The sequence below is a fragment of the Sciurus carolinensis genome, chromosome 3, assembly GCF_902686445.1.
Source record: "Sciurus carolinensis chromosome 3, mSciCar1.2, whole genome shotgun sequence".
Lineage (NCBI taxonomy): Eukaryota > Metazoa > Chordata > Mammalia > Rodentia > Sciuridae > Sciurus > Sciurus carolinensis.
In genome coordinates, this window is record NC_062215.1 from 119,429,186 (window position 1) to 119,533,681 (window position 104,496).

Consider the following 104,496-nt stretch of genomic DNA (forward strand, 5'->3'; position numbering starts at 1 on the left):
TTTTTATTTTTTATTTTGAGGTGGGGTCTTGCTAAGTTGTTGAGGCTGGCATCAAACTTATGATCCTCCTACCTCAGACTCTCAAGTCACTGGTATTTCAGGTATGTGCTACAGCAAGTTTTTAATTTTAATGAAGTCTAACTTGTCAACTTTTCTTTCACAAATTGTACTTTTGGCATTGTACATAAAAACTCATCACCATCTATTGATCCACTGATATTGTTCTCTGATATAATCCTACTGTATCAGAGAAATAATTCTGTGATATCATTTATCTCCATTTTTTAGATGAAGAAACCAAGACTCAAAGATTAATTTGACTAAGCTCAGACAGTCAGCAAGTACTGGGATGGACTGGGGGCTGATTTATATTCCACTGCTCTTTTCACCTTATATAATGTATCAGTGTACCTAATTCTATTCATCTTGCTTTTATTTTCTTTGCCTTTTTTTCTTTTGTCTTCCAAAGTCATTATTTTAATCTAGGGTGAACATGGTTTTCCAGAAGAAATGGCAACTTCTAGAGAAAAAAAGATTACTGGAGCTAACCCAGAGTCTAACCTTACGACACAGTTAGATACATGCTCTGAGATAGTAATGTTGAGTTTGTAAGTCTCAGAACCCCTGGGAGCATGTTAAAAAAAGCAAGAGCTCATTTCCTTAAACATAATACTTACAACATTTTTCATATGAATTTAGGGGCTTCAGATGCTATAGCCTCTGATCATATGGTGAAAATATAAAATATGAGAAAAAATCTTTGAAAGTATCAGCATAGTTCCTACACAATAGCAGACACTTAACAAATTTTCTTAATTTAATTTGAAGTCTGATTAATGTAATTTTTACTCTAAGTAGGGAATCCACACTCACTCTGCTTGATAGCTTCCATTCTATGAACTGGCCACAGGATGTCACTGTTGTTCTAGGGAAAACTTTGAACAGCCCTCTCCCACCCCACCCACATCTCCCCAATTTATAATAAGTCCTTTTAAAGGACTAAGTAATGTCCATGTGGTGAGGAAAGGTGTGGGATGGGGCATTATTTCTTTATGTTTTTTAAATAAATGTAATATAAACATAATTAGGCGCAGTGCCCATGCCTGTAGTCCAGCTACTCAGGTGACTGAGGCAGGAGGATTGCTGGACCGTAGGAGTTTGGGGCCAGCCTGGACAACACTGCAAGACCCCACCTCAAAAAATAAACAAGCAAACAAAACCATCATAATGAATGATCTATGAAAAATATTTCGTCAACATATTTCAGAGTTGCTCATGGTATTAAAAAAAACTAAACTAAAAATCATTCTTTAGTTTCAGAGACAAATTCCAACCCAGAAGATCTAGAGGCCTCTTGATCATTCATTTACTCTTGTCAACATCTGCTCTGTAATACACACTGTGCAAATCACAGTGTGCCAAGAGATTTGAGCATATCTGCTCACTCTTAAAATAGCTCTAGATAATCAGGGCACAGCTTAAGGTAGCAATAAAATAGAGGTTTGTTTTAAGAACCCTCTAGAGAACTTGTTCAACCCAAACAGCCTTTTGTAGTTACTCAATGTGAAAATGTCATAATAATTCTATGTCCTACAGGGTAGCCCGGGGCAATATTATCCATCCCTGCCAAAAGAATACCAAACAGTCATCTGTTAAATGTCCACCTGACTCATGGATTCCTCCTTCTGGAAACCACGAAGTCACAAGAAAAATATCTACAACATTTATAGGTTGTTGTATTGTTTTGTTTTTTTTTAATAACAGTGTTTTTGAAATAATATTCACATACCATAAAATTTACCCCTTTAAAGTGTACAAGTAAGTGTATTTTAGCATATTCAAAGAGAACACCAACATGTAACTTCAGAACAATTTCAGTACCCCAAAAAGAAATCCCATTCCCACTAGAAGTCCCCCCTTAATCCTGCCTTTCCTTAGCTTCCGGTAAACACCAATCTCTTCTTTATTTCTGCAATTTGCTTAGTTGAAACTCATATAAATGGAATCATAACTACATAAATTGTTTTTAAATGGCAAAGGAAGCCATACAAAATGGCACATACCTGTAATCCCAACTACTCCCAAGACTGAGGCAGGAGGATTACAGGTTCCAGACCAGCTTGAGCAATTTAGAAAGATCTTGTGTCAAAATAAAAAGGGGAGGGGATGTAACTCAGTCATAAAGTGCCACTGGCTTCAATCCCTGGTACCACAAAAATTAATTAAATAAATAGCAAAGGAAATAATTCCGTCATCTCTATTCCAACTACCATGGCTTGATTAGGTGGGTTTCTGTTTCCAGGAAAATGCTTCCACAGTACTGTCTAACATGTAAATTCCTAAAATATACATTAGGAACTGCTTTGGGGAAATTTTTCAACTTGGCTAAACAAGACAGCTAAATTAAAGGGAAGTAATTAGTTTTAAGACAAAAGTGGCTAAAATTAATCATCTTCTGAAATCATTACTTTTCGAGTATGTTCTGCAAGATTGTGGATTCTATTTGGATATGTTCGTTATCTGTTATAATTTGAAATGGGAGACAAGAAAAATGAACTACAGCCCTCTGCTAGTCTATCTTAATTAATCATTAAATAAACACACAAGTCCTCCACCCAAGTCCACAGGACAGAGTGGCCTATTACCAACCTTGTGGAGGAAAATAACATTCACAGGGAGAAACCATGCCAGCCATTGGACTAACCATTTGCCTCCTACCAATCCTACTAGATAAGTACTATTAAAATGAGAAAATGAGACTCAGTGGAAAATAATTCAACCAAGAAAGGTTGCATCCCTTGTATGAGGAAGTGTTAAATAAGGATTAAAAGCCTAGAAGCAGAAGCCAAGCTTTCTGGATTAAAATCTTGAATTCTATAGCATACTACCTGTGTGATCTTGGACAAGTTCCTTAGCCTCTCTGTGCTTAAGACTAGCTCTGTAAGGAAGGGATGGTAATGATACCTACCTCATATAGTGGTTGTAAGTTTGAAATAAATTAGTACCTAAAGTACTTAGAACAGTGCTCACTATTATTAAAATTCGAATTTGCCTGAATTTAAAGTCCTTGACCTTGATGAAAGTCATGTCTATACACGGTTACCCTATATTCTCGCAGGTTAAAAATAGTGGTTGGGGAGGGTCATGGCCTGAGCTGTACGGGCAATGTTGGGAAATGAGGTTTCTCAGTCAGGGTACAAGCCAGGTGCAGAGAGGACTCCAGAGTGTCCACTACACCTCATTTCCTCCAGCCACACACGGATCCTACAGCTCTGATCTGCGTTACAATGTGCATTATGAGGATGCAGACAAGTTGGAAGAGCCGCTGGCCACTACAACAGCTCTGTTACATCACTGGAGAGACAGACTGATGAGCTTCTCTGCCATTTCCCAAACAAGGGAAGTGAAACCGGGCCAATGAAGTGATAACAAGAACTAATGACCAGGAAGACATTTTCCTGCCACATCTAGAAGCTATAGGGACAATTAAGCTGATTTATGGCAACAGTGGTAATGATGCTGTTCTTGCCTCTACTGGCTTAGTCAGCAATGTCTTTATTGTTAGAGGGCCAGGTCCTTCAGATCCTTTAGGTTCTACAAGTCCACCCAGATTTCTGAGAGAAAGAAATGAGGATGGAGGTGGAAAAAAGTCATTCCCAATAAATAAAGAAGGCAAATTTAACTTTTAAATTTTTCTTAGAAAAATAGATTATCTTCACATTTGTAAAACTGCCTGCTTATCTCCCTGGAATTGTTTTGGAGAAGAATTAACAATCAGTAAATAAACAAATCCCTGCTGTGTGTGACTTTGGAGCTGCTGTCCAGGGTTGATTACATAAGCAGAAGCTCATTACAACCCAGTACCTACAATTTGGAACAACTGCCACTGTGTGTATGTAAATCAGTTTTTTCTCTCTAAATACCTAGAGCATATTTTTCCTAATTGCAGAAATTTCCATGAAAATCACATAGGGAGATTTAAAAACCATGTTCCCAGGCTGTGTCCCCAGAGTCTGGTGCCATTGGTCTAGGATGCAGCTTGAGCATCAGTAATTGCAAAGACTCCTAAGTTTTAGCCAATCAAATTTGTGAGCTGGTGCTTAGCTGGTGGTTACATGATCTCTACTCCTGCTGCAGTTTCAGCTGTTCTGGAGGATGACTGCTTATATTTTGAGGTCTTCCCTGCAGACCCTCCACTACCATGTAAATTTAAATTTTTTGTATGACCCATGATCCATTTATTGTATCAGACCATCCCAACCTGAATCTTCAGGGCAGGCCTTCTAAATGAGCATGAATTAGTGAGAATTATCTTTCTCACAACCTCAACTGAAATGAACCCTGATAGATAGCCAATGATCTAGTCAGTCAGTTAGTACTACAATAAATTACCATGGACTGGATGTCTTGAGCAAAAAAGATTTACTTCTCACAATTCTGGAGGCTGGAAGTCCAAGATCAAGGTTTGGGTAAATCTTGTGTCTAGTGAGGACCCCACTTTCTAATACCATCACACTGGAAGTTAGGATGTCAACATATGACTTTGGGTGAGTGGGTAAGTGGGGGTGGTGGACACACAAACATTCTATCTATAGCATCAAGTAACAAATTAGCTGAAAGAAGATTTCTAATAAAAACTTAGAAAAGAAACAGGGGAGGCTGAGGCAGGAAGAGTACAAGCTGAGGTCAGCTTGGGCAACTTAGCAAGACCCTGTTTCAAAATAAAAATAAAAAGGGCTAGAGGGCTGGGGAGATAGCTCAGTCCGTAGAGTGCTTGCCTTGCAAGCACAAGGCCCTGGGTTTGATCCCCAGCACTGCAAAACAAACAATCAAACAAACAAACAAAAAAGGGCTAGAGATGTAGCTCAGTGGTAGAGTCCCACCCTGACTTCCACCCCAAGTTCAATTCCCAATATTGGGGGTGGGGATGTGGGGGGAAAAAGAAAAAGGAAAATTCTTATCATAAGTATGGATTATTTTAAATTATATTAAATTCTGGTCAATTCTATTGCTTGTTTTCTTTGTAAAATAAGCTAGGAACATGTAATGTGATTAAAATTTGTAATCTAACTGTAAAGCAGTGTATATCATAGGAAGATGATGATCAAATGGGAACTACCAACCAAGCAAAGAACATCTCATAAGTGAGCCAAATCTCAGGTCAGGGATTTTCCTTCCAAATGACCTTCTCTTTGCCAGAGAAAAGGAAACCATGCTAGAGGGAACTCTGATTTTTCAGTTCCTTATCACAATAATGCTGTCACCCCTTGGAAACTATTTCCTTTGAAAATTATAACAATTAATTTTTAGAGATTCACTTTGTTTTGTTTAATTTATAAGATGTCTGCTAATTTAATTTTTAGCTTTAATACTGGCATTCTTCATGGTTAGACATGGAATAACTGTAACAGTCACCATATCTCAGGCTCCTGATAAGGAACTTAGTAGTCATCTGTGATGGGTGACTCCATGTGGATTCAGTTACAAATATGGTTTTTAAGTGCAATGAAAAGCATACCTTGAGGAAACTGAGATATTCAGCCATAAAGAGAAATGAAGTTATGGCATTTTCTGGTAAATAGATGGAACTGGAGACTATTATGCTAAGTGAAATAAGCCAATCCCAAAAAATCAAAGGTCAAATGTTCTCTCTAATATATGGATGCTAACTCACAATAAGGAGAGATGGGGGTAGGGAAGAATAGAATTACTTTGGATTAGACAAGGGGAAATAAAGGGAAGGGAGGGGAAATGGGAATAGGAAAGATTGTGGAATGAATCTGACAACTTTCCTATGTTCATATCTGAATACAGAACCAATGTAATTCCACATCATGTATAACCAGAAGAATAGGGAATCGTACTCCATGTATGTACAATATGTCAAAATATATTCAACATTATATTATATTTATTTATATTATATTATATTTATTTATATTATATCAACTGTGATATATAACTAAAAGAACAAATTTAAAAAAAGAAAAGGAAAAAACAAATACTAAGAAAGCTTTTCTTACCTCTCTAAACTTACACATTTGTACTTCAGAATAAACATAATCATTTGGCCATCTAAAATTTAAACATGGCCTGAAGTATCAAATAATAATTTTTTAAAAATGTGATTTCAAAATAGAAATTATAATTAGTATAACTAAAGAAACATGATTTTTTAAATAAAACTTGTAGTTTTTTTTCAGTTGACATTTTTCACTTTTGTCCACACCAATAAATACAAGCAGTTTATTGGTTGAGTCTAGTCTTTGAAAGAGGAAATTTTTATAAAGTAGTCCCATTTTATTCTGTAACCTGATTATTTCTGGGACTTCTGACTATGAATAGACAACGTTGAAGGGACAAAGTTACCCATCTCGTTAACAACTGTGTTTACCATGGGATGCTGAGGAGTGCATGGAGATCCAACCAGTTACCCCAGACCAGCCCCTCTGAGATTAGATTTGTAGTCTCACATATGATTCATTGCCTACCTGACTCTCATAGCATCAGAAGGCAGAAGTTAAACCAAGGACTCAGAAACTGAAAACATAAATAGAATCCTATTATACCTCTTCTCTTTCACATATGCCTCGGGTAAGTGAGTGCAAAGTGAAAACACTTTTGAATTTAAGCAACTAAATAAATAATCTGATGATAACCTGAAGAATACAATAAATATATGCAGGTTCATACCTGACATAAGTAAATGATTGAGTGAATAAGTAAGTGGAAGAAAAGGAAAAATATTTCTTACAGAATTCTAAATAATATATGTAGGTATTTCTCCTTCCATGATACAGAACTTCATTTTCCTTTCCTTAAATGTGGATTGGATTCAGTGACTGGTTCCAACAACAGAGCATCAAAAGAAAAAAGTAGTAACCTTCCTGTGGAGGAATTTGAGGCAGACTCCACCTTAAGCAAGTGATCCAGGTTGATACCATCAGTAGGAAATAATGTTATTATTATCATGTGCCCCTAATTTGATTCCTGCATTGCAGAACAACATATACAGCACATTCCCATTAGCTTCTTTATGTTCTTGTCTCTGTTTGGGGATGTGCAAGTGTATGAGTATATTCAGAATATATCAAAGAGGTCTGTAAGGAAATAGATCAGTGATTACTTTCTGGGAGAAAAAGAAAGCAAGCTTTTTCTGCTCCTATTTATTTTGTTGAAGGAAAGGTAGCAGATTAAGGGTGCTTTTTGTTCTTTTTTTCTACATATTTCTATATCACTTTAAGTTTCATCCAGAAATCACTTTTATAATCTATGTTAATTAAAAAAAAGGAAACTAAATAAAGAGAAAAAACTGTGGAGGAATTTGAAATGTTGTCTCACACCAACATAATTTAATGCTAGTCTTATATTTTGAGTTCAAATTTCTCAACTCTGAACTGAAGCATATTTTCCAGTGGGAATGTTAGGTGGTGAGTGCCTATACATCTCCCAACTATTCCAAAAGCCTTTCTTTGCAAATTCAAAATGAAACATTGATACATATCAGATGTCAGAGTGTCTACGACCTAAATGATCCAATGAAAGAAAAGTGAAATATAACTGAAACATTTGTATATGTCATTATATAACACCAAATTCTATTAGCAAGTAGGTAGTTAACAGCACATTTACATTTTTCTCTGATGTTATATAGATGGGCATCTTTGACTGCCTTTCCTCAGAAAGCTGAATAAATATTAACTGATTAACTGAAGAACACCAGTGAGCATAAGATTCAATGTTATATAGAATATGAAACTGCAAAAGGAAAGAGTAGTTCTTGGGACTCTAGTGAGAGGTCCAAGTCCTAGGCCTTGCCCACCCCAACTGATGCAAGCAGTATGGTATGAATAAGAGAAAACAAGTCTTATAAACTAAAGAATCACTGGAGTTAGATTATGCCGCCTATGAGGATGAATATAACAAGTGGAATGAATATGCTACATCACCATTGAATCTCTAAAATGTCAGTATTTTCTTTCTTTTCCTTGCTGCATCCCTAGTCCTTGGGGTTGAACCCAGGGTTACTTTACCACATCCCAAACCCTTTCTGTTTTTTATTTTTTGAGACAGGGTCTTACCAATTTGCCCAGGGTGGTATCAAATTTACAGTCCTTCTCCTTAGCCTCCTAAGTAGCTAGGATTACAGGCATCATTATTTTCATATTAAAATAAGAATTAGTTTCCATAAACTGACTTGTCAGCATTATCACCTTGTTTCTAATAATGAGACAAGATTGGCCAGAGAGGTGGGACTGTAGCTCAGGGATAGAGCACTTACCTAGGACATGTGAGGCGCTGGGTTCAATCCTTAGCACCACATAAAAATAAATAAATAAAATAAAGGCATGCTGTCCATCTACAACTATAAATTTTTTTTAATTAATTGATTGATTGATTGATTTTTAAAAGAAAAGATTGGTTAGAACATCCACTCCATATTCAGTGTAAAATTTAACAGTGTTCCCAAGAGGTCTGTTATTTCCCAATTATCTTTTTTTTTTTTTTTTTTTTTTTTTTTTTTCTCCCGACTAGCTTTTTATAGTTGCCTATGGCTTCAGGCTTGGATTTCTTTGGAATCAGTTCAGAATTCCCTTCATGGATCCCGTCCCTCTTCTGAGCCACGAAATTTAAGCTCCTCTTTCTGATTTCTATAGGGATAGAAACATTCACACAAAGCTTTTGTATTGATAGCAGAATTTACTTGAAAATTTTGTGAGGTGAATGGGGTAAGCCAACAGATGACTTAAAATTGAAAGTTAGATGTCTGTGACATTCAAATGACCCTCTTATGTTTGGGGCTTTTTGTTTGTTTTAGTTTTGGTGGGGTTTTGTTTGTTTACTTGCTGGTTTTGGTTTCTCTCTCTCTCTCTCTCTTTCTCTCTCTCTCTCTCTCTCTCTCTCTCTCTCTCTCTCTCTCTCTCTCTTTTTCCAGTACAAGGGATAGAACCTAGGGGCACTCTACCACTGAGCTACATCCCCAGCCCTTTTATTTTTTTATTTTGACACAGTGTCTTGCTTAGTTGCAGAGACTGTCCTTGAACTGGTGATCCTCCTGCCTCAGCCTCTAGAAGTAGCTGAGATAACAGGCACGCACCAACGTGCCAAGCTCTGCCATGCTTTGAAATTGCAGCTTCTACTTCACCCTCCCTCAAGGTCACAAAGTTTTTCTTTTCTTTTCTTTTCTTTTTTTCTTTTCTTTTCTTTTCCTCCTCTCACAATATGAATATCCTAAAGCTATCAGCCTTCTGCAAGCATTTTTCATCCTGTTCACCTTTTTATTAGTACAAATAATATTATAACTTGCAAAAGGGATTTTATAAACTTTACCAGTTATGTTATAATCAGCAGATACCAGAAAATCCAATAAAAAGACAACTTTGTTCTTATTTCTATAGACTCTCCCATCTTTAAAATTTAACCTAATGATTAATGTACTGTAAATAGTTCCAACATCATCATATTGTTTGTGTTTTGGGTTTGCATGAAAGAATAATAATGATCAAACTCATTCTATCCATAATGTTTATCTTTAATGCTGTGAGAAATTGCACTTTTATCAGCCCATTGAGCATTAAAGCTCAAATTGAGTATACAAATCATATTGCAAGACAAAATAATAACCTTTGTTACTGGGCACAACTTAAGTACAGACCGATCACCACTGAGAAGTCCAAATTTGAGAGTCTTTATTAAGCTGGCCGGCTGACTGTCTCACACAATGCCCCAAAAAAATGGCTATTGAGAGAACAGCCCTGACCACAGGGTAGTAGGGGTTCTTATACCAAAAATTACATTAATTATAAGTGTCTGTTGCTATGATTTGAAATTACAAACTAATATCATGAGATCATCAACAGAAGGGGAAGTGGGTCACCTAGGTACAAACTAAAGAATGGTTACTAATATCCACACAATCACCGTTTACATGGTACATTGGTTAGGAGCAATAGGGATCAAAAGAGAGCAATTTTTCATTACGTAAGAATTGTCATTTTGCATTGCTAAACATGTCATGGTAAGTAACTGATGATGGGGACAGAGGAGGGGTGTTCCCATGGGAGAAGCTAAGCAATTGTTGATGGGTACAGAGGTGCGGTGGTCCCATGGGAGAAGCTTATTTTCCTACATAACATGGAGTTCAGAGCAAAATGAAATCTGTCTGGCCTATAACATTCTCATGGAGCTGTCAGCCCATCACACTTCCTACATGTGTTGCTATCTGCTATTAATGGCATGCTATTATAGTAACTGGGAGCCAGGCACTAAGGCTTGCACCAATAGCTCAAGGTATTCATGAAGCTGAGGCAGGATGATCACTAGGACCCAGGGTTCAATGTCAGTCTGGGCACCATAGCAACACCCTGTCTCAAACAAAAATTTTAAAATGAGCACTGAAATAATCTACTCTCAAGAGAAAAGTTGAAAATATTTATAAAATGTTTTATAAAATGACTAATCATGAAATATAAATAACTATAGATATTTTCCTTGTTTGTTTTATCCAGAAGATACACAAGGAATGCACATAATACAATACAATGGTCCTATCATGTGGATATAATTGACTGTAATTAGTTTTGGTATACTGGTTGCCACAGAAATGCTTGTCACATTGCCAGTGAACGTCAACATAGGATGACCTGCCCATTTTCTAAAAGGAGGTCGGGGTAATATTATAAATATGAATTTAGGAATGTAACCTGACTTTCCAATGGTTTAGACAGGGCAGGAAGATGTATCAGGGAGAGAACAGCATAAAGAACAGCAAAAGGCATGTACCATGAGTCAGGGTTCAGTAGTTCAGGATACTGAGCCATAGGTAGATAAGGAGATGCAAGGTTATAAATCTGGGGTAACTTGACCTGATAAGGATAATTGTAAAGAGAATTCAGTCTTTTAAAGGTTATGGAAGAGATATTGAAGTACGGTGAATGGAACTGAGGTGATTCACTTGGAAGTCAGTGGTTTGTTTCCAATTTGACCAGATTGGAAGTCAATGGGTCTGTTAAATTGGGAAGAACAGAGGTCTGGTTCCTTTCATCAGTAGTCACATCAAAACAGGGACTACAGCTACTATAAGAATTAGGTGGGGTTGGGGTTGTGACTCAGTGGTAGAGCGCTTGCTTGGCACCTGTGAGGTACTGGGTTCCATCCTTAGCACCACATAGAAATAAATAGATAAAATAAAAGTGTTGGGTTCATCTACAACTAAAAAGTATTTTTTAAAAAATTAGGTATCTTGTGGCCAACTTATATTGTTATATTGTGTGCATGTACAGATATGTAACAACAAACCTTGCCATTATGTACAAATAAAAATGTGTTAAAAAAAGAATTAGGTGTCTTGGTAGGAGGAAATAAGGTGATGAGTACCTAGCCTTCCTCTCTTCCATACCCTGCCCCTCACTGTCCCCAAAAACCTGGAATTCACATCTACATAATCACTGCTAACTAAAAAGTCACACTACCTATCAACTCAGTCTCCCTGAGCAAGAACACATCTACAGTGGATATAGTACATTGAGAAAAAGAACTTATTCTTACAGCAAGGCACACTGTTCTTAACAGTGTATATTAATTGCTGATGAGCCTAGTCACAAATTAAGAATGTTTGTGCTGATGAGCCTAGTCACAAATTAAGAATGTTTGTGCTTTATTCAACAGTAGATTTTTTTTTTTTTCCTTTTTGGTGGTGCCGGGGATTGAACCCAGGGCCTCAAGCTTGCTAGGCAAGCACTCTACCAACTGAGCTATCTCCCCAGCCCAAATAGTAGATTCTTTTTTCAGTGAAATAAGAAATCATCATTCTTTAAAGCTCTGTACAATATCTAAGAACACATCCCATAGAACACTTAGATATAAGTCATAATGCTTTGTTTTATTTTTCATAGGCCTAAAGCGTTTAGATGAATTTTACAACATTTTCACCCTATAAGACTGGGGTTCAAACCGGGAGTCTACACATGCTGGGAAGACACTACCACTGAGCTACACCTCCAGCCCTCTTTTCACATCTTAAAAGTTTGCAATAAGCACTACTCAGGAACTTGTGACATGTGATTATTGGTTGTTTTCACATAGAGTTAAGGTACAGATCAAACAATTGGAATAGTTCAAATATAATTACTTCACCCCTTAAAGACATTTTGCTTAATATCAATTTGCTAGTAATTGAACTGGGAAAATTATTTCTTTTTTTAAAAATATTTTCTTAGTTGTAGATGGATACAATATCTTTATTTATTTATATGCCATGCTGAGGATCAGACCCAGTGCCTCACACATATGAGGCAAAAACCTCTTTTCAATCAAAATGTTATGTTACATTATATAATGTCCCTTATGTTCCATAGAGTAACAGTTACAGATATTCCAATTCAAAAAGAGAACAAATAAAAAATTAATTTTAAAAAAAGGGATTGGAAGAAAAAATGAGTCACCAAACTGGGTATGGTGGCCACACCTATAGTCCTAACTAGTTGGGAGGCCGAAGCAGGAGGATCACTAAGACTTGGAGAAGTTTTAAACTTGGAATGGAACCACGATTTGACCCAGCTATCCCCCTCCTTGGTCTATACCTAAAAGACTTAATATCTACATACTACTTTGATGCAGCCACATTAATGTTTATAGTAGCTCAACTCACAATAACTGAACTATGGAACCAACCTAGATGCACTTCAATAGATGAATGGAAGAAAAGGTGGCATATATACACAATGGATTATTACTCAGCCTTAAAGGAGAATAAAATTATGGCATTTGCAGGTAAATGGATGGAGTTGGAGAATATCATGCTAAGTGAAATAAGCCAATCCCAAAAAAATAAAGGCCAAATATTTTCTCTGATATATGGAGCATATATCCATATATGCTCTGATATATGGATATATGCCATTATATATATATATATATATAATGGGGGGGCAGTGAATGGAGCAACCTTGGTTTCAGCAGAGAGGAATGAAGGTAGGGAAGGGTGCAGGGAGTGGGAAAGATGGTGGAATGAGATTGACATCATTAACCTAGGTACTTGTATGATCATACAAACGGTATGGACTCTACATCATGTACAACCAGAGAAATGAATAGTTGGGCTCCAGTCATGAATAATGAATTGAAATGCATTCTGCTGTTGTGTATAACTAATTAGAACAAATAAAATTAAAATTAAGAAAAAAAGATTAGGAGTTCAAGGCCAGCCTGGTCAACATGGCTCAAAACAAATAACTAAAACAAAAACAAAACAAACAAACAAACAAAAACTCTAAGCCATCAGTATATAACGATTTTGACACCAGTTTGGGCAAATGTTAGAATTTTTTTTTAAGTTTTAAACTCTGGGAATAATCTTTGGCATTCAGTCTGGCCTTTGGGTTCTTGGTTCTATCCTCTGATGACTTCTCACTCTTTAATGAAAAGTAGCACATGTTTACAGATGAAATACTTGTCAGCCTACTTCCTGTTGGTAGAATTTTGTAGGATCTGAAGCCTCGGCTCGATGCCCAGTTCCAAAATCAATCCCACATTTGTATTAGTTTTCTATTACTGCATGACAAATTTAGCAATTTAAAATAAGACATTATCTTACATACCAGTAGGTCAGAAGTTCAGGCGCCACTTACCTGGGCCAGTTCAGGTTTCACCAGGCTGCAAACCAGCAATTTTCTGGGACTGTGGCTTCATCAGAAGCTCAACTGGGAAAAGATCTGCTTTCAAGATTATTCACATAGTTGGCAGATGTCACTTCCTCGGACCTGCAGGACTAAGACTTCTGGTACTACAGTCCATATCGTGGCATCTGACTTCTTCAAGTCAAGCAAAGGAGTTAGGCTCCCTCTAGCCTGCTGAGGACCAAGTTTTATAACAAACATGACATAGTCTTGGGAATGAATTCCCATCATCTGAGCTATAGTCTATTGTCTAGAAGCAAGTTACCGAGTTTTACCTTAAAACAAGGAGAGGTATTATACAAGGGCATGTCATTGGGGACCGCTTTAGTATGTACCCATTACATGTTCCTTTGTCTCCATTACACTCTTCACTCTAACAAAAACTCCTCATGGTCTTTCATATTAGTATCCTTAGTACTTGTCATAGTCTGTCATGGAGACCTAGATAATAATTTAAAACTGCAGTTTTCCAACTTTTGTTCTCAGGACCTCATTACACTCTTTTTTAAAAAATATTTTTTAAATATATCTTTTAGTTGTTGATGGACCTTTATTTTATTCATTTATTTATATGTGGTGCTGAGAGCCAAACCCAGTGCCTCACACATGCTAGGCAAATGCTCTACCACTGAGCCACAACCCCAGCCAGGGACCTCATTACACTCCTAAAAACATTATCCAGGGCTGGGGAGATAGCTCAGTTGGTAGAGTGCTTGCCTTTCAGCATAAGGCCCTGGGTTCAATCCCCAGCACCAACAAAATAAAAATAAAAAAACATTATCCAGCTTTTGTTTATATGGGTGTTCAGTGCCAGGACTGTAAACAGCCCAGCATACAGTTCACTGATCCCAAAGAAAGAATTTGGAAGACTCAGTGGAGAGGTTTTGAACATTTTATTACTCACACACTCCTCAGCAGTGGCAGGAGGAGATACAATGAAGGGCTGCCCACAGCCCTACAAGCAGAAGGAATAAATATAAGTTGCATGCCTACTGTGTGGGTGGATTTCTTCAGATTTTTTTTTTTTTTTTTTTTTTTTTGGTGGTACTGGGTATTGAACCCAGGATTGTGTACATGCAAGGCAAGCATTCTACCAACTGAGCTATTTCCTGAACCCCTCTTCAGATATTTTATAAGTACATTCTTTTATTTTACAACCAAGGTCACTGCTTTGATTCTCACCTTAAGATTGTAGTCAAGGGAAAGTAGCCAGCTTCCTCTCTTATTTCCTTCTTTAGAGTTCTTATCTTATTGCAACATTTCCTAGACACTGACTAGTGTTTAACCCCCAAATGGGTTGGTTATACCTGTTCATATTGACTTTTTTAGTAATTCATTTAAAAATAATTACAGGGCAGTGGATGTACCTCAGTGGTAGAGCAATTGCCTAGCATGCATGAAACCCTGGGTTCAATAGTCCCAGCACAAGAAAGAAAAAAGAAAGGAAGGACAGGTAACAAAAACTTATTACCTATTAACATATATAATTTTTTTAATAGTTATGTTTCTCCAAAAAAATTGTAAGATTACATTTTTGCAAAATTTGTTAAACGTCTGGCTTATTGAAAGGCAACTGGATTCTTTTATCCGCTTTCACATTCAGTTACAAATCATGCAGCCTCTGGAAAACTCCACTGTACATTCACAACTGAATGAGAGTTTAAAAGGCAAAAGTCGTCTTCTCCTTATCATCATGCATATAGTGTGGCCTTGAGGGGCCCTTGAAAGGATGGTGGGGGCGCCCACGCGACTCGGGTAGCCTGAAGAAATCGGAGAGGTGGGCAGGGCGAGATGGAAGGGACCCAGGTAAGAAATTTGGAGTTTTAAGTAAATTTATTAAATGTGTAGGGAAATAGCTGGAGAAGTGGAATGGCGAAAGGATGTCTGTTTGGAGGCGAAGAAGGTCGTCCAGAAGTCAAGCACCCTCCCCGCCTGCCCACCTTAAATCGGCTTAACCACGTCAAAGCGCGCGCGCTATCTGGAGGAAGCTTGGGTCTTGGCGCCCGCCGTAGACGTCGTGACAGACGCGGCCTGTTGCCTTGGAGCCGGCGAGACGCGGCTGGGCCTCCACCACTGTGGAGGTGGCCGGAGGCCTCGGTCATGTCTGTGTTGGACGTGCTTTGGGAAGACCGAGACGTTCGTTTCGACGTGTCCTCGCAGTGAGTCTCTGAGACATCCCAGGAACGCGCTGCCAATAGAGGGCGCCGCGGCGCGAAGTCGGGACTCGCGAGCGGGACCTGCTCCTCTGCAGCTATCCGCGCGGGGCGAGGGTAGGGGGTTTGCGCCTGCTGTGCGCGCTTCAGGAGACCCTCTGGTTACTGCGGCTCTCCTGAGGCCGGCTCTGCAGTAGGGAGGCGGCCAGATTACACAGTTTCGGTCCCGCGCGATATGCGGTCGTCCTGGCCTCGAGACCTATCAGGAATGTGAACCCCACCGGGCAGGGACCACCCAGGCATTTCAGCTCCGTGTGGTGGAAAGAACATAGGACAGGGATTCAGGAAATCAGGCTCTAAAACTAGGTGTGTAATAATGACACACACTGTGGGCCTTTGGACAAACGACCTCAGCATTCTAACCTCAGATCTATAAGATGAGGGAGGCGGGAGTGAGCATTCTTCAAAGTTCCTAACTACATAAACTTCATGTATGTACTAGCTACATAAGCTTCATCTGATTATTAATCTAAATCACCCACCGGAAGAAGTAACCCTCTTTTGGAATCTCACAAACAGAAGCCCTGTTTTGGGAAAATATCATGCTTTAAAGAGACGATGGTTCGAAATCACCTTTCCAAGAGTCCCGGGAAGAAAATTCCCATTGGGATATTTAGCATTGGAAAATATTAAAGCTAAGGTTCCTGGATGAATGGCAAGGAGCTTCTAGCCACTCCTTACGGTTCCTTATCATGAACAGTATCTCCTTAGATGGGAAAATGAAATATTTATATATTTCTCAGACTTTGTTGTGGCTGAATACAAAAAACTAACATGCTATTAGATCCTTTACGATGTTGGGAGGAAAAGGAATTTGTAAAATTACAAACCATAGTTACATATTACACACCTTCTATGATTTTTTCTGTTATTCTTGGAGGGCTCTTAATCCAAACAAGTCCATTTCATGAACATTTCAGTTTATTAATTATTTACCAAATGCTTACTATATGCTGGTTACTATGCTGTTAGCTAGAAATACAATATATTTTTCTCCTTAGAAATACAATATAATAGGAAATAATACTCGTGCATTTAGTGCAGAAAATAACACAGAGACAACTGTAATACATGTGATAAGTACCATTCTGAGAAAAAAAAAATGAACAAAAGGCTGGGGTCCATAGAAACAAAAGAGAACAGAAACAGAGCAGATCATTATTCCTAGGGAAGACCTCAAAAAAGAAATAATTTGAGTTGGACCTTTAGCGGTAGCTAGGACCTTTTCAGTGTAGACAGAGAGAATTATAGAAAAAATGTGGAGGGAGGGGATTAGAAGCAGAGTGTTGGAGGTATAAACCTATTTGGCTAGAAGGAATGTAGGTTAGCTTCAGCTGAGGATTTTGGACTTAAGCATCTGAGCAGTTGGATGACAGGAAGACTTTTAAGTAGAAAGTTTTGGCATCTTCAATTGAATCTAAACAATCAATATCAGTATTCTGAATAACTAATTGAGTTAATCTCTATGGAAAATTTATTAGAAGGTTGTATCAGGTCTGGTAGTCTGTTAGTTCTTTGGGGGTTTGTTTGCTTGTTGACAATCTGGAATTCCATCAGTCAATAAACTATTCTTCATTCTGTTTCCTTTTTCTCATGTATCTAATTGTTTATCAAGTACTGACGATGTTTTGCATACAGTTCTTCAAACATTCCTTCTAAATTGCCTTGTCCTTTCCTCTACTTAGAAACATCTAGGGGTTCTCCACTGGCCACAGAACAAGCACCAAACCTATCAGACTGACATTCAAGGTCTTCATTATCTAGTTTCTCCTGAGTGATCCAACTGTATTTCTCTCACTACTTCTCAATACCTCTTCCTCCCCAGACAGGCCTGTCCTCTCATATGCCCTAATCTTTCTTGTTCCTGATCTTTAATTATGGACTATCCTCTTTCCTTTTTTAGTTCTCCAAATCTTACCCCCTTCCTTCTAGTTCTAGCTGACTCTTAAGTGGCCTTGATCACTCCAGGCACCACTGATCTCTAGATTCTTGAAGACCTTATTTTCAAATGCATGAGCACTTGGTACAATATCATCTATACTGTCAGCTGTTTGACATACATAGGTCTCTTTTCCCCCTAAATGTATTTTAAGCATATATAGTTGTAGTTATAACACTAAAACGTTTATATTTATTTTAGGCAAATGAAAACCAGACCTGGAGAAGTCCTTATTGATTGTTTAGATTCAATTGAAGATACCAAGGGAAATAATGGAGATAGAGGTGAGTGTATTTTCTAATGTATTTTATATTTCTGGTTTAATTTACATATGTTGATTCATATTAGTGGGAGAATCTATGAAAGAGCATCATATGTAAATGTAATTGTGACAATGGAAGAGTTAAGTGCACAGGATTTTTTTTCAGACTTAAATTGAAGAAAGGGTAGGTATTAGGGGCTGGGGATATAGCTCAGTTGGTAAAGTGCCTGCCTCGCATGCACAAGGCCTTGGGCACAAGGCCCAGCACCACAAAAAAAAAAAAAAAAAAAAAAAAAAAAAAAGGTAGGTATTAAACCTGTAGCCAAGGGACACAGGTTTCCCTCAACTTCAGTCTATCAGTAAGTTCTGGTTCTGACATCAGATTTCATCCAGTGTAAACTGTTAAAATCTAGGAACCCTGTTTGTAAAAGTAATGGCCATGGAATAGTTCTGACCCTTGGGACTGCCCTTGGGGTAATGAATGTAAGTACATCATAGCTGTGATACCTGGAGTCGTGTTTCTTTTTAAGAAATCCAGTAGTAATGCACAGTGCTTTAAATTGGCACCTGGAGCTGGACACGTGGAGAGAGTTGTTTGCAATATGAGTTCAAGTACTAGGAAATCTGTGACTTATCTTTCAATGAAGAACAGCCATGTCTGGACTCTAGAGTGGTCTCAAACCAAATTTTCTCAAGATTAGGACTCAAAGTCCAGGCTGCATACAGCAACTGTCCATGGAACCAGTAACCAGTGATCAAAGAGTCCTGAAAGCATCACAAGTGTTTTTCAATGAAAGAAGCAGAAAGGGGGGAGGGGGAGAAGGAGAAAAAAAGAAGAAAGAGGAAGAGGAGGAGGAGAAATGTCAGCTTACTGTATCTTAAAAGCTTGGGGGGAAAGAATAGGAGGGAGGAAAACAAACCACTTACTAGAAAGAAGAGAAATGGGAAGAGGAAAATACCTTATTGAGATAACAGGATCATTATGTCCGGGAGAAAAAATAATAACCCTTGTGGCAGAGCACACTAACAGTTTTTTGGGTGGCCACTTCCTCTCTGAACTTTTCTTTCTTTTGATTGTCTTTCTTTCTTTCTTTGGTGGGCTGGGGGTGGTATTGGGGGTTGAACCCAGCGGTGCTCTACCACTCAGCTACATCCCCATCTCATTTTATTTTTTACTTAGACAGGGTCTTGCTAAATAGCACCCAGCTCTCTGAGACTTTCTTTTGGTCTGCTGTGGAGTAGTATGTGAACAGCAAGTCTTGCTAAGCCCTTCTCTGTTAGGAACCTATCATCACCACCTGCTACTGGCAGAGCCCATGGTGTCTAGGGCCCATCTTTAAAGGAATGCTTAGAACATTTCTGAAATATGTCCTTGTACAGTCAGACCTGGGTGAGGATGAAGTATAAAGATTTAGTCACAAGAAAAACTCTTGGCTTGTACCTTTGAAAGTAGAGTAATAATTCCATTATGATGACTGTCACTTGATGAAAACTGAATTAACTTAGCAATCCAAGAGAAGTTTGGTCATTCTTGTACAGATTGACAAGAACTCTTACTTGACAGCCCATCCTTCAATACAAAGACTATTGGTAATAGAACTTTTTTTTTTCATTTATTAAGTACTCATTGAGTGCATAATCCCATATTAGTATTTTGAAGGAGGATGGGCAGAAAGCCTCCCTAGTTGAAAATCTCTATCACAGTGCCTGAAATCATACTTTTAGTAAAAATAAATCTGTGTGTTTGCACAGATTTCAAAAAACTTTGTTTAAATAAAAGTTGACTAGAGTATGTAGAGCTTCTGGTTGATAAGGAGGTAGAAAAGTAAAGGAAAATCCTGCCATCCAACTTCTACCTTCCCTTTTTTCACAGTTTAAAAATGACCAAATTAAGGCATTGTCAAGTTCAGGAGCCCCTTTTTAAAAGTACCCCAGAAGATTAGCACATTTAATCCATTTTCAACTCTAAATACCCTGCCATGAAATTATCAGATTAACTTTGTGCTCTAAAACTGTGTGAGAATGAAATGGGCAGGTCCTCACTGTTTGTTCTAGACTATGTTAACTGTTCCTTCCTCTTGTCCTTCTGGGTCTGACTGGGAGCAGGTCTGCTGGCTCACCCATGATTCTTAATATCTCACCCATACTTTTGTGTTCAGTCCTTTTGCAAATAAATTTTTGTTATCCTAAATAGAGGGTACCCTCTGTTTTCTACTTAAACCCTAACCAATAGATGCAGTACCTCATCATCTTTGATCTTGTGTGATCCTTACACTCAATCCCTGCTGGCTTATGTTATTTGTACATAGTTTTCTTATCATCCAAATACTAACCAGGCCTAACCCTTCTTAGCTTCCAAGATCAGATGAGATTGGGCACGTTCAGGGTGGTATGGTCATAGACTTATTTGTCAAACATAGTCCATAATTTTCCACAATGTCCCATGAGGAATGCCTTCCTTTTTAGATTTTTAGAACCTCCTTTTCAAACTGGGGGTGTACTTCAGTGGTAGAACACTTGTCTAGAGTGTGCAAGGCCCTGGGTTCAATCCCCAATACTGCCAAATTTTTAAAAAAATTTTTCATAGAACTTCTTTTTCTATCCCATCTTACTCAAGTATTCATGCAGGTCTAGTTTTTCTGATTTTACCCATACTAGGAGTTTTCAGGGAGGAAAGAGTATGATATGGCTATATATTACTCATCAAAAGAATTCTGTGGGCTGGGGTTGTGGCTCAATGGTAGAGAGCACTTGCTAGCATGTGTGAGGCACTGGATTTGATCCCCAGCACCACATTAAAAATAAATAAAGTAAAGTTATTAAAAATTTTTTAAAAGAATTCTATAGCTATAATTTCATGGAGAAATGGTATATTTAACAAAGTTAAATGAATTTTATTATTTCAGGATATCTCAAAGCTATCCTAATGTGCTAATTACATTATAAATTTCTGACATACGGTTTACTGTGCTCAGGTTTATTTGACTTTTTCCCCTTGGGGCATCTGGGAATTACTATTCTACAGGACCTACTTTGAGAAATTAAGTATATCTAACTTTGTATTTCAGTATAAGAACATCAGGCTGATATTCAGAATTCAGCCTATTTAGCTCACATACAAAAAATTGGGTGTATAAGTATATGGCTCATTAAAATGAGAACTAAGAACACTCAGTTGACAGAGAATAGTGTGTATGTGAGAGTTCACTGAAAAGCATTTTGTTTTGTTTTGTTTTGTTTTGGTACCAGGTATTGAACCCAGGGATATTTAATGACTAAGACACATCCCCAGCCCTTTTTAAAATTTTTTTGTTTGAGACAGGGTCTCACTAAACTGCTTAGGGCCTCGCTAAGTTGCTGAGGCTGGTCTTTAACTTGGGATCCTCCTGCCTCAGCCTCCCAAGACCCTGAGATTAGAGGTGTGTGCCACCAAGCCCAGCTGAAAAGTGTTACTTCAGTAAAGAGTTTTGTAATTATACTGTACCATAACCATTCTCAGTTGTACACACATGACCTGCTGAGACTCCAGAATACCTTCTAACAAAACAAAACAAGTACACAATTCTCTTCTCAGTTTGAATTAAACTAACCTATTAACAGTGAATACCTGTGTCCCTTCTACAACTCTCAGATTTTGTTTCTCTGAAATTCTGAATCATACATTGCATACCTTACATAGGATAGATATGTGCGAAAAACATACACAGGTGTTGCTGCTGATACCTCATTCTATACTGCAAAATGGGTCCTTACTTAAACTAATTAATTTTTGTTTGCTCATTTGTTTCCTTTTAGGTAGACTCTTAGTAACAAATTTAAGAATTATCTGGCACTCTTTGGCACTTCCCAGAGTCAATCTTTGTAAGTATCCTTCGAAGATAAAACTCTAAGGGAAAAAAATCCCTATTCATGGAACTTGAATGGTAGCTTTTGATTCTAAAAAAAAAAAAACTTTGCCATGAATTATGTGGAAATCTGGAATTGCTAAAAATTAAGAAGTCCTAGATTAACCACAGATTACATCATAATGCAAAAGAAATGATCCATTTTTAATTTTTAGTGTGTCTGCTTTGTGTCAGATGTGTGAGATTAGGGCTTTTACACTGATTATTTTTTGTCTTCCATTTTTGCCTTTGACAACTTGGAATATAATCTGTTTCAAGAAATCCCAAAGAAGGGAGATGTAAACTCTTAATAAAAGTAGAGTCTTTCATTGTGTTAAATTTGTTTCATTTATTTTTAAAAACTATTTTAAATAATTCAGTTAGTCTTTTTCTTTTGGTGTAGTAATGCTAATATTTTCAGTGAATAATGGTGTATAGGTTTTATAAAAGCAAATTTCCTTTTTTGCATATTTTTGTTTATTCAGAGAGGCAGACCTCTCTCTCTCTGGTTCTTTTAATTTACTCAAATTTGTAATTATTTCATAAAAATTTTTAAAAATTTTATTTCTATTTATTTTTAAAACTGTTTAATGTTTTATATATATATATATGTATACATATGATTTTTTTAAAAAGTTTTTTCTCAGTTTTCTGTATTATACTCCTTAAATTCTTTGGTTTTAAATTTTAGCTATCGGTTACAACTGCATATTGAATATTACAACAAGGACTGCTAACTCTGTAAGTCTGAAAAATCATATTGAAATATATGTATAGTGAAGAAACATTAGATATATGAATTTAATGTTTGCTTTCACTTTAAATGAGAAATTGCTTTTCAAATACAAACTTTTAAATAAATTTGTCTTTACAGAAATTACGAGGTCAAACTGAAGCTCTTTTTATACTAACAAAATGTAACAGCACTCGCTTTGAATTTATATTTACAAATTTGGTTCCTGGAAGTCCTAGACTTTTTACTTCTGTGATTGCAGTACACAGGTATAGTAATTATTTAGGGATTATTGGGTATTTTAAGGTAATTTTATGACATAAATGTTTAGGGGATAAAGTTTAGAAGTATGACACTCTCTTCCTCCAAACTTTATTGCAAATATCCTGCAGATACTTAGAAGAACACATCCTATTATAACTTAATAAGCACTTTGAAGGAATTTATAAAACTTGTAAGGACTACTGAAGACTCATAAAAATTTGTACTGAAGGGGCCTGGGGATATAGCTCAGTTGGTAGAGTGCTTGCCTCCCAGGCACAAGGCCCTGGGTTCAATCCCCAACACTGCAAAAAAAAAAAAAAAAAAAAAAAAAGAAAAGAAAATGTATACTGAAGATTCTATTAAATTAGCTACCAAGTATAAAGTGAAACAGAGATTTCATTAAATGTCAATAAGTTGGATAAAGAATTAAAAGACCATTTATAATACAGAAATACACATACTTGGATGTTGTTCCTAAAGAGTGTTTTGACTTTTTTTAAAAAATATTTTTAGACACAATACCTTTATTTGGTTTTTTTAGTTTTATGTGGTGCTGGGGAACAAACCCAGTGTCCCACTCATGCTAGGCAAACTCTCCACCACTGAGCCACAACCCTAGCCCCTGTTTTGACTTTTTTTAAACCAGCTCTGTACACCATAATTTTTTTGGAAAAGTTTGACTAAGATAACAGAATAAAAAATTGTTTAATTTGTATTTCTTTTATTATTACCGATGCTGAAATTTTTCATCTATTTCATATATTTTTGGCTATTTGTAGTTTTCTATTATAAATTTCTTATTTATACCATTATCTGTTATATATTTCTTAGTTTCCTTTCCCTCTTCATCCCCCTTCTTCTCTCCCCCCTCCTAGAATCCTCTTTGGAATTTGTATAGATTCATTCAGTTTTCTGTACAGAAGTAGATGCAAACATAATGTTTTCAGGTCACAGTAAGAAAAGTTAATTGGACTTCAGTTTATATTAAAAGAATGATGATACCTTTGACTAAAATAGAGAAATGAAGAAAGGAATAGGTTAGTGAAATAAAATGTATAAATACTATATTAAAATGACAAAGTCTTCAAAAAACTATATTTACCAAACCTATTGAAAAGAAAAATATTTAATTTACCATAATAATTATTTGAGTAATGTACATAAGTACTAACAATTATACATTTTAGTATAATTTTAGTAGATATGTAAACATAATCTAAGAAAAACACATTTTCATTTTGGATTGGCCTTTCGTTTATTCTTCTTTTTTATAGAGCATATGAAACTTCTAAAATGTATCGTGATTTTAAATTGAGAAGTGCACTGATTCAAAACAAACAACTAAGATTATTACCACAAGAACATGTATATGACAAAATCAATGGAGTATGGAACTTATCCAGTGATCAGGTATTGTACAAAAAACTAATGAACCTTTTGAGACTGTGTTTTGTAATCTTTTCTGATTCATCATTGGGTTTGTATATTTATTCAACTCTAATTATTAAAATTAGCATTATTGCTCTTGACAAATTAGTGTCATGGCTTTTGATATGAAATAACATTCTGATTTTTATATTTTTCTGGATTTGTGCTCTTTTCATCAACTTTTGTTCTATGTAGAGTTGAGAGCTTTCTCGGACCTTTGAGATCATGTAATATTGTCTCTCTTCACTCAGATAATAAACTCAGGCCCTAAGTACCCTTGCAGGTGTAGTTCATCAAGAGCCATTACTTTTCCCCCTATTCTATGCTACCCTCTACATTTTAATAACTTAGGCTGGTGGAGGAGAACGTGGTGTGAACAGTTACAGAAGCCTTTTAACCTGGTCCTTAGGGAACTAAGCATATAACTCATTTGGTGAACTCTTTAATTCATTATTGTAACTTTTTATTTGCTCTTAAAATTATGACCAGTTAGAACATGTAAGCAATTAATAGTTGGAATAAGTTACACATCAATTTAGGGCGAAAATTTTATCTCAGTATAGTTTTCAAACTTGATGTATGTTACCACCTTAGATTAGACTGATAACCATTGTGTTAAAGCTCTAACATCTGAATGAAAAGTTTCTTGCTAAAAATTAAATCAAATACAAATTGTAGATTTACTTTGCTCGAACTATGATAAAAGTTCTCTAGAGTATAGACAGGTTCCTATCTGAAAACTCCTTATCTTTCAGATAATGGGTAAGCATACTTCTTCTATAAAGTGTCAGATAATATATATTTTTAAGGGATTAAGTGTTTGGCTCAGTGGTAGAGTGCTCTTCTAGCATGCATAAGGCCCAGAGTTCAATCCTCAGCACCACAAACAGGAAAGTACATACTGATATTTTATGCTTCTCAGGCCATACAGCGTTTGTTGCAATTGGATCAGTTTTGCCATTGTAATGTAAAACCAGCCATAGACAATATATACAGAACACATGGCTGTGTTTTAATGAGGGAAACAAATTTAAATTTTGTATAATATTCATGTACCATGAAATATGTTTCTCTTGAAATTTTCCACCCATTTACAAATGTTAAAATCACTCTTAGCTTGTGGGCCATATGAAAAGAGGTAGCAGGCCAGATTTGACTCCCAGGCCATAGTTTACCAACCTCTGCTTAATTTATAACTTAGATATCACTTTCTGAAATCTTCTTTTGTGTGTTCCTTATGCAAGTCTGTACTTAATTACATTCCAAAATTGTTACTATTCTAAATTACATAACTTGTCTATATCTACCCCCCACAAGTAGATTGAGGACTTTATAAGGGTAGTGGTGGGGTTATTCTGTTCACAGTATTACCACCTAGCATTGCACCTGGCATTTTGGATTAATTAAAGAGATGGTCTGGGATTATGAAATATATCATTTTATTGAAAATAAGGCAATTATTTGGGACACTGAGGCAAGAGGATCAAAAATTCAAGGCCAACCTTGGCAATTTAGTGAGATCCTGTGTCAAAATAAAATTTAAAAAAGGGTTGGGGATGTTGCTCAGTGGTTAGGTGCCCCTGGATCTAATCTCTGGGTAAGAAAGAAAGAGAGAGAAAGAGGGACAGAAGGGGAGAGAGGGAGAGACAAAGAAAGAAAGAAAGAAATGCTTATTTTGTACCAGGCACTATGCTAATGGCATTATTTACATGGATTAGGTAATCAAATCCTCTTTTACTATTTGACAAAATGCACCAAGAAGAAATTTGCCCCTCGTCAGACAACTGCGATGATTTAATGATTAATGATTCCAGAGTCCAGGCTATCAGTCATATAATTATATTGCCATCTAGTAAATGATGGAGTCATTAATATCCATAATAATTCTAGTATTAATCTGCTGCTGTGATAATAAGAATTATTTTGGTGTTTAGGAAATTGAAAATAGGTATTCAAACAAATTATCATTGGTTTACTAATTACTGTCTTTTACAGGGAAATTTAGGAACCTTTTTTATTACCAATGTGAGAATCGTGTGGCATGCAAATATGAATGATAGTTTTAATGTCAGTATACCATATCTGCAAATTGTAAGTACATGCATTTAGTGACCTTATTCAAGTGTGGAATAAATAATTTCCGTTCAACAGTTAATAGTGCCATTGGGATTCTCTCTCTCTCCCTTCTTACGTGGCAGCAGTTATTAACTAAGAGCATACTTTTAAAATTGCTGATTATTTGCTATTTCAACATAGAAAAGACTCAGTTGTACTAAAATTCAAAGAAAATAGCATCATTATCAGCCATCAAGGAGCTTTCAATCTGGTAGAGGAAAGTAAAACATTAAACAGAAAATCATAACATTTGATGAGAAGAAAATGATTTCTGGCCCTTTAAAGAAATATGACAATTTGTAATCGGGCCGGAAGATATAACAGAGTTTACATAGAGATTTGATAAGCCAGTGTTTTGTACTGTTCATTGCTGTTTTATATTGCATTTATATGTTCTATAGCTTGCCTAACCTAGCCTCTGTTATGCTGAATAATTACTGAGTAGTAAACAACCTCATGCATTCTGTTCTTCAAATAGATATTTTTTTTTTGTTTTTAAGAATAGAGTTGCCAAATACAGCCTCTGGAATGAATTCAGCCTGGCCCAAACAACTTGCAATATGATATCATCACAGTTTGTCACTGCAGCAGTCATATTCTAACTTCAGCTCTTTATATATAAACTTCTTGCCACTTCTGTCAACCAGTGTCACCTAGATTATAGCCAGGGTGCCAGTGTCCTGTGGTTCTGAACTAGGACCATGTAATGGTGAGATATAAAGTAGTTGGATGAAAAGACAGGTTTTCATAAGAATTTACCATTAAGTTGAGTCTTTCTCTCAACTTAAATGTCCATCTGTCTGGAAGTGTGATATGCCATTACCTGTCACAGATGACTCATCAGGGATCTTTGAGTTGTCATAATATTAGGTTCTCCATGGTTCTCCCTTTCTCCATCAGCAAGTACGCTTTGTGTTTCTTTCTGTAGGCCCTATCATTATGCTTTTATCCCTCCTCCTTCCTCTCAGATTACTATCTTCCAGCTGATCAGTCTTTTTTATTATTATTATTTGTTCTATTTAGTTATACATGACAGCAGAATGTACTTCGACTTATTGTACACAAATGGAGCACAACTTTTCATTTCTCTGCTTCATGCAATCATACATGTACATAGGGTAATAATGTCCATCTCATTCCACGTTTTTCCCATCCTCATACTGCCTCTCTTCCCCTCACTCCCCTCTGCCCAATTCAAAGTTCCTCCATTCTTCCCTTGCCCCCCACCCCAATTATGGATCAGCATCTACTTATCAGAGAAAACATTTGGCCTTTGGTTTTTTGGGGATTGGCTTATTTCACTTAGAATGATATTCTCCAGCTCCATCCATTTCCCTACAAATGCCATAATTTCATTCTTCATTAAGGCTGAGTAATATTCCATTGTGTATATATGCCACATTTTCTTTATCTATTCATCTGTTGAAGGGCATCTAGATTGTTTCCACAGTTTAGCTATTGTGAATTGAGCTCCTATAAACATTGATGTGGCTGCACCACTATAGTATGCTGATTTTAAGTTCTTTTGGTATAGATCCAGGAGTGGAGTAACTGGATCAAATGGTAGTTCCATTCCAAGTTTTCTGAGGAATCACCATATTGCTTTCCACAGTGGTTGCACCAATTTGCAGTTCCACCAGCAGTGTATGAATGTACCTTTTCCCCACATGCTAGCCAACACTTATTGTTGCTTGTATTCTTAATAATTGCCATTCTGACTGGAGTGAGATGAAATCTTAGAGTAGTTTTGATTTGGATTTCTCTAATTGCTAGAGATGTTGAACATATTTTCATATATTTGTTGATTGATTGTAGATCTTCTGTGAAGTGTCTGTTCAGTTTCTTAGCCCATGTATTGACTGGGTTATTTGTTTTTTTTGGTGTTAAGTTTTTTGAATTCTATATAGATCCTGGAGATTAGTGCTGTATCTGATTGCATGTGGTAAAGATTTTCTCCCATTCTGTAGGCTCTCTCATCATGTTATTGATTGTTTCTTTTGCTGGGAAGAAGCTTTTTAGTTTGAATCCATACCATTTATTGATTCTTGATTTTACTTCTTGTGCTTTAGGAGTCTTGTTAAAGAAGTCAGGTCCTAAGCCAACATGATGGCTAGGCCAACATTTGGGCCTACTTTTTCTTTTGTTAAGTACAGGGTCTCTGGTATAATTCCTAGGTCCTTGATACACTATGAATTAAGTTTTGTGTAGGGTGAGAAATATGAATTTAGTTTCATTTTGCTGCATATGGATTTCCAATTTTCCCAGCACCATTTTTTGAAGAAACTATCTTTTCTCCATATATATTTTTGGCACCTTTGTGTAGTATAAGATAACTGTATTTATGGGTCTGTGTCTTCTATTCTGTATCATTGGTCTACATGTCTATTTTGGTGCCAATAACCTGCTGTTTTTGTTACTATAGCTCTGTAATATAGTTTAAAGTCTGCTATTGTGATGCCTCCTGCTTTACTCTTTTTGCTAAGAACTGCTTTGGCTCATCTGGATCTCTTATTTTTCCAAATGATTTCATGTTTGCCTTTTCTATTTCTGTGAGGAATGTCATTGGGATTTTAATTGGAATTGCATTAAATCTGTATAGCACTTGTGGTAGTATGACCATTTTGACAATATTAATTCTGCCCATCCAGGGGAGAGCTTTCCATTTTGTAAGGTCATCTTTAATTTCTTTCTTTAGTGTTCTGTAGTTTTCATTATAGAGGTCTTTCACCTCTTTTGTTAGATTGATTCCCAAGTATTTTCTTTCTGTTTTTTTTGAGGCTATTGTGAATGGGGTAGTTTTCCTAATTTCTCTTTCAGAGGATTCATTACTGATGTATAGACATGCATTAGATTTATGGGTGTTGATTTTATAGCCTGTAACTTTACTGAATTCATTTATGAGTTCTAGACGTTTTCTGGTGGAGGTTTTGGGATCCTCTAAATTTAGAATCATGTCATCAGCAAATAATGATAGATTGCGTTCTTTTCCTATTCCTATCCTTTTAATTTCTTTCATCTGGCTAGATGTTGAATAGAAGAGGCGAAAGAGGGCATCCCTGTCTTGTTCCAGTTTTCAGAGGGAATACTTTCAATTTTTCTCTATTTAGAATGATGTTGGCCTGCAACTTAGCGTAGATAGCCTTTACAATGTTGAGGTATGTTCCTACTATCCTTAGTTTTTCTAGCATTTTGAACATGAAGAGGTGCTATATTTTTTCAAATGCTTTTTCTGTGTCTATTGAGATAATCATATGATTTTATCTTTAAGTCTATTGATGTGATGAATAACATTTATTGATTTCCATATGTTGAACCAACCTTGTATCCCTGAGATGAACTCCACTTGATCATGGTGCACTATCTTTTAAATATGTTTTTATATGTGATTTGCCAGAATTTTATTGAGAATTTTTGCATCTATGTTCATCAGGGATATTGGTCTGAAGTTTTCTTTCTTTGATGTTTCTTTGTCTGATTTTGGTATCAGGGTGAAACTAGCCTCATAGAATGATATTGGAAGGGTTCCCTCCTTTTCTGTTTCATGGAATAATTTGAGGAATATTGATATTAGTTCTTTGAAGGTCTTGTAGTACTTGGCTGAGAATCTGTCTGGGCTTTTCTTTGTTGGTAGGCTTTTGATGGCATCTTCTATGTCATTGCTTGAAATCGATCTGTTTAAATTGTATATGTCCTCCTGAGTCAGTTTGGGTAGATCATATGTCTCTAGAAATTTGTCAGTGTCTTCAAGATTTTCTATTTTATTGGAGTATAAATTTTCAAAATAGATTCTAATTATCTTCTGTATTTCAGTAGTGTCTGTTGATATTTCCTTTTTTTAAGTTTTTTTTTTAGTTGTTGATGGTCCTTTATTTATTTATATGTGATCCTGAGAATTGAACCCAATGCTTCATACATGCCAGGCAAGCGCTCTACCACTGAGCTACAACTCTAGCCAACATTTCCTTTTTCATCACGAAAAATTTTAGTAATTTGAGTTTTCTTTCTCCTTCTGCTCATTAGCATGTCTAAGGGTTTATCAATTTTATTTATTTTTCAAAGAACCAACTTTTCGTTTGGTCAAGTTTTTGAATTGTTTCTTTTTTTTTTTTTCAATTTCATTGATTTCAGCTCTGATTTTAATTATTTCCTGTCTTCTTTTGGTGTTGATTTGTTCTTTTTCTAGGGCTTTGAGATGTAATGTTAGGTCATTTATTTGTTGAATTTTTATTCTTTTAATGGATGAACTCTTAGCACTCTGTCTTCATAGTGTCCCAGAGATTGTGATATGTTGTATCAATGTTCTCATTTATCTCTAAGAATTTTTTTAATCTCCTCCCTGATGTCTTCTGCTATCCATTTGTCATTCAGTAGCGTATCATTTAGCTTCCAGGTGTTGGAGTAGTTTCTATTTTTTATTTTGTCATTGATTTCTAATTTTATTTTATTGTGATCTGATAGAATGCAGGGTAGTATCTCCATTTTTTTTTTTGTTTTGTATTTGCTAAGAGTTGCTTTGTGGCATAACATGGTCTGTTTTAGAGAAGGATCCATGTGATGCTAAGAAGAAAGTGTATTCACTTGTTGATGGATGAAATATTCTATATATGTCTTTTAAACTAAGTTACTGATTATATTATTGAGTTCTATAATTTCTTTGTTTAGTTTTTGTTTGGAAAATCTATCCAGTGGTGACAGAGGTGTGTTAAAGTTACCCAGTATTATTGTGTTATGGTCAATTTGATTCTTGAAATCGAGAAGGGTTTGTTTGATGTAGATGCTCCATTGTTTGGGTCATAAACTGCTGATCAATCTTAATCCTCTTGTCACATGTATCAGCTAATGTCCATTTTACTTTATCTGTCCCAGGCTTTCTTGATGCCCAGTGATGAATGCCCATAAAATTTTTTTTAAATTAATGGATATGAACATTTTTAGAATTTAGCCACCAGGAACATGAGAACAGTAGGCACATATGACTTTTAAACTAATCAACCTTAGGAACCACAAAAGACACTGGCTTACCATAACTGAAAGATTGTGGGACTTTTATGTAAAATATTGAGAAAAGTTGCTGACTCCCTGGAAGTGAAGGATATTTGAGTCAGATAATTGGGTACACATTTCAGAGATATCTTCTTTGTATTTTCTTACAAGTTTGCCACCTTATATATGAGTCTTGGTTCATTTATGATCTCTCTGGGGATTTCATAAAGGAAGGTGGGGAATTCTGTTCTTTAGATTATGAAAGTCATTCCTGTGTAGAAGTTTAAAAACTTGTATTAAAGAGTCACTATATCAGATAATAAAGACATGCATTTTTTCTTTTTCATTTTATATCCAGCGTTCCATAAAGATTAGAGATTCAAAATTTGGTTTAGCTCTTGTCATAGAAAGCTCCCAACAGGTAAGATGTTTTACATTTTTATTAATCTTTGGTAGATTTTTTAAACTATGTGATGCTCTGTTTTTAGTTTTATGTATATAGTAAGCAGTTTACATCCAAGAAAAATATTACCTATAATAAGAAGGTACATCAAGTATTTGAAGTGTTACAGTAATTGTCTCCATAGAAGAATCCTATGTTTTTTAATTGGACAGATGATCATTATTGTTAGGATCATCACTTTTATTTTTTATTTGTTTGTAGTACTGGGGATTGAACCCAGGGCCTTACACACCCTAGGCAAACACTCCACCACTGAGCTACATCCCCACCCCTTTTTATTTGATTTTGAAACAGAGTCTCACACATTTGCCAAGACTAGCCTGTAACTTCCGATCCTCCCAAATAGCTGGTATCTCAGGCCTGTGCCACCACACCCCACTGACTTTTATTATTAATGATAGATAATCAAGTCTCTGTGCTAAATGCTTTTCATACATTCACTTGATCTAATAACTCTATGATACAGTTACTATTTTTCACCACTTGACAGTGAAGGAAACAGGCCTGGAGAAGCTAAGAACCTTGCCCGTGATCTCAGGTCTGATTCACAACAAAACTTTCTTTAAGAAACAGATTTGTACAGAAACATACACATCCATTCTGTTTGAGAACTTATATTCTCACATATATCATATTTTTGTAGGAATTTCTTTTTCTTTCTTTCTTTTTTTTCTTTTTTCTTTTGTTTTTTTTTTGGGGGGGGTATTTGGAATGGAACCCAGGTGCACTATGCCACTGAGCTCCACCCCTAACCATTTTTATTTTTTATTCAGAGACAGGTTATTGCTAACACTTGCAGTTCTCCTGCCTCAGCCTTCCACACTGCTGGGATGATAAGCATGTACCACCATGCCCAGCTGCAGAAATACATTTAAATAAAACACTTAAAACATATTTTTTTAAAAAGTGAAGCGAGAGATAAAGGCTGAGTTTATAGCTCAGTGGTAGAGCACTTACCTAGCATGCACAAGGCCCTGGGTTTAATCCCCAATTCTGGAAAAATAAAAAACTGAGTTATAAAACTACTTCTAATTTAATACATCAATGTCTGCTCACTCCTTTACCATGACCTATAGCTGCTGTTTATTGAGTGCTTACTGTGTCCCAGGAATTGTATCAAGTGTCATATATATCTTATTTAAATAAAACAAGTTGATACAGCTTATAAATTATGGAATCAGAATTTGACACTAAAAAGCATGTGCTCTCAACCCAAAGCGAATGATCTTACCAGTTATAGTATGCTACTTTCTAACATTTCTCTCTAACAACTTATCCTAGTCAAATTTCTTTCCTAATTTTTAAGGAGATAGCCTAAGGCTACTTCTTTTCTTCTTTTAATGTATATTCCTTTTCAAGGCCTAGCTCTAGAAAAACTTAGTTTCCTTGGCCTTCACAATCTTCAGTGTTTTTTAAAGTAATGAAAGATCAGCTTATATTTACAAATGAAATCATGGACATACTCTGGACATGCTTCAGAGTAATCCTGAGTGATTGGGTGGGTGGGAGTTAAGATGAGGGAGAAGTTAAAAAGTGAGCCATGTGTTGCTATAGCTTGAAGCTCCATGATGACTATAAGGAGGCTCATTATACTCACCTATTTTTATTTATACCTGAAATATGTCATAGTAAGGAGTTTAATTTTTAGAAATCAAATTTATTGCTGTGCGTGATGACACATGCCGATAATCCCAGCAACCTGGGAAGTTGAGGCAGAAGGATCACAAGTTTGAAGCCAGTCTCAGCTACTTAGTGAGGCCCTAAGCAACTTAGTGAGACCCGTCTCAAAAAATAAAAAGGGTTGGAAATATGATTCAGTAGTAAAGGGGTTCAATTCCCCAGTACCAAAAAAAAAAAAAAAAAAAAATCAAATTTACATGTTTTGCTCTACAACATGTAGATGATAAAAGCTAAAGTTTTATCATATATTACAAATATAATTTCTCAGGCTTGTTTTCTTGTTGTTTTTCATTTTCTTATAGAGTGGAGGTTATGTTCTTGGCTTTAAAATAGATCCTGTGGAAAAACTACAGGAATCAGTTAAGGAAATCAATTCACTTCACAAAGTCTATTCTGCCAGTCCTATATTTGGAGTGGATTATGAAATGGAAGAAAAGGTAATTTGTTCAATTATGTAAAACAGAGTTTGCTGAATTGCTTTCACAGTACCTATAAAATTCAGATATAAAAACATTGTACAATTTAGCTTTAAACTGTGTTTAAAAATTATGAATATACAGACTCTGCTCAAGTAACAATGGCCCATGGACCATCTGTAATTGGTGACCATTACCTGTCTTCTAGCAGGCTGCTTCCTCATCATTCTTCTATACCTGCCTTTTAGGTGATCAGCCTATCCAGAAAAATCTCTCTGTGCAAGCTACATTAATGTGGACAGACTTGAGTCTCACACTCTTGTCAGCTTTATTTTCATTCGACAGCAGCCCCCCATTAGCATGGGCAAACCTTACATGCTTCATAGGTACCATTATATTCTAACTTGCCCTACAGCCACAGCACCTCCAGGAGTCTGCTTTATTAATATGACCAGTGTTCATCCCTATTAATCAGAGCTTCTGCCCCACTAGTTTCAGTTTCAGGGGTTTCGTCATTGTTGTTGTTATTGTTTTTGAGATGGTTTTGCCCAGCTGGTCATGAATTCCTGGGCCTGAGCAATCCACTGCCTCAGCTTCCCAAATAACTAGGTCTATAAGCCTGTGCCACCATGTCCAGCTAGTTTTGAAATATTTTGAATATCCTACCTACACATCAGCTCTTTTCCTTTCTCATGATTTCTGATTGCTATACCACTTCCTGCATTCCAAGTACTTCAACTCTCTTTTAGCATGACTTTCCTCTTCAGCTGGGATCGTGGTCATCCAGTCTATCACTGGGGTCCTCACTGTATACTCTCACTGATACCAGAGGCTCTGTCTCTGATGCCCTTACTGTCTGCTGCACCACTGCCCATTCCATCAGAGGTGCCCTCACAATCTGCTCTATTATCATTGCCCTTTCTGTCTTCCCTATCATGATCCAATCACTGGCCACTCTATCACAGGTTCTCTTGCTCTCTGTTCCTTTGCTGGGGCCTTTGCTGTACACCAAGTAAGATATACTAGACCTAGAATGAGCATCTCAAACTGGACATGCCTAAAAGTGTCCTCATCATTTTTTCCCAGAAAGCAACATCCTGCTGATTTATCTATTTATTATTTGTTTCTAGCATTGTCAAAGTCAGCTGTGCTCAAAACAGAATTTTCCTTCATTTTTCCCATTATCTTATTTCATACATTCAGTCAGTTATACTAGTCTCTTCCCTGTTCCTATCTCTTTCTTTTCATTCAAACTACAGTTACCACTCTTAATTATTTTGCCTGGGAAATACTTTTACAGAAAAAGGATGATCCTTGGAAAACAGTTTTAATCCCAGTTTCACCAGTTATTTGTAATCCTAGCAGTTTGAGCTTCAAATGTAAGAGCAGGTATACCTTTGGTAATTCTAGCCTAGTACTTAATATGATAAAGATACTAAAATATTTGAAAAATAAACAAATTAGTAAACATCAGCCCCATATTTTATTCTGCTTTACCTTTAGAATATTCCATACAAATTTTACTTCTTTTACTTTTCACAAATTCTATTTTATTACCATTTTGAGGAAAATTGAAAACTTACTCTTATACAAAAGTCAGTGTTTGGGACTGGGTTTGTGGCTCAGTGGTAGAGCGCTCGCCTAGCATGCTTGGGGCCCTGGGTTGGATCCTCAGTACCACATAAAAATAAAATAAAAGTATTGTGTCCACCTACAACTAAAACAAAATATTTTTTTTTAAAGTTAGTGTTTTATGTGAAAGAAAAAAAGTGAGCCAGGCACAGTGGTACATGCCTATAAGCCTAGTAACTGGGGAGGCTGAGGCAGGACCATCACAAGTTCAAGGCTAGCCTTGGAAATGTAGTGAGACCCTCAGCAACTAAGTGAGACCTTGTCTCAAAATAAATAATAAAAAAAGGCTGGGGGTGGGGGGTGAGGGAGAAAGGAAAAAGATCTAGGAATGTAGCTTGATGTAAAGCGCTCCTGGATTCAATCCTGGGTTCCAAAAAAAAAAAAAACAAAAAGAAGAAAGAAAAGAGTGAGAGTTGTTTTGATTTTTCTATTTTTCAATTCCTTCTTTCTTTTCTTCTGCCCCCCCTTCCCACTTCCACCTCCTCCACTCTCCACTGCCCATCCCGTTATTGGTGATTGAACACAGGGCTTTGTGCATTGCTAGGCAAGCACTTCACTGAGCTATGTCCCTGGACCTGAGAGTTTTTCCTTTAAGAATCCCCCATAAGCATACAAATTTGTGTAAATTTCCCACTTTAACTTTTTTCATGATGTTGACTTCAGATTTAAAAGTTTAGGTTTAACTGGCTAATTTTAATACTTAAGTTAGTGTTAACAGAAGAATGTAAGACTCAAATGGTTATAATTGTTTTATCTTTTTATAAGCATTTATAGCTCTCACAGTACATTTTTCTAAAATGATTTAATTAGTATTATTTCTGATGCATTTTGACATTTCTTGATTTTTTTTTTTTTTTTTTTAGCCACAGCCCCTTGAAGCTCTGACAGTTGAACAGATTCAAGATGATGTAGAAATAGATGCTGATGATCACACGGATGCTTTTGTGGTGAGCGTCAGAAAGGAGAACTATTAAATTTCTTATGATTTGTATCTGAGTCATGTTTAATTAAGTTATGTGTGTAAAACACTGTAGAACTCAAGCCTTTTGACATGAGTTTGAGGATAACTTCTTTTAGGTGAAGGAATTTCTTTTTGTGACAGTACTTTTAAATTACCAAACTAGGAAATAGTTTGAGAACAATTATTCAGAGGATTTTAGACATATGAAAAGCTTTTTCATGCTTTAGTATAAAAGAATGTTAAATATTATAATTAATTTAAAATCTGTGCTCTTCATAGTTAATTTTTATGAGATAACTTCCTTTAATTTATATTAATTTTAGAAGGATATGTATTTGAAGAATAAACTTTCCTATTTCTGAATTGGTATTATTTAATTAATAGCCAATGTAATAATAATGCTTTCTCCATTCTGTGGTCTATGAATCTGACCAGCATACCTCTCTGGTAACAAATATTTCCAAAGTTGAGAAATTCATATAGAATATATATTATAAACTACTATTTCCAACTATATGCATTTGCTGACACATTGAAGTACTGATTGCTTTGTTTCATTTTTGTTTTGCCAGCATCTTCTTCTAAACAAAAAGTAGAGAAGAAATGTAGTTTCTGTGTCATTCTTTTTATCTTCCTTTGACAATGCTAATTATACATTAATTACAAAGCACATTTGTTTATAGAACTTAAAGCATAACTCTTGTAGACTGACAGGAGAAACAAATTTTGATACCAGCATTATAGAGATGAGAAAACCATTAAACACAAAATAATAATGTATGTAATATATGTAGTTACAAAATCATTCTGCAAACTAATTGTCTATTCCTTAGTTCACTGATCTATTTTATGTCATATATGTGAAATAGTTTTCTTTGTCTTATAGGCTTATTTTGCTGATGGCAATAAGGTAAGCAAATTTTGCTTATATTATATTTTTTGAAGTTTCTATATTCCAACATGTAGCATTCACAAACTTATGTGAAACCTATTTTTTGTTTTTTTTTCCTCCTCCTTGCCCACCTTCTCTATTCCCCATCTCATCCTCTTACCTCCCAAAAAGCAACAGGATCGTGAACCTGTATTTTCAGAAGAACTGGGGCTTGCAATAGAGAAATTGAAGGATGGATTCACACTACAGGGACTTTGGGAAGTAATGAGTTGATCTTGAGTTGAGCTGGATTTCTATTTAAAGATATCTCAAGATTAAAGACACTAGTCGCCTACTATAAGGCATGAATAGTTTTTATTTTTACAGCTTTTATATTTAAAGCTTTTAAGAGAGAATTTTTAATGATTAAGGGAAAATATTTTTAGAAAACTGCCAGTTTTCTAAAAATTATATCTAAAATTGTAATTGAAATGTATCTGGTTTGTAAAATGTTTATTTTGTACCCAATACTTGTATAAGTTTTCAGATATTGAATGACTGTATCATGTTGGGCTTAATAAAGAATTTATGCAGCACCATTTAATGTTTTGAAAGTATTATTTAAAAGAATAAGTATTCTTATGAAATAACCAAAACATTCCTTCTAATTTTAAAATCTGGTTTAAATGTATTATCACATAGCTCCAAATGTAAGCCAACTCTAATACAAATTATAGACCTTAAACATGTCATTTTTAGGGAATCATTTTTGTAAAAACTAAAAAAGTTATAACTGTGGTGTATATCAACCTCTCTGTAAATGTTTTAGATGCTAGTTTATAAATAATTTCAATATAGAATACATTTTTTTTTTGGTAAGAAAACAGTTTTGTCCACTTCTGGACTTTTTCCTTGTTTTGATTATTGAAATTTTTTTGATTTTAAAAAATAATCTGATTTCTTGGTTAGGTATAATTTGGTGATCTCTCTGGCATCATTTAGTGGTTTGGGCTATTGTTTCAGTTTATAAAACATTGTACAGAACCTTTGTCAAATAATTGAAATTAGCCAAAGAAGCCCTCTTTCCCTAGTGGGGAAATATAAAAAATATTTAAAATAAGATGCAACTATGTGTCCAAATATAGACAGACACAGGACAACCTAGTGCTAACCTGAGTTTATTAAAAAAAATCATTGAACAAAAGCTATAAATGGAAAAGGATTTCCACATTTTTAAGTGATAGTTATAATAACATATTAGGAAGTCACAAATAAAATACTGTCATAAATATTGTTTAAATATTACTTTCCAAGCAAAAGAGACTTCATAAAATTGCCAGCTAGTAAGAAATAATCTCAAATGTCATATCATGGAGTTTGTATTTGACTCACTAATCTTTTCAAATGTTAGGTGTTACGTGTAGAGAGAAATAAATGAGTCATTTATTGTTTAAACAAGGGAGCAGCTGTTGGTTTTTTTCTAGTGTGTTAAAACCTTTAGTACATCTATAAATGGAAAAAGAATCAATGAGCTCTTCTTTCAGCTGTTGTTTTAGCAGCTGACAGTACCATTGACTTCACTGTGATGTAAAATAAAAGAAAAAAAGCCTTTCCTCATGGATAGAGACCTTGAAATTTAAAAATACATAATTCCCTGATCTGGGGGCAAACATTCATTCAGCAAATATTTATGGAGTACCCACAAGGCCTCGAGACTATAGCACTGAACAGCACAGAATGACCAAATCTGTCGTCATGGAGCTTCTGTTCTTTTAGGCACATTCGAGAATACCAACCTTTGACACTATAGTATTTTTAAAATTCTACTGAGTTCAGATTATGATTATGTAATAAAGTGTTTTGTGAAGAAATACATACCATCTACATATGAGCAAAGGTTCAATTATTGTAAATCATGATTCCTGCATCCCATAATACAATGTTCCCTTATAATCAATACCTATATGTATATATGTATATATAATAAAATACATATTTTTTACTTTATATAAAATTAAAATTATATATGTATATACACATATATATATTAAATAAGATCTGTTTTCTAAACTGACTGATGTAGCGCTTCATCCTGATTTTGCTGGGTTCCATTGATGACATTGTTTTCATGGGGTTACATCTGTTTCTAACTTTTAACTTTTCACAATGAAAGATAATTTTCAACACTTAAAATTACAAAATGTCTGTAGTGATCACATTTATGTGTGTGGGTCTTTCCCTAGTGTTGATGTTTGACTTTTTCTCCAGTCTTAATGATTTAATCTTTTGCCTTTATTTTACTTAGTATTATTTGCCATATCAAATCCTTTGTACAGCAAGGCAGGGTGTGAATAAGTTAATTTTATAATTTAATTCAGTACTCATTTTACTTTTCTCACTAATAAACAGTTTTGTCTGCTTATTTATATATTTAAGACATTATTTACAATGTCTTAAAAATTAGCAGTTTCTCTGCACTATTATTTCAGTTTTGATGAAGATATCATTTCAAGATTTATAAAACTATAATTATAGTACATAAGTAAACACCTTTAAGTGTCCTACTTAGAAAGATCTATACCCCACCGTTTTGAGTAAAAGATAAAAATTTGTGTGTAACAGTTATTGGAAAGGGAATCTTATGAGAAGTCAAATGAACTCACTTCAGATTCTTGACCTTTGCATCATTAATTCATAGAGCCAAGTAGCTTGCTACTAGACCATTTTTAGAGGAGTGACTCATTTTTATGATTCATTTTTCTGTTAGTTCGATAAACATTTTCTTGTGGTAGCCTTTATTAGCATATCTTCTAATGCTTTATGTATTTTAAAGCTTTCCACTTAAATATCTTGTTTCTTAGCTGTTTCCTTAGTGATTAAAAGTTCCAGTTGTTACTATCAATCTATAACAGCTGCAAGAACAACTCTGCTTTCCAAACTAGCTCTCCTAAATTCCCGTTGTTAGAGTTGGTATCTATATTTAGCTGGTGGGATTAAATTGCAAAGGCTTCAAGCTGGGCAAAGCACACTGATCTGCCTTTTTACAGCTAGACCTGTGTGCTGCAAGGAGCTAAGGCCTTCAGTGTCCCCTTCCTTATCCAGGTTACTCACAAAATGGATTCCCAGCGGGAACTCGCAGAGGAACTGCGGCTTTACCAATCCACCCTTCTTCAGGATGGTCTAAAAGATCTCCTGGATGAGAAAAAATTCATCGATTGCACCCTTAAAGCAGGTGACAAAAGTCTTCCTTGCCACAGATTGATTTTGTCAGCTTGTAGTCCTTACTTCCGTGAGTATTTTTTATCTGAAATTGATGAAGAGAAAAAAAAGGAGGTTGTACTAGATAATGTAGATCCTGCTGTGCTTGATTTGATAATCAAATACCTGTACTCTGCCAGTATTGATCTCAATGATGGAAATGTGCAAGATATTTTTGCATTGGCCAGCCGCTTTCAGATCCCCTCAGTGTTCACTGTCTGCGTTTCTTATCTTCAGAAGAGACTTGCTCCTGGTAACTGTCTAGCCATCCTAAGATTAGGACTTCTTCTTGATTGCCCGAGACTCGCCATTTCTGCCCGTGAATTTGTGTCTGATCGCTTTGTACAGATTTGTAAGGAAGAAGACTTTATGCAACTGTCTCCACAGGAGCTGATCTCAGTCATTTCAAATGACAGCCTAAATGTAGAAAAGGAAGAAGCAGTATTTGAGGCAGTAATGAAATGGGTGCGAACAGACAAAGAAAACAGGGTGAAAAATCTTAGCGAAGTGTTTGATTGTATTCGTTTTCGCCTAATGACAGAAAAATATTTTAAAGATCATGTTGAGAAAGACGATATCATCAAAAGCAATCCAGAACTCCAGAAAAAAATCAAAGTTCTAAAAGATGCTTTTGCAGGCAAACTCCCAGAACCTAGCAAAAATGCAGAGAAGACTGGGGAGGGTGAGGTGAACGGTGATGTTGGTGATGAAGATTTGCTTCCTGGTTACCTGAACGACATTCCCAGGCATGGAATGTTTGTCAAAGACCTCATTCTATTGGTTAATGACACAGCCGCAGTGGCTTATGATCCCACAGAAAATGAATGCTACCTTACTGCACTGGCTGAGCAGATCCCTAGAAATCATTCCAGCATTGTTACCCAACAAAATCAGATATATGTGGTAGGAGGACTATATGTGGATGAAGAAAATAAGGATCAACCTCTACAGTCATACTTTTTCCAGGTAAGAAAGATGATTTTTATTTAAGTAGAGCTATTAAAGTAAGGCTGTTTTTCACCATCCGATTAGCCAGTTTATGAATTATCCAGGCTGTTTGCATCATATTCTAATTGATACCCTATTGTAGTCCCTTGTACTTGTACTACTTAGAACACTGATAAAAGTATTCTACTGCTTGTTAATATTTAATAAAGGTTTGGTGAAGAATGAGGTTCCAATTAATGTGTACTTCATGACTTAAGATTTGCTTTACACTCTTTTAACCAAAATATGTTTATAGTTGATGGTTATTATAATTCTTCAAAGTCAAGTCTTTCAGTAAAAACTAACTTTGTATACTCTTACCTGAAAAACAGATTAATATCTTTTCCTAAATCATATTCTTTCCCTAGATCAAAGTACTTCACACATTGTAAAGTGATACTTGGCCAAATTTTCTTTTTCTCCCAGTTTCCTTTTTTCCCTTAATTTGAAGTTCTTGGAGATTGCATTTCTTCTCTTATTCGTGGTCACTGCCTAAAAGATAGTTTTGTTCAAGATGAAAAGAACTTACATACATATTCTGTACACTTTGGATTACCTAATAGAAAAACTGCACAAGTGTCACTGATTTGAGTTAGTTATATTTAGAAGTTTTTATGTTATCACATTTATTTGGATCAGTTATAATTAGACATTATTACGACTTAATGATCTATTATTAAAAAAAAAAGAGGAGGGCTAGGTTGCAGCTCAGTGGTAGAGCACTTGCATAGCACACGTGAAGCACTAGGTTCCATCCTCAGCACCACATAAAAATAAATAAAGGTACATCTACAACTAAAAAGAAAAATGTTTTTTAAAAAGAGAAAAAACAATCATTTGTGTAACCACAGAGATTTATAGGAAAACAAGTCCTCCTAAACTAATAAACTCTCTATATGTGTTTAAAGGGAGATTGATTCATATTATCAATACATTATAGTTTATCAGTTTGAGAAGGAAACAGTGGCTTAACCTTTATCTTAAATAATGCTATGTAGCTTACTACTATCTCAAAAGAGTTTGTTTAGATCATAGCTAATCATGGCTTGGGGCTTATGGCACTTGGGTTGGAAAGGCCAAAGATAAGCAAGTGTAGAATGTCATACCACAGTCACAATATGCTCTCAAAGTGTATGACATATGCATTCACCAAATACTACCTTTAATTTTTCTGATCTTAAAAAATAGTCATAATAATACATATTTAATCATGTTTCTTAATTGTCAAAGTTCCAGTAAAAAATATCATAAACATTTGAATATGGATCAACAAACTTCCCAAGCCCTAATTTTAAATTCAGACAAGCTTCAAAAAGAGCAAATTCAATGAAAAAGACTGTAAATACATACAGGAGGAAAAAAAAAAAAAACATTGACAACAAAGATAGAAAGACAGAAAGAAACAAGGGAAACAGGGAAATCATAGATTCAAGGAATAGTTACAGTCATAGAATAATACCCCAAATCCCTTGAGGTTTTGTTTTATTCTATTTCACATTTAATCTATGAAATACATCACAACCCAGCCCCTTTATTTCAAGTATCAGTTTAATCTTAATCTTTATTTTCTTCCATCCTATTACTACTCTTAATATTACTGGTACAGCTTCTGTAATTTCTGACTCAAGAACCTGCTTAATGTTCTTTAAAGCTACTAAAGCAGTTGTACAAAGTTAGAAGGTCGACTTCCTGTCATTAGCCATGTCTTGTCATTTTTAAAAGGCACAAATGGTAGAACAAGATGCCAGGATTAAAAACACCTAACTAGGGCTGGGGAGATAGCTCAGTTGGTAGAGTGCTTGCCTAGCAAGCACAAGGCCCTGGGTTCAATCCCCAGCACTGCAAAAAAAGAAAAAAAAAAATACCTGACTATAAAAGAGGGTTATAACACACAAGAAAGTATTTGTATGAGAATTTCAGAGATTATATTTTCCTGCTTGGTCACATATGTTTAAAGTGTACAAATTTAGTAATAATTTGACCTTTGAATGCTTAGAAAGATTACGAGAACTTCTTGCTTAGTAAAAGAGTTTGTCCCCACCCTCACCCCTGCTACAAAGAATTAATAGATTCATCATTTTAACAGCACCAGATTTTAAAGTAATCTAGGTCCAAGCCCTAATTGTAACAATGAGAAAAGTGGAACCGAGAGAGTTTAAATAGCTTGACAGCTCATCCATAAAGAGGCTGGCAGGCAGACTGCTGTTCCATCTGCTATAGAACGTACCCCATGAAGAGCAATATGGGAAGGGAGACAGTACAGAGCAAAGTGGGAACAGAGCCCTCAGCTTAGTAGTGTGCTGGCCGTGGTTCCATTCTTTAATAACAAACTATAAATTTATATAACTTGAATTTGAATACTGCCTAAAAGCTTGTGAATTTGGGCAAATTAATCTTTCTGGGCCTCAGCTTCCTCATATGTAAAACAGGCATAATAAAAGTGCCTATCCTGGAAGACTAAAGGAGATTATCTGTCTAAAGCATTTGGTTCAAAGCCTGTCACAGAGTCAAAACTCCCTAGGCACCAGGCAGGGTTGCATATGCCTGTAATCCCAATTACTTGGGAGACTGAGGCAGGAGTATCACAAGTTCAAGTGCAGCCTGAGCAACTTAGCCAGACCCTGTGTTAAATTCTAAAAATTAATTAAAGGGCCTAGGGATGTAGCTCAGTGGTAAAGCACCCCAGCTTTAATCCCCAGTATCAAAACCAAAAAAATAAATGAAAATTACAAGAACAGAAAACCTCTGTGTATATATTATTATTTCTTTTTTTTTTTCATTTTTAGTTGTAGATGGACACAATACCCTTATTTTATTTATTTATGTGGTGCTGAGATTGAACCCAGTGCCTCATGCATGCGAGGCAAATGCTCTACCACTGAGCTACAACCCCAGTCCTTATTATTATTTCTATTATATACCACCTTCTTTTTTGCACATGCGAGGCAAGTACCCCACAACTGAGCTCCAGCCCCAGCCCCATATCACCTTCTTGATCAAAGAACTTTTCAAAAATGAAAACATTAGGGGCCACAATCTAGATGTTGAAATTAGTGAATGCAAACCTAATAATGTATGTGCAGGGATTAAAACCTCTTGTGTCATTGTTTAACTGGGGTTGCTAGGCCAGATATTGAGAGACATCCACAGATACCCTTCCCCGTCCCATAGCCTTTTTTTGTTCACAGGTATTCTCGATATCTAATGAATCTCAGTTTTATTCATTTTTCTTCTGCTACCTGAAATGGCACCAGAGAGAACAAATCTATAACTGCACTCCCTCAGAGAAGAGTTTTCTTGTCCCTTGCTATTCTAAAATGTGAAGTGGAAAATCTTTAAATTATAAATAATAAGCACTGAAATGGAAGCCAATTGTGCCAAGATCACCTATCCTAGAGCATAGGCACTAGCAGGGTCATTGTAGGCTTGGAGAAGTGGAGTAGCAAAAATGAGCCAAGTTACTTCTAAATATAAATCAAAAAGAACTTCTCCAAAGACTGGGAAATTCACACTAACACTTGTCTTTATCAAAAATAATAAAGTAAAATATAAGGAACCTCAAAATGTTTAAAAGAATGAAAAAAGACATTGCCTAATATCCCAGTTGTTTGTGGACTGAGCGACAGGTCCAGCTGTCCTGGGTGCCGGCTTGGGGATCATGTTAAATATAGCATTCAGGGGTCATTCACATACTGTGACCCTCCTTCCTGTAACAACCTGTCTTTCCCCAGGGTCCTAAAAATATTAGATTCCTTGTTTAAAAGCTGAACAAGGGAACATAGGAAGAAAATTTGATGAGAAACTTCAGTGTTGTAACTAACCTCTGCTGATGTAGGGACTAGAGATGTAGCTCAGTGTGGTAAAGCACCCCAGGTTCAACCTTGAAGTCTTGAAGATTTTGATACTTTATCTATTTTGGTAGGCCAAGTAAATTTTCTCATTCTTCTTGATAATCGAGTGAAAATATGATACATGGGGACTGTACATTTATTTTACTTGTGAGATCTTTGAATTTTAAACAACATAGGTATAGCATACTTTTTGGTATACCTGGAACTTCTTTCTACCAAGCTCCACAATTCCTCATTTTTTTTTTCCAGCTCGATAACATAGCATCTGAGTGGGTTGGACTTCCACCTCTGCCTTCAGCTAGGTGTCTCTTTGGTCTGGGAGAGGTGGATGACAAAATCTATGTGGTTGCAGGCAAAGACCTTCAAACAGAGGCTTCGCTGGATTCAGTATTATGCTATGATCCTGTGTAAGTTGACATGGCATTCCTGTTCCTATAACATATTCATATTTTTGGAATCTGGAATTGATGAAACATAAATTCTATCATCTAATTTTAGGGCTGCAAAATGGAATGAAGTAAAAAGTCTTCCTATCAAAGTCTATGGTCATAATGTGATTTCACATAATGGGATGATATATTGTCTAGGTGGAAAAACAGATGACAAGTAAGTACTCTGAAATTTCCTTGTGATTTATAACCAGGTGATCTTTCTGTTACAAGTTTCTCCCTCTTTTCATTTGAGTCTTCATACTGAAATGGGACTTCTCACTTATCATATTTTGGAAGTGAAATTTCAAAACAAAATTGTGAAAAGTTTTTGGAGGATATTATACATGATATCCAAAGGAGAATAAAACTTATGAGTTGGTAAAGTAAAAATGTAGTTACCCAGCATACTACTAGGAATGATCACAATGCCTTAATCAAACATTGGAACAGTGGAAAGGCAGCAGCTAGGAGTTTAATCAAATCTTTTATTTGCCTAATTTATAACTGTATTTTATAGTTTTCTTATCCAATTAGCCATAAACAGATAAAAATTTAAATGTACTATTTAGTATAGTATTTAAAATATATCTACTAAAAGAATAATGCATAGAAAATCATGGATTTGTACTTCACATTCATAAGGTGGAATGTAGTAAGTTAAGTTCAAAACTGAAAACCATGGTGATTGAAAAGAGGGCAGTTATTTCTTCAACAGCATGTCATGTATTTACTCCTAGACAGAAGTAATATTCAAAACATTTAACAACTGTTTAAAACAGGCACTAATCAACCAGAAAAAATACTCCCTGGTCTCCACTAGCACCAATCTCTTATGAGAAAACCAAGACCAAGTTTCATATATAAACCTAACTTGATTTCTAGGTGCTTCTCAAGGGATAGGTAACCTGAGTTCAGAGTGCTCCAGAGGTCAGTCAGTTAAGCCAGAAGCCTGTCTGGTAAAATGAAGATTTTCAGGACTGGGGTTGTTGTGGCTCAGTGGTAGAGCACTTGCCTAGCATGTGTGAGGCACTGGTTTGATTCCCAGTACCACATATAAATAAATGAATAAAATAAAGATCCATCAACATCTTAAAAAAAAAATGAACACTTTCAGTTTACATTGTGAGAACTAATCTCATGCTCTGGAAAACTCTGCCTGATTTGGCTTGTCATCAATTCTCCAGGCTATTTAATTAATATAGACGTCCAAAGTGAACTAAAATTATAAATTATGAGGCTAGGAGTTCAAGACCAGCCTGGGCAACATAGCAAAACCCTATCTCCAAAAAAAAAAAAAGGAGAGTAAAATATCAAATATGAAAATGAACTCTATTCTGGTTATTAGTCAAAATGAGAAGTGTGACTTTAAAAAGCAATGGTTTTTATATAGTCTATCCATATGCAAAGATAATAATCTGGAATTTTCATATCCACCTTAATTCTTCCAATTTCCATCAAATTAATATCTAAGAAAGGTATATTAAGGAAGGGATATAAAAACCCACACAGTTCCTCATCTTATTTGGAGCATTTTTCCTCAGTAAATGGAATGAAAAATCTCAAAGCAGTGTTCTGACTTAGGAAACATTGGAACTCTGCCAAATGATTTAAATTGTTTCCTTTAAGTAGCATTAGTAATGAGGAAATTGATATGTCAATAAGAAGCATACAGGTCTTGTGAGTAAGAATATATTAATCTTGAGAATATGATTGAGATGACAACATTACTTGTCAAATGTCAAAGTCAAAAACTTTGAAATGAGTCACTATCAAAAAGTAAGGGTTGGGGCTGTGGTTTTAGCTCAGTGGTAAAATTGACATGTCAATAAGAAGCATACAGGTCTTGTGAGTAAGAATATATTAATCTTGAGAATATGATTGAGATGACAACATTACTTGTCAAATGTCAAAGTCAAAAACTTTGAAATGAGTCACTATCAAAAAGTAAGGGTTGGGGCTGTGGTTTTAGCTCAGTGGTAGGTGCTCACCTACCGAGCAGGTGGCCCTGGGTTCTATCCTCAGCACTGAAAAACACATTTTTTAAATTTAAAAAAAGTAATGGGGGCTGGAGTTGTGGGCTCAGTGGTAGAGCACTTGCCTCGCATGTGTGAGGCACTGGGTTCGATTCTCAGCACCCCATATAAATAAATGAATAAAATAAAGGTCTATCAACATCTAAAAAAAATAAAATAAATAAAATTTTAAAAAAGTAATGCCTGAATTGTACTAGTTACCACTAATGAATTTGAAGAACATGATTTTGTATCTTGCTCTTGATAAGCTCTTTTAAAATATTTTTTAATTGTAGATGGACATTTATTTTATTTAATCATTTATATGTGGTGCTAAGAATTGAACCCAGTGCCTCACACATGCTAGGCAAGGGCTCTACCACTGAGCCACAGCCACAACCCCAGCCCAAAGCTCTTATTTGGATAAGAACAAGACAGTCAAATATTAGAGTAAATGTTTCTACTTAAGATACCTGGTCTTTTATAAGATTAAGGAAAAAAATTCTCACAAAAAGTTGGGGTATACAGTTTCTTGGGTTTTTCTATTGTTATTGTTATTGTTTGTTTGGTGTTACTGAATTATCCAGTTAAATGAATTAATTATTTCATATTATGCCTCCCATGGCTCAATTATGAATACTTTAAGAAACCAAAGAACATCCTGAGAATAACTTAGATATCTAACCTATAGTCTTAGATTTCTTCATATGAGAAGCAAAGACAAATTATTAATAAAGTTGCTTTCAAAAAAAGGATGTCTAAAAGAAACACTTGTTGTCTTTTCTATTTACAGAAAGTGTACAAATAGGATGTTTATCTACAACCCCAAAAAAGGAGACTGGAAAGATCTGGCTCCAATGAAAACCCCTCGTTCCATGTTTGGAGTGGCAGTCCATAAAGGCAAAATTGTGATTGCAGGAGGTGTTACTGAAGATGGTCTTTCAGCTTCAGTTGAAGCTTTTGACCTCAAAACCAATAAGTGAGTTGCCTTGCTTAGCACGTGAATCACTGTATATTTTAATTGTTAACACTGGGTGAAATTTAGCTTTCTAATCAAGACATGGGAAGAAGGCAGAGGCACAGATTAAAGAGTAAGTATTTTCATCTAGGTTTCTTCTGTTCTTACTGTGTTAAAAATGTTAAATTCTTAACATTTTGGTGCATTCTGTGCATTTGTAACTTGGAATACATTACCTTTAATTTAATGTTGACATGTTCTGTTGCCCTTACTATTATTAACTTAATTTTTTGAATTTAGTCATTCCAAAGTAATACCTCTGAACAGTTGTATACATGTAGCTGAATATACATGTCTCTAATAGTCATTTGCTTTGGAATATTTAAGGATAAAACATCTTCACTTGTTAATAACTGACATTTGTAAAGTATGAAAAGTCTAATTTGTGCTTTTTGTAATTTTCTTCAAATTTTTCACTTTTCTGCCTTTATTGACAATGTAAAAAGATACTTGACATAATTTCATATACTGTTACTCTTTTTAAAATTTTTTAGTTCGCACATCTGGATAAATACAGACTTTTTATACTCCTTGTTGAGCAATGAAGAAAAAATATGAACACTGCTATTAATTTTTTTTTTAGAAACTATGTATGCCTAATTACAAAATAGCCTTTAACATCTGAAAATCACAAAGAACTTCAATAGAACAAGGCTTGATGACTATTAAAAATAATGCTGTTGAAGACTATATAATATAGGTTAATACTAATAATGTAAGAAGTTAAAAATCAGTACATAGTTATATCGTTCTTAGTTTTATTCATATTTATGGATGCTTTTATTTAAATGTTTTTTAAATGACAAAATTACACCAAAATATTGCTTATGATTATGTCTGAATTTTTACCACTTGAATTTTTAAATTATAATTTCCTATCATTGTTCAGTAAACAAACTTTCGCATTTCTTCAAGTTTTACAATGACTACATTTTCAATAAAATACCTAGATGGGAAGTGATGACTGAATTTCCCCAAGAAAGAAGCTCCATCAGTTTGGTTACCCTGGCTGGATCCCTGTACGCCATTGGTGGTTTTGCTATGATTCAACTGGAGTCTAAAGAGTTTGCACCCACTGAAGTCAATGACATATGGAAGTAAGTGCTCCAATTTTAAAGCCAAATATTAAATCATATAACTGATAATTGATATACAATTTTGTGGTAAATAATAAGCTGGACTTTTCAACATGCAAGCTGTATCTTGGTAATAGATTAAATATTTCCAGCCTAATTGAACTTTTGCATATGCCACTTACTGGGTCAAGTACTGCTTCTAATTAAATGTGAACTTAGGAAAGAACTTATCTGGTCCTGTTTCTTAATCTGTAAAATGAGAATTGGACTATTGTTCCTTTAAGCTCCATTCCAGCTCTGAAAATATTTAATGCCCCAGGCATACAGTAGATCATAGACCACTACTGTCCCATTAGGGGGTTTATTACTTAAGAAAAAACAGTTCTGAAAGAATATTTAACCCTTTGATTTTTTCCATGAATTCATAAAATGTATTTGGATTTCATTTAAATATTCTTCCAATTGTTTGAGGATTCAGTTAACAAAGGTTTTGTTTTGTATTGTTTTGTTTTGTCTTTCTTAAAGAAAACAGTGAAAGCAGGAATCCATTTTACCTCCCAGATAGGTGCTGGCCACTTCTTCTAAGTATGACACTTGCAATAGTCACTCATTAACCATTTTAGTCAAATGTTTTTAAAAGGACACATTTTTACCAGTGAATTTGATGCAGTAAATACTAAAGGAAATCAAGGTCCATGTAGGAAGTCTCAGGAGCTTAAGTTTAAGTTTGTGCTATGAAGTCACAGAGTCCTCGGCAGGGCCTATGGTATATAGATATCGGGTCACCATCAGGATACCACGTGTCTGCCCAGTAGCCTCTGCTGCCCTTAGCCCAGGCACTACACTTGCCTATCTAAGCTTATAGAAGGTACACTGTGGGCGTCCAAGGTAAGCCTAATGAGTTTGTGCTGTACCCTCATCCAGAAAGCTCAGGCTTTCCCTGTCAGCTTAAAAGCCCGCCCCCTCTGCTGGGCACTGTGGAGCACACCTATAATCCCAGAGGCTCTGGAGGCTGACGCAGGATCGTGAGTTCAAAGCCAGCCTCAGCAAGAGCAAGGCGAGAAGCAACTCAGTGAGACCCTGTCTCTAAATAAAATTCAAAATAGGGTTGAATGCCCCTGAGTTCAATCCCCAGCACAACCCTCCCAAAAAAAGCCAGTCCCCACTTGCAAGGATGGATGCCTTTATCTATTCTGTTATCATTTTGTCCAGAGCTTTCCTATCAAAGTATAGTCTATGATACAGCATCCCTGGCATCTCCTAGGCGCCACTTAAAAACACAGAATCCCAGGGTCCACCTCAGTCCAACTAAGTTAGAATCTGAATTCTAACAAGATAACCAGTTGATTTGCTTGCACATTTCAGTTTATAAGTAGAGCTTTGGGAAAGTTCCACTTATACTTAGTTAGTGAAAACACACCACTAAGTCTGAGAATGCAGAGTGGGTTTTATTTGTTCTATACCTGAAATACCAGACGGTTTATTCCCAGCTGGTGAACTGGAAGACTGAACAGCTAGTAGCTTAACTAAACCATTATTTTGTGCATCAAACATCATTTCCTTATGTTATAATAATAACTGTGTTGTCAAGGATGAAAAAAAGAAAAGAAAACAAAACAAACCTGGTTTCCAGGAAGCACAGTGTCTAGACTTAGCAAGAAGGTTAGATGGGGAAGGCTGAAAGCAATAGTGGGGCAGGGGGCCAAATAATGGGAAGGTTAGGATATTTGGAAAATAAGACCAGATGCTGAAGATAAATAGGCAGTGAGTCTCAACCCTGACTGTAAATTTCAATTGCCTGCAATGCTTCTAAAATATACCACTGCCTGGGCCTTCACACTCACCAATTATATCAGAATTTCTGGAGACAGAATTTCCTAAGCATCACTATTTCCTAAAACCTTCTCAGATGATTCTAAAGTACAGCTAAGGCTGAGAAACACTCCTGGTAAGGAATCATTCCATCAGTCACGTGAAGTTCACTTGAGTCACGTCAGGTCCTAATGGTAGTCAAAGCCTAGCTGCCCTAATAGGAGGAGGTTATAGGTAGCAAAAGGAAAAGTACAGCATCTCCTGCTTAAAGTGCCCCTTTGTTGCTGAGTGGAACCTGAATGAGGGATCCTGTCTGATTGTGGTTTATTTTGCAATTAGGGTAGTGGTTCCTAAACTTGACTAAACATTGGAATCACTAGAGAACTTCAAAAAGTAGTAAAAAAAATTTTCCGACCCCTGTCGATTATGATTGGTATGGAATATGGCCTTGGCTTTGGAAATTGTGTTGTGGACCTTTTAAAATTTCCAAAGGTCTCCAGATAATTTCACATGTGCAGAAAAAATTTTGGAACCACTGGATTTGGGGAGAAGAGGAGATATTTGTCACTATCTGGCTATCTATTTTTAAATTTAGAAATTGGTATTTTCTAATTTGGGGTAATGTCTGGAGCAATGGTTCTTTTTTGCGGGGGAGGCAGTACCAGGGATTGAACTCAGGGGCATTCGGCCACTGAGACATATCCCCAGCTCTATTTTGTATTTTATTTAGAGACAGGTCTCACTGAGTTGCTAAGCGCCTCACTAAGTTGCTGAGGTTGACTTTGAACTCGAGATCCTTCTGCCTCAGCCTCCCAAGCCGCTGGGATTATAGGCATTCGCCACCGCACCTGGCTGGGAGCAACAATTCTTAAACTTTGCTGCATATTAGAATCATTTGAAGGGTTTTTAAAAATCCTCATACCCAGATCATACTCCATACCAATTAAGTTAGTCTTGGGGGATGGGACTAGGTAGCAGAATTTTTGTTTGTTTGTACCAGGGATTGAACTCAGGGGTACTTAACCACTGAGCCATAAACCTGGCCCTTTTCAATATTTTATTTAAATACAGGGTCCTGCTGAGTTGCTTAGGGTCTTACTAAGTGGCTGAGGTTGGCTTTGAACTTGTGATCCTCCTGCCTCAGCCTCCTGGGTCACTGGGATTATAGGCATTGGCAGAAGCAGCAGCAGCAGAATTTTTAACATTTCCAAGAGGTTACATTGTGAAGTCAACATTGGGAACTTGTATCTATTTATATCTACTGCAGTGGTTCCCAAAGTGGCATCCTGTACCACCCTGGCACTTATTAGAGATACAAATTCTTAGACCTCACCTTAGAGCTGGTAAATTGGAAGCTGTGAAAGTGGCTCAGAAATCTGTTTAAACAAGCCCTCCAGGTGACTTGGATATATACCAAAGTTGAGAGTCACTGATCTTGAGAAAGGTAACTGCCCACTTGTCCTTGACATCCCAGTGAACCTCTCTCTATCCAGAGATGAAAACTCTCAGTATTCCACACTCTAAGCCTATGGACTGTCTTACTGTGATTTATAAAAATATTTTAAAAATTTAAAAATTACATTAAGCCTCAACCTCTTATGCTTACATGTGGTCATCTTTTCTTTAGGTCATTTAAACCCATTTTTTACTCTTAATATGTTGCCCCAAATTTTATATAATTAAGGTTCTTTATTAGTAGTAAAACATTTCTGTCTAATTTTCTCTACATAAAAATCACTCAGTTCCCAGTACTAATGTTGAGGAGAATTAAATTTGGGACATTGATGAAATAAAGCCAGATGATGCATATTTTATGTAGTTATCAGCTAACATATACATACATTATATATATATATATATATATATATATATACACACACACACACACACACACACACACACACACACACTTTGGTAATGAGGATTGAACCCAGGGGCACTTTGCCACTGAGTACATCCCCAGACCTTTTTATTTTTTATTTTGAGCCAGGGTCTCACTAAATTGTTTAGGGTCTTGCTAAATTGCTGAGGATTATCTCCTGTCTCAGCCTCCTGAGTTGCTAGGATTACAGGTGTGTGCCACCATGTCCAGTGGTACCAGCTAATTTTAATAATTGTTCTAAATCTCACTAATTCATCATAGAGCGATTTTGCATATTTCCTATGTGCCAAGACTTCATAGCTTCTGGAGGAAGTTGATACTAAGGTAGAAAAATGTTATTTATCCTCAAATACCTTTTGGCTTATTGAAGACACAGATATACAAAGTTTGAAATAGAATGATAATTGCTATAATAAATACCATATAAAGGACTATATGAGAAATGAAGAAAGCAACAAACTCTGCTTGAGGAAGGCAAGAAAGGCTTTAGAGAATGCAGCATTTAGAAGTTTCTCAGACAAAGCTTGAAGAGCATTCCAGACTCTAGGCAAAGTAAACGTCACAAACACATTTCAAGGAATGTCGAATTGTATCTTCATAACTTTGAATATTCAGAGATGCAGAGCAGTTCTTACCTAAAGTCAAGTGTGAAGTCTGAGTAGTCCTCGAACAACAAAGGGGAAGAGGAACACATTTTTATGGCGTGACCACCTTATATGAGGTGCCATGCTAGGTACTAGTGAATGGGAACAACTGAAATCATAATTAAGGCTGCTAACAGTCCCCGCTTTACCCCAGTTCTTAATCTTAAGGAAGAGTTGGCTTACTGTGACTCAGAGATCAGCCATCTTCATCAGTCCAAAGGAGAACTATTAACTGTATAGGTGTCCATTATTCCTCTTCTTGGGACAGTTTGATTCCCAGAGATTAAATTGCTAGGAATCCAGATTAAATACTGTAACAGTGGATCAGGCATACGTACATTCAGAGAATGCATATTTTGAAAGGAATTAAAGTATTATTCTACCAGGTAGGCTCCTCCTGTTCTGGGTAAGAGCCATAATATTTTTTTTGAAGATGCACATTTGTATATGGAACACAGGGAAACCTATAGAACTATCTATTTAATAACTGCTTATTGATATTTTTTTTTCCTCTACCAGGTATGAAGATGATAAAAAAGAATGGGCCGGAATGTTGAAGGAAATACGTTATGCTTCAGGAGCTAGTTGCCTAGCAACACGTTTAAATCTCTTCAAACTGTCTAAACTATAAACAAGGTGACAAAACAGAATAGATTGAGAGGTGGTTTGTTTGAATAATAGTGTTTAATTTATTCTGTTTTTAAAAAGCCTGTACAGAGATTCATGTAGAGATTATTCAATAAGTTATTATCTAAGAAGTAAAAAGAACATCAAAATCTTGGTCATTGACTTTTCAATGCCATAATCAGATCTTGAAACCATTTTCTAATAAGAAATTAAATATTAAGTTGAAAAATTGTTTCTTGTTAATTTGTCTTAATGAATTGTAAAGGAGCCTCTAAATTTGAGTTGTTTCCTAATCCTTTGTATTAATAGGGAAACTTTATACTTGTTTTCTACAAATTAAATACATATATATGTGCCCATTTTTAAAATGTTTTAAAATATCAAAAACTTTCCTTATGCTTCAATCTATGACAGGAATCCTATGCATTATATTAAAGGTTACAAGTCATAAAATTATTTGGAAATGATACTTAAGGAATGTAATAAATGAGTCTCATTTGGAGGGAAAAAGTTTCAAAGTAAAAGTAATCAAATTGAAATGGCCTTTCTTTATTCTCCATTCTTTTTGTGACACTAGTATATTATCTGTGATCTCCAAATCAAATTTTAAAAAATTTTTAACTTAAAACCACTAAATCATTGTTTTCATACCATTAACAACCATCTGTGAAAAGAAGGTGAGTGCCATCAGGAAACAGACTGATAGTTTAAACTTCTGAGGCAGAGGGTGGAAGAGGTATACAGTCATTGGTTTAAATTTTAGCTATATTTCAGATAAAAGAGCTATTCGTGAAATTTCTGATAGCAGGAAGTATGACTGAATGGTTCCATTTTTTGGACATGAAGCCCTACACTATTTCTTCTTAGAGTATATCATAGGTTGACTCCTCAATCTGTCTATAATCATCAAATTCAATTCTGCAAGTCATCAACTAATCATCACTTTTATTCTAGACATGTATCTTGTTGACATGTATTTGACTACTATCCTTAAACATTATGTTCTGAGATTTGAGACCAATTTGGACCATCCCATGATTGTCAAGTACTTGCATAAAGAACAGAGATGTGTTCATATGGCTTTATTTTCTTTATCATAAATATAGAAATATATTCAACAAAAACAGTTTGGATCTCTGAAGTAGAAGTCTGGTTACTTTTCTGTATTGAAAAGCCACTGTAATCCCAGCAGCTCAGGAGGCTGAGGCAGCAGTATTATAAGTTCAAAGTCAGTCTCAGCAACTTAGAGAGGCCCTAAGAAACTCTGAGGCCCTGTCACCTGTGGTCTGCTAGCAGAGGAAATAAGTAACCCTCGGAGGTGTGGGATGGCTAGAAATAAAAATCTGAAAAAGTAATGTCAAAAAATAAAGCAAAAGACAGGAAAATACTTTTTAAAGCAGGGACTCGATGGGTAGAAAATACCTGATGGGTCTCATCCTAACAAAGGGAAAAAGCCCACGAATGCTTTATTTATAGTGAAACACATCAGAGGGATTTATTGTAAGGAGGGGTTCTTCAAGGTAAACAAGAAGCCAGAGGCTGTGTGGAAGTTGGCCTGATTGGGGACGTATCACTTGCACAGTAATTCTTCCTCCACCAGGCAGCTGGCACTCAAGACTAGTTGGAGCACTGATCTCTCTCTACCTCAGAGGAGTGCATTTGAACCTAGGCTGTCCGAGCCAGTAAATTCCGCAGTATCACAGAATTCTCTTTGTGCAGGACATTTGCCAAGGCAATGAAGCTGTCTCAGGTCGGTGAGATTACAGCGAGAGTTCTCCGAGGAACACACTTCCACTTAGAGAAGGCTTAGACACGCCCACAGTTCATTCACAGCTTCCAACAAGACCCTGTCTCTAAAATATAAAAAAGGGTTGGGAACGTACCTCAGTGGTTAAGTGCCCCCAAGTTCAATCCTCAGTACCAAAAAACAAACAAACAAGCAAACAAAAACCACTATATTGATCTGAACTATATACTACGAGTATATCACAAATCCCAAAGGTGGGAAACCCTACAGGTTCTTCAACAATAAATTTGTTAGTAAAAGTCAGGGGTAGAGGGGATGTTTATAAAGACAGATGTTAAAAGGTAAGGGGTAGGGGAAATTTTGGTGTCCAAGGATTCACACCTGGGAGATAGATAAAACTGTAAGACTTAACCATTAAATCAGAACAGAGATAACTTTCAGGGAGAGAATACTCTCCATGTACACAGGAAATTAAATTGTAAAAATAATGTTTTTTACAGGGCTTCTTTAGGGGAGGATGAAAATGCTCTGGAATTGAACAGTGGCAATGATCATACAAATATACTAAAAATGACTAGATTATACACTTTTAAAAGGTGGATTTTATGGTATGTAAATTATATCTCAATGAAAAAAAGATTTGTTTTACACACACACACACACACACACACACACACACAAAACCATTCAATCAGACAGCCTAGTAAAAGAAGAGTCAGAGATATGGTACATGAGAAGTTAGATTATGTGTAACAAGAAGCAAAAGATACACCAGAGTCATTTAAGTAAGATTTCTATGTATCTCAAATATATAACAACTGGATTTTCAATTATTTATATAAAAAGGACAGTCTAATCATTTTATTCTAAAAGATGCATAGTAAAACACTTTAACTTTTCAAGATTTGGTTCTTGTCATTTGCTTGAGAAATAGAACACATTCATGTAAATGAATAAACAGAATTTAGTATATCTGTTACTATAAATGAATATCATGAGGAAATTCAGGAGGAAGAATGGTGGATTAGTCTGTCTATTATTGTTATGACCAAAATACCTGACAAGAACAACTTTATAATAAAATTAAAAGTTTGGCTCGTGGTTTCAGAGTTTCACTTCATGGTTGGCCAACTCCATTACTCTGGGCCCAAGATTAGCCAAGAACATCATGGTGAAAGGATGGGACACAGCAAAGTTGCTCACCTAGTGGTAGCCAGGAAGCAGAGAGGAGGAGCACCAGGGACAAAATAAAAACTCCAAAGGCATACCCTGGGTGACCAACTCCCTTCAGTCATACCCTACCTGCCTACAGTTACCACTTGCTTTAGTTTGCTCAAATTATTAATCCATCACATGGATAAATCCATTGATTAGATTATGGTTTTCATAAACTAATCATTTTACTTCTGAACATTCCTGTATTAACACAGGAGGTTTTGGGGGGACACCGCATATCCAAATCTTAACAAATGGATACAAGGAGGTATCCTTCACTTGCTTACTATTCTGTTTTTTGCAAAAGTTCACTTCTGCAAAATCATTAAATATTGGGGCTCAAGTCATGCAAAGTCAGGCGATATTTTAAACATGTATTTCAACTAAGCCCAAGTCAAATATTAATGAAGCAAATTACATGCAGAGCACACATTTATAATAGAAGGCACTTTGGCTACCAACTATAGGACAGAATGAATTTAGAGGGCCCAGGAGTCATAAGATAGTCAAGTTTCAGATGGTCAGTCCCATTACTACCCGCCTCACACACTCCACGTGGCCTAAAGGAAGTGCTAGGAATTATATAATACACTAGATCCCTCATAACTATTTTACTGTAAATGTGTTATAAGACAGAAAAAAAGTCCTTATTCCCCTAGCTTGTGAAGGATCAGACCAGGCCAAGATTGGACCACTGAAACTAACATTCCATTTCTGTTTCCATTTAGAAGAAAACTCATGTCTCCTTCCACTTTCTCTTGGAAATAGTCAGGTTTTCAAATACCACTTAACAAAAATCATTTTTCAAAGTCAGTGATGATTTTTATGTGGCCATTCTGTGTGTATGGGAGTGGGAGCAGTATGAATCCAGGATCTATCTCATGCTTAAGCTCATGTTGCTAAATTTAAAGGGCATTTCACAATGCTCCGCTTACCTAACTTATTAGCAGTATTTGATATAATGGTTCACTTCTTCCTCCTTGAAATGCTTCATCTTGGCTTCCATGAAGTATTACTACTTTCTCTGACTTTTCCTCCCACCTCCTTGGTCACCCCTGCTCAACCTCCTTTGCAGTTTCTTCTTAACCTTTTAATGCTAGAGCACCCTGGAGCTCAGGCCTCAGGTCTCTCCTCACACTTTCCTCTAATCAAGTGATTTCATCTACTCTTGTGGTATTAAATACCAATGATAATTTTCAAATTTATATCTGGAGCCTGGACCTCTGTCTCCTTACTTCCTAACTCATTTACTGAATTGTTTGGTATCTCCACTTAGATTTTAAAAAGCATAAACTTAACATGTCTAAAACAAACCCGTGATCCTCCACCACTCGCTACCTTCCTCCTATAGACTTCCCCATAATGAAAATACCCTTTTAATTGCTCAGGACAAAAATTTAGTATTATCATTGACTCTTGTTTCTCTCTTCCCTCATATCCATCATTAAGCAAATTCTGTTGTCTTTACTTTCAAAATACATTGTAAAAACCACTTTTCTTTACATTCACTGCTACTATTCTATCCAAGCCAGCATCCATTTCTTGCTTGGATTATTGAAATGTTCTTTAAATGGTCACAATCCATTTCTTGCCTGCTAATAAATCTGTTCCTTAGTACTTTTTTCTCATCTCAAGAGAGCAACCAGAGTGATACAGTTAAAATGTGAATTCTCATCATTCCTCACTTGAAACCCTCCAATGGCTTCTCATCTCACTAAGAGAGGCCATGAGGGTAGATCTATCAGACTGTTATTGCTTACTTTCCTTTTATTATCCTCCCACCCCACTTCCCACTTGTTCTGCTACAGTCCACAATAAATCCCTTATTATTCTCAAACATGCCACCTCAGCATATTTGCACCTACTATTTTTTTAAAAAATATTTTCAGTTGTCAATGGACATTTATTTATTGATTTATTTTTATGTGGTGCTGAGAATCGAACCCAGTGCCTCACACGTGCTAGGCAAGCACTCTACCACTGAGCCACAACCCCAGCCTGCACCTATTATTTTTTAATTGAGTCAGGTCACTTAAATAAAGCACATACATATGTGACACACCATAAAAACTCATTTTAAATAAAAATTACAATCATGATTTGCCTGTTCCAAATATATGTTCTCTCAAGTAGTCCAACCGAGCATCTTTCTGTGACAATGCCATAGAGTTCCATTCAAAATGAGGGATCTGTAAAATAAATAATGTAGTTTGAATAGAAGTTTCAAAGCAGCTACAAAAAACAACATGGAAAACTTATAAGTACTACTGAGCAAAAATGCAGGAATCCTATGAAATTAGTTTATAATAGCATAGCCTTTGAACCTTTTTTGGAAACTAAGTGGGTATTTGTTTCTAGACACAGCCTAGAAGACCTTTCTTCGCCTCATAACTCCTTTAATCACCCCTGTTCCTACAACATCAATGATGGACATTTTTTCCTATATTCTCTCAATGCTTGTATGTTAGATTTTTCCTTTTGTAACTGTCCATCTCCACAATGCCAATATCATAAACTAAATACACAAATCAACAGATCTTCTAGAGACAATAAAAGAATGATGATTTTTCATTTCTTAGTCTACTAAAAAAAAGGTGTTGTTTCAGAGATACCTTAATGTAACTTTTTTAATATAAAAAGGTATTATAGAACTTTCATGTTAAAGGAAAACACATGTATAGCCAGTATTTCTTTTTTTATATATTTTTTTTAGTTGTAGATGGACAAAATACCTTTATTTTATTTACTTATTTTTTTAACGTGGTGTTGAGGATTAAACCCAGTGCCTGACATGTACTAGGCAATCACTCTACTGCTAAGCTACAACCCCTATCACCAGTTTCAAAGGCTGAGCAATTCATATGAACGTTTCATACCTGAATGACACGATAGCCCAAAATTTCCAAATGTCGTTTTTTCATAGCAGATTTTCCTTTTATGTGAGGGATATTTCTACAAAAAGCTTTTGAATCCAAAAATTCAAAAGCAATCCTACATAAAACAAAAATAAATATTTACTTTAAAAATTTAAATGAGAAACTCAATAATTACAAGTCTTTCAGGAACAAGAATGCATCTTAAAGTAACAAAAGCCAAGTGAATATAAATGAGTATACCAAGTTATTTTTCTAACTCAGACATTAAAAACTCAAAACAAACTTATTCATTAAATTGAATTATAGTAAATCATCTCCTGACTTTCATATTTGTTTCTTTGTCTAATATATACTTACTACATGCCTACTCTATATTCATAGGGAACTTACACATAAAGTAGCATAATTTATAGTCAAAGAACATATGTGATACAGTAACTAATGCAATGTAGGAGGGGCTAAGTGTTATCAGAAAAGAAGAGTGAGATGGGAATGGAAAAGAACATACTATTTACATTCTGTTAAGGATAACTAGGTCAGCACTTCCAAGAAATCCCCAGGTTAGGGACAGCTGAAGGCAAGACATTAGGACAGAAGCCACAGGACAGGGAAAGGTAAATTGTATGAGATATATGAAGAACAAATGCAACTATAATCAGTGCTTGATAACTGAGGTCATAATGTATCAATGCCAAATTTACTATTTAGGTAAAATCTAAAACTAGGAAATAAATTACCTTTCAGCTCCTGGTGGAAGACTTGATCCAACTATTTGGATATTTGATTCCCAGTACATTCCTGGTAGTTTTCCAAAAGTTATATTATGGCTTCCATAAGGAATAGGTTTTTTTCTTTTATCTAAGATACACTCAAACTCTTAAGGAAGTACAGGAATTGATAGTAGAAGTTAGACAAATTCTTATAGGTAAAAGTTTAAAACATACTTTATTTTGCTTTGTTTTGTTTATGAATTCAGGGGCTCTCTATCACTGAGCTATATCCCCAGTCCTTTTTATTTTTTATTTTGAGATAGTTTCACAAAGTTCCCCATACTGTCCTCAAACTTGGGATCCTCCTGCCTTATTCTCCAGAGTAACTGGGATCACACACATGTACCACCACACCTAGTTTAAAATATATTTTAAATATATAAACATATATACATATACATACACAAAAGAATGATAAACCTAATAATCCAACTTACTAATCCAGCTTACTGCATAAGATCTGGCCAATAGCACCACTCTTTAAAAATCAATCAATAAAAAATCAACCAGCAATTATTAATAAACCATAGCCCAGGGCTGCATTTAGCACTGTACAAGGCCAAATCACATAAAAGATTTTTTTTAAATATTTTTTTAGTTGTTGATAGACCTTTATTTTATTTATTTATATGCAATGCTGAGAATCAAACCCAGTGCCTCACACATGCTAGGCAAGCACTGTCATTGAGCCACAACCTTAGCCCTAAAGTTTTATTTTAATTTCCTTAAGTCTCAATCACATTTGGAGAAAGCTAAAAACACTTCTCTGAAAACTAATAAAAAAAAATTTAAACATATGTATGTCTTGCCTATATGAACTTTACATAAGGTTAGTTAAATTAATTGAATGGGAAAGTTCTTTTTAGATAAATTTTAGCTAATAAATGTAGAAGGAATGATAGATGTGGAATATTGCTATACTGCCATCCCTAATGAATGATGCATTTACGCAATGAGTGATCATTAATGACTGCTAAAGTTAATATGTAAAGAGTTGATGAGGAAAGTTTCTAATGAATGAATCAGTTGCTGACATACAAACCCACAGCAAAGCATTAATAAAATAACACAGTGATGTAATGCAAAAAGCACACATCATGGCCAAAATCAAAGCAACAACCTAATCTAAAATTCATTCAAGCCTCTAGCTCTGACTACTAGTTTATAGGAAATACAAGAGAAATATGAGTAGATTAAATGTCACCACAGGGTCACAATTGGAGAAGTCTTCAATTATGAAAACAAAAATTTTCTCAATAAATAAACTTATCACAGAAAAAAAGAAAGAAAAGTAGAACTTAAAAAGACAAATCAGGACTGGGCATATAGCTCAGTGGTAGAGTACTTACCTAGCATGCATAAGGCCCAGGGTTCCATTCCCGGCATTGCAAAATAGAAGGAAAAACAAAACAAAACAAACAAAATAAATGCAATATTTGGATCCCAATTTGAACAAATAAACTATAAAATAAAACATAAAAACAAAAGGCTATGTGATATTAAGAAATTATTATTAGCTATTGTGGGGGAAGTAATGCTGATACTGTCATGTTTTTAAAATCATCCTTACCGTTTACACAGGGTACAAATGGTCATGGAAACCTACCCAGCTCTACCCCTCCCACTCCAATCCGACTGCATGCAGGACCCACTGGGAGAGATGCATTTGGCAGGAACTCGGAAGGGTGGGGGTGGGAGAAATTGGAAACTGAAACATGAACAGGAAACATGGAGTCTGAAGGTGACATAGGGGACTAAGACTTAGGTCCCCTACCACACAATTGGAACCCAGGGGAGACCCTTGGGGAATAGTCTTCCAGCATGGACCAGCAAGTGCTGGGCACTGGAGGTGCACTGATTTAAAATCTCCAGACCAACTGGCATTCAGTGAAGAGCCTGGAGCCCACCTGAGCCTAAACTCTGCCTGCAGGATTACCTCTCTCACTCTAGCAATCCAGACGGTGGAACATCATGCTCCAGATGAACCCACCTAAACTTCTGAAAAGAGAAACTGAGAATCTTTTGAACTCTAGCGAAAAGAATTCTTTAACTTTTCATCAAGATCTTTTTTAAAAATTCTTTTTCTCTGTTTAATTGTGACCTTAATGGTACATGGACATTTATTCATATTCATATTTGTTTTTTCTCATTTCTAGCATTTTTGAAGCCTGTTATTTTTCATCAGTTTTTTGTGAACTAGGATGCTTAATTAGTATATTTTCATTTTATTTTGTATTTTTATTTTTAATTTTTTTTATTTTTACTTTATATATTTTTCCCCCCGTTTCCCTTGATTTTCTCTTCTACTAACAGTCAATCTTTATTGTTCTCTCTTTCACACTTCCTTTAATTTTTTACTACTACTTCTCTCCTCCTCCCTCATAATCATCACATCCTATATCACTTCTGTTCTCTCCCTATCCACCATTTCAAATTATAAACCCTTTTGCAAACTTGTTTTTATTGTAGGCAATAACTGATCATATCATTTCTGTGTATTATAATAATTAACATTATAGATATCATAGTAGGAACTATTTGGTTTAATGCTATACATTGTTTGCATTGGTTGTTGTTATTATTTGTCTCCCTCTAAACAGTGAGATTCTGGAAACCTTCAGGAACACTGTAAGTCCAGAGGACAGAAACTCTACTCCCTAAGATTCATAATGTTAGCTAGGTAGACAAACAAATGACATGACAAACCAAGGGAACAAATAGCCCCAAATAAACTAAGATACTCCAATAACAGAATCCATTAATAGACACCATAGTGGAAGAAATGCCTAAGAAGGAATTTAGAAAGTATATAGTTAAACTGATCTATGAAATAAAGGATTGTATAAGAAACGAAATCTGAGAGAAAAAACAGGAAGTAAAAGGTCACTTCAATAAAGAGACAGAGATTCTAAAAAAAAAAAACAACAAAAAAAAAAACACAAGCAGAAATCCTCAAAATGAAGGAAACAATAAACCAAATTAAAAAATCAATAGAAAGCAATACCAACAGACTAGACCACTTGGAAGACAGAAGCTCAGTCAATGAAGACAAAATATATAATGTTGAAAACAGAGTTGACCAGGGAAAGATGATGTTAAGAAACCATGAACACAACTGCCAAGAACTATGCAATAACATGAAAAGACCAAATTTAAGATTTATCGGGATAGATGAAGACATGGAGACACAAACCAAAGGAATGCACAATCTTTTCAATGAAATAATACCAGAAAATTTCCCAAACTTAAAGAATGAAATGGAAAATCAAATACACAAGGCTTATAGGACCCCAAATGTACAAAATTACCACAGACCCACACCAAGGCACATTATAATGAATATGCCTGACATACTGAATAAGGGTAGAATTTTAAAGACTGAAAGAGAAAAATATCAGATTACCTATAGGAGAAAACCAATTCAGATTTCAGCTGATTTCTCAACCCAGACCCTCAAAGCTAGGAGGTCCTGGAATAACATATACCAAGCTCTAAAAGAAAATGGATGCCAACCAAGAATCCTGTACCCAGCAAAATTAAACTTTAGATCTGAAGATGAAATAAAAATCTTCTGTGATAAACAAAAGTTAAAAGAATTTGTCACTAGAAAGACTGCACTATAGAACATTCTCAACGAAATATTCCATGAAGATGGAATGAAAAAAAAAAAAAAAGTGAAAACCAGCAAAGGGAGGCACTACACTAAAGGAATAGTTGATCAAAGGAGAAATTTATTCAAACCAAAAACTAGAAATATCTCCAAATGACTGGGAATACAAATCATATCTCAATAATAACCTTGAACATTAATGGCCTAAACTCATCAACCAAAAGACACAGACTGGTAGATTGGATTAAAACAAGACCCAACAATATGCTGTCTCCAAGAGACTCATCTCATTGGCAAAGACATCTATAGACTGAAGGTGAAAGGATGGGAAAAAACATATCACTAACATGGGTCACAGAAACAAACAGGGGTTTCTACCCTCATATCAGATGAAGTGGACTTTAAGCCAAAGTTAATCAGAAGGATCAACGAAGACCATTTCATACTGCTTAAGGCAATTATACATCAACAAGACATAACAATTGTAAATATTTATGCCCCAAACAATGAAGTATCTATGTATATCAAACAAACCCTTCTCAATTTCAAGAATCAAATAGACCGCAACGCAATAATACTGGGTAACTTCAATATGCCTCTGTTACCACTGGATAAATCTTCCAAAATGAAACTAAATAAAGAAGCTACAGAAGTAAAAAATACAATTGACAATTTAGACTGAACATATACAGAATATTTCATCCATCAATGACTGAATACACTGTCTTCTCAGAAGAAAACAGATCCTTCTCTAATACAGACCATGTTATATAGGCTATCACATATGTTGGCATATAATTGTAATATTACCTTAATATGTTTTTAGCATCTGTACATTTGATAGCCTCCTTTCCATTGATATTAATTTTTGTTCTTGCTTTTTTCTTGATTAGATATCTTTGATTTTTATCAAATTTTAGCTGTACTGTTTCTTCTCTGTTTCATATATTTCTGCTCCCACTCTTATTTTTTCCTTCCAACTACATAATTTGAAAATAATTTATTATTCTAGCATCTTTCTGATAGAGTACTTTAAGTTATAAATGCTCATCTGAGTACTGTTTTATCCCAGAGATCCTGATATTTTAAGCTTTTATTATCACTTAGTTCAAAGTAATTTTTATTTACTTTTCCTGTGCTTTCTTCCTTGACCTCTGTGACATTTATAAGGACACCACTTAATTTTGGAATAATTGACATGTGGGGGTAGGGTTCTATACATCTAATTTGATTGATTTCTAATATAATAAATCATGCAGGAAATACTGTATGATGTCAAATTTTTTAAAAGTTAATGGAAATGCTTTTATATTGATTGTATTGGTTACATGTCAAAACTGATCAAATGCATACTTTAAACATGTGCATTTTATTGTACTTCAATTTTACCTCAATAAAGCTACAGAAAAAATTAATAAAATCATCCTTATCATTTGATATACATTCTGAAATTATAATATTGTCTATAAATTACTTGAAAAGAAGCCGATAGACTCTGATGAATGATATTGACAAATGTGACTCTGAATGGAATTCATTCATTATATATTCTAATTCTAGTTTTTTTTGCTTTTTGAGATGGGTGTCTTACTGTGTTGCCCAGGCTGGCCTCAAACTCCTAGGCTCTGCCTCATCCTCCTAGTACCTGGAACTATAGGTGTGTGCCACCATGCCCAATTTTAGTCTACCTTTTTATATGTTTAAATTTTTCCCATAATAGTTGGGTGCGGTAGTACACACCTGTAACCCCAGTGGCTCAGGAGGCTAGGGCAGGAGGATCAAAAGTTCAAAGCCAGTCTCAGCAAAAGAAAGGCACTAAGTGACTCAGTGAGACCCTGTCTCTAAATAAAATACAAAATAGGACTGGGGATGTGGATCAGTGGTTGAGTGCCCCTGAGTTCACTCCCCAGTACTCCCCTCAAAAATTTCCATAATAAAAAAACAATATAAAGGTGGGCGGAGTGGTACATGTCCACCTATCTCCAGCTGAGGGCAGGAGGATCACAAGTTTAGACTAAACAGTAAGACCCCCATCTCAAAAAAATAATAATTTAAGCCAAGAAAAAAGGAAAGAAATAAAAGAGAAACAATGAATGAAAAGGAGGAAGGAGGAAATTGACTATCTACTTTTTACACATAAGAGAAATTGGGGCATTGAAGCATCTTCAAGTTAATTATGAAACATGAAATACAGTTCAATCATTAAGAGACTGAATTCTGGAGCCAGAATGCCAAAGTCAAATCCTGGCTCTGTCATTTGCCAGGTATAGAAACTTGGGCGAACGATAATGTTTCTGGGCCTCAGTTTCCTCATCTGAAAAGTACAATAATTTATATACTTTATGGGATATAATAAATAATTTTATTATATATGTATATGTATATATACACATACACATATATAAAACACTTAAATTAGGTATATCTCTTACTGTTCTTATATAAAATTGCAGCATTGTTTGAGAGATGTATTTACCAGCAAAAAATTTTTATGAACTGATCTAATCATAGAACATACATTCAAGGAATATATGCAAACACTAAAAATGATGTTGGATTAGTATATCTGTTGGCATATAAAAATATTCACAACATATAAATTAAATTATGAAGTGCTATGATCTAAATGTTGTCCCAAAACTCACATATAAAAACTTATCACCAGGGCTGGAGTTTTAGCTCAGTGGTAGAGCACTTGCCTAGCATGTATGAAGCACTGGTTTCAATTCTCAGCACCATATATAAATAAATAAATAAAAGTCCAGGGGCTGGGGAGTTAGCTCAGTCGGTATAGTACTTGCCTTGTAAGCACAAGGCCCTGGGTTCGATCCTCAGCACCCAAAAAAAAAAAAAAAAAAAAAAAAAAAAAAGTCCATCAACAACTAAGAAAAAATATTAAAGAATATATAGGATTCTATACTAGCCAGAGCAATTAAACAGACCAAAGAACTTAAAGGGATAAAATAGGAAAAGAAGAACTCAAGTTATCATTATTTACCGATGACATGATTCTATATTTACAGGATCCAAAAAATTCCACCAGAAAACTTCTAGAACTCATAAATGAATTCAGCGAAACAGCAGAATATAAAATCAACACACATAAATCTAACGCATTTCTATTCATAAGTGATGAATCCTCTGAAAGAGAAATTAGTATAACTACTCCATTCACAATAGCCTAAAAAAAAATAAAATACTTGGGAATCAATGTAACAAAAGAGGTGAACGACCTCTACAATGAAAACTACAGAACACTAAAGAAAGAAATTAAAGAAAACCTTAGAAGATGGGAAGATCTCCTGTGTTCTTGGATAGGCAGAATCAATACCAAAATGGCCATACTTCCAAAGGCACTATACAGATTTAAAACAATTCCAATTAAAATTCCAATGACATCCCTCATAGAAATAGAGAAAGCAATCATGAAATTCATCTGGAAGAACAAAAGACCCAGAATAGCCAAAGAAATAATATCAGACCTTCAACTATACTACAGAGCAATAGTAACAAAAGCAGCATGGTATTGGCACCAAAATAGACAGGTAAACCAAAGGTACAGAATAGAGGATACAGAGACAAACCCACATAAGTACAGTTTTCTCATACTAGATAAAGGTGCCAAAAATACACAATGGAGAAAAGATAGCCTCTTCAACAAATGGTGCTGACAAAACTAGAAATTCACAGGCAGTAAAATGAAATTAAATTCCTATTTCTCACCTTGTACAAAACTCAACTCAAAATGGATCAAGGACCTAGGAATTAGACCTGAGACCCTTCACAAAATAGAAGAAAGAGTAGGCCCCAATCTTCATCATGTTGGATTAGGACCAGACTTTCTCAACAAGACCCCCAGAGCACAAGAAATTAAAGTAAGAATCAATAAGTGGGATGAATTCAAACTAAAAAGCTTTTTCTCAGCAAAGGAAACAATCAATAATGTGAAAAGAGAGCCTACAGAGTAGGAGAAAATCTTTTCCACACACACTTCAGACAGAGCACTTATCTCCAAAATTTATAAAGAACTTAAAAATCTTTACACCAAAAATCCAAAGAACCCAATCAATAAATGTGCTAAGGAACTGGGCAGACACTTCACAGAAGAAGATATACAGGTGATCAACAAATATATGAAAAAGTCCTCATCATCTCTAGTAATTAGAGAAATGCAAATTAAAACCACCCTAAGATTTCATCTAACTCCAATTAGAATGGCTATTATCAAGAACACAAGCAAACATAGGTGTTGGCATGAATGTGGGGGAAAAGGCACATTCATACAATTCTGATGGAGTTGCAAATTGGTGCAGTCACTCTGGAAAGCAGTATGGAGTTTCCTCAGAAAACTTGGAATGGACCCACCATTTGACCCTGCTATCCCACTCCTTGGTTTATACCCAAAGGACTTAGAATCAGCATACTACAGTGGTGCACCCACATCAGTGTTCATAACAGCTCAATTCACAATAGCTAGATAGTGGAGCCAACCTAGATGCCCTTCAATTGACGAATGGATAAAGAAACTGTGGCATATATACACAACGGAATATTACTCAGCCATAAAGAAAAATAAAATTGTGGCACATGCTGGTAAATGGATGGAGCTGGGGAAAATTATGCTAAGTGAAATAAGCCAATCCCCAAAAGCAAAAGGTCAAATGTTTTCTCTGATAAGTAGATGATGATACATAAAGAAGGAGGGGTGGCAGGATGGGCAGGCAGCAAGAGAAGAATAGAGGAACGTCGTATTGTGTAGAGGGTGGGGGAAGGAAAGACAGTGGACTGAGACAGACATTATTACCCTGTGTACATGTATGATTACATGAATGGTGTGAATCTACATTATGTACAATCATAGAAATGAAAAGTTGTGCCCCATTTGAATATAATGAATAAAAATGCTGTCTGTAAAAATTCTTTTTTAAAAAGAATTTATAGAATTCTAAAAACAAATAGAATTCTTTAAAAAAAAAAAAAGCTTAATCACTGCCAGGGTTGGTGGCTCACGCCTATAATTCCAACGGCTCAAGAGACTGAGGCAGGAGGATCATGAGTTCAAAGTTATGAATATAAAAACAGACACCAAAAGTAAATGGTGGCTATATCATGGGTAATTATTATTTATGGTTATCTACCTTTTCTGGTTTATTCTATGGTAAAGCACATATCATATGATCTTTCTTTTGTACTAGGGATTGAACCCAGGGGTGCTTTAACACTAAGCCACATCCCCAGACCTTTTTATTTTTTATTTTCAAACAGTCTAAGTTGCTTAGGGCTTCACTAAGTTGCTGAGATGGGCCTTGAACTTACAATCCTCCTGCTTCAGCCTCCGGAGTTGTTGGAATTATGGGCGTGGGTCACAGCACCCTGCTCATATGATTGTTTTAAGTGTTTTTTTTTTAAATGTCTTAAGTTCTACTCCATAGTTTTTAATCATAGTAAATGTTGTCTTAATCATGCCAGTTCCCTATATACAAGTATTACTAATCAAATCTTATTTCTAAAAATTTATATACATTTTCACATAAAAATAACTCTCTTGACAGTGGGAGTTAAAAATACAAAATAGAAATACAATGGGCCTATGATGTAATAATCCTTGTTTAAGTATGATGCTTGATTTTAGGGGGTTATTATGAGTGATTTTTCTCTCTTTTTTTTAACTTTTCTGTGTTCTTCAATTGTTCTATGATGGATGTGCATTATTTCTAGTTTGAAAGAAATGTTAAGAAAACAAAAAGAATGAAATGAGATGATAGGAATAAGGAGCTGGAAATAGAGCCTGTTTAATTCTAAACTGTCAAAGAACCTTCTATGAGAAGGAATTACCAATCATTTTCATATTCATATTTTAGTACATTTACTTCCATGAGTATTACTTTTACAATAAATAATATTTCTAGCAGAGACTGCAAGTTGTCCCCCAGTATTCATTCTTCCCTTTACTTTTAATGATAGAGACCCTACATCTTAGCTAAGTATGTGATCATTCAGAATAAAAACCGCATTTTCTAAACTCACTTGCAGCCATGTATGGCCATAGATCATAATTAAAAATGGTATGTTTAACTTCAGGAAGCTGTGCTTAAAGATAAGATATATCCTTCCTGTTTCTTCCCTCCGCTTCTGCTTGGGTTGTAGATTAGTGGCTGAAGCTGGAGTAGCTATGTTGGACCAGAAGTGGAAGTATCCTGCATCCCTCATGTCTGTAGAGATGGCATCTCAGTCCTAGACTCTACATGTAGAGGAGAAGGACATAAACCTGTAATTTAAGTTCCTGATATTTGTGGATTTTTGTTACTCATCACCAACCCTACTCCTGATTAATATAAAAACCAAACAAAAGATAGTATGTGTTTCGTGCTGATTATCTAGATCAGTCTCACACATACACAGGATCATCTGATCATCCATATTCTGCCCCAACATAAGTCCTTCATAAAGTAGCCCATAATTATTCTTATACTGACTTAAAGTGTGCTTCCATTAATTTTACCATTTTTTTTATCTCTGAAATGGAGATATTTAGTGGTTCTTCTATATGACAATCCTTCAAACATTTATTTTTCTTTGTTTTTTTGTTTTGTATGTTTGTTTTGTTTTTGCAGTGTTGGAGCAAACCTCTTAAAACAGTTATGCTCCCCATGAGACTTCTATTTTCAAATTAAACATTCCTAGCTGACTTTTTTCCCCCAAATATAATTTATTTTGTTCCAAGGGTAGTTTGAAACGCTTTACATGCAATACTTGAATTAATCCTACTAAACAGGCATTACCATCTCCATATTGCAGATAAAGAAACTAATAAGGTTTAGAGGAATTTGCTTAAGGATTGAAATCTATGTAGTCCTAGTCCTCTCTACTTCTAAGACATGATTTCTAGATCCTTCACCATCTGTCCTTTGTTTCTTGACCCTATTTGTCATTTTTTCTCATAAAGAGCAACATGCAAAAGAAAGTATCTGAAGGACAGAGTACAATGACACTACTAACTTCCTTATTATTAATGTAACTAAAATAATATTTGGTTTCTGGCAACCATTTACATTAAGAAGATACCACAGATACCTTCCAACCTAATAATAGAAACCTTATGTTAATCCTCTTAAAGCTTTATCTTTTTCATTAAGTCCACCACTTGAATTTAATAATATCTTTATGAAACTCTCTCGCTTTCTCTCTCTCTCTCTCTTTTTTTTTTTTTTAACAGTACTGGGTATTGAACCCAGGGGCACTTTACCACTGAGCTACATCCCTAGTCCTTTTTATTTTTTATTTTGAGACAGGGTCTTGCTAAACTGCTGACCCTGTCTTCGAACTTGCAATCTTCTTTTCTCAGCCTCCTGATAAGCTGGGATTATAGGTGTCTACCACTGGGCCCCACTCTTTTTGAATCTTATACTGTACTGCCATCTGACATCAGATAGCACACTAGCTTAGGTCATCCACAATTAAATCAGAATGGCTTTTGCAACCAGACTACCTGAAAAAAACAGGATTGATCGATCAGGTTAGGGACAGGCAAAATACCTCTGTTAGGTTTTGTTTTTTTTTTTTTTTTTTTCCCTCTGTTAGTTTTTGAGATGAAGTTAAAATAATAAATCAAGGTAAGTCATTTTACTGATAATAGGGCACTAAGTAGAGAAGACAGAATCTTTTAAATATCCAGAAAAGTTCAGTGAATCTGAATCTGGGTTTTACTTACAGTTGGTGAAAGATAGACCTTAAATTATATCCCAGCCCTTTTTGTTTTTCATTTTGAGGTAGGGTCTTACTAAGTTGTCTAGACTGGCCCATGGTGTTTGGAAATTTTCATAATAACTCAAAAAAAATTTTAACTTTTTCAAATTCCAGTTGATGAGATGACTCTATTAAAATTCCTGTCCTCTGAAAGTAGTTAATTACCTATCAATGACTTACCTATTGTGTGGTAATAAGGTGAAAGAAGAGAGGTTTTCACACAATTGATTCCTCCTAGTACCTCTGCTAACATTTTAGAAATCTGTAGTTGTGCTCCATTCATACTGCCAATATCTTTATGAAAATAAAAATGAGACCACTTAAGTCAGTTTTGAATGAGTCATCCCAATTCTACAAAATGAAAAAAAAAGGATAATATCTCCAATTTAATAGCTTCAATAATACCATATGTAATCACAGAAAATTCAATACAAGTCCTTGCTCTTAAACAAGAGATTTAGTATCTTATTTAAGAAATTCTTGAGCTGGGACTGTAGCTCAGTAGTGGGGCACTTGCCTAGCATGTGTGAGACACTGGGTTCGATCCTCAGCACCACATAAAAATAAATAAAATAAAGGCACTGTGTCCATTTACAACTAATGAAAATTTAAAAAGAAATTCTTATAACACAAATTATACTTACGAAATCTCAACTGAAAAAAAAAAAAAACAAACAGGCTATGGTCCTCTTGGAAACTCTAGTCTCACATTTAGTTTTAACAACAGTAACAACATACTACCTAATACTTTACCTTAGAATTAAACTTCACTATCTCACTAAAAGAAAACTCAAACCTTTATTATACTGTTGTTGACAGAAGCGGTCATGAAACCATGGTATTTGCAACTCAGGGCATTCCAAGCAGACTGCTCTATTTAATTCCATAAGACGAAACTGGACCCTTGTACGTAGAGATGATGGTAAAACTGAAATTAAAAATAAAATACTAAAGATTTTAATAGTTTAGACCTAGCAAAAACAACTCATTTTTTCACATCATTTATCCCCACTCTTGGTTGACACTTTTACTCATATTATAAAATCACTTCATTTGTACAAAAACGCTTTACATTTTGGGAGCATGGCTAGGACCAATTTCTACACCACTTTCATTAGTTGTGAATTTTAAAACTACATTTTAAAAAATACTACCAAGGACTGGGGATGTAGCTCAGTGGTAGAGCACTTGCCTAGGGTGCATGAGGCTCAGGTTCAAAACCTAGCATGGCAAAATAAGCAAAAAAACAATCAATTTCATTGACCTAATATTCCATATTTAGAAATTTATTCTAAGGAAACAATCAATGAGTCATATGTAATAATTTATTATTATAACAATGAGGACCAAGAAACAACCTATAATAAGTGAATTTTATTATCCACATAATGTGTATTATATATACAAATCAAGATATCAAAAAATATTTAATGAAATGGAAAGTTGTTCAAAATATAGTTAGGTGATAAAGGACAGCATACAAAATAAATATATAAGTAATCCAAATTTGTTTAAAAATACACAGATACATCATCATGTAAAAGCAAGAGAAAAACAGAAAAGAAATAACCCAACAAAAGAAGGAAGAAATGAACAAACTATTCGACAGTTTCACCTCGTGGTAAAATTATGAGTAACTTTTTATTTTCTGTTTTATATTTTTATGTTTTTTCAAATTTTCTACAACAATCATGAAAAACCCAGGGCCTGGTGTTAGACAAGAAGTAGATAAGTTATACTTCTTGACAACATCATGAAATACTTTTATTATAGGGAAAACAAAGAATTATTAACATTTAAATGCTTCAGTAGGTAGAGTTGAAACTCAGATATAAAGTACAAGTGATAATTTTTAAAATTTAAATGTAGATACATACTTTCAAGTTGAGAATCTAATCTTGCTAAGAATTTGATGTTAAAAATTGTCTTTAGCAAATCTTCTGGAAAATATTCAAGTGTGGCCAAAGAGAAACCAAGGAACACTAACATAAGAGGATCCAATGTACCTAAAAGAAAATTTAATAAAATGTATAATATATAGCCACCTCACATATATACAAATATATAATTATTCAGATAAAGACAGGTTTTAAACTATATATATATATATATATATATATATATATATATATATATAAAATCATCACTGATAAAACTATTCCATACAGTTTTAAGTCAGGATAGTGGTTAAGTGGGTGTAGGGGTGTAGGTAAGAAAGGAGGACAAGAGAAGAAGGGCACTATAATATTACTGTTTCTGAATCCCTGGGCGATTCAATGTAGGTAAATTCAAACTATTATACAAAGTTTATATAAATGTTATTATAATTTAATTAGAAGTTTTAAAAACTGCCTTGAAAAGAGAAAGAATTAAAGACAAAAGGAAAATAGTGTAGTTCTCAGGGTCAAAGTTTGGTGATAATGATATAATAGTGCTAAGAATTTGTTAGGTACCACTCTAAGCACTTTACATATGTTAACTAATTTAAACCTCATTTTTGTATACAGTAGGAACAGATATTATCTCTGTTTTATATTAAACGGGAATAGGGAAGCACAGAGAAGTTAAAGACTTGCCCCAGATGACAGAGTTATTAAGTGGAGGGTGGGGTTTAACTCAGAAAGTCCACCTCCATGACACTGGGCTGCTCTCTGGGGATCTCAGAACTCCAGGTTGACTGTACAAATGTCTGAGGCTCAGGCCTTGCCTAATACCCCACCCCACTCCACTATGCTCCATCCTAAACACTTGGCCTACAGTAATGTTCTTGAGCGTACTTTTCATCACATGACCTTATAGATTTGTCTAAGGTTTATGCTTGTGTCTCCCCACCAGAAAGTAAATTCAGCAATGATAATCTACATGTTTTGATTCTCTCCCTTATCTCCAGTCGCTGGCAGAGTATCTGACAATAACCATGTGGTAAAGCCAGGTGCAGTGGCACATTCCTGTAATCCCAGCCACTAGGAAGATTAAAGCAGGAGGATCACAAGCCTCAACAATTTCCTGAGGTTGTCTGAAATTAAAAATTTTTTAAGTGGCTGGAGATGTAGCTCAGTGGAACAGTGCTTGCCTAACATGCGCAATTCCCAGTGCCATACACATACACAAAAAATACATGGTGGGTGTTCACTGAAAAGGTTAAGAACTACCAGATATTTCACTTCTAAAACTTCCATGGATAAGAAGTGGTTAAGATCTGAGAAGCAAAGCCCCATAAAACCCCACCCTTAAGCATTATATTAAGCAATATAAGCCAGACTCAGAAAGACAAGTGCTATATGTTTTCTCATATGTTTAAGCTAGAGAGAAAAGAAAGGGCAGGGGAATCTCGTGATGAAGAAGGGAAATCACGAGGGTAAAGGCAGGAAATCAGGAGGAGGTAGGAAGGATGAGAAAGAAGGGGAGGGACTGGAATGAAACTGATCAAATTATATCATATGCATGTATGAATATGCTACAACAAAACCCACTGTTCTGCAATAACTATTTTATACCAATTAAAAAAAATTTAAACCCTACTCCTTGAAGGAAAACCTCTCCCAAACACAATTCAGGAACCAAAATAAGGAGTAACAGGGAAAAAAGAATTTCCTGCCTTTGCTACTGCTTCTGCTAAGGCCAATGATAGGAAAGACCAATTTTATTCTATTTTTTCCTAGTACTAAAACATGATTTAAAAACATTTTTATAGGGGCTGGGGAGATAGCTCAGTTGGTAGAGTGCCTGCCTCGCAAGCACAAGGCCCTGGGTTCAATCCCCAGCACCGCAAAAAAACATTTTTATAATATACAAAATCATCAGCACCAGAGCACTAACCCTTCAGACAATTCATAAACATCTACTAAAGCCCTTAAGAAATATTTATTTTCTATAAACAAACTGTTAAAATGGACAGAAACAATCAAATAATATGTGTTTCCAGATCTGATATAAATATAAGATACAGCACTACAAGCAAGGTATGTTTTGCTGAAATGTTTAACCTAAACGTAATTATGCTTCTATACCTAACTTCTAATTTACTAGAAATACAGGAAATGGAGGAACAAGTCAAAAGAAGTACACAAATACATAATGTGACACAATCTACAATAAGTGGCTGATCTCTATTCTATAAAATAAATATCAAGGAAAAAGATGGGGAAAAGTGACAATCACTCAATTCTGATTGTATTTAAAAAGTTAGAAAAAACAACTAAGAAAGTGTGATTGTGGACTAGGAAGTAAATGTTACTTGTTCGAATGTTAATAACTATTCAAGCTAGATTTTAAGTATACAATATATACACATTTCTGTTATTGTCTTTTCAATTTTTCTGAATATTTGAAAACCTTAATAACAAACAGAAAAAAGTAAAAACATTCCCCATGGAATGTCAATGCCAAGTTTAAAAAAAAAAGAGAGAGAAAATATTCTAGACTATAAGAGACTGAAGAGATTATAACCAAAGGAAAGAGTGAACCTTGATGGATCGTGGGTCCAAAATAACCATTCTAAAATATATTTTAGGAGCAATTAGGAAGATTTAAATGAGGACTATATATATTAGGTATTTGGGAACTATTACTAAGTTTCTTAGAAGTGCCAACAGTGTAGAGTGTTATTATTCTTAGAAAGCGTATGCTACAGAAATTAGAGATGAAAGATCACAAAGCCTACAATATACTTAGAAATGGCTCCAAAAAAGTGAACAAGAGAGAAAAACAAATAGGGCGCAGATGATACAAAGGTAACATTACTGAATCTACACAAGTGAGTTTACAGGTATTCCTTGTTCAATTCTTTCAATTTTTTATATACGTTTGACATTTTTCAAAATAAAATTTTCAAAAATGGATACAAAGCATGTTTAGGTACAGAATTCATGGCTATTTATGGTTACCCTATAATGAGTGAGACCTCTAAGCTCATACTTAGCTCAAGTATCCTCTCATCTACTCATTCAATGCATTACCAAACAACATACCCACCTAAGTGAGAATTAAGGCATTGCATGCATGTTCCAAAAAATTCATTCCTTTGAGGTGGATCATAGTTCAAGATGCTGAATGGAAGAATAACAGCAAAAACTGAAAAAGGATGAATCTGTATAAATAAAACAAAAAAAAAATTTGCAATTAAACTTTAGTAAAATGAAATAAAATTTTAGCCTAATTAATATTTTAGGTCAACTTTTTTCTAATAGGTCTATAGTTAAATGATGTTATCACTCTGCTTATTAATTTTTCTATCCTGTTATGAACTTACTTAATCCCAAGACTAATTATTATTAGTAAACTCCAAAAAAAGTGCTAATGCAGAAAAAAATTAGACAAACTACAAATTGATTTTGTTAGTTATAAAATTCTGCTTCAGAATTCATTACCGGGGCTGGGGAGATAGCTCAGTTGGTAGAGTGCTTGCCTTGTAAGCACAAGGCCCTGGGTTCAATCCCCAGCACCCAAAAAAAAAAAGAATCAGAAGAATTCATTACTAATTAAAATAGGAAATAGTATCATTTATTTTCACGTCAGTGCATTTTATAGCATTATCATATAATATAGTTTATTAATTTATAATCATCAGCATATTGTTTTCATTTATTCTTTTTTATTTCATTATTCACTCACTCATCCAATAATTAATAACTGCCAGGCACTAAGCTAAGCAAATAAGACAGATGTTATTTTCATTTGAGAAATACTATCATCTAAGTAAAGCCCTTATCCTGATTATATATATTGCATATACAACAGTGATTATATGAGTGAGTTTCTTCTCACATAATCCATAAAGCGGCATTTTACAAGTTAGTCTCAGAAATAAATCTGCAATAAAATACACTGACAATTTAAGAATACTGGTGTCAGTGGATACCTTATAATTTCCTAAGTTTTCACTTATCTTATACTTTTGAATACTAATATTTTAAAACAATAAAAGCAATACAATAGAATTATAAAAAAAGGAAAAACAAAAATTATTTATTCTCCACTATCTTAATTCACTTAATGTCATTTTAAGTGTTTCCTTCTAGTCAAAGAGTTCTGATTACTCCTCTTAACAATACTGTAAAATAGCAAAGAATGCCTACTGATCTCCCCAAATGTGCAAAGTTGGAGAGAGTGACTGTAAAGGGAAAAAACAAATTGTTGAACCAGAAACCATAGTTTTTTTTTAATTATTAATTTATTTATTTATTTATTTTTTGCGGTGCTGGGGATTGAACCCAGGGCCTTGTGCTTGTGAGGCAAGCACTCTACCAACTGAGATATATCCCCAGCCCCATAGTTTAATTTTTAACCTTAAAATTCTAATCCAAGTTCTCAAAGTACTTATGATAAAAAATTATGCTTCTAGAAGTTGACAACTATATAAAACTAAAGGATAACATTTAAAGTTGTACCTTTTCAAGGTACACTCATACATTGCTGGTGGGGCTGCAAATTAGTGCAGCCACTCTGGAAGCAGTGTGGAGATTCCTTAGAAAACTTGGAATGGACCCACCATTTGACCCAGCTATCCCACTCCTCGGCCTATACCCAAAGGACTTAAATCAGCATACTACAGAGATACAACCACATCAATGTTCATAGCTGCTCAATTCACAATAGCCAGACTATGGAACTAACCTAGATGTCCTTCAATTGATGAATGAATAAAGAAACTGTGGTATATATACATACAATGGAATATTACTCAGCTATAAAGAATAATAAAATTATGGCATCTGCAGGCAAATGGATGAAATTGGAGAATATCATGCTAAGTGAGATAAGCCAATCTCAAAAATCCAAAAGACGAATGATCTCACTGATGAGCGGATGATGACACATAATGGGGGGGCAAGAATGGAGGAAGGAGGGACTGTATAGAGGGAAACAGGGTGGGAGGGGTGAGGGAAGGAAAAAAATAACAGAATGAATCAAACCTCATTACCCTATGTGAATGTATGATTCTGCAAACGGTATGCCTTTACTCCATGTACAAAAGAAACAACATGTATCCCATTTGGTTTACAATAAAATAAATTTAAAAAAAATAAAAATAAAAAAAATAAAGTTGTACCTTTTCAATCTGCTCAATAACCACAGAGGCTATCCTATCAAGTAGCAAAGTACTGAGGTAGTTAGTTCTAGAAATAAAAGATGCAATCCCTGCAACATTATATAATTAATTCCATCCATCAAACGCTGTAAGCTTCAATTGTTTCTTCAACAAGAGATTCACGAAACCAATCTGCTTTTAAAGATTTAAGTTCCTCCCATAACTGATCCAAATTGTTGCTTTGTTGTAATCTCTGATGACCGTAGTGATCTAATTTTCGAAGTAGTTTCAGTTGTTTCCCAGTAATGCTACTCATATGCATGTGATCATACTGAATCCATCTTAAAACAGATGTGGCAAAATCATTCAGGTCATTTAGGTCACACTGTGGTAAAACTGCTTCAATTCGGGATATTGCTGATTCATCTAGGTGAGGAGAAGGAAGCATGGAAATAGCACAGACCAGGATGGAAATCTCACTTGGTCTGACACTAACTTTCAAGTAACTATAAAGGAAGAGGAGGGTGAAAAGAACAAAATAAATACATCAGCAACCAGCAAAACTAAAATATATATGAATTAAAAGTGAATATGTCATTACTACTATAATCAATAGATGAATTAAACTTAAAATACAAGTTCACTTAAGATTTAGATATATTAAAAGATGACAAATCACAAAGGGTCGCTGAGGAAAGCCTAAGATGTCCCAAAGCATGCTCCAAATTTTTTAGGCAAAAATAAAACCATAGTCCTTCGCAAACAAAACATAGTCCTTCACAAAAAAGATTTCAGATCAATGTTTCCAGTGTTGTTGCTAGAGGAAGAATTTGGGCTCAGTTTCTGATATGACCTGTCAGGAGCTTGTAGGATTGTGTACAGGCCCTGGCACGAAGTGATCACTCAGTAATACTTCCCCTTCATTTCAGTTATATAGGAAGTCCAACCACAAAACACACACACACACACACACACACACACACACACACACACACCATACAATTGATCTCATTCTCTACTTTTTCTTTCCCCAAATCTCCATGTGAACAATCATGGGACATCAATTGTTAAATTATAAATAAAAAATCTGGGAGTTTTAAAAAAAATCTTCAGATTCAGAAGTAGTAGAAGGAATAATCCAATTCCATTTATATAAAGTAAAAAGGCAAAACTAATCACACACAACTAGAAATAGAAATAGTAGTTAACCCTGGAGATAAAGACAAAGCAATATGATGGGGATAAGTACATTTTTTTGTAGATTATACTTCACTGAGTTAAAAAATAACAAACATAGCTGGGCATGGTGGCTCAAACCTATAGTCCCAGCAACTTAGGAGACTGAGGCAGAAGGAACACAAGTTCAAGGACCATCTCAGCAACTTCTGGAGGTCCTCAGCAACTTAGAGAAAACCTGTCTCAAAATAAAAAATAAAAAAAACTGGGGATGTAGTTCAGTGGTAAAGCATCCCTGGTTCAGTCCTCAGCACAAAAAAAAAAAATCCCAACCAGATGTTATTCCACTACAAGAACTCTCTAGGTTGTCTGAATTGTTTCAGGAACTTTTTATATAAGCCATTTATGTTAATTGAATTCTTAAGTGAACTTGTATTTTAAGTTTAATTCATCTATTGATTATAGTAGTAATGACATATTCACTTTTAATTCATTCCCTCTAATATCAACTTAAAATCATCTATACTGAAGTGAAGGAAGGTAATTCTAAATCATAAAGCACCTACAATTTTTATATAAATTCTCCCCAAATTTCAGCCAGGTGTGGCTAAGGCTGGAGGATTGTGAGTTCAAAGCCCACCTCAGCAACTTAGCAAAGCCCTAAGCAACTCAGTGAGACCGTGTCTTTAAATAAAATACAAAATACAGCTAGGGATGTGGCTCAGTGGTCAAGTGCCCCTGAGTTCAATCCCCAGTACCCCTTGCCAAAAAAAAATGTCAATACTTATTCCTCAGTTCAAATCCTTTTTAACCATAATAACATATCACTTTATTACATTAAAAATCATTTAAAATATATCAATGTTTTGATTAGAGCACAGCGTCCCACGCCTGATCTTTTAGAAATCAAGATGAGGAAACAGGGGGCTGGGGAGATAGCTCAGTCGGTAGAGTGCTTGCCTTGCAAGCATGAGGCCCTGGGTTCGATCCCTAGCACAACCAAAAAAAAAAAAAAAAAAAAGATGAGAAATCAAATTAGTAGTGATAAATGGGGGAAAGACTGATTTGAATTTCATTCCAGCAATTATTCTCATCTTTAAAAAAATGTTTTTCCCTTTTGTGGTGCTGAGCTTTGAACCCTAGGACCTCATACATGCTGGGCAAGCATTCTACCATTGAGTTACGACCACAGATTTTAACATTTTAACATTTAACATTTTAGTTAACATTTTAACATTTTTTAATTCCCAATTTCCCCTCCGAAATTTCAGCAATTCTATACATAATAAACAAAGCAAATATTACAGATAGATTATAAACGAAACACTGAACAAATTCATATATTAATCTTACCTAAGCAGCAATTTTCTGAGCTTCACAAAAAACTCTTTACTTTGAAAATGTAGAAAAATCAATGACTGAGTTATCTTCAATAGTTCTATTGGTTTATAGTTATCCAAATGTTTATGCAAAACTGAAGCAATTCTAAAAATAATGATAGAACATATATTATAATCACTTTACTCATTGATTTATGAAACACTGTGGAGTTTTTATACCAGATACTCTGCTCTGTGCTGGAAGAACAGCAGTGAATGAGACAAAATTTTGTTTTTACAGAACTGTCTCAAGATGACAATGGAAATGTAAACAATTACAATCAAGAGTCAGGTGTGAGCCAGGTAAGGTGGCACACGCCTGTAATCACAGCAGCTTGGGAGACTGGGACAGGAGGATCGAAAATTCAAAGCCAGCCTCAGTAACTTAGTGAGGCCCTAAGCAACTTATCGAGACTCTGTCTCTAAATAAAGGATTAAAAAAAAAGGGCTGAGTTCAGTGGTTAAGTGCCCCTGAGTTCAATCCCAGTACCAAAAATAATAATTAGCAAAAGTGATTTTTCTTCCTTAAATCCACTGGCACTCAAAGAGAGATGCTTAAGAACAGTGGGATTCCCCAGGTCTAACATCACAAAAAAATATAATAAAAAAGGGAAATGCTAAGAGGTAGTTGGAAGAAATACCAAAAGGCAGATATAATTGACAATAAAAAATAAAGCATACATACTTTAAATCATGTATATTTTTTCCTTAAATTTCAAGTTACCAAAAAAGGTAGAATATGGTACTATTTTTTTCAAGGTAACACTGTAGTATAGATGGATATAAACTGTTCATAGAAACTGTTCTCTTGAAAAGAAGGTTCCTTGCTGTGTGCCCGCCACTTCTATGGATTATGATGCTTTGCTTTAGTAGAACAGCAGCAGTAAATGAAATGACAAATGATATAAACAATTTTGTTACCTCTATTTTGAAAAGGAAATTAGAACAAAAATAATGCCTAAAGTGATGATTCCTTATTTCTTCAAAACAAGGACTATAGAAAAAATGGCCACTTATGAATGACAATTAAACACCATGACTTTCAGGAAAGATTACTTTTTGTTCAAATGTGAATTTCTGCTTTCCATATCTTCCATTGCTCCCACCACTGCTAAGGCTTGCTGGCTGGTGAGTTCCTCTGATATCAATAATATGGTTGATTTAAGTCTAGAAGCAAAGAAAAGCATTTTTACATTTAAAAACTGAGAATTATAATTTTTTTCTTTTTTCTCAAACTGGGGATTGAACCCAGAGGTGATTTACCACTGAGCTACATTCCCAGCCCTTTTTACTTTTTATTTTGAGACAGGGTCTCACTAATTGCTAAGCTGCTTAGAGCCTTTCTAATTTTCCAAGACTGGCCTTGAATTTGTGATCCTCCGGCCTCAGCTACTGGAATATAGGTGTGTGCTATCATGCCCAGCTAACTTGTAATTTTTAAAAAATAACATTGTGGGTAACATATAGAAAAGAAATAATATAGATAAAATTGAATTTCATGTCTAATTTCAATTTGCTCTGCACATACTTGGGGATAATTTAAAATATTATTAAATAAGGAAAAGTATATTGTTTTCTTCAAGCAATTAAGGCCTCAGTATAACCCAATCTAAAACTCTCTTCTAAAAATATATAGAAGTATTATAATGAATTTCAAGTAAGATAAGGTTATAATGATTATAAAGCACTATTATTCAGTGAAATTATCCAGCACAAGAGAACTAAGGTGCCAACAACTGATATTTTAATAAAATTAATTGAATCTGGTAAGATTTTATAATGTCTTGGCAGATGTTTAAAATTGTATAAGAACCAACCAGAAAGTCAATTTACCTTCCTATAAACAAAAATCTTATATATTTTACACTAATTATAACACCGTAGGCTCAAAATTAACAGATGACCTATTTTGAAACTATCCAAAGTGCTGCAGTAATGAAAGAATCACGATATAAGTGTCTTATATGCATGTATGAATATCCCACAATGAAACCTATTACTCTATAATACGTACTAAAACAAAAGAGATGAGGGTCTTTTGGAGTAATTTAGAAGATAAATCCAAAAGATGAAATCTGAGGAGAGTGGAATAAATTTTCTATTCATAGCTCCATATCATCCTTTTCACCAACCTTATGGAATGCTTCAAACCCAGCTTCTGCCCAAAGCTTTTCCCAACCACTTCAGTCTACATTTTTCTCTCACTTCTGTCCACCCACAATACTTACAATCGATAACACTAATTTTACTACTGAGTCATAAACCATGTTGTGATGCTATGTATTTACATATTTCAATTATTTATTTCTAATTCCAGTAACATTGTACATAATTAAATAAATTATTTAATTCACTCCTAATTGAAATATAAATTCCTTGAAGCAGGAACCCAGTTAAATCCAACTTCCCAACTTTTGTACTTCTTTAGAATGAGGGTTTTTTGTTTTGTTTTGTTTTGTTTTGTTTTTTTTAAGTGCTGGGGACAGAATTCAGGGCCTTGCACATGCTTGACAAGTGCTTTACCACTGGCCATCACCTCAGCCCTAACATGAGATTTTAATATTTGCTTGGTGTCAAAGAGATTCCAATAAACGTTTTTAAAAAAATAATTATCATGCTTCCATCTAGATATAATCTCTTAAATGTACTCTTAATTTTTTTCATATAATTCAAAGGACACTCAAACATAAAACTTTTCTATAAAGCTTTCCTTAACAGAATAATGATGCAGATTCCTCTGTTACCCAACTCCTGGAACCTCCAGCTTAACTAATCACTAATTATATTCATCCATAAGGGCTACTATTATTCTATATATTCCATATGCTTATGGTAGGGGAATCTTATAACTATGTGTAAATGGCCTAGGAAGGAAGAATCTTATGTACTAGTTACATTTAGCTTATTATTAATTTAATATTTGCTCATCTTTATAACGCAAATATTTGTATCTACATTAAAATCCATCAAAAATGGAAAATTTTAAGAGATGAGTCAGACCAAATTCACATGAGAAATATGTCAATGTGCATAATAAGTGCTTTAGATGATAAATGCAATGAATACAACAAAACATAAAAGGGCCCATTGTTAGGTTCACTATAAATACTGTACACTTAATCTTGTGCCTGTGTATAAATCCAGTCACTTGGTCTAGGAAAGGAAAATAAAATCACTTAAACGATGTTCTTCCTCAACTTTTTCTGTATTGGAACAGCACCAGGGATTTATTGACCACCTTTTGGAAAATACCAGTAGACTAAGAGTTGGAGATATAAATGAGATAATCAGAAAAAGAATCAAGAAGCAGAGCATAACAGATTATTTCCCCATCCATGGTTTAATTGGGTAATTTTGGTGCCTGCCAGAGTGGCAAGGAGACATAAGCTTGAAAACTATTTATTCCCAACAAGGAAAGTAAAGCATTTTAAATTGAACTCACTGTTTCTTTTCTTCTGGTTCTGCTACTGGTCCCAATGCAACAAACAATTTTACAAAGCTTGCAGGGTGATCAAACAGAGGAATCATCTGAGTTAGCTTCTTTTTAGCCACTATCATAAATTCAAAACTATGGAACTGTAGGAAGTGGTACCAACCAAGTATTTTACTGATGGAATCCAATCAAGGTGGTTCATGTTGTTTAAAAACACTTTATTACACCTCTCTAATAGTGGGTAATATCTATATTAACATTTTTAAGAAATCGTACTATTCTTTTTGCAATATCGACTTCAGAAGAACTTAAGTTATCAAAAAGAATCTCTGTTTTATTCAGTAATTGTTCTCGAAAATGTTGTGATATTAAAGAAGATATGCTGACCATCAAGACAGACAAGGACCTGAAGAAAGAAAAAGATTTTTACGTTACTGAAGAAAAATGACCAATTCTGAAACTAAATGATTAGATGTGGAAAGAAATTGGCAAAAATGTTGCTTCATACTATAAAATTTTCTTTTAAATACTAAAGGGACTCAAACTCAGATCTCCCAGTAATCAAACACTTCTGTAGATAAAACTAAAATGACTTTGTTGGAAAATATTTTTACTCAGAAATCACTTTGGACCAACAGCCCATGGATGCTATATTCCAAGTCTCATTTTGTATTTGTGTGTGTATGTGTGTGTTACTAGGAATTGGAACCAGGCCCTTGAGTAAACTAAGCAAGTGTTCTATCACTAAGCTACAACTCAGTCCTTTTTTATTTTGTTATGGGACAGGGTCTCAATGAGTTGCCCAGGTTGACCTTGAACTTGCAATCCTCCTGCTTCAGCCTCCTTAGGATTACAAGGCACAGTGTGACACTACTCCTGGCTTCATTTTGTATTTTTGGAAGTTGACTTTTTGCTACTATTTTCTGTGTATCTATGTAATTTATTAATATGCTCCTGGAAAAAATATTTCTCACTAGTGAATTATTTGAATAATTTCATGTTTTTTAGCATTTCATACTAGATTTTTATTAATATACAATCGTAAGAGTACTAAACAGGAAGTAAACTTTTAATATTTCTTCCTTTAACAAATACTTAAGGAGGGGCTGAGGACTTTGCTTATGGTAGAGCACTTGCCTACATGCACGAGGTCCTGGGTTTGACCCCACCACTGTAAAATATAAATTAAAAATAAACAATCAAATACTTAAGGAACATAAGTCACTTGTCTAGAGACTATGGAAGACATCAAAATTAATAACATGTAGCATCTACTTTCAAAAGACTGTTCTTACATAATACAAAAATCAGAAAACTACAAATATAAGAATGCATTATAATGAATAAAGTATGCAAAATGCAAAGACATAAAACAAATTCTTAAGGATGACAATTAGAAAACAGTCTACAAGAAAGGTAAATAAAAATCTAAAACTAGGGCTGGGGAGATAGTTCAGTTGGTAGAGTGCTTGCCTTGCAAGCACAAGGCCCTGGGTTCAATCTCCAGTACCACACAAAAAAAAAAATAATAAAAAATAAAATAAAATCTAAAACTAAAACCACCTCAATCATTAGGAAAGTGGGGCTAATTTATTTTGTTTCCAATTTTCTTTAATCCTTATTCTTTTTAATATAGAATATATTAATATTGAAAAAACCTCCAGTTAGGGTTGGGGGTCTTAGTGCAGTGGTAGAGCGATTGCCTAGCATGTATGAGGCACTGGGTTCGATTCTCAGCACCACATATAATTAATAAAATAAAGGTTCATTGATGACTAAAAAAATTTTTTAAAAAAACCTCCAGTTATACATACTTTGGCTTCTCTAGTCACAAAGTTTAGTGTTAACAATAATTAGCATTAATAAGTAACCTAACATTGCCATTTAAATAAACCCCCCTGAAATGATTTTTTTCAAACATGTAAGAACAAATAGTTAAAAAAAAAAAAAATTAGAATCTATTCAGAAGCAGCACAATTCTTTAGAAGCAGAAAGCCTAGGTTTAAATCTTCGTCCCCCCATTTACTGGCTAAGACCCCTTGGGTAATTTACTTATCCTCACAAAGTCTTCATTTCTTATATAGCAAATGAAGGATGTCTGGGGATTAAGTGAAACAGACACTAATATTCAAATTTTTTCCCTTCTTTCAGTTCTAGGTCACTGCTTTCCTTTTCATTTCAGATCCTTACCGTAGCATTCAAAGCCATCCCTTATCTGTCCTAAATGTCCTCTCAGTCTTTAATTAGTTTTCATTCTCAGCCTTCTTTCTAACTCTACTTCTTTTTTTTACTAAAGACAATAATTGATGTGACAGTAATATTATTAATGTGTACTAACCCTACTCATCCAATAGTAATGAATTTTCTTTTTACTGAGATTTCTAGTATGTTAGGTTAAAAAGTTTTCTTAGATTCTTTTTCAGTTTCAGCATTTCATAACATCAGAGAGAGTCTAACCAAAGCAGATACTTACGAAATACTACTTATAGGATAATAAAAAGCCAGGCTCAGAATATACCTTCCATCAGCTTAATAAGATAGTTAAATTTCCACTCTTAGTGAATTTATCACTGTCATAGAATATATAGTCAATATACAAAAGTCATTTGCATGTATTTATATATATTAAAAACAAACCATTGGAAAATGAAATTTAAAAAACAACTTCAGTATAAATATGCAACAACAAATCCCATCATTATGTACAACTACAATGCACCAATAAAAAATGTAGAAAAAAGAATAAATAAAATAAAAAACAATTTCATCTCAAAACATAAAGTACTTAGGAGTAAATTAAACAAAAGATGTAAGATCTCTACACTAAAAATATCTTTCATAAATACATGGAAAATCATGTGCTATCTGTACATGAGAAGATTTTAATATGACAAATGTCTCTAAACTAATTTACAGGTATAATTCAATCTTTATCAAAATCAAAGCAGACATTTTTACATAAACTGACAGGTTGATCTAAAATTTATGAGGTAATGCAAAGGATTTACAATAACCAATATGATACTGAAAAAGGAGAACCAAACTGCATAACTTCTGTTATCTGATTTCAAAACTTACTGTGAAGCTATAATAATACAGAAACAGTTTTAATACAAGGACAGATCACTAGAACAGAATAGAGTCCATAAAAAGATCTAAACATTAGGATCATGATTTTAGACAAAGGTAATGAAGCAATTCATCAGGGATAGTAAAATCTTTTTTTTTTTTTTTTTTTTTTTTAATGGATTGAACCCATGGTCTCACACATGCTGGCAAGCACTCTACCACTGACCTATATCCCCAACCCTTTTATTTATTTTTGGTACCAGGGATGGAATGCAGAGCAATTTTCCACTGAGCCACTTCCCCAGCCCTTATTATATTTTATTTAGAGACAGAGTCTCACCAAGTTGCTTAGGGCTGTGCTAAATTGACAAGGCTGGCTTTGAACTTGTGATCTGCCCATCTCAGCCAAAAGAGCTGCTAGGGATTACAGGTGTGAGCCACCAAGCCTGGCCTCAGTCCTTTTTATTTTGTATTTTGAGACAGACTCTTGCTATATTGTGCAGGTTGACATTAAACTTGTGATACAGGTGTAGGCTACTATGCCCCAGCAGAAAGTAAAATCTTTTTAATAAATAGTGTTGGAACAACTAGATATCGATATGGAAAAGAAGAAAATATTGACCTCCTGAACAAATGCTAAATTAGAAAGCTTCTAAAAGAACACATAGAGTCAGGAGCAGTAGAGTGCCTGAAATCCTAGTGACCAGGGAGGCAGAGGCAGGAATATCGAAAATTTGAAGCAAACCTTGGCAACTTAGAGAAACCCTGCCTCAAAGTTAAAAAAATAAATAAAAATAAGTTTAAGTATGGGGGATGTGGTTCAGTGGTAAAGTGCTTGCCTAGCATGTGTGAGGCCCAAGGTTCCATTCCAGAACTGCAAACAAGAAGTTTGGCAGGCAAACTTGTTACCTTGCAAAATGCAAAAATCTCAGATTTTCGGGCTGAGGAGATAGCTCAGTTGGTAGAGTGCTTGCCTTGCAAGTACAAGGCCCTGGGTTCAATCCCCAGCACCACAAATCTCAGACTTTCACAAATCTCGACTTTACGTATCTTATCTCCAATCCCCACTGCAACACTGAAAAGTATATATTATCCTATTTTATACATGAGGATAGCGACCTTCCATGAGGTTATATAAATTAGCCTTATGTCACATAACTATGACTGACAAATCTCTGTTTATAAAGCCCAGGATCTTTCTAACACAACAAAAGGCCCCTAAATAAACTTACCTTAAATCCTGTATTGTTTCCAAGTTCCTATTTACAATATTAGCTATTTTTCCCATTAGTGGACTAAAATACAAATGCTGATCTGCTAGGCAAGTGGAAAATGTGGATAGTACTTTAATATCAAACCTATTAAAGGAAATACATAAAGGAGATAATTAGTATTAACTTTTAATTAAAACAATGTAGTTATAAAATAAAAAGCAATAAAATATTAATTTAAGTGAATTTTTCTAAAATGTTTACTTATTATCATAAGAATAACAAACCATAATAATCAAAACATCTGATACTCTAGAAAGATTTAAAAAGGGAAAAAAAAACACTCAAAATTATTTAACTCACCTAGTGAGGTGCAATCTTCTTTTTTTCTTTTATCTTTTGTTACTGGGAATTGAACCCAGTGACACTTAACCACTGAGTCAAATCTCCAGCCCGTTTTTGTATTATATTTAGAGACAGGGTTTTGCTGAGTTGCTTAGGTCCTCCCTAAATTGCTGAGGCTGGCTTTGAACTCAAAATCCTTCAGCCTCGGCCTCCCAAGCTGTCAGGATTACAGGTATGCACAACCACACCCAGCTAAGTTGACAATTTTGACTCAAGTTTGCCTATTAACAAATAACTACTAATACAATAGTTCTGTTTAAAAACTTCAGATTTTGACTACAAGAAAAATAACCCATTTTCTTCAACAAATAGATGGTAAGACAAAAGCAATGAAGAATGTTATAAATTTCTATTTTTTATTTTTATTTTTGTGGTGATGGGGCCTTGTGGATGCATTGCAAATGCTCTACAACTGAGTTACATTCCCAGCCCCTAGATTTAAATATTTTGAATTTACTAAAAGACAAGCCTAAGAAAATTCGTAGCAGCACAATATGCAATAGCAAAAACTGCAAACAATCTAAAAGTTCATGAAGAAAGTACAATGGGTAAATCACACAGAGAATACCACACAACAACAAAAATAAATAAACTGATGAATCATACAACATCATGGATGAATCTTTAAAACATACTGAGTCAATTAAATAAAAGGGTACATACCATAGAATTTCATTTCTATGAAAACAAAACTAATTTTTGATGTTAGAAGTCAAAATTCTTTTGGGGTGGGAGGGTAATTCTAAGAGAACATAAAGGGAACTTCTGGGGAACTGTTGATGTTTCTTGATCTTTGTGTTATTATACAGAATGGAATGCACATTCATCATGCTGTATACTTACCATTTGTGTAATTTTATTTATTTAACTTTACAATATTCTTCAATTAAAGCTTTACTTAGAAAAAGAGAAAAACTTAGCACAGTGTGAACCTTGTTTAGATAGTGACAAGTGGCCAAAAAAACGGATCTTCATAGGCCAGTCAAGGAAATTTGAACACCGATCAGGTATTAAGTAATACCTGAAAAGAAATATTTGTTTTTTAAAATATAATATCATTATGGGTATGTATTTTTAGAATCCACATTTCTAAGAGATACATACTTAAATATTTATAGATGAAATGACATTACGAATTAAAACATACTGAAAGCTGGGTGCTGTAGCACGCACCAATTCCAGCAACTTGGGAGGCTAAGGCAGAAGAATTGGAAGTTTGAGGCCAGCCTTAGCAACTTAGCAAGATTCTATCTCAAAATTTAAAAAAAAAAAAGTGTAAGGACTAGTTCATTGTATCCCAGGGTTCAATCCCCAGTACCACAAAAACAAAACAAAAAATATACTGAAGGGTACGGACAGAGTGGAAGGTGATATATATAAGATTGGCTAATCTGACAATTTCTGAAGCTTGATGATGGGTACATGATAGTATATTAGCCTCTAGTTTTGTAAATGTTTAAATCATTCAAAAACTTTACACCTTGGGCTGGGGAGATAGCTCAGGAGGTAGAGTGCTTGCCTTGCAAGCGCAAGGCCCTGAGTTCGATCCCCAGTACCGCAAAAAACAACAACAACAACAAAAAAAACTTTACACCAAAAATTCAAATAACCCAATTAATAAATGGGCAAATGAATTAAACAGACACTTCTCAAAAGAAGAAATATAAATGGCCCACGAATACATGACATTATTAGCAATTTGGGAAATGCAAATCAATACTACACTGAGATTTTATTTCACACCAGTCAGAATGGCAGTCATCAGGAATACAAATAATAATAAATGCTGGAGAGGATGTAGACAAAAAGAAACACTATTACACTGTTGGTGGAACTGTAAATTAGTACAACCACTGTGGAAATCATTATTGAGGGTCTTCAAAAGACTAGGCATGGAACCACCATATTACCCAACTGTACCATGCCTCAATATTTATCCTAAAGAATTAAAGTCATTTTAATACAGTGATACATGCATACTCATGTTTATAGCAACACAATTCACAATAGGCAAACATGAAACCAGTCTAGGGGTCCATCAATGGATGAATCGATAAAGAAAATGTGGTATATATACACAATGAAATTTTTTCAGTCATGAAGAAATATGAAATTATATCATTTTCAAGGAAAATGGATGGAAATAGAAACCATCACGTTAAGCCAAATAAGTCAAACTCAGAAGGTCAAGAGTCATCTGTTTTCTTTCATATGCAATAGTTACAGAGGAAAAAGGAAAAGAAAGGTGGAGGTGGAACACCTAAAATTCAAAGAGAGAGCAATAGAGGAAAGGAACCAAGGAATGGGAGGCAGGAAGGAACAGGGAGGTGCTGGGGAGTGATATTGGCCAAATTATATTGTTATATTGTGTGCATGTACAAATATGTAACAATAAAACCCATCATTATGTACAACTAGAATGTATCAATTTTAAAAAAAGGTGAATTAATAAATAAATCATCCATAATAATTTTTCATTCAATTCTGGCTTTAAATACATGCTAACTGTCCTTGCCATGGTCCATCATAGAGCGCTAAACCAGAATAATCTATCTCATCTGAATTACTACATATTGTATTTATAAAATGTAAATTCATAGATATTTTAGCAAGATCACTGATTAATAGCTATTATTGTGACAAAAAATTAATGTCACAAAGATGAAAAATTCAGAAATTATATTTATTCTATGACTATTAGAAATTCTATAGATAGAATATAAATTAAACTTTAAATTTTTATAACTTAGTATAAGTTATAGCCAAGTTTATAACTTGGCTAAGGCAATAGACTCATTTAAACCCAGGAGTTTGAGGTCAGCCTAGGCAATATAGCAAGACCTCATCTCAACACACACACACATACACACACACACACACACACACACACACACACACGGTACAAGCATAAAAAAAGAAAGAAAAAAAACCACCATATAAAACAAAGTCATTAACTTCTGAGTTATTTTGAAGTGAAAATACATTAAAAGGGAAAGTATGATTCACTGGGAATTACAATTATACATTTGTAATTTAATTGTCTTATAAATAGTAAAACCAAATCTAAAACAAAATCAAATTTTACAATTGATCTGTTCAAGCTGTACAATTCATATAACACCTAATGCTGTTTTAAAGAGAAATAAAAATGTTTTGACCTATTACCAACAATGACCAAATTTAACCCAAAACAAATACTAAGTGTATATTTCTTATTGTTTGCAAAAAGAATTAATATTATTATTTTTACCTTATATAAAAGATAGTTACAGGTAGAAAGCAAGCAAGAATGGAGGAATGAAGTGAATAAGATGACAACTAGGTTTAATAATAAGTTAGGGTAGGGGAGAAGGAAAAAAATAATGGAATGAATCAAACATCATTACCCTATGTAAATGTATGATTATGCAAATGGTATGCTGTTACTCCATGTACAAACAGAAACAACATGTATCCCATTTGTTTACAATAAAAATAAATTAAAAAAATAAATATATAAAAATTTAAAAAAATAAAGTTAACTAAAACTACAACTTGATAGATGAATGCAGAATTTCTAAATCAAGAGAACTGTTCCAAACCTCTTTAATCCAGCCCACATAACAAAAGACCTAAAGAGTTTCCCAATATAAACAACAATTATAAAAATTTAAGCTTTAAGAAACAATATACCAAAAAACAAAAACATGAGAATGTTCACTCCTTCTGTCAAAAAATAGTCTATCATCTCTCTATTATCTTGGTCAATTCCTTCCTTTCTATTTGGTGTACAGGTAGGGCTGCTCTGTAGTTTTTAAAGCCCTCTTGTATGTTCCCACCTTTATTTTCTCTTTCTTCACTGTCATTTGCCCTATTTCACTAACAATGTCCTTTAGCCATCCAAAATTCCTAGGTTAAAAAATTCAATGTTTTCAGCTGGGCGTGGTGGTGCATAACTGTAGTCCCAGTAGCTCGGGAGGCTGAGACAGGAGTATCTCAAGTTCAAAGCCAGCCTCAGCAAAAGTAAAGCTCTAAGCCACTCATTGAGACCCTGTCTCTAAATAAAATATAAACTAGGACCAGGGATGTGGCTCAGTGGTTGAGTGCCCCTGAGTTCAATCCTGATACAAAAAAAAATTCAAAGTTTTCAGAAATAGCTGAAGCTTTCCTAATATGAGTTCTGTTATCATCTCAGATCTTTTATACATGAAGAAATTTCCATATATTCTTATAGAACAGACATCTCTACACTCACAAGAATACCCTGAACAGATCTTTCATTTTTCTAGATGATATCAATTATGGCAAAATGCTGAAAATACAGTCGTGTATACTGTAGAAAATAGGTCTGAATCAATACTGTCCAAGGCAAAGGACTGGAAATTTATTTTCTTTAAAAAGTTTCTAAGTATGCTGGGGGTATAGCTCAGTTGGTAGAGTGCTTGCCTTGCAAGCACAAGGCCCTGGGTTCAATCCCCAGTACTGGAAAAAAAAAAAAAAAAAAAGCTTCTAAGTTACCTGTAAATTCTAGTCAGTTATTGAGCATGGTGGCATGCCTATTATCACAAGGACTAAGGAGGCTAAGGCAGAAGGATTGCAAGTTCAAGGCCAACCTGAGCGACTCAGCAACTTAGTGAGACACTGTCTCAAAATAAAAATGGCCTTCCATTCTATAAACTGACCTTTTTTCTTCCTTTTATGCCTCCTGTTACTTCTAGGTCCTAATTGACAACAAATCAGAAAATCTTTTCTTTCTGAAGCAAAACTCTGGTAGGTTAAGAGTCTACTAGTCCACTATGGAGCTATGACTCTAACCTATTTAACTTTGACTAATTATATATGTGGAAAAGCACACTGTTCCCTGTTATGAGTTAAACAGGGAACATTGAAATACTTTCTAGCTCTATTAGATAACAAAAACACATTACACAATCAAAAACCCTAAAACTCAATTGGGGTTTAATTACAGTTTTCCACAAAGTTTAATAGGCAGGAAGCAGCTCCCCATTTTTTTCCTATAGGATTTCACTGTACTAACCCCGAAAAGGATAACCCTAATCTTAAATAATGAATCCAGATACTTGCCTTTCCATCCTTTTCCATGCTTCTGTAACTAGTGCTTGAATTAGCGGATCATGGGCCTCAACAGCAAACCTCAATAAAAATAAGAGAAAGTAATTTTCTGCACACACACACATTTTTAAATTAAAAAACATGCAGTAAGAATTATAAGGAAAATGTAACATCAGGTTCCTTTGCTCTTACATAAGCAGTTCTTATTTCTACTCTATTCCCATGTCAGTGCTCTGATTTCTTGGTTCAGTCTAATAAATAAGCATCTATACTTTATTTCATGCCCTCATCCTCTTTATCTGCTCATTTCAAAATCCTCCACTGAACAAAGACAATGTTCAATGATTTATTTTATATCTAAAGGATGTATAAAATGTATTACTTTGTTCTGATTATAAAAATATTTTATAAGACAAAGTATGTAAAGACACAAAATGCTAAAAAATCACCAATCACCTTAATCATTAAAATTGTGTTCCCTTCATATCTCTCAAAGAATACTGTAACCTAAAAATAAAATCATCCTTTTTTTAGTCTAACATCAATACCCAATATAAGCAAATTTCCTTTTCCTATTAATTCTGATTCCCAAAATAAAAACAAAACAAATAGATAAAAACTGCATGCTGGGCATGGTGGCGCATGCCTGTAATCCCAGTGGCTCAGGAGGTGAAGGTAGGAGGAGTTCAAAGTCAGCCTCAGCAACTTAGTAAGGCCCTAAGCAACTCAGTGAGACCCTGTCTCCAAATAAAATACAAAAAAGGCTGGGGATGTGACTTAGCAGTTAAGTGACCCTAAGTTCAATCCCTGGTAATAAAAAAAAAAAAAAATCTAACCAAAAAAACTGCAATACCTGTGCAATGCTGAATCTACAGCTACCTAACCCTGAAAGGGTGGATTATCACAAAAGGACTCTATGTTTAACTTTTGTGTGTATTTTGTGTTTTTTCCCTTATCCCTGGGTTCCTTTATTCAGGGAAGCCAGTTCTCCTGAAGAAGACTGAATTTCCTTACAGTGTAAAATTTATTTCTCTTTCCTTCTCTCCTGCTTTCTCAGAGCCCCACCCACCCCACACACCCTCTCACCTTCCCACCCCACACTAAACCCCAACCCACAGTACTGGGAATTTAACCCAGGGCCACTCTACCACTGAGCTACATCCCCAGCCCACCCTCTTATTTCCAATATTTTGAGAGAGGGTCTTGATAAATTGCTGAGACTGACTTCAAACTTAAGATCCTCCTGCCTCAATGGACCAAGTCACTGGAATTACAAGCATGTGCCACCATGCTTAGCTAAAATGTATTTTCTTGAAACAACTTTGCCAGGCACGGTGGCACACACCATTAGCAAGTAGGGAGGCTGAAGCAGGAGGATCACAGTTCCAGCTCAGACTGGGCAACTTAGCAAGACCCTGTCTCAAATAAATAGAGCTGAAGATATAGATCGGTGATATTTCCTTTGACATCAAGGAAGCCTTTTTTGTATGTAACACCTATCAACAAGCAAAAATATAATTTGTGAAACATTGTTATGAGTCTAGAAAGTAATTCTATTTTCTTTCTTTCTTTTTTTCTTAAAGAACTGCTACTGGGAAAAAATTTACTTATTGTACCAACAACCCCTAAAAAATCTATCTGCCATCAGTTTAATAATGGGAAGCAAGAAATTGTGAATAGATAAATAAAAAACAATTATTAGTTGCTGATTTGTTATTAGGCATTAGTCTGAAATCTAATAATTTACCTATCCTATCTTGGCCAATCACATTTCCACAAAATTCCACAATAATTCAAAGTTAATCATTTCTACCATCATGATTGATTATATTCTAATTTTTAAAACTGTAATACTACTAATAGTTGTCAAAGAATATCCTCTAGACATCTTTAAAATATATTATCAGGAAAACTACCCTCTTGGAAGAAAAAGCACATTTTTATGTTTAAAAGATTTTTTTAAAAATTAACATATAAATAACCATTTCCATAAAAGTAACTTACTGTTGTATGATGTATAACACATTCACCAGAGTATCATCATTCATCAATTTGATTTTATTTGTAGTCAAATTATGAAGAGTAAGAAATTGGGGGTGATCTTTTACACAGGCAACATTTTTTAACAAGTTGGTCTTCTGCTTTTGAAGTTGCCAAAGATTATAAAATGCACATTCAACTTGCTTTTCTGAAAGTGTCGCTTTGTTTCTTTCTATAAGATCAAATATTTGCTCTTCATCTATACACTTATTCAGCTGAATAATTAGTGGTTCACAACTGAAGGGTCGAAACTGAAACACTCTCCAGGAGAATGCACCCAGAGTTCTCAGACGAAACATATTTATAAAGGATGAGTCTAGAAAAAAGGTATCTTTCCATTTACATCACAAATTCTCTTCAGTAAAGAAAGCCATTTGCAACTAGTATTTAGGTTAAATGTGCTGTTATAAAAATAACTGGCTTTCCTTCATTTATTTTGTTTCCATTATGAGGACTCTAAATTCATTCCAACGTGCAGCTTCTGTAAAAGAATTGGTTAACATGGTTAGTCTCATCTAATTAATATCAAATTAATTCCGAAATTCAAAATAATGTTTTTTCTGCATTAGCCTTTGATCTTAGTCTAAATCAGATAGTAGAATTTGTTCTAAAACTAAACAGCCAGGAAAAAGGGTCTCTTTCTATATTTCTTTAAAATATGTTTCTTAAATCCAACATTGCCTAAAATTTTCAAATTTGATCATAAAAGCAGAAGGAAGGAGAAAAAAACCTGAGAAATTGCTTCCCCCTTTCCATAGTGGGGACCAAACCCAGGCCCTTGTACATCCTAGTTACATGCTCTACCACTGACCTACATCCCTAGTACTTTTTTAAAATATTTTTTTAGTTGTCAATGGACCCTTATTTTGTTTATTTATATGCAGTGCTGAGGATTGAACCCAGGGCCTCACACATGCTAGGCAAGCTCTCTACCACTGAGCCACAGCCGCAATCCCAGCTCCTGTCCCTAGTACTTTTAATTTTACTTTGAGACAGTCTGGCTAAATTGCCCAGGCTAGTCTGGAACTTTATTTAGGTTCTTCTACCTCAACCTCCCCAATAGCTGGCATTACAGGCATGCAACCCCACACCTTGCCTTCAAAGTGGTTTCTTGCTCCTTTCTTCTCATGCCCTAAAAGAACTTAAACAACTTGATCATGATTGTACTCAGTTAGGTTTTAACCAATAAATGAGATGTTCACAGCACTAATGAGGAAATATTTAAAACTCAAATAGTGTTTCGAGACCTGTAGAATCAATATAATAACCAAAGATTTTTCTGAAAAAAAACTGTCTAACAAATATATCATAAATGTAGTGATGTTTACCTGTTACATTTATTATTGAGAAGCAATAGTTAGACAAGCTGGGACTAAAATCATATCATCTAATACATGTGCAACAGTTACTAAGAACTTTTAAAATATATTCTCATTAATTTCTCAATTAGTGAAGAGGAGGGGGGGTCAAGTGAAAGTACAACAAATGTTGAATATGCCACAAAGAAATCCACTATTCTGTAAAATTAATGTGCACTAAAAAAAAGATCATGGGAGGGATAATCCTATCACCAGGAATCTTGCCATCTTTGTTCGGTCATAAATGTCTAAGAAAATGTAACAGGAGTTTGGTATGGTAGCAAATGCCTATAATCCCAGCAGCTCAGGAGGTTGAGGCAGGAGGATGAAACTTCAAGGTCAGCCTGGGCAATTTAGTGAGACTATCTCAAAATAAAAATAAAAAGGAGGGGCTGGAGAGGTAGCTCAGTCGGTATCCTGAGTTCAGTCCCCAGCACCGCAAAAAAAAATAAAATAAAAAAATAAAAAGGTCTGGGAATGTACCTCAGTGGTAGGGCCCCCCTGTATTCAATCCTCAGTACGCAAAGTTTAACTCATTAATAAGCATGAGTTGTACTGTTATTGTAGTCTCATTGGCCATTAAGGCAAGACTCCTAAAATTTAATTGAATTTTTTAAAATTCTCTTTACTTTCCAGGTAGATATTATTAGTCCCGTTTGCCAATAAGGTAAACTCAAGAAGTTTTAAACCAGTCAGGCATGGTAAAGCATGTCTATAATCCCAGTTATTTGGGAGGCTAAGGCAGGAGGATGTCAAGTTTGAGGTCAGACTTGGCAATTCAGCAACACACTCTCAAAATAAAATTTAAAAAGGCTGGGGATGTAGCTGGACGGTAGAACACTTGCTTTGCACACCAGATCCCCTCATTCAATCAATCTCCAGTACTGAAATAGAGAAGAGAGAGACAGGAGAATGTTTAAAAAAAAAAAAAATCACTCTAGTTCTAGTGCAGATGAGATTACACATAAGCCTCATTACATCAACAAACCAACACGAGTATCACTAAAAGCATGCTTCAGACCCCTCTCTATGTCAAGCTGTCTGTTCCCAAGAACAAACGATGCACAAGTACAGCCTATTTTGTGGCATTTCAGTACAACATGCCAAGGGTCACACAAATAAACAAAAAACCTTGCTCAAAGCAAAGGTATCCTCGAAACACTGAAAAGTGGGGGCTATTCAGGATTTAGAAGTCCCGCAACCCCAGCTCTACCCCAGCTAAGTGACCTTGGGGAAGCCGCTTAACTAAGAGGAGCCTTGGGATGCGAGAGACAGGTATGAGTTAACAGGCACAGTGCAGGGTGCCTGTCAAGATATCCTCTGCGCCGGCACGCGTGGAGAGCTGAACAAGAGTGAACGCAGACTCCATCATCCCGGTTGGAAATGGGCTCAGCCCGTCCCAAACCTCCGCGCTTTGGAGAACCCAACACTCGCAAGGAGGCCTCCGTTTCTCGGACGAACTCTGAACATAAACGTGCTGGGTGGGAAAGAGAAAAACCGCCGCTGCTACCCGGCCCTGACTTGCCGGTAAATTCTTCCCTTAATGCCCGCCAACTTTTCTACAGGATCGGAGAATGCGGGTTACGGTGACTTAGAAGTCTGGGTTGCCCCTCGTCCCCAGCAAAAGACGGAAGAAGCTCGGTTCCCTCGCTCACCCCTCTTGTCCCAGAGTTTTTAGCCTTTCCTTGCGAGACACCATGTTTCCCCGGTACAACTGGTCCCCAAGCCTGAAAAAATCCGGGTAGACAGCGTGCACAGCGGAAGACACACACTACACTTCCCAGAGAGGTCTGCGCAGCGCGGCCGGCGGAATGCACGTCGCCGGCTCATCTGGGGGAATTCTGGGATTTGTAGTTCTGCATTGGGAGAGACTCGGGGCTGCGCGGCAGAGCCTCCTGGGTAAGGTAATGACACTGACGCTTAGGTCAGTGTCTCTGTTATTTAGGTTTATTTCCCCGAGTACTTGGAATACTAATATTTTTGTAATATACACTAAAAAATATATTAAAAAAATGAAACCAGAAAAGGTAAGCACAGAAAGATCCATACAGATTTTTCTTATAATTTTTCAGAGTACTGTATATGAAATAACTGTGAAACAGCTGTAGAAGTATCAAAACTCCAACTCTCCTTCTGCACTTATGAATTTCTGTACCTGTGTCACGGACACGTGCCAATTTTCAGATTTTTTATAGCTTCATTTTATTTGTGTATTTATTTATGTGGTGCTGAGGATCAAACCCAGTGCCTCACACATGTGCTAGGCAATCATGCTACCACTGAGCCCAATTCCAGCCCCGGACGATTTTTTTAAACAGTTTTATTAGGTATATATTTTACATACCATACAATTCATCCATTGAATGCGTACAATTCAATGGCTTTTTGTATATTCACAGAATGATGGAACCATCACTACAATCAATTTTAGAATTTTTTAACTCCAGAAACTCAGTAACTGCTGGCAGACTCCCCAAGTCCTCCCATCCCAATTCACCCCCAAATACCCTAGGCAATGGACTAGTCCCAGACCACATTTTGAGTAGCACTGATTTAGGTTGTTTGAAACTACATCAACTGACAATAGAGTTGAGATAAAGGTTGACCTGAACACACACAATAAAAGGCACTTTAGAACAAATATGAGAAAAAGTATTTAAACAGCATCACCTAACCCTCCATTTATAGTCTATGAGGAGTTCTGGTAGTATAGCTCAGTGATAAAGAGCTTGCTTGGCATGCTAGAGAACCAAGTTCAATCTTCAGTACAAAAGGGGGCGGGGGGAACCAGTTACAAAAAACCTAATACCAAATGATGCCACTTATAAGGTAGCTATAGCTGTCAGGTTCATAGGAACAGAAAGTGGAATGGTGGTTGTCAAGGCCTAAGGAATGGGAGTAATGAAGAGTTGCTTAATGAGTTGCAATTTTGTAAGATGAAAAGAGGTCTGAACATTTATTGCATAACAATGTGAATGTACTTGACCCTACTGAATAGTACTCTTAAAAAGGGATAAGTTGATAAATTTTGTTATACACATTCTATTATGGTATTATGTATGTATATATGTATGTATGTAGTGCAGTGTTAGGGCTTCTGCATGCCAGGCAAACTCTTTTACACTGAATTATACACCCCATCATCATTATCACCCTTCTTCTTCTTTTTTTTTGGAGTGGGGATGGTACTGGGGATTGAACTCATGGCACCTAACCACTGAACTACATCCTCAGCCCTTTTTTACTTTTTATTTTGAGACAGGGTCTCACTAAGTTGATTAGGGCCTCACTAAGTTGCTGAGACTGGTTTTGAACTTGCACTCCTCCTGTCTCCGTTTCCTGAGCCACAGGGACTACAGGAGTGAGCCCAGCTCCTTCTTCTAAAACAAAGTTTTACTATGTTGTCCAGGCTGGCTTCAAACTTCTGGTTCAAATGATCCTCCAACTTTAGCCTCCTGAGTAGCTGGGACTGAACTATGACAGAAGAAATAAAAAAGATAGCTAGAAAGGGGGAATAAAGAAGACTATAATTTGAATCTAAAAGCCTCGTGCTAAAGTTCCTCATATTTTCACACCCCAACAGTATTCCTCCCAGATCTGTCACTCCAAAATTTCTGGGAAATGAACAAATCTTCACTCACAACCTTATAGTTGCTGGAAATTCACCCCCTTATGAAATTTGCCCTGTGCAATGAACTTTCAGAATAAATTAAGCAAAGGGAGATACAATATTTAAGAAATGTATAATAGAGGGTACATTCCAAATATTATCTATGGATCAGATAATGGAGACATCAAGGAGCATAAGAACAGCCAGACCACCATGAACCATCTTGTGAACACTAGATTGAAACCATCCTACATATTGTCCCATGCCTACTCCTAAGAAAGTCTTCTTGAAAAGAAAAGCTAAGACCTCAAAAGCACTGATTTGCACTCTCAAAATAGCCCACGTTAGCCAGGCGCAATGGCACACACCTATAATCCTAGTGGCTCAGGAGGCTGAAACAAGAGGATCTCAAGTTCAAAGCCAGCTTCAGCAACTTAGTGAGGCCCTAAGCAATGTAATGAGACCCTCTCTCAAAATAAAAAAAATAAAAAAAAAGGAAAGGGCTGGTGATTTGGCTCAGTGGTTTAATACCTGCCCTCCCCCGCCAAAAAAAGAAAAAAACCCACAATCTGCTTTGAGGATGTGTATCTTCACCTTTTATTTTCTAATAAAGCACTTCCTCACTGTTTAAATTCAATGTGTCCTTAAATTTTTTTTCTTCAATGTGTCAAGAGCCTACAAGGGGGGCTGGGTTGTGGCTCAGTGGTAGAGCACTTGCCTAGCACGTGTGAGGAACTGGGTTCAATTCTCAGCACCACATAAAAATAAATAAATAAAATAAGTGTACTGTGTCCATCTACAACAAAAAAAATATTTTTAAAAAACCTACCAGGTTCACATAGAGGTCTCCTCTGCCCCTGGAGAGACTTCCTTGAACTCCTTTCTAGTGACAGTGTGCTTATCTGTGCTGGTTTTCCAATTGAAAAATAAAAAGACCAGGAAGTCAATAAAAGACCAACATCCCTGTAGTCAGGAAATTGAAAAATAAGATGATATTGTTCTTTTACCTATTAAATTGGCAAAAAATAAAATGATTTAAAATAAGCACTGTGAGGGGATAACATTCATTCTCATACAACCTTGAAGTACATCAACTTTTCATAATTCTAATCTGGCACTACACCAAACTGTTAAGGTTTACATGTGAGGTGTAAAAAAGCTCATGTGTAAGACAATGCAAGAAGGTTTAGCAGAGAAATGATTGGGTTATGAGAGCCTTAACCCAATTAGTGGATTAATCACCTGATGGGGTTAATTAAGTGGAAATTGAAGGCAGGTAGTTGTCGCTGGAGGCAGTAGGGGATTGGGGGTGTGACTTGGGGTATATATTTGTATGTGGCAAGTAGAGATCTTTCTCTCTCTGCTTTCTGATCTTCATGTGAGCTGCTTCCCTCCACCATACCCTTCCACCATGTTGTTCTGCCTCACCTTGAGCCCTAAGGAATGGATCCTGCTATCTATGGATTGAGAGCTATGGGGACTGTGAGACCCCATATAAACTTTTCCTCTTCTATAGTTGTTCTGGTTGGGTCCTTTAGTCACAACAGTGAAAAAGCTGACTAAAACACCAATAATCTTGCTTCTAGTATCATGCCTGAATATTTAAAACATCAATAAATAAAGATATATTCTGTATGCAAAAGAATATTTC

The 104,496-nt window shown here is 35.2% G+C and overlaps 3 protein-coding genes across 4 annotated transcripts; 2 read left to right on the forward strand and 1 right to left on the reverse strand.

Moving 5' to 3' along the window:
• The first annotated feature begins 15,705 nt into the window (after positions 1 to 15,705).
• Positions 15,706 to 38,119, forward strand: Bbs5 (Bardet-Biedl syndrome 5). Of its 2 annotated transcripts, none has more exons than XM_047543727.1 (12): positions 15,706 to 15,835; positions 18,030 to 18,112; positions 21,886 to 21,951; positions 22,666 to 22,715; positions 22,849 to 22,976; positions 24,246 to 24,381; positions 26,395 to 26,490; positions 31,856 to 31,918; positions 33,943 to 34,077; positions 36,552 to 36,635; positions 37,536 to 37,559; positions 37,713 to 38,119. In XM_047543727.1, exons 1-12 carry the CDS (start codon positions 15,777 to 15,779, stop codon positions 37,812 to 37,814), a joined length of 1,026 nt encoding a protein of 341 aa, XP_047399683.1. In that variant the 5' UTR covers positions 15,706 to 15,776; the 3' UTR covers positions 37,815 to 38,119. The 2 variants fall into 2 exon arrangements, with proteins under 2 accessions (XP_047399683.1, XP_047399684.1); XM_047543728.1 differs by having other exon boundaries at positions 15,811 to 15,946.
• Positions 38,120 to 40,550: 2,431 nt separating this feature from the next.
• Positions 40,551 to 57,529, forward strand: Klhl41 (kelch like family member 41). Its single transcript, XM_047543726.1, has 6 exons — positions 40,551 to 41,744; positions 45,866 to 46,023; positions 46,115 to 46,222; positions 48,853 to 49,038; positions 50,028 to 50,174; positions 55,011 to 57,529. Exons 1-6 carry the CDS (start codon positions 40,635 to 40,637, stop codon positions 55,120 to 55,122), a joined length of 1,821 nt encoding a protein of 606 aa, XP_047399682.1. The 5' UTR covers positions 40,551 to 40,634; the 3' UTR covers positions 55,123 to 57,529.
• On the reverse strand, positions 55,017 to 100,982 carry Fastkd1 (FAST kinase domains 1). The gene is given in 19 exon segments (XM_047543724.1): positions 55,017 to 60,269; positions 60,957 to 61,071; positions 61,694 to 61,832; positions 73,263 to 73,376; positions 73,879 to 74,010; positions 74,960 to 75,088; positions 78,057 to 78,171; positions 80,134 to 80,234; positions 80,237 to 80,269; positions 80,272 to 80,618; positions 82,642 to 82,773; positions 83,724 to 83,834; positions 86,110 to 86,287; positions 86,290 to 86,355; positions 86,358 to 86,506; positions 90,402 to 90,527; positions 95,850 to 95,918; positions 97,842 to 98,358; positions 100,463 to 100,982. Coding segments are annotated over 18 exon segments (2,487 nt in total). The 5' UTR covers positions 98,177 to 98,358; positions 100,463 to 100,982; the 3' UTR covers positions 55,017 to 60,173.
• Between the last annotated feature and the right edge of the window lie 3,514 nt (positions 100,983 to 104,496).

Excerpts from the sequence above, each read along its gene's own strand:
- Bbs5 (XM_047543727.1), top strand. The coding sequence starts at position 15,777 with ATGTCTGTGTTGGACGTGCTTTGGGAAGACCGAGACGTTCGTTTCGAC. Across the intron at positions 22,716-22,848 it reads CAACAAGGACTGCTAACTCT|AAATTACGAGGTCAAACTGA; the intron begins GTAAGTCTGAAA and ends TTGTCTTTACAG. Across the intron at positions 37,560-37,712 it reads ATTTTGCTGATGGCAATAAG|CAACAGGATCGTGAACCTGT; the intron begins GTAAGCAAATTT and ends CCTCCCAAAAAG.
- Klhl41 (XM_047543726.1), top strand. The coding sequence starts at position 40,635 with ATGGATTCCCAGCGGGAACTCGCAGAGGAACTGCGGCTTTACCAATCC. Across the intron at positions 46,024-46,114 it reads GTATTATGCTATGATCCTGT|GGCTGCAAAATGGAATGAAG; the intron begins GTAAGTTGACAT and ends ATCTAATTTTAG. Across the intron at positions 50,175-55,010 it reads GAAGTCAATGACATATGGAA|GTATGAAGATGATAAAAAAG; the intron begins GTAAGTGCTCCA and ends TTCCTCTACCAG.